Source organism: Caretta caretta, chromosome 1 (assembly GCF_965140235.1).
Source record: "Caretta caretta isolate rCarCar2 chromosome 1, rCarCar1.hap1, whole genome shotgun sequence".
NCBI lineage: Eukaryota > Metazoa > Chordata > Testudines > Cheloniidae > Caretta > Caretta caretta.
In genome coordinates, this window is record NC_134206.1 from 304,899,306 (window position 1) to 305,043,484 (window position 144,179).

Below are 144,179 nucleotides of genomic sequence, written 5' to 3' on the forward strand. Positions count from 1 at the left end.
CCTGAAGCCAACCCTGTAAGCCATGTCGTCAGTCGCCCCTTCCTCCGTCAGAGCAATGGCAGACAATCGTTCCGCGCCTTTTTTCTGTGCGGACGCCATACCAAGGCAAGCATGGAGGCCGCTCAGCTCACTTTGGCAATTAGGAGCACATTAAACACCACACGCATTATCCAGCAGTATATGCAGCACCAGAACCTGGCAAAGCGATACCGGGCGAGGAGACGACGTCAGCGTGGTCACGTGAGTGATCAGGACATGGACACATTTCTCTGAAAGCATGGGCCCTGCCAATGCATGCATCATGGTGCTAATGGGGCAGGTTCATGCTGTGGAACACCGATTCTGGGCTTGGGACATTATTTGCCTCCACGCATTCGTCTGTGCTCTGTCAGTGTGGGAGGACAGCATGAGCTCGGAGAACATTTCATCGCGAGTGCGTTTTTTTTTCTTTCTAAACTTCACTAGCCTCTGGGAAGGAGAAGATCCTGTGATCATAGAAACACATGCAGCTGGTGGAGAAAAAGAAAGGGACAGGGGTATTTAAAAGACACATTTTATAAAACAGTGGCTACACTCTTTCAGGGTAAACCTTGCTGTTAACATTACATACATAGCACATGTGCTTTCGTTACAAGGTCACATTTTGCCTCCCCCCACCGTGTGGCTACCCCCTCAACCTTCCCCCCTCCCTGTGGCTAACAGCAGGGAACATTTCTGTTTAGCCACAGGCAAACAGCCCAGCAGGAATGGGCTCCTCTGGGCGTCCCCTGAAGAAAAGCACTCTATTTCAACCAGGTGACCATGAATTATATCTCACTCTCCTGAGGATAACACAGAAAGATAAAGAACGGATGTTGTTTGAACGCCAGCAAACATACACTGCAATGCTTTGTTGTACAATGATTCCCGAGTACGTGTTACTGGCCTGGAGTGGTAAAGTGTCCTACCATGAAGGACGCAATAAGGCTGCCCTCCCCAGAAACCTTTTGCAAAGGCTTTGGGAGTCCATCCAGGAGAGCCGCGAATGCCAGGGCAAAGTAATCCTTTCACATGCTTGCTTTTAAACCATGTATAGTATTTTAAAAGGTACACTCACCGGAGGTCCCTTCTCCGCCTGCTGGGTCCAGGAGGCAGCCTTGGGTGGGTTCGGGGGGTACTGGCTCCAGGTCCAGGGTGAGAAACAGTTTCTGGCTGTCGGGAAAACCGGTTTCTCCGCTTGCTTGCTGTGAGCTATCTACAACCTCATCATCATCATCATCATCATCTTCTTCGTCCCCCAAACCTGCTTCCGTATTGCCTCCATCTCCATTGAAGGAGTCAAACAACATGGCTGGGGTAGTGGTGGCTGAACCCCCTAAAATGGCATGTAGCTCATCATAGAAGCGGCATGTTTGGGGCTCTGACCCGGAGCGGCCGTTCGCCTCTCTGGTTTTCTGGTAGGCTTGCCTCAGCTCCTTCAGTTTCACGCGGCACTGCTTCGGGTCCCTGTTTTGGCCTCTGTCCTTCATGCCCTGGGAGATTTTGACAAAGGTTTTGGCATTTCGAAAACTGGAACGGAGTTCTGATAGCACGGATTCCTCTCCCCATACAGCGATCAGATCCCGTACCTCCCGTTCAGTCCATGCTGGAGCTCTTTTGCGATTCTGGGACTCCATCATGGTCACCTCTGCTGATGAGCTCTGCATGGTCACCTGCAGCTTGCCACGCTGGCCAAACAGGCAATGAGATTCAAAAGTTCGCGGTTCTTTTCCTGTCTACTAGGCCAGTGCATCTGAGTTGAGAGTGCTGTCCAGAGCGGTCACAATGGAGCACTCTGGGATAGCTCCTGGAGGCCAATACCATCGAATTGTGTCCACAGTACCCCAAATTCGAGCTGGCAAGGCCGATATAAGCGCTAATCCACTTGTCAGGGGTGGAGTAAGGAAATCGATTTTAAGAGCCCTTTAAGTCGAAATAAAGGGCTTCATCGTGTGGACGGGTGCAGGTTTACATCGATTTAATGCTGCTAAATTCGACCTAAAGTCCTAGTGTAGACCAGGGCTCAGAAACATATTGGTCTACAAATCCCTGCCCTTCAGGACTGGGATCCACATTACTCCAAGTTTCTGATGTACCTTTCCCCCTGAGTATTGGGATCTTGAGTTTTGTTCACTTTATGTCATGTTTCTTCTTAAATCCATCCCTGAGTGTATACAAAAGTTAGATTATCTGCTAAACCTCTCAATAAAAAAAGGCAACATTTTCAATGAGTTTGTTTATATAAGAATGTGATTAATGCTAGCTATATGATGTAGGGGCAGTCAGTACTTTATGCATACTTTATTCCCTGGGCCAAATTAAGAGGCAATGAAAATAAATGTAAACTATTGGTTGGGTAAACAAGTAAAAGGGAGGGTAACTTAAAGAAAGGAAAGAGAATGTATCAGAATGAAACTAGTAAGAGGCAGGTATGAAGGTGTCAAGGTTCCTCCCCCACTCTGAACTCTAGGGTACAGATGTGGGGACCTGCATGAAAAACCTCCTAAGCTTATCTTTACCAGCTTAGGTCAAAACTTCCCCAAGGTACAAAATATTACACCCGTTGTCCTTGGACTGGCCGCTACCACCACCAAACTAATACTGGTTACTGGGGAAGAGCTGTTTGGACGCGTCATTCCCCCCCAAATACTTCCCAAAACCTTGCACCCCACTTCCTGGACAAGGTTTGGTAAAAAGCCTCACCAATTTGCCTAGGTGACTACAGACCCAGACCCTTGGATCTTAAGAACAATGAACAATCCTCCCAACACTTGCACCCCCCCTTTCCTGGGAAATGTTGGATAAAAAGCCTCACCAATTTGCATAGGTGACCACAGACCCAAACCCTTGGATCTGAGAACAATGAAAAAGCATTCAGTTTTTTACAAGAAGACTTTTAATAAAAAATAGAAGTAAATAGAAGTAAAAAAATCCCCCCTGTAAAATCAGGATGGTAGATATCTTACAGGGTAATTAGATTCAAAAACATAGAGAACCCCTCTAGGCAAAACCTTAAGTTACAAAAAAGATACACAGACAGAAATAGTTATTCTATTCAGCACAATTCTTTTCACAGCCATTTAAAGAAATCATAATCTAACACATACCTAGCTAGATTACTTACTAAAAGTTCTAAGACTCCATTCCTGTTCTGTCCCTGGCAAGAGCAGCATACAGACAGACACAGACCCTTTGTTTCTCTCCCTCCTCCCAGCTTTTGAAAGTATCTTGTCTCCTCATTGGTCATTTTGGTCAGGTGCCAGCGAGGTTACCTTTAGCTTCTTAACCCTTTACAGGTGAGAGGAGCTTTCCCCTGGCCAGGAGGGATTTCAAAGGGGTTTACCCTTCCCTTTATATTTATGACAGAAGGTATAAGATAAAGTAGTTAGATGCTTTTCCAGATGTTCTCTTCTATCAATTAATGTGTGACATCCACTTAAATATATATGTAGATCAGGAAGTTCTCAGAACTTAGTGTTCAGATTTTTGATACATCCTGCTTTAAATTTTTCAGGACAGCCTTTATTGTTTTACTTTGAAATTTAAATTAGTTATCTCCCTCTTTTCATGCCCCACTCCACTTTTAAACAGGCTCTGTTCTTGAAAAATGTAAGAACGTAAGAATGGCCATACTGTGTCAGACAATAGTCCATCTAGTCCAGCATCCTGTCTCTGACAGTGGCCAGTGGGAAATCCTTTAGAAGTAATTAATAGAACAGGGCAATTATTGAGTGATCCATTCCCTGTCATCCTATCCCAGCTTCTGTCAGTCAGAGGTTTAAGGACACCCAGAGCATAGGGTTGCATCTCTGACCATCTTGGCTAATAACCATTGGTGGAGCTATCCTCCAGGAACTTATCTAATTCTTTATGGAATCCACTTATGCTTTTGCTCTTCACAACATCTCCTGACAATGAATCACCCAGGTTGACTGTGCGTTGTGTGAAGAAGTACTTCGTTAGGTTTGTGTTAAAACTGCTGCCTATTCATTTCTTTGGGTGACCCCCCTTGTGTTATATGAAGGGGTAAATAACACTTCCCTATTCACTTTCTCCACACCAGTCATGATTTTACAGACTTCTGTCATATCCCCCCTTAATTGTCTCTTTTCTAAGCAGTCCCAGTCTTTTTAATCTCCCCTGATATGGAAGTTGTTCCATACCAATAATTTTGGTTGCTTTTCTCTATACTTTTTCCAATTCTAATATGTCTTTTTTGAGATGGGGTGACCAGAACTGCATGCAGTATTCAAGGTGTGAGCATACCATGGATTTAGATAGTGGCATTATGAGATTTTCTGTCTTATTATCTATTCTTTCCCTAGTGGTTTCTAATATTCTGTTAGCTTTTTTGACTGCCACTGCACAGTTACCTGCTGTTTTCAGAGAACTATCCACAATGACTCAAAAATTTCTTTCTTGAATGCTAGCAGAGAGACCAGGTGGATGAGGTAATATCATCATGGGGCCAATCTTCTGTTGGTGAGAGAGACAAGCTTTTGAGATTACACAGAGCTCTTCTTCAGGACTGGGAAAAGCATTCAGAGTGTCACAGTTAAATACAAGGTGGAACAGATTGCTCAGCATAAGTAGTTAACACATATTTCAAGGGACCATTCCAAGTGAAACGGCCCATTAACACTTCTGACTCATGAGTGAGTCATGAGGAGTTAGATGGGAGGAGGAGACTGGTGGTGAAAGAGGTGGCTAATGTGTTATAAATTGTCATACTAAGCCATAAATCCAGTGTCTCTATTCAGTCCGTGACTTTTAGTTACAAATTGAAGCTCCCAGGCTCATCTTTTGAAGGTGTTGTGCAGGTTTCCTTTGAGGTTGAGGACTGAGAGGTCAGATATAGAGTGATAGTTTGGTGAAAAGCGTTCACCCACAGGTGGTATGGTGTTTTTTGTCTTTTATCTCCCCCCACAACACACTTTTAAAGATTCAGGGGTCCTAGACATGCCTATCACAATATGTGCTATATTTCATTCAGTGCATTCAGGCCCCATTAATAACTATGTGGGTGAAAGGAGACAATCACCACACTCTTGGATGAACTTCCACAGGAAAATGATAAAAGATAAAAACAGCCAAAGCACCTGTGTGTTAACGCTTTTCACAAAGTGATCACTCTATATCTGACCTCTCAGTCCTCAGCCTCACAGGAAATCTGCACCACAAAAGATGAGCCTGGGAGCTTAAATTCATAACTTTGCTAGACACTAAAAATCATGGACTGAACAGAGACACTGGATTTATGTTTCAGAGTAGCAGCCGTGTTAGTTTGTATTCGCAAAAAGAAAAGGAGTACTTGTGGCACCTTAGAGACTAACAAATTTATTTCAGCATAAGCTTTCATGAGCTACAGCTCACTTCATCGGATGCATTCAATGGTTTATTAACAATCTAAAACCCACTAACCACCTCCTCCCCATGCGTCTCCCAGTGAGAAACCTGATCCCAAGCCCTCTTGATAGGCATGCAATGCCTTGCCAGCTGTCAAAGTCTCATGAACCCCCTGCCTACATTAGCGTGAAGTTGAAGGAGGAGAAGAACCCAACATATTCTGCAATCCTCTTAACCTAGTGCTTTGAAGTTAGCAGTTTAAATGCTTCTGCTCTTCGAGGAAGTACATGTCAAGAGGAAGAGTTATAGTCTATGGAGAAAAGGCATATCAGGAATCAATGTCTGGAAGTTAAAGCCAGACAAATACAAATTAAAAATAAGGCCAATTTTTTTAACAGGTGATTGATACAGAGTGATCTGGATCATTTGGTAATCTGGGTGAAGCAAAAAGTATGTTTCAGTATGTCAAAATGCAAGGTCATACATCTGGGAACAAAGTATGTAAGCAATACTTACAAAATGGAGGACTCTACCCTGGACTCTACTACTTTATTTTTATTATTTTATTTTCCATTTTTAAACAAGTACAAGTAATAGAAAGGGAGGTATATGAAACCATGAACCAACAATACAGTAGTTTTGTGGCATTTCCTGATCTTTTATTCCCTTTTACTTTGTGTGTTTTGGAGCCCACAGAAGTTGATGTCCTGTTAGACTGGTGCTACTCTGAAATATTTTTGCCACTTTTAAATGGTAAAATTACCCTCTCCTGCTCCCATTGAAGTTAATGATAAAACTCCCATTGACTCCAATTCAAGCAAGATCAGAGCTCTAGTTATTAAGATATATTTCAGCTGATTTTTTCTTTCACTACTCAGATCTCCCCAGAGCTGTTTACTTTGGGGAAGTGTTTGATTTTTCTTGCTTGTTCGCCATCTATGCTTAACTAGCTATTTTCAGAATGGTGGAGGCCTGTGTTATGGTCAACAAACTGAGACCAAGTCACAGAATCTTTGTAAAGAGACAGATTTATATTTTGCAAAATATACACCTATTTGATTTATCATTTAAGTATGTGTCATATCAGTGAGCTGGTTTTAAAGACAGGCAGAGTTCATGACTGATTGAGGTTGGGAAGCAGAATTCTGCATGTTAAACAAAGCTTAATGATATAATACAGTGATTAGTAGCAGCTGGGTCCTCACCTACCACATAGAACCATAGTATACAGTAAAAAAGCTAAACAAATTTCTAGACAAACAGCCTGCATGAGGACCAGACTTTAAATATATAAGAATATATGTTCTTGCATAGCGCTTTTAACCTGTGAATCTCAAACACATTACAAAGGAGGCAAGTAACAGTACCTGTATCTCCAGTTTACAAATGAAAAAACAGAGGCACAGAAAGTTGAAGTGACTTGCTTAAATTCAATCAGGAGGACAGCAGAGAACAGAATCCAGGTCTCCTGAGTCCAAGTCCAGTGTCCTAGCTACTGTTTTTCATATTTTGCACACTTAGGGCACAGCTTTGATCACTTGGAGTACATCTACACTGCAGTCAGGAGGTGTGACTGCAGAACATGTAGACATACCTCAGTCAGCTTTAATCTAGCTAGATCAATGCTAGCTTGAGTATGCCTACACTGGGTGCAATCACAACTCCTGTTTGCACTGTAGATGTACCCTTGGTCATCTACATACCTGATGGTGCCTGAAATTCAATTATGTACATCCCTACTATTATTAATTGAGAACAGCAAAAGCAAATCTCTAGATCCGTACAGTTCTCAGTGTAGGACTGTGCCTTAAACATCAATGCCCTGATTCTGCCATCTTTACTCTCATTGAATAGCCCCATTGATTTCAAATGGTGCTACACAGTGTGTGTAAGAGTGTCAGAATCTGACTGTAAGGTCCAGGTCCAACTGATTTCAATTGCAGCTAAGCTCCTAAATACCTCTGAGGTTCTGGGCCTAAGTGACCTAAATTTCAGCCACAAATATTTGCAGGCCCAGAAGCATTGTTACAGCATGCTCACTGGGATGTGTTATTTTTTGCTAATGTAGATTAGAACACAAGATGTAACAAAGTATTTTATATTATTTTTGTATATGTTTGCAAAACTGACATCAGGCTATTAGACATGATAGGAAAATTGAGTATTTTGCTGCCTGATATCAGAAAAGAAGTTCACAGACTGATGTGCGGGGAATGGGAGAGGGGTCAATGGGATCCAATACCTCCTAATGAATCTATAATGAATAATATTATTTACATGCAAATGCCACGTTTTGCGTTTCAGTATGTGCTTTTGTCATGTAATGTAGCGCGCTAGTTTCACTAGAACCATAGTTCAACCCTAAGTGAGATTATTCATTACAGTAGTGCATGATTCCAACATTAGAGAGACATCCACTATTCTGGGATCATGAAATGGGTATTTTATGGGTCATCAGTTATGTCATATTTGAGATAATTTTCTTATTCTTTGATAGTTTCAGATTCAAAGTGGCAATAAGAAACTCCAGACTGTGTATTTCAATGGGAGTGTTTGAAGCTAAGTGGCATAAATTCAGCCTCATGCCTCACAGCATAGTTTGGGTATAAAATATTCCTTCAGAAAGATCTGAAATACAGTATCACCAAACTATACTATGTGTTTAATGTGGAACCAATGTGGGTTCAATTTAGCTGCATGGCACCATGCAATAAATATTATTTGTATCATGCATCTCAGAGAAACATACTTGTTTCATTATAATCTATCTAAATATCAAGAATCGCTATTGTGAAAAGTATAAAACTTTTCAATGGATCCTTGATGACTTCATTTTCATTAAGAACTTTAACATTTATCACTTTGTTTTATGCCAGTTACATAGAACTATAGTCCCCTGTAGACACAGTAGATTAGGGATTATAGAATCAATGTGGTGTAAACCCATTGTGCCAGCATTTTCAAGCCATCTTTACAGAATGAAAAAAAGGCAGCTGGACCCTGACCTACAATGTGGGACCACATTACCCAGCAGAATAATCTCTACAATAGCTGCTAACCCAACAGCCTGTGTAAAGTTAGATAAAGGGTGATCTTAATGTTCACTTAGTCTATAAATAATTATTCAGCTCACCAGGCAAGGTAACACTGCAGCCTGCAGGACCTAAATCAGATGATTCAGTATGAGTCAGAAAATATTTGATTTAACTGCAGTTTTATTTAGCTTAAGATTCCAACTATGGTTCATATAAAGTAGTCTTCCCTTAAAAACGAATAAGTAAAATCTGGAATGCTTGAGTCTTAAATCATTATAAAGCCCAATGCACCTGTGTATGAAAATACACTACATTTCTGAATTTTGAAATACCTATTATTTAGGTATTGTGTGTATATCCACTGAATATATATTTCTGTACTGTATCTTGAAGTCCTTTTCTAGGTGCAGAAAATTCTGTTAACTTTTTAAAACTCTCATGGATCACAGAGCTCTGCAGCTTTATTCTGTGTTAACAAGAAGTGAAGATGGAAATTACCCCAAGGCCATACTTTTATACTTTCCAGCCTAATCTAGCATAACAAAAAGACTTGGATAGTTCAGAGATGGTATAGATAAGTATATGACTATCGAAATTGCATAAAACCTTGGATTCTTTTGAGATTCACTCTTCACCTCTGTGCTTAGGTCTATATAATCACACACACACATATACATGCTATGTACAATAAGCTGCTTCAGATACATGATTTATTTCATGGGGTGGCATAAGTTAACATGAATTTCAGTGCTGGAAATGAAATCTTATCCCAACAACCTTGCTATTAGTAATCTTTCCACCTTTTTAAAATATGTGACATTGGAGGAAAACCAGAGCGGCAACATGACCAATGTTGCCACTGTTGAATGTTGAGGAAGTCACACTGAGACTACTGAGAGCCCAACAATATACAATTTAATTTATGGGGAAAAGTGATTATTATGGGGTTTTTATTATGAACTTGTAAAGACAGTTTTGAAATTGTTTACATAGTGAGGCTGGTTTTATTTTCTAAAGCACACATAAACAGAATAGTCAACCCATGGTGATGGGTACCATATAAGTACCAAGATGTGTGCCCCCTGGTTAATTGTAGCTCAACCTTGAAGTGCATTTACACCTTAAAAGTGACTCCACTGTAGTAATAGAAGGGATGAATTTGGCTTTTTTGTGTTCTCTACATCTGTAACAATAATCTTAAATGAAAGAAGAAATCCTATTCATACAGATCTTTAGAGTCTGATTAATTAGGTCTATAAAATATATGGAAAGAAATTCTGAACAATGAATTCTCTGCTGAAAAATTCTCACGTCCAAAACAGTCCTGAGATTCCAAGAAAAACAAATATTCAATAACACATTGAGCCTGTGATACCAGATTATCTTCTTGAAGTAAAGGCAAACAGCAGTTGGGAAAGATCAAACAGAATGTCAATTAACAAACAGAGGTGATAACTGCACAAAATGCAGTTATCAAGAATTGTTTGTGATAACTGAAAATCATATGCAGACCACATAATTGTCAACATATACATAATTTTGATTATGATTTTCTACCTGACTAGGTACTGATCATATCGGTGCTACCAGACGTTTGACTCGTGAAGTTTTATAGGAAATGACATAGAAGAATGTCAGAGGTTTGGTCTTCAGCATAGAGAACTGGTCAATGAATTAACTCTTGCTAGATATGCAGCTTGGATCCTTCAGTCTTCTCATGTCTCCAATGCCAGGTAGAGGTGAATGGCTATGAAAATGATTTGTAAATAACGTTAACCATAAGGCATGCCTCTCTTTGCAGAACCAGAGGGTAAAATTGTCAGTGGAAAAATATGGAATATGGAAATCTTTCAAAAAACTTGTAAAGTTGCAACAAAGGAAATGTTCTCTATTTTCATTATGAAGTTTGCAAATCTTACCCAAAAAACCACTGCCTCCCTCTTCTAGTTCAGACCAAAAACCTCTGGGTCTGATTTACCACTGTGGTGTTCCAGTTTTACACTAGTTTAACGCCAGTGAAATCCACGGAGTTACAGCAGCATAAAAATGGAGTGGTGAATCAGGCTCCATGGCCCTTATTTTACCTTGCATAGGCAACTCTCAAACTCCTAAAAAGAAAAGGAGTACTAGTGGCACCTAACAGAGACTAACCAATTTATCTGAGCATAAGCTTCCGTGAGCTACAGCTCACTTCATCGGATGCATCCGATGCCACTAGTACTCCTTTTCTTTTTGCGAATACAGACTAACATGGCTGCTACTCTGAAACTTCTCAATCTCCTGCTTAGCATTCCATCAAGGAGAGGAGATTTTCTCCGCATGGGAGCAGTGGGGTGAGGTATGGGGAGAGCATATGAGATGCATTTCTCATTTCTGAATTAAAACAAGAAAATCCTCTTATACTGTGTTTTTGCCCTTGTATTGCAGGCAAAAACGATTCTGACCCTCAGTGACATTTGTGTATGGCAATAGGTCTCCACTGATACTCTGTCTCTTAGGGTTTTCTATAGCGTCCACCCAGAGGACTGGAGTACTGTGCTCATGGCCCTGAGGAGCCGGGCCACTGCATTTTGTATTGCTTCTAACTGTCCCCCAGCTACATGAATTACAGTAGTCCCCAATCTGCTGGTGACAAAGGAGTGGGTCACTGTGGCCAGATCCTTAACTGAGAGGAATGGGCAAAGCAGGCACTTCTCATATTCAGGTTGTTCAAAGGGTAAACCCGTAAGTGTCCCTGGAGATTATTTATGCCATTCATATGAATAATTCCTGCAAGGGAGGGTATATGCTAAAATACATTAAAGGTGGCTACACTAAAATACACAATTCATGCCCTCTCATCCTAAGCCCAGCCCCAGAGTGCCCTCTGTCTATAGCTTTGGTCACAGAAGATGTGCAGAGCCTAGATTCGGCAAATTTGGGGGGAATGTGCAAAAGCTGTGTCCTGCAGTCCATCTCCCAAAACCTCTGGCTTTCAGACATGTGCATACACACAGCCCAAAAGCCTGAATTTGACCCTTGATAAATAATGAGCCTTTAAAGCTAAATAATAGAAAAGGTAAGTATGGATTTACACTGCTCATTTTATATATACTGATTGTGCAACATCCGATATCTTCAGACTTCAACTGAAGCATCATGTTGAGTCCAAGATCTCCCCTTCAGGACTGGATTAGGAAATTAGGTAGGCTGTAGGATGAAATGCAAGTTGGCAAATACCAAGAATATATTTTTAACACACTAAACAAAAAAAAAAAAGTCAAAAGAAAACAAAGCGCTGTAATATAAATTATAGAGGTGTGTAAATAACTATTATTGACGAAATAACTTTGTAATTATATTACTCAATACAGAAGTATTTAATATTAATTTAGTTGTAACTAAACATTGTTATTCAAATGTGAAGATTCTTACTAATGGAGAACTATATCTATTCACTTGTTCAGCTATTCTAGCTCCTTAGGTTGTATGTACATTATTTCCTGGCATCTTTCTTTCTAGTATGTAGTTTGCATATTCTATACAGTTAAATATGTGCCCTGTGTACTACTATTATTTAAGGCTCTGTCTGGAAACAGTTATGCACATGGGTAACTTTATGCACAGGAGTAGTTCTACTGAATACATGGGAACTATTCATATGAAGATATTCACAAGCATGTTTGCAAGATCAGGACCTGAGACTGGATCTTGTTGATTTAAATAAAATTAAAATATAATTTAGTGAGTATTTTAACCAGGGCATATATCAAGGTTCCTTCCCCACTCTGAACTCTAGGGTACAGATGTGGGGACCTGCATGAAAAACCCCCTAAGCTTATTTTTACCAGCTTAGGTTAAAACTTCCCCACGGTACAAACTATTTTACCTTTTGCCTCTGGACTTTATTGATGCCACCACCAAGCGTCTAACAAATATATAACAGGGAAAGAGCCCACTTGGAAACGTCTTTCCACCCAAAAATCCTCCCCAAACCCTACACTCCCTTTCCTGGGGAAGGCTTGATAAAAATCCTCACCAATTTGCATAGGTGAACACAGACCCAAACCCTTGGATCTTAAGAACAATGAAAAAGCAATCAGGTTCTTAAAAGAAGAATTTTAATTAAAGAAAAAGTAAAAGAATCACCTCTGTAAAATCAGGATGGTAAATACCTTACAGGGTAATCAGATTCAAAACATAGAGAATCCCTCTAGGCAAAACCTTAAGTTACAAAAAGACACAAAAACAGGAATATACATTCCATTCAGCACAACTTATTTTATCAGCCATTTAAACAAAACAGAATCTAATGCATATCTAACTAGATTGCTTATTAGCCCTTTGCCAGAGTTCTGACCTGCATTCCTGCTCTGGTTCCGGAAAAAGCAACACACAGACCGAGAGAACCTTTGTTTCTCCCGCCCTCCAGCTTTGAAAGTATCTTGTCTCCTCATTGGTCATTTTGGTCAGGTGCCAATGAGGTTATCCTAGCTTCTTAACCCTTTACAGGTGAAAGGGTTTTTTCTCTGGCCAGGAGGGATTTAAAGGTGTTTACCCTTCCCTTTATATTTATGACAGCATAGTAGGAAGTAAGGACCCCGTCTCCTTGTGCAGCCCATGGCAGGGCCCAACTCATTTACAGCCCCAGCATTCTGCACCCTAGATGCTTCCCCTTGGGAGCAACTCGGCAAGGGGACATGGTAAAGAATAGGCAGAGTCATGGCTCCTCTTCCCCGTGTACCAGTCAGAGATCTCTGGCTAGCCTCACAGGAGAAGTATGCTGCACCCCAAAAAAGGGCACAATATCTCAGGTGTTCAACCTGGTGCAGTATGGATTCCACACCTCTCCTTACTTCAGGCATAAATCATGACTATGAAATGATAATCAGAACTATTATTATGGTGCTTTCTTTCCAATTTAGTAGCCAACATTTGTACTCCCCACGTTACGGGTCAGAATGTGGGATGGCGAATGTTAATGACATTTGATTTAGCTGTGTGCCTGAAGCCACATTGCTGGGCACATCCATGAAAAAAGTCAGAGCCTGCCAAAAGTAGTATGTCAAGGGCATTCATTATAGTTTGTCTGCTTCAAAAGTAAAGCAGGAAAAGCAGTTTGACATTAGGCTCAAATGCCAACAACCTCAGACCTCAGATTTCACATTCATTATTCACTAAGAAGGACTGCTGGGATTAAATGATATCCAAATCTAGTCCAGAGAGGAGAAAAAAATGGAGAGGAAGATTCCCACCAGCTTCAGTTCAGATCAAAGTGGGATGGGCCTATATATGGCCAGCCATGATGGAAAAAATAGTGAGTCAGAGATTCATAAAGCACAGCAGAGTGCTTAATCTCTTAGGAGAACAATAAAATCCCTGATATGTGCCATATTGCTTCCCCAGGAAAAGGTAGAAAGTTGAGGAAAATATTTGTTATGAATAACACTTTTAAAAGAAAATTAAATAATGTATTTATTAACTTTCTGGAGATGTTTTAAGACCCAGCTTTTACCCCAGCCACTGGGATGAAGGTTGCCTGAGAATTTAAGGGAACTTTATTTGCCACTTGGACCATCATCGGTGTAAGGTTTTATATGGGGATCTGGAGGTTTGTCTTTATATCTATAATACTGATGAGGCTGTAATTTTAACTGTTATAAGGTTGCAGATAGTGCAGGATGTGTGCCTGTTGAACTATATACATTTTAATATGGATAAAGTGAATAATCTAAAAACTGTTAGTTCCCCAAAATGTGAAATCCAAGGCCCCTGTCCTGCAACACATATTTACTTAATTTTACCATTTGATTACCCCACTAACTTCAATAGAATTATTCACATGAGTAAAATTGAGCATATGAATAAGTGCTTGTAGACCTAAGTCTAAGGCTGGGGAGTACGTGGAAAAATAAAATAAGTAGAGATTATAAAATGAGCTAGTTTAATAAATGTGAACAATAGGAAGTTATAAATAACTTGATGGGAAGATTTCAGAGTAACAGCCGTGTTAGTCTGTATTAGCAAAAAGAAAAGGAGTACTTGTGGCACCTTAGAGACTAACCAATTTATTTGAGCATGAGCTTTCTTGAGCTACAGCTCACTTCATCGGATGCATACTGTGGAAACTGCAGAAGACATTATATACACACAGAGACCATGAAACAATACCTCCTCCCACCCCACTGTCCTGCTGGTAATAGCTTATCTAAAGTAATCATCAAGTTGGGCCATTTCCAGCACAAATCCAGGTTTTCTCACCCTCTGCCCCCCCCACACAAACTCACTCTCCTGCTGGTAATAGCCCATCCAAAGTGACCACTCTCTTCACAATGTGTATGATAATCAAGGTGGGTCATTTCCTGCACAAATCCAGGTTCTCTCACTCCCTCACCCCCCTCCAAAAACCACACACACAAACTCACTCTCCTGCTGGTAATAGCTTATCCAAAGTGACCACTCTCCCTACAATGTACATGATAATCAAGGTGGGCCATTTCCAGCACAAATCCAGGTTTTCTCACCCTCCCACCCCCATACACACACAAACTCACTCTCCTGCTGGTAATAGCTTATCTAAAGTGATCATCAAGTTGGGCCATTTCCAGCACAAATCCAGGTTTTCTCACCCTCCGCCCCCCCCCCCCCACAAACTCACTCTCCTGCTGGTAATAGCCCATCCAAAGTGACCACTCTCTTCACAATGTGTATGATAATCAAGGTGGGCCATTTCCTGCACAAATCAATACATTTAAATGTCCCAATTCATCTATCTTTACTCACAACAAGTTTATTATTAGTTTTATTACTGTATTTATTATTTTTATTATAGTAGTGTGTAGAGACCCAAGCCAATACCATGCCCTGTTATGCTAGAGACAAGATAGGGGAGGTAATATCTTTTATTGGACCAATTTCTGTTTGTGGAAGGCACAAGCTTTCGAGCTTCACCGAGCGATCCCTCAGGTCTGGAGATGGTAACCAGAGTGGCCAAACTAAATACCACAGAAGTTGATCCAGTAACAAGATATTACCTCACCCACCTTGTCCCTCTCATATCCTGGGACCAACTAGGCTACAACTACACTGCAAACTCCTCTGTGCTAATCATTTTATAAACAACATCATAAAAGATGGTCCCTACCCAATAGAGCGTATAGTGTAAATAACTCAGTGAGAAGTCCGCTCATGTGTATAAGTGCTTGCAGGATTAAGGCTTAAGGTACTATCATTGGGAGTAAGGGTGACAGAATCTGGCCTCAAAATGAGGGGGAAACAACTTCCTTCATTGAAGTAATGGTTGAGAATCCTCACTTCCTCCCTATATGAGAGGGAAAGAAACTGTAATATTTCAGCGTAATGCTAGAGCTGTTCAATTTGTTTCAACTACAACATTTTTCTCACCAAAAAATGGCCTTGTCATAAAAATTGAAATGTCCATGGAATATGTCCATTTTCAACAAATTTTTCAGACTTTCATAAAAAAGAGTTTGTTTTTAGTTTTACCAGCAACAGAAAGCCAAAAAATTTCAACCAACAACTGAAACCTTTCCCAGTTTTTTCAGTAATTTTGACTGAAATCTTCCATTTGTTGAAAACCAAAAAAATGTTCATGTTTTGATTTATTTATAAAACCTGAAAACATTTGGAAAAAAAATTATGAAAACGTTTTCATTTGTATTAAAATTGTTCACAGGATCCAAAAAATTTCACAACCAGCTTTATTTAACGCCACTTGAGTTATACACATACCATAGTCTGTCTCATCAGGGTAATAGTTATAAAGATTGCACAGAGTCATCTCCTAAGTGTCAATTATATAAGGACTCAAGAGGACTGGATACTTAGCTGTGGAACTGGAGCATACACTAAATTAACACTGTAACCGTTTGGAGGAACCTGCCTATGTACAATTTATGAATTCCAGTTTGATTTTATGAACTCAATGTATGTTTGTGTCATCAACTGTCTTGCATCACGCTTCTTGTGTTAAAAAGAAGGGGACTGGCACCTGGGTGTCTGCCTCTGAATGAGATGATCATTAAGGACCATCAACAACTGAATAAACCCTGCTATAGCAGATCAGTGGTTATGCCCAAGATTGTGGACAAATAACCTCCACTTTTTCAAGTCTGGACTTCAGGTGGGTGGTAACCAAGAAACAGACTACTTGGCTGGGGGCTCTGATTGCCTATGATGGACTGAGGCTGACCATAAGCGTCACACAGCAAAGGGACTGGAAGGTAAAAAAAAAAAAAAAACAGGTAGGCATGGAGCAGCTTGCTCTTTCACTAACTGGAACAAAATATTAAGCCCGTGCTGGAGGAGTGAGGTCCAGAAGAGTTACCCGGAATCCTGAAAGGACATTGCCAAAATCAAAAAGAATGCTCAAGAGTGGTGAGGAAACCGAGGCAGGGAAGAATGGTATACAGATGTCTTTTATTTTGCATGGATCTGTTTATCCCTTGTGCTATCTAAAAATAAAGAATAATGGGTTTAAAAATTCCTCTGCAAGATCTGCATCTTACTGGCTTCAACTATGATGTGTCCCTGAAGGGTTAAACCGTAAACCAAAGTACCCAGGAGGGTAAAGCTTGGGGGTCATTGTGCTTAAGCTATTGGGCACCCTTGAGGGATTCAGCACGGGTCCTGGGACCTTCAGCACCTGGACCACTTTTGAAAAGAGGTGCCAGACAAAGAGTCTATGCCCAAGGAGTAAGCCTACAGGCCAAAGAAAGAGCCTGGAGCCCATTTCAGTTCCTGGGACGCTTAAAAGTCACAGACCCAGTGCGTGGGTCTAAACACAGCAGCCTGGTGAGTGCCCAGCAGGGGGAGATTGAAGTGGCTATAACGAACTGTCAGGTCCGGATTGTGGAATTGTGGGAACGGTCAGGTCCAGTTATCCGCTGAAGGTTCATCACCTTGAGGAATTTTATTATTGTTCCACAGGTATAAGTACAACTTTTATAGTGTATGAATTTTTTTAGTACAAATAGGCAGTTATCTAATTATGTGACCACAGATCAAAACAAAATATAAGCAAAATGTTGGTTTTCAGTAATATGCAACACCACTATAGGCAAATGTACTGTGGTAACCAGAATCTAACCAAACTTTTCCAAAACATAATTATGGCTTAATGGCTCTTACCCTGAGCCATTAAAGGAAAAGGGGGCTTTGCCATTGACTCCAATGAGTGTAGAATTAAGAATGAGGATTCCAAGAACATAATTTCAACATCCCACATCAAAGTTTTCTTCACCATAAATCTTCTTAAGGCTGAAGCAATGTAAAAAACACAGTAAATGTAAGTCCCTGGTTTTTTTTTTTCCCCTTGCTTGTTTGGTTATGCAACTCTAGCAAATAATCTGACAACACAAACATAAACCATTTTAAATGTTGAAAGTGTCCTGATTACAAACGTATTAAATCTGTGTCCCTTTGCGTAGGAACTCTGGTCTTGACAGGGACTAAAATGACGCTAAACCTCATCTGCTTTTTCAGTCAGATTTATACAGCCCCTGCTGTGTGGCATCTACCACTAAGCTGACATGCCGGAACAGTGGCTGAACAAAGAAGAAACCATTGTAAATGTATTTATTTTCTAAATCTGCATAAAATGAGTATTTCAGGGATGTACCATTCAACCTCTGATTTTAAAGTTTTGTTACCCATAATCAGCCTTAAATGTAGAGCATAATCACTAAATACAGAAAAATTAGTAAAATTTTCATAATTCTCTATGTAAAGCTGGTAAACTAACTGTTAATATATTTTTTAAAAACATTTTTGGAATTCCCCATAGCAATAAAATAACAAATATGAATACTTTTTTCAGACGAAATTAGTGTACCTTGGGGACCAAATCACCCCCAGCTGCTGTTTTGCAAACCAAGTTGTGTGGCAGCCTCCCCTACTTAGACATGCTAAAACAGTGCATGAACAAAGAGCAACTCTGGTACATGCATACATTTTCCAAATTTACATAAAATTAGAATTTCCAGAATGTGTAATGTGCCAGCCATCTCAAAGTGCTGTTAGCCTGACTCTTCCTTGAACTGGTTGGGGCACTATTGATAACTGGGTTAAAAAAAGTTACATTCCCCTACCATGTACACTGCAATTCAGAAAATATCTCTAATATTTAAAATAATTGATTCAGTGTGGTATTTAGAGACATTAGGCATGTATTGTTTTACTCAGAAATTAATTTCTTCATCAGTTGTTTTGCATAGTGCTTTTCATTTCTGAAAAATGTGTAATGTAGGAAGCCAGTCCGATTCTCTAACACAGGTAGCTGCACAATCTGTTTCACTGACCACGATGGCTTGCCTAGAGTATTTCCATCCAGAGAGGTGTCAGCTGTTTAATCACATTACCTGACTCTCTCTTCAGTTTCTCTGGTTTAGGGGCATTTCAGACATGAAGAACATAATGCTATTGTGAATGTTAGTTCGTGTCAGAATTTTAGATTACTTTTCAATATCTAGAAATGAAACCTACAGTATGATTTACTGTAGGTCTGGCCTAATGAGTGCTAGTGGCAATGCTCATCTTTATTGCTGTTATTTTTAAGACAGATGCGGAAAGAGGGACTACAGAAAGAAAAGCAGTACTTGTGGCACCTTAGAGACTAACCAATTTATTTGAGCATAAGCTTTCGTGAGCTACAGCTCACTTCATCGGATGCATACTGAAGTATTTCTCTGCATTAAAAGTAGGGTAAGATACTATTCTAAATTAAAAAAAAAATCCCAAATAAAAAAATCCAAATCAACACAATGGACCAGAATAATTTGTTACACCAGTGTAAATCTGGAAGAAGTCAGAAGATATGACTTAAATCTCATTCACAGCTAAGCTGCATTACATACTCTCTACTTTATTAGTGTATAATACAAGATTTGCTATAAAATCTTTCTATTTTCATTAAATTTAAAGAAAATTACTCAAACAATGTAGATTTTCTGTGTCTCCTGTAAGAACTTTATGTTCAGGAAATAACACTGTGTATTGGAAATAGACACTTGAAAATCTGTTCACTTTGTTAATATTTGCATGCAAACATCTTTCTTACATTTGTGAAATGGTGGGATAAGAAACCTGGATCTTTCGCAATTTTTTTAATTTGCACCAAAGAAATTTTTTACTGTTTTTGTGATGGAAATGGCAACCCTCATCTAATGAAGACTGTATTCCCATTCTAGTTTGGACCAAAAACCCATGGGCTTGATTTATCTTTGAAAACTTGTGGCGATCAGGGGAGGTCCCGGACAATTAGAAAAAGGCAAATATAGTGCCCATCTTTAAAAAAGGGAAGAAGAAGAATCCGGGGAATTACAGATCAGTCAGTCTCACCTCAGTCCCTGCAAAAATCATGGAGCAGGTCCTCAACGAATCCATTTTGAAGCACATGGAGGAGAGGAAGGTGATCAGGAACAGTCAACATGGATTCACCAAGGGCAAGTCATGCCCAACCAACCTGATTGCCTTCTATGATGAGATAACTGGCTCTGTGGATATGGGGAAAGCAGTGGATGTGATATACCTTGACTTTAGCAAAGCTTTTGATATGGTCTCCCACAGTATTCTTGCCAGCAAGGTAAAAACGTATGTATTGGATGAATGGAGTATAAGATGGATAGAAAGCTGGCTAGATCGTCAGGCTCAGCAGGTAGTGATCATGGCTTCATGTCTAGTTGGCAGCCAGTATCAAGCAGAGTGCCCCACGGGTCTGTCCTGCGGTCAGTTTTGTTCAACATCTTCATTAATGATCTGGATGATGGGATGGATTGCACCCTCAGCAAGTTTGCAGATGACACTAAGCTGAGGGGAGAGGTAGATATGCTGGAGGTAGGGATAGGGTCCAGAGCGACTTAGACAAATTGGAGGATTGGGCCAAAAGAAATCTGATGAGGTTCAACAAGGACAAGTGCAGAGTCCTGCACTTAGAATGGAAGAATCCCATGCACCGCTGCAGGCTGGGGACTGACTGGCTAAGTGGCAGTTCTGCAGAAAAGGACGTAGGTATTACAGTGGACGAAAAGCTGGATATGAGTCAACAATGTGCCCTTGTTGCCAAGAAGGCTAACAGCATATTGGGCTGCATTATTGTAGAACTGATCAATGAAATTGTTTTTAATTGTTCACTTTATTAATATAACTTCATAAGCAAAGTTTTATGAATGAAACAACATTCATTCCTAAAACTGGTTACCCCAATAACTGGCTAATTGAGTTTCACTTTCAATCCAATTGCTGCTTAAATCGCTGAAACTTACACTGTTTCCACATTGTAACTTCTGCTCACTGTTTGTCATTCATTATACTTGTCTCTATTGTAACTTCTGTTCACTGTTTGCCATTCCTTACACTTGTCCTTACGCTTTGTCCATACTTGTCCGATGAAGTGAGCTGTAGCTCACGAAAGTTCATGCTCAAATAAATTGGTTAGTCTCTAAGGTGCCACAAGTACTCCTTTTCTTTTTGCGAATACAGACTAACACGGCTGTTACTCTGAAACTTGTCCATATTGTAACTCAAACTCCATTTTAACTTGTCCCAAACTCCATTTTAAAATGCTCACTTCATTTTGTAAAAGCTTACTGCAACCTTCATTTTTGCAAAACCCTGCTGTAATCTTATTAGTTTAGTTTAGATGTGTGAATGAGGTATGTATGGATGATGGAATCAACCTCCAGCCCCAGCCTGTCCTGATGAAATAAAGTGTAAACACCCAACCGCTGAAGATGCAGACAACAGCCCTGACAAAGTAAGAGGAGTCTACCCTCAAAAGAAAAGAACAAAAGTACAATTAAAGAAACATCAAAGCCAGGTCCTAGGCTGAAAGTCATGTCTGCAATTGATGGGTGATCAGTCACACCGGACCCAGAGGCAGCGTGGCACAGCAAGACCTATAGAGTCTGGATTCAAACTAAAGCCTACAAAAAGGATGGGTGAGATGGAAGTCTTTGAAGGGTAACATTCTGCTGCCAACATGGAAGGGCATCGGTGCATGCGCAACAGAGACCCAGCTCTTCCTTGTGCCCGGCTTTCCTGGCCAGTTAGCCGCCACAAGCTACGAACCCAAGCCACGAACTCAAGTTACATTCAGGACTGGTAACTATACAGCAGCTGCAGAACCTGTGTGTGTGTATGAACGAATGTGTGAATGAATGTGATACTGAATGAAATGTTATAGCTATAACTACCTACTATGGTTCTTTTTCTATTCACAATAAATGTGATATTTTGTCTTATCCCCTTTAATAAGAACCTGCTGGTTTTTATTTTATTGGTATAACATTATGAGGAGCATTGCCAGCAGATCAAGGGAAGTGATATTCGGCACTGGTAAGGCCACATCTGGAGTACTGTGTCCAGTTTTGGGCTCCCAACTATAGAAAGGATGTGGACAAATTGGAGATAGTCCAGCGGAGGGCAACGAAAATGATTAGGCTGGGCTGGGGCACATGACTTATGAGGAGAGGCTGAGGGAACTGGGCTTATTTAGTCTTCACAAGAGAAGAGTGAGGGGGGGATTTGATAGCAGCTTTCAACTACCTGAAGGGGGGCTCCAAAGAGGATGGAGCTCAGTTGTTCTCAGTGGTGGTGGATGACAGAACAAGAAGCAATGGTCTCAAGTTACAGTGGGGGAGGTCTAGGTTGGATATTAGGGAAAACTATTTCACTAGGAGGGTGATGAAGCACTGGAATGGGTTACCTTAGAGGTTTTTAAGGCCCAGCTTGACAAAGCCTTGGCTGGGACGATTTAGTTGGGGTTGGTCTTGCTTTTAGAAGGGGGCTAGATTACCTCCTGAAGTCTCTTCCAACCCTAATCTTCTATGATTCTATGCTTCACCATTGTATTATTCCATTTTTATTCCAGGGTAACTCCAGTGATATAATTTGACATTTCAACATTCAAAAAATTTCATTTAGCTATTTTGGTTGGTCAAAGAAATTGGAGGGACATTTCAGAAAAATGTCATAAAATTTTCCCATTTATTATTAATTTCTTGACATTCCCAGCTCCTGGTAGTTTAGTGGTGTTTTCCATAAAAATCTTTCAATTGTTTGTCTTCCTGGGAGTTATTTATATTTTCAAAATCCTGTATATCATTAGATGACTTTGTTTAGACCAGAATTCAAAGGAGGAGAGATAGCGTGACAGTTTCTACCACGTCTCCCTGGTAATTTGGTAGGTTCTTCTGTTTTTTAGTCTCAAGTCAGTACATACTAGTGGGTCTAGCTCTTGAGTATGTTTCAAAGTCTTCTTTAGCAAATAAGATCTAAAACACCCATGCATGTTCTCTCTCACAACAAAAACTATAGTTTTCATTTTTGCATTAACAAACTTTCCTTTTAGTGAATAGCACCCAAACTGCCATTGAAATGAAAGACTTTGGGATCTCTGTTTATCCCTTTTTCTCAACTAGTCCCAACCTAAGTGGGGGGGGAGGGAAATAAAGTTTTTCAAAAGACATCCTAGGAATAAATAGGGTATATAATGAGCAATTATGATACATGATTTCCTCACTCATGTGTAAACCCCTATAACTCACTAATGAGATCACTGCTTGTGAATTAGTAAGGCCTTTCCCTGCACATGGGTTAATCATATTTTATTGCCAATTGCATGTATCCTCTATTCCTCTATATTCATGCATGCTTTTTCATCTGTACATACTGTATTTATATTTTATGCCACAGTTTATTATTTTGCTGCATTATAAAACTAAACCTATATCAATATTTTGGAGGATTTTTTGATATAGAGAATGTCAGAATGCTTCTACTAGTGCATTTATGCAAAACATGTTTAAAGATGACCTACACATCCAAATAATCATTTTCTTTATCTTAAGCAATACTAAATGAATGTCTCCGCTAGTCAGGGTAAGCGGAGTAGGTACAATCAGCACATAAACAATTACATTTACTTTTATTTTACTTGTTAAGGTCCCAGAAATATAACTGCAAGTCCCAGCTCAGTTGTGATGTTTTACAATGTATAATTTTGTGTCATTACATAACAATTACCAAGCAATGCTGCTGGAATATAGAACTAGTGCATAAGGTATCCTGTAAAGTGATATTGTTTCATACTCAGAACTATATATTCCATTCCCCAGCATAAACTAATTATTGACAACAGGTAATGAGATGAGGCACGATACACTTTGACAGTATTCTAATTCAGTGTAATGCAATACAACTTCCATGTTCACGCTACAGCAGAAGTATGATGTTATAATAAGTTTTTAATGGTAGAGGATTTTTTAAATTAAGAGCTGGGGGAAAGATGACAGGTGTGGAGCAGCACATGGTTTGGCTGAAGACATCCCTTCGGGATGAATTTATTAAAAGAGAAACTCTAGATCTTAGTAAAGAGGATAGAAAAGAAGTTGGTAAAGTATGGCTAGGAGCTAGTGAGGAACAGCAAAATGTAAAAGAGTCCCATTTAAATATAACACATAAAGATAAGCAACTGAATATTGACAAAAATGTAGAAGTGCTTGTATACAAATGCTAAAAGTCTAAATAATAAAATGGATAAAAGTCTTCTTAGCATATGTGCAGTGTGCCTCAGTTGGCACATGACCAGGATTCATCATTGAATTTGGTCTGCTGGTTAGATTACTAGCTACCCTGGCCCAGACTGGGTACTAACAGGAAGTGTGACATGAACCCTGGCCATGCCCCTGCCCTGGACTAGAGTGCCTGGTATTAAATTAGGATATTGATATAATAGGCATCACGGAAACTTGGTGGAATAAGGATAATCAACGGGACATAGTAATATCAGGTACAAAATATATAGGAATGACAGAGTACATCGCACTGGTGGGGGAGTGGCACTATATGTGAAAGAAAAAAATAGAGTCAGAAATAAAGTAAAAATCTCAAATGAATCAAACTGTACTATGGAATCTCTAAGGATAAAAGTTCCATCCTTGGACAATCAGAGTATAGCAATAGGAATATACTACCAACCACCTGTCCAGGATGGTGATGGTGATTGTGAAATGCTCAGAGATTAGAAAGGATACAAAGGCAGTAAGCCAAATAATAATGGGGGGATTTCAAATGTCCTCGTATTGTCTGGGTATATGCCACCTCAGGAACAGATGCAGAAATAAATTTCCTAGACACCATGAATGACTGCTTCTTGGAGCAGCTTTTCCTAGAACCCACAAGGGGAAAGGCAATTCTTGCTTTAGTCCTAAGTGGAGCACAATATCTGGTCCAAGAGGTGAATATAGCTGAACCACTCAGTAATAGCAACCATAATGTAATTAAATTTGTAGGGGGAAAAATGCCAGAGAACCCCACCACAGTAGCATTTATCTTCAGGAAGGGGAGTTACACAAAAATGAGGAGGCTAGTTAAACAGAAATAGGGTGAAATGTCTGCAAACAATGTAGAAACTTTTTTAAATAATGGACGCACAAATGAAATGTACACCCCAAATAAAAACAAAGAAATCTGCAAGAGGAACAAAAATTGTCACTGTCATAACCATAGGGGTAGCCTAAATTCCTCCTTACCTGTAAGGGGTTAAGAAGCTCAAGTAACCTGGTTGGCACCTGACCAAAGGAACCAATGGGGACAAAAGATACTTTCAAATCTGGAGAGGGGGAAAGAGGTTTTGTTTTGGGTTCTTTGTTTTTCTGTGGCCGTTCGCTCTTGGGACTAAGAGAGACCGGACGTCAATCCATGTTCTCCAAATCTTCCTGAACAAGTCTCTCATATATCAAACTTGTAAGTAACAGCCAGACAAGGCATATTAGTTAACCTTTGTTTTATCAACTTGTGAATTTTCCCTTTGCTAGAGGGAGGTTTATCCGTGTTTTGTTGTAACTTTGAAACAGAGGGGGTTCCTCTGTGCTCTTTGAATTTTCTGCTACTCTTTAAGGTTAACTATCAGCCTAAGTTTACAGAGGTGATTCTTTTACCTTTTTCTCTTTAAATAAAATCCTTCTTTTTAAGAACCTGACTGATTTTTCCATTGTTCCAAGACCCAGGGGTTTGGGTCTTTGATAATTTTGTAACCAATTGGTTAGGATATTATTCTCAAGCCTCCCCAGGAAAGGGGGTGTATAGACTTGGGGGAATATTTTGGGGGAATAGGACTCCAAGTGGATGGTTGTTAAATCACTTGGTGGTGGCAGCGATCCCAAGGCAAGAAGGGAATCTGTGCCTTGGGGAAGTTTTAACCTAAGCTGGTAAGAATAAGCTTAGGGGGTCTTTCATGCGGGTCCCCATATCTGTACCCCAGAGTTCAGAGTGGTGAAGGAACCCTGACAGTCACCATGGCTAAACAGCAGAGTAAAAGAGGCATTTAGAGGCAAAAAAGCAATCATTCAAAGCTGGAAGTTAAATCCTAGAGAGGAAAATAGAAAGGAGCATAAATTCTGGCAAGTGAAATGTAAAACTATAGTAAGGCAGGCCAAGAAAAAAATGTGATGAGCAACTAGCTAAGGACACAAAAACTAACAGCATTTTTTTAAGTACATCAGAAGTAGGAAGCCTGCCAAACAGTCAGTGGGGCCAATGGTTGATCAAGTGGTAAAGGCGCACTCAAGGAAGACAAGGCCATTGTGGAGAAGTTAAATGAATACTTTGCATCAGTCTTCACTGCAGAGGATACGGGGGAGAGCCCCAGAATTGAGCCTTTTATTTTTAGGTGTCAAACCTGAGAAACTGTCCCAGATTGCAGTGTCAGTAGAGGAGGTTTAGGAACAAATTGATAAATTAAAGCGTAATAAGTCACCAAGACCAGATGTATTCACCCAAGAGTTTTGAAGGAACTCAAATATGAAATTACAGAACTCCTAACTATGCTATGAAACCTATCGCTTAAATCAGTCTCTGTACCAATTGAGTGGAGGGTAGCTAATGTAATGCCTATTTTTTTTTAAAAAAAAAAAGGCTCCAGAGGCAATCTTGGCAATTATAGATCAGAAAGCTTAACTTCAGTAGGGTAGAAATAAAAGGTCAGTTTCCACAATGGAGAGAGGTAAATAGTGTGGTCCCTCGAGAATCTATACTGGGACCTGTCTGTTCCACGTATTCATAAATGGTCTGGAAAAGGGAGTGAACTGTGAGGTGGCAACATTTGCAGATGATACAAAAAATTGCTCAAGATAGTTAAGTCCAAAACAGACTGTGAAGAGTTACAAAAGGATCTTACTAAACTGGGTGATTGGGTGACAAAACAGCAGACGAAATTCATTGTTGACAAGTGCAGAGTAAAGCTCCTTGGAAAACATAACCCCAGCTATACATACAAAATGATGGGGTCTAAATTAGCTGTTACCACACAAGAAAGAGATCTTGGAGTCATTGTGGATAGTTCTCTGAAAACATCCACTCAATGTGCAGCGGCAGTCAAAAAAGCTTAGCACCATTAGGAAAGAGATAGATAATAAAACATAATAATGTCACTATATAAATCCATGGTATGCCCACACCTTGAATGCTGTGGGCAGTTCTGGCTGCCCCATCTCAAAAAAGACATATTAGAATTGGAAAAGGTGCAGAGAAGGGCAATGAAAATGAATAGGGGTATGGAATAGCTTCCATCCAAGGAGAGATTAAGAAGATAAGGACTGTCCTAGACAAGAGAGGAATAAGAGGGGGTATGATAGAAGTCTCTTTTTTAGAAAAGAGAGGAATAAGAGGGGGTATGATAGAAGTCTATAAAATCATGAATGGTGTGCAGAAAGAGAAGTATTTTATGGCCCTCTGTATGAAATATGAAATTAAATGAATAAATTAAGTATAATAGTAATTAAATTAATATGAAATTTAATACTCAGCAGGTTTAAAACAAACAAAAGGAAGTACTTCTTCACACAACACACAGCCAACCTGTGGAACCTGTTTGCAGGGGAAGTTGTAAAGACCAAATTTATAACTGGATTAAAAAAAGAATTAGATACGTTCATGGAAGATAGCTCCATAAATGGCTATTAGCCAATATAGTCAGGTATGCGGGCCCATGCTGTGGGTGTCCCTAAGCCTCTAACTGCCAGAAGCTGAGACTGGACAACAGGGGATGGATTACTCAGAATCACCCTGTTCTCTTCATTCCCACTGAAGCATCTGGCACTGGCCATCTTCAGAAACTTTCAGAAACAATGATACCATTGGTCTGACTGACATAGTGTGGCTGCTCTTATGGTCTTATGTTCTTGTAAACTTTGGCACCATACCTCCAGAGAAGATGCCAGTCATTATGGAACATGACTTATCACCCCTGGATAGATACAGTTGCAAGATCAAGTCATGAAGTACCAAGCCAGAGAACAAGGATCATTATACTAGAGCAGTGTGTCTCAACTTGTAAGTCATGACCCCCTGTGGACAAGAAAAACAATCAGGGAGGTCATAAGGTGTTGGAAAATTCATTATAATTCTAATGCAAAGAAAATAAAATGTCCTGAATAAATTTGGAGTGGCCAAAACTTAACCTTTGTGAGGCTAAATATAGTAGCAGTTGTAGTAGCTCCAACCCTTTCATATCTGAATAAACAATATTCTCCCACAGTCTAGCTCCTCCACACTCGACCCACACATCCTTACCCTCCAAGTATTCTCTGTCAATCTCTCAAAACACATATACATACATACATTATATAGGGTCATCGTTACCATTGATTCATTATCTTACTTTTACAATAAATGTAAGAGGATTACAAAATTGTTTGATTTCAAATAAGCGATTGCCATGTTGAAAGGGCTAAGAACGCTGGCCCTGAATAAAAAAGAGATTATTAACTTTTCTGAAAAATATAGCACCTCAGTCAAGTCAATTGCCAGGAAAACAAAATTAATAAAGAGCAAGACTAACAATATACTTTTATTCTCAATGTTCACAGAAATATCCTGTATAGATATAGAATCAATCCTGCCATTGTCTTTCATTTCACATAGCACTGATGGAGAGAAGATGAATTGATTTACGAGTGGTTTCCTATACAGGGGAAGTCTTGCACCGTATCCCATTAACATCAAAGCAAAGGGATGCTACTGCAATGTATTAACTGAACAAGGAATGCTAGGCAGACTTCTCAAATATCACTCACTATGGCGGATGTTACTAGCTTTAGATCCAAAAGTAACAACATTTCACACAAATCAGAGGTAACCTGCAGTTATTATTGTAAACTATTTACATCAGAAATTTAGAATGATTAAACTTATAGAAAAGGCTGTTTAGTCTGAAGACATTAGGAAATATCTTATTAAGTGAGGAGGAGTGGTTGATACGCTGGAGGGCAGGGTTAGGATACAGAGGGACCTAGACAAATTGGAGGATTGGGCCAAAAGAAATCTGATGAGGTTCAATAAGGATAAGTGCAGGGTCCTGCACTTAGGACGGAAGAACCCAATGCACAGCTACAGACTAGGGACCGAATGGCTAGGCAGCAGTTCTGCGGAAAAGGACCTAGGGGTGACAGTGGACGAGAAGCTGGATATAAGTCAGCAGTGTGCCCTTGTTGCCAAGAAGGCCAATGGCATTTTGGGATGTATAAGTAGGGCCATAGTGAGCAGATCGAGGGACGTGATCGTCCCCCTCTATTCGACATTGGTGAGGCCTCATCTGGAGTACTGTGTCCAGTTTTGGGCCCCACACTACAAGAAGGATGTGGATAAATTGGAGAGAGTCCAGCGAAGGGCAACAAAAATGATTAGGGGTCTGGAACACATGACTTATGAGGAGAGGCTGAGGGAACTGGGATTGTTTAGTCTGCAGAACAGAAGAATGAGAGGGGATTTGATAGCTGCTTTCAACTACCTGAGAGGTGGTTCCAGAGAGGATGGTTCTAGACTATTCTCAGTGGTAGAAGAGGACAGGACAAGGAGTAATGGTCTCAAGTTGCAGTGGGGGAGGTTTAGGTTGGATATTAGGAAAAACTTCTTCACTAGGAGGGTGGTGAAACACTGGAATGCATTACCTAGGGAGGTGGTAGAATCTCCTTCCTTAGAAGTTTTTAAGGTCAGGCTTGACAAAGCCCTGGCTGGGATGATTTAATTGGGGATTGGTCCTGCTTTGAGCAGGGGGTTGGACTAGATGACCTCCTGAGGTCCCTTCCAACCCTGATATTCTATGATTCTAAGCCATTGCATAACTTATTTTTCTGTCCCTAAGGCTATGTCTACAATACCACTTATGTCGGTGTAACTTATGTTGCTCAGGGGTCTGAATAAGCCACTCCCCTGGGCATCATAAGTTACACCGACCTAAGCCCCGGTTGCTCATTGGGGGTGGATTAATTAAGTCAACAGGAGAACTCTCTCCTCTCGGTTTTGAACAGGTACACTACAGCACTTACAGCTACCGCTGTGAGTGCTCTAGTGTAGCCACAGTCTTTGTTTGTAGTTTTATATAACCTTGCATTCCCACACTGAGGTGTTGACAAGACATGTGATTTAGGCCATGTCTACACTACCACTTATGTCAGCAAAAATTAGGTTGCTCAGGGGAGTGAAAAAAACACACACCCTCATCCCCCCGAGCAACATAAGTTTTGCTAGCATACATGGTAGTTTGCACAGCACTGGGTCAGCGGGAGAGCTTCTCCCGACGACCTACCTACTGCCACTCATTGAAGTGGTTTTATTATGTCAAAGGGAGAGCTCTTTCCCGTTGGCCACAGAAGCACTCTTACAGCAGGGCAGTTGCATCAGTATAGCTGTGCCACTGTAAGCTCACTAGTGTAGACATGGCCTCAGTCTTGTTAAAATTTTCCTTCTTGCACCATCAAAGGAAAGATTTCTGCTACCAGCTTTTCAATTGCTAATTTCATGCGATATATGGGATCCCTATCTCTACGTTTCAGTAAATAATGACAGGCCAATCAAGTAGTCTACTCACAGAGTAGTGTACTAATCAACCTCAGTATAGGTGGCAGCATTTGACCCTAAATTTAACTTTTCTTCTTAAAGTATATGTTGAACTGAAATGCATGGACATAAGTCATATTTATAGCATTTGTTCTGGCAGGGCTTATTCAGTTAACATTTGGTACCCCAAAAAGACTTTATTCTGAGTAACAATTGAATGATTGGAACCTTAGCAAATTTTAAAGTTGTTTTAGAATAACAAACAGAAGCTGTATAGGTTTTGTCCAGACAAACACAAAAACAAATAGAACCAGGCCCTATTCGATAGCCTTAGAGCACATTGCTGTTCAACTGAGTGGAATGCCGGCTCTTAGGAATTTTAAGAACTCCAAATGTTGGTGTAGAAAAGGATGAGTACAATGCAAAGATGAATGTTTCAGTTACAGGTGAGAAGGAAGGGGAGCCGAACAGTCTAGTAGCATAACTTGAACAGCACCGATGTCCCCTTTGTTGAAATAAACTGCTGACAGAAAACAAAAACCACAAGGTAAAAGACGCTGGGCAACTGAACAAAGCCATTCGTAGCTGTCAAACAGTACTAGCAGCTTTTGATCATTTCTTGTGACGCACTAACAATTCTTTTACTTGCATTGCATGTTTATTTTTGAAATCCATTGACAAAATGGACATTTTTCGTTATGAAGCAATACCAGTCTTGTGTAATAATAACCTAAAAAAAGAAAGAACTCAGGCCCTAAAGAAAGAAAATTACAGATTACTAGGAAAAAAATACTGCTCGTGGCCAAACCACAGATTACATGAGGATAGGGTTAATGATCACTGAATTTTCCCCATTAGAAATTTGCTTAATTTTTCAACAAGACTGTTTCTGTACTTTTCCCAGCTTTCATAAGCTGCATAGGAAAGAAAAACATATTTGGGAACCACTGGGCAGCAGGATTAATGAGTGGCTTGACCCCAGTTATTTTTAATGAGTATTTATCAATTCTGACAATAGCATAAAGACGTAAATGATGGAAAGTTCACTTACACACTTTGTCTATGTCACTCTTTTGGTTTGTTGCTTAAAATGGATTAAGACTAATGGGATTGAAACTGTGAAGGAAATATACAAAAAGCTAATAAACACGCATCAGTTAAAACAAAAGGCATTCTAATATTCTTCTACGTAGGCTATTTTTACAGTCTGGGCTCTGGCACAGACATTCCATTTTAAAATGTTGAATTTTAATAAATTCACATAAAAAACCTCTATGCTCAATTTACAAATCCAAAACCAAGGCTGGTTTTTTTCACTGACCACTTCGCCAACCCAGTGAGTTAAGTTTATTCCATTGCAAGTTGTATTCTTTCTGTCTTATACAGAACATTGGCACCAGCATTAATGACTTGGAAATCATCTATCCATATACCTCTACTGGCATTTTTAATGTGGCTGTCACGATAGTATCTAGATAGAGTATCTGATAGTTTTGTTAAAGATTCATGTTGCTGATAAGACACGGCTTGCTGTTCTACAGCTACATTGGTTCTACAGGGCTGACTAATAAAACCTTGTTTTTCTCACTACATTATGAGTCAGAAGGTACATCTTGCAGTAACAAGATGACATTTTTACTGAGTGAGCTTTCTGGACAATACTAAATGCAAAAATAATTTGTGGCCTAAAACTAACAATAAACGGACGTTCAAAATGAAAGCTCATACTCAGCTGCCATCTCCATGCCAACTCAGCTGTGACTTATTATGGATTCTGCAACAATTATGATGTGCAAGATCATAGTCGGTTTGAGGACCATTGTACAAACCATTCGAACCTCTGCCACTGACTGATATATCTTAATTGCTTTTTGCACAAATAAAGCACTTTACAAACCTTAGTTAGGGCTTGATTCTGATTTTTCTTACGCTGCTTTTTTTTACTAGTTACCATCATTGACACCAATAGAGTTACTCGTGATTTGCACTGGTGTGAGGTCCCAGGATCAAGTCTTTTCTGCTCAAGTGTCACTGGTCCATATTCTGGGCTCCCTTATAGCCCACACTAACCCACTTCTTCTTTCACATGGCTTGGGTAAGTATCAACAATGAAAAATTCATATCTAGATTTGATAGCCAGCACATTGCTGCAGCAGTGAGCTGGTGAATGTCCTTCAGGCTGTGAACCACTCATTCCAATGTGGCTGCATTGCATGTAAGCTATCACAACCAATATTTCCAAAAGCAGCTACTGAAAGGTACCTTTGCCTTGTCCTGCATTCACAAATATGAATTTTCAAATAAAACTGGCTATTTATTTTTTTTGTAAACATCTAGATAGTCTCACTAAAATGTCTAAATTTCACATCGTAAATGTCATTGAAATAGGAAAACTTTTTGAATATTTTACACTCCTGCATTTGGTGATTGTGTGGCTCAGTTATCTCTAGCGTCAAAGAAAACTAGAACCCATTTTGCTCAGTCCAGCAATATAAAACTTCAACAGGTATGAAGCATTTCTCATTGTGAATATATTTGAAAATAAGATATTATTCATCATGTCTAGTATGGTAATTCCTTAGGACCAATCTTTGTGCTAAGCACTGTAAATTTTGGTAGACAGTCTCTGTCCCAAAGAACTTACAATCTAAACAGACTAGTGTGACAGAGTCTTACATATTGTCTCTGCCCCATGCTGGAGGCATTGGCACCCTGACACCACTACTGCTTAAGAAAGGGCTACTAACAACACTTAGTCCTCCAGAGGCCTAGAAGGACCAGGAGACACTAACAATTGGGAGCCAGCAGGCCTTTTGAGAAGGCTTGCCTGCTTCCTCTCAGAGGCAATACTGGGTGAGACGGGGACAGCAGAGCTGTCCCGTAGTACTAGCCCAGAACTGGATCAGGCCCTTGGCTTAAAGCACTGTGACCAAGCAGTTGCCTTTTATGTTTGTTTGTTTAAAGGTGAAAACAGCCAAATTCTGAGTTTTATTATTTAACTCTTTAAAGACTAATGCTGAGAGTATGGCACAAGCTGCCACCCCTTGGAAACTTAGGCAGAGAATGCATGCAGTGTCATGTATGACCAGATGAGGGTGTGATGGGGCAGCCATAGCTGGGACAGGAAAATAGACACAGCACAGGGGAAAGAAAGTAAAACACATAACCAGAAAAATCAGTATGATGGTGGCAAGCATCCTGTCGTAGTTGTTTTGGGTGGGGTTTACCTGGCAGGGGATATGCTAAATGGAACAAAAAGGGAAAGGGAAAAGAGAACAGTAAGAGGGACAGGTGTGGTGTGAAGATGAGGTGAAAAGACTCTGAGGAAGGAGGCTGGAGAAGGGTAGAACAAACAGACAATCAGTGCAGCACAGAGAATACCCAGTCAGAACTGTAGAAAATTCTCTGACCTCATCAGTGTCTTTGGGTCCCTGCTTTGGCTGTTTCTGCAGCTGTTCCTGCCAGCTTGAGTCTCTGGCTGGCTCCTTCTCTGAAGTTTCTTTCCCTGACCCCACATGGCTGCAAGGAGCAAGGATACAACCTGGGTCTTAGTGTGCAGAGGGGTAGTCTCCCTGCACAGTTCTGGGTCTGGGGGATTTTGGAGTAGGGGGAAGGATGTCCTTGGTTGGGATCTATTTTATCCCTCCCCTCCCTCAGTGCAGCCGTCTCTGCTTTAGTTGCTTCTGCAGCTGCTCCTACTGGCTTGAGTCTCTGGTTAAGTTATAACTGTCATTTATCCTTTGTGTGTTCAGATTGTTTATTCATTTTTCAAACAACACTGTAATGGAGTGTACCAGCCCTTTGAAGCCTGCAAAGGGAACTCTGCTGGGCCAGCCTCATCTCATTCTAGGTTATTCTTTAAAAATATGTGGGGCACAGTCACTGATGAGGAAGAAACAGTTTTAGGGTGGCAGACTGGAGTTTTTAAAGAAGCCCATGCTATTGGTCTCACTTTTAGGTTCAGAGTTCCACAAGTAGGATGGACGGTAACTTGCCTCATTGATGAGGGATCAAGAGGGCTCTTTGTGGATCCCTTGCCAGTCCAGAAGAGTTTCGCATTGTAGGGCTTGTATACTTTCCTACACAAATATTTCTTCTCTTCTCTTATGCCTCTCTATTCCATGTGGCACATAGGGCCTTCACCACTGCCTTCCATCTTTGCCAGTCTCCTGCTGCAGTCTTAGCTTCTTCCCATGTCATTTTGACAGCTTTACATTCTGCTTCTCCATGTTATTCTTGGTCTACCTCATCCCCTCTTGCCCTGGGAGTTCCAGTCCAACTCCTGCCTTGTTACATTATTCAGCTCTTTCTTCCGTGTCATGCTATAATTTCCAGTCTTTTCAGTTTTTGTTTCATTTTGCTCCAGAGATTTTTGTTTGTGATTCCCCCCCCCCCCCCCCCCTCAGCCCCGCCCGGCCATTTGATATTGAGGATTTGTCTAAGGCACCTGTTTATGAAAAATTGAGGTTTAAATAGTAGGGTCTTAAGTCTCCAAGTTTCAGTGCTATATAGTAAGCATGATTAAAAGTGTTAAATATTCACAGTTTTCTTTGAGGGGAAAAAATTCTGTTTCTGGACATCTTGTAGAGAAGAAATATCATTTATCACAGTGGAAAACTATGTCAGACTAACAAAAGAAACAAAAAAACCAACAACTTTAGTTCTCCCTTAATGCTGTTTTAACCATAGTAGAATAAGCAATTTCAAGGTCATATTCAGTTTTTCTATGTCACACCCCCATGAAGTAGGAACCCAACAAGGAATTCTGATTCCGTCAGCATCTCTCCTGGCGCTCTGGCACAGGGCAAGCTGTAGCAGCAGCTCTGTTACCCCATGCCTGACTTCATGCCATCTCAGCTCAGCTCTTGTGGCACTGCCCTCAGCCTTCCCCTGCCTCAGCTCAGAGCTGCTGTTGTGTTTGATACAAAAATAAGGAAGAATCTCCTTTTTCCTTCACGCACTCGGCGCAACCTGGCACTCAATGGTCAAATACTCTGCAGTTCTTTCTTCAGTCAATGTGAGGTTTCCCCTCTACTAGACTGCAAGGTTGAGGTCAATATTTTGTTTAATGTTTAATCACTTTGTTCATTGATACAGTGCCAAATTTTCCAAAGTGGACACTTAAGAATTGGGTATTCAGAAGTGCTCCACATTGACCTATCTCTGCTCTCATTGAAGTTATCCACCATGAGAACAGAATTAAGTCGACGCTGGACACTACTGAAAATCTCACCCTTCATGTTGACTCCTTCAGTTTTTGGGTGCCCACCTAGATCCTGTCCTGTCTCAAATCAAGCACCAAAATCAATGGGCACTTTTGCTGTTATGCCACATGTAATGCCTGTCACGTGCCACTCACACCTGAAGCCCCCCACTTTACTCATTCTCTCAGGCCAGCTTTAATGTCACACAGACTGCTGGACAAGCAGGAGATCTTGGGATGCAGGTGATCCAGTCTGTCACCGGGGGCTGATTTGTACTTGCTGAGCAGGCAGGCAGGGGGCCTCTCTGCTTCCCATTCTGTCTGCTGTCTGATCCCCCTCCAGCCACAGGAGGAAAGGACCCAGTGGCAGCAGCAGCAGCAGCATCTCACTGGGCATGTGAGGGGTAATGGGAAGGAAAGAGGGACTAAAAGGGCTGCAGGAGCTAATGGAGGAAGGGAAATTAATGGAAGCAGAAGCTCAGGAGTGGAAAGGGGGCAATGGGGAATAATAGGGGAGCAAGAATGGAAGGGCTGTGGGGGTCAGGAGCTAATGGGAAAGCAGAAAGGGGACAAGGATTAACAAGAGAGGGTAATGCCACCCTGTAGCAACCCCCCCCAAATGTTCACTCCAGTAACCCTCAGGTACCCCTCTGAGTGCCAAGCAGCTACACTTCCCACCCCCACCTCCCAAAAAGCTTTCCCCATCCGTAGGCCTGTTTCTGAGTGGTGCAAAGGGCTCTGTCAGCAAAATCTGTGACTTGTGAGTGCTGGTGTCAGTTAGATGCCATTTTGCCAGCACTACAATCCTACAATATTTTTTTAAAATTAAAGTTTATGGTTTTATGAACATTATTGGGGTTATGCAAATGATCTCATCACACAATTTCCATAAAATGTCATACGACTTGGCCTCTATGATGTTTGAAAATGCATCTCTCTCTCTCTCAGGATTTTTCACTAGTGCCCATCACCACAGTATCTGAGTGGCAACAATGTTAATTAGCTTGGGATAGTGAGTTCCCTAGTGGAATTCATGACATATCACGTGCTATATGTGTCACTATCTGTGTTATAGGTATCACAAGCACCCTATTGATTTTCAGTATTTTAAACTACATTAATTACATATTGATGTGAAATGTGATAGACTGTAAATGTGATAGACCTCAGGCCAAAAATGTCCAATATATTCTCTAATTTGAAGAGCCTCAATTTTTAGCCAGAATCTACCCTAATGGTTCCCTTCACCTATATCCTTGTTGCCCTATTTATATCTTGTCTCTTAGCATCCCCAAAACTAAGGGTGTCTCTACATAGCAAGTTACTGTGCTTGCAAGCTAGGCTGTGAATCTATAGTGCACCAACTGGCTGCACAGTAACATCCCATCTGGACACTGCTGCAGCATGCTGCAAGTCCCCAAATGCGGGTTGGCATAAAGACATAAGAACATAAGAATGTCCATACTGGGTCAGACCAATGGTCTGTCTAGCCTAGTGTCCTGTCTTCCAACAGTGGCCAATGCCAGATGCTTCAAAGGGAATGAACACAACAAGTGGTCCATCCCCCGTCATCCAGTCCCAGCATGTGGCAGTGAGAGGCTTAGGGACACCCAGAGCATGGGGTTGCATCCATGACCATCTTGTTAATAGCCATTGATGGAGCTATCTTTCATGAACTTACCTAATTCCTTTTTTTAACCCAGTTATAGTTTTGGCCTTCACAACATCTCCCTGCATTGAGTTCCACGGTTGACTGTGCGTTGTGTGAAGAAATACTTTCTTAAGTTTATTTTAAACCAGCTGCCTATTAATTTCATCAAGTGCCCCCTAGTTCTGGTGTAATGTGAAGGGGTAAATATCACTTCCTTATTCACTGTCTCCATATCATTCATTATTTTATAGACCTCTATCATCTCCCCCCTTAATCATCTCTTTTCAAAGCTGAACAGTCCCAGTCTTTTTAATCTTTCCTCATATGGAAGCTGTTCCATACCCCTAATCATTGCTGTTGCCTTTCTCTCTACCTTTTCCATTTCTAATATATCTTTTTTGAGATGGTGTACCCACAACTGCATATAATATTCAAGGTATGGGCATACCATGGATTTATATAGTGAAATTATTATATTTACTGTCTTATTATCCATCTCTTTCCTTCTGGTTCCTAACATATTCTATTAGCTTGTTTGTCTACTACTTCTGACTGTGAACTACTTCCATTACATTTTCAAGTAGTAGAAGTGGTTCACAGTCAGAAGAGCAACATTATGATTCATTAAAAGCCGGTACAGTCTCTCTTGTACAGTTAAAAGATATTTGGATAATTTTTATTAATCCTCATTAGCTCCATAAGGACAATCACTTAGGAGATCTGGTTCATTTTCCAGTTTTTCAGCTCTGTCACAGACTTGCTATGTAACCTTCATCAAGTCGCTTCATCCACCTGTGCCTCAGCTTCCCATTAATAAAATGGGGATAATAATACTTCCTTTCTCCCATCCTTAATGTGTGGTGTTGATATAGATTGTAAATTCTTAGTGGCAGGCACAATCTCTTAGTATGTGTTTGTACGACACCTAGCACAATGGGGCCATCAATCTGTTGGGCACTCTAGTTGTTAGTTAATGTAAGACAAATAATAACAATAATTATACATTTGAAGGCCTTTAGCTCTGAACTGAGTCTTTACTGCAGTTATGCCATAAGATTGCTTTTTCTTGGCGTTTGCATTAAAAATACATAAGAAAATCTGGGCCAGATTCTCCCCTGGTGTAAATCAGCATAGTTCCATTAAAGCTCGATGAAGCTAGGCTGAGTTACACCAACTGAAGACCAGGCATCCCCATCCCCAACACTTTTTCCTTTGCATTGCAATTTTGATTCTTAAAAAACATCTAATTGGATAAGGATTGTGGGAATGACTTTTCCATGACAATACGATCATTGTACACATTTGAAAGGTATAATAAAAAATAATCTTCAAAGGATCAGATGAATGCCAACATTTTGATTGCCATCTATTAGTCAAAAGTACAGCCATATTCCCAGGCAATGCAACATGGTTAAACTGTGTTTTATTAAAATTAGAATTAATGACATTATAGTTTTCATTCACTGAATTTATAATTGGCATATACTGAATTTTTAGGATGTTGAGTTTTGTAGGATTAAAAGGAAGCTACAGTCATTACATGACAAGCCACAATACCACTGTATGCAGTATAAACAAGACACATTTGAAAAAATCATTCTGGTTGCTTCTTACATGGTATGTCTGCATTAAAAGTTGATGTACAGCTACAGGTGTAAGTTTGACCAGATCAGCTAGTCTTAAAGGTCATGGCAGCAGTTGCTAGTGTTGAGTTTCTTGCACTTTATGCCTTGTAATGTTTGATCATTTCAAGCTAATGTGCTGATTTATCTAAACATGCCTTTGCACCACAAACTTCCACATTACTGAAAGAATGAAACAGTATTCTACTATACTTGCAGTTTACTTTATATCTTATCATAGGATTTAAGGTAAAGGTCAGTTTTCAGCACAAAAGTGGTAGACTGGTTAATAGCTGTCACATGAATTGCATATGTGAAGTGTGGAAGTAGTATCCCAATCTAAAGCTTTTAGCACAAAGTCCCATGGACTCTCTTGTGTTTACAGCAGTGCACTTGCCGTAGATGTTCTAGAGCAGAGGTTCTCAAACTGTGGTCCGTGGACCACCAGTGATCCGCGAGCTCCATTCAGGTGCTCTAAGGTGCGTGCCTGGGCAGCTGCACACAAGAGAATGAAGGACCACCCACCTAATTAGTGGAGCTGTGCAGATATGGCACCACTAATTAGGTGCCTGGACCCTGGAGAAGACGCACATGTAAGGTGAGGCGGTGGCCTTGGGGGGAATAGGGGGTAGGTGGGAAGGGGCAGTGGGGTGAGAACAGGGGTGGGGTCAATTTGGATGTGCAGGGCTGCGGTGGCCTGAGAAAGAGACAATTTTCCCCAGCTCCAGGGCTGCAGCTGCCGGGGAGAGCCGGCCCTCCTTCCCAGCCTCGGCTCTATGGCTGCTGTGGCGGGGGAGGGACCCCTCTCTTTTCCAGCCCCAGCTCGGGGGCTGTTGTAGTGAAAGAGAGAGGGAGAGACCCCGTTCCTTCCCAGCCCCAGCTCAGGGGCTGCCGCAGTGTGGGAGAGAGGGCACATCCATTGCATTAGAAAGGTAAGACTACTGATATTAAAATATGAGTTGTGTGCTTTTATTTGTAGAACAAAAACGTTAATCATTATTACATTTTTTATAAGCTCTTTTATCCAAAGCGCTTTACAATAGCTAGCTAATGGTACAAAGAACATTTGGAAAGATCATTAAGTGGTCCACCAAGACCCTCAGCAATTTTCAAGTGGTCCGCAAAAAAAAAGTTTGAGAACCACTGTTCTAGGGGCTTGTTTACACAGTGCCTTAGTCCACGCTAAAGGGGTGTAAATTCTAGTGCACACTAGCATATTGTGCTCTAGTTGGCCCCTTGTAGATCCTGCTGGCATGGACTAAAAGTTTCTTAGTGCATTTTCATGTAGCATTAATGCATGCCAGGGATCTTTTACACTAGGTAATTCTTCACTACATATTCCTTTCAGCAGCATGTAGAGTACATACATTCCATGCACCCCTAGCACAGGTGTAAATAGCAGTGTAGGTGATGAGGCATTGCATAGGTGAGCAGACTAGAACCATGCCTGAACGCTGTGGGCATGTACCCCACACTGCTCTTTATTTGCCCAAGCAGTGCCTCCCCTATCTACACAGCTATTTGTAATAACGTAGTGTCCCACTGCCTCCGCTTTGCTGTAGTCTTTTCCCACTGCAAGGAAAGGCTCCAGCAGCTCCCTGCTACCAGAGCCTTTCACTGATCATGTAACCACGCATCTCAGTGTAGATGCAGGCTACCTTTCACTGCAGTGTGTAGCTACACATGCCCTACATGCTGCCAAAAGTGGCGGGCAGTGTAGATGTACCCTTAGTGCACGCCAGTAGGATCCATACAGGCCAGCTGCTGCACAACACACTACTACTGCAAACTAGCATTTACCCCCCCGTAGTGCAGACTAAAGCACATTGTAAACAAGCCCTAAGAGAAAGTGAAACATGTCTTTTACCCCAGAGACTGCAGTCCTTCATCATCTGCTTTCTGCTAATGGTGCTTTCATCGTTCTTAATATCACCCGTGGGGAAAAATATAAGTCTTGGTTGGTGTTGTGCCCTGTTCTGGATTGGGGTGTGTTTTAGAGAGCTGTGATGTGTTGACCACAAGATCAACCTGAATCTGGAGTAAGATAATACCCCCTTTTAGCCACTATTTAAGTTCTAACACACACATATACACACCCATGCTGCTCTTGATCTTCCTCCCTCTCTTTCTCTCTCTGCTTTAAGGGACTGTCTACAAATTCTGCTCAAATTCAACATAAACTCTGCACAATATAAACAGGATTCTGCACTAAAAATGCATCACATCACTGTGTGATAGAGCATTTTGTATTTTAGAGGCTCCAGTCATATTCTTTTATTAATCAGGACAGACATATACACTGGATAAAGCTTTATAAAGTGACAGACATATTAAATAACACCCATTAATCAAACTGTATGGTCTCCTAACTAAAACAGCTCATTAAACTCAAAGGGCCAGATCCTGACCCCCGTCCCATGAAACCAAGAGGTGTGTAAGCCACTTACTCCTGTGATTGTTGACTGGCTTCATAGAGGCATAGCAGAGAATGCCAAGCAGCTCCTTAGCCACACAGTATAGTAGAGCCTCAGAGGAGGGGTGTGAAACTGAAACTCAGACAAATTAGCTCCCCGCTCTTTTCATTATTCCTCCACAGATCCTGACCCCCTCTGTCTCTCTCACATACAGACCCTGCAGGCCTTGGAAAGCAACCTACAAGGGAAGACAGAAGCTCCTGGATGTGAGGGCTTAATTAACTCCCCCCCCCCCCGAAAAAAGAAGTGTTTGTGGGTACCGGAGAATGGCTGTGTCTCTCTGCCTTGCCCTGATTACCCTGGGAGTGGGGCCATGTTTGTCCCTTAGCTGAGAAGTTCTCAGTCCCCCATGGCCAGATATAGCAGTGAGGGCCAGAGTATCTTATCCTGATCTTCCTCTGCATTAGGGTACTTCTAGCAGTGCAAAGTTGATGTAGAACCAGCCACAAAAGGATCTCCCCAGAGGAGAGGGAACCTTCAGGAGATACAGAGCCATCATAGTGTGTGTGCACTTTCTGAAGCCATAATGCCCTCCTGCAGCCATTGACAGTTGGCACAAATCGAAGCAGCCCTCAGACTACTCTAAGTGATTCGGGGTAACCAAATAACCCAGAATGACTTCAGAAAGTGCACACACACTAATCTACACCATGTTCTCCTTGGTTACAGCTGAGAATTATGGCTTGTGGTTTCATCTCCATAGTCACAGGCCTGGATAGCCAGCCACTGAACCAAACTCATGGCCACTGGAGGATGGGGGCCTCTCAGGAATTTTGTAGTGTTCTGTGAGTACTGGCTGGGCCAGAGTTGTTGTCAGGTTCCCTGCCTATAGAACATTAAGGTCAGGATGTCCACTGAGAAGATCTGTACAGTAATTCCACTAGCTGGAAACTGATAAAAGTGTTCAGGTGCATTAGTGTCTCTTTTAATTTCAGCTCTTTTAATCTATATACACAACCTTGTCTGAACCATTAAACTGTCATGTAATTAGATAAAGGTGTTCAGAAGTCTTGCAAATGACTATTTTTTGTGGGAAACATTTTCTTGGTACCAATATGCTCCTGCTATCACCCCTCCAGTCTAGCTCTCACACTGCCGCAACACATCACATACCACCAATTCACACACAACCTTCTTCATCAGTTGATTCCATGTCCCTCTTCACCCAGCCCATTCCATCCCCCTCTCAGCTCAGAACTTTTCCAATCCCCACAACTTCCAACCCAACCCCATTCACCAGACACACACATACTCGCTTGTGTCTTAGGCTGAAAATCCCCCATTTCCTATATAAACATCTTCTTTGCTCTGTACTAACTGCTTCAGCTCTGAAACTTCCCCCACGCAATACTTCAAAGCTCAGAACACCATCCTGACTCCCCTCCTTCCCTATTGCCACCTTTCACTTCTCCAGCCCCAATACTCCAGGCTCAACAAGCCATTGCTAAGCTTAGAACCCTCCCCTGGCCCTGACATACACCACAACCAAACTCAGAACCCTGCTGCCCACCCACCAATGCAGAAGCTCCCCACTTGTTGCTGGGTTTGGAAAAGCAAAGGCAGAGGCAGGAAGGTGCATCTTTAGGCACTCGTAGCTCTACCTCTAGTGATGAACAAAAAGAGCCCCTCAGAAGCCTGTCATCTCCGCTCTGTCCCTCCTTTCTCTGCTGCCTGTGGTCTGTATGCTGCACAGACAGAAGGCCAACAGTGGCAACCAGCAATACATCAGCCACACAGTACATGTTTGTGACATTATTGGTGGTTTTAAGCCTCACTGTCTTCTACTAACCAGCTGCCCAGACACAAACTTCCTTGAGTCTCTTCAGAATTTTAGTTGAAAGTTACATTTAGTTAAGAGGAAATGCTGAAATGTGAAAACTCATTTATCCGTTAGACGTATAGTTCAGACAGCCGCCATGAGATATTCCCTAATTTGTACCCTTGATATAGTAAAGAAAGACTTTCTTTCAAATTAAATGTGATTTAGTCTCTGTTAGATCAGTACTGGGCTTCTCATAGTGACAAGCCTGCAAGCTGTATAGAACCATACCATCCATTTTGTTTAGTGTGCAGCAGTGGCTATTATTGGCTAACCAGATTCATGCTGTTAGAACTACTAGACAGGTTAAATGTGATTTTTTAAATGCTTAAGCCAATAAACCATTTCTTCATGGAAATAAGTAAAAACACAAAGATGAATATTTTCCCAGTGTTATAAGGGTAGTGTTTTCAGACTACAAAGAAAGGTAAGAGGATTTTTAAAAGGTATATCAAATGTTAAACAAAAAAAAGATAGAATGAATAGCTTTGTTGTTTTAAGCACATAAGTAAAAGTTCAGGCACCTGTGTTCACAGATCAATCTAGAGCTATGTTTTGCAATCATAAGATATGATATGCTAACTAAACATCGTAAATATAGAATACAGAAATCCCATTCCAAATCTGAGAAATGCTAACAGTATTCCACTTGTATTTAGATTAAACTATGCTCACTCTAACATTCAAATATTTACTCTAAATTTCAACTCAGAATATTTGTACATGTTAAAATGGCAAAGTTTGAGATTCCTAACCTACTGGACACAGGGATGAATGGAACTCGGCTATCTGGAGCTAGCTTACCGTGTATATTTACCATATGAAGGGACAGAAAAAAATTATATAATTTAGATGATCTTCAGCTATTTGTTTAAACTACATTATAACACAGAACAGATTAGAAGGACACTGATTCTTTTTCTTTTGAATGCATATTCATAAAAAATGTATCATACCGGTGTAGCTCAAATACGTACATATTTATTCGGCTCATCTGTAGTTTGCATGTACTCTCCCATGGGCTTTCCCTAGTTTTGCCTGGCTATTGCTCAAAGACTGATCTAGATGAAGTGCACTGATGTTCTTCCACACTTAATTCTGGTCCCACCATTTATCCCTCCCTTCCTTTCTGACTGTGACAGGACAGATGAATCAAGACCAAGCGAAGAACACCAAACAAAGTTTGAGTTCAAATAAATGAAAGAAGCCACATGTGACCACTTCATTAAATACAGATGGCTTTCCACACCAAAGTCTCCCTATTCTTCTAGCATGGATCAGCTGCTAGTTCAATCCAACACAGAGCAAGAGAATCCTCCAGGTCTCATGCCTCTTGCAGTCCCTCAAAATTCAGGGATCACCTTACCTGAGCTAGCCACATTTCCTTTCATGACTGGATTCCCTGGCTGTCCTTCTAATAAGGACTGTGTTACTACAAGTTTCCCTGGCAACTGTTTGAAGCCTCTAGGCACCTACTAACATCACCCAGGTCAGGATTGCAGTGAACAGTAGTCCATATATTCAACCACCAGTACATACATCAGCAGTAGGTCATCAACACCGTTCCATACCCCACGGAATGGATCACTTCCATGATGCTCCAAAGGTTCACCCTCCTGGAGAACAGGAAAGTCAAGGTCACTCCTGTAGCAAGGTCTCCTAACATTCTGCTACAAGTAAGTGAGCTTTCAAAAATTTGTTTCAGTGCTTAACTAATGATTGAAACAAGTGATTAACCTGACCGTTATCTAGCTTCAGCCACATTTTGCACTTAAGCCTTTTGCAGCCTCCACAATGGCCCAGGTCTTCAGCTATGCAGAGCTGCGAGGAGACGAACCTATGTGGCTCAAAGCCACTTTTGCCCTTCTTCAATCTCTGGGGTCCCAGTAACATTATGCAGCCTCAGGGCTACTCCACGGTATGCTTGGTTGCAATGATTCCCCGCAGGCTTTTCTGCAGCTAGAAATTGCTGGAGTGCTGCATGCTCTGGCCACTCCCTTTCCTCTTCTGACATGCTCCTGGCATGCCTGTACACTGGAAAAGAGTGTCTTAGAAGCAGTGAACCTCCCAGCACGCCCCCTACGTTCGGAGTCCCCCAACTACCTTGTTAGGGGCTATTGTGTACCGCCACAGCAGCACAATGGAGCCTTTTTGGAGGCAAGGCTCATGTCCCATGTTTTCCTTCAGGGTTTATTTTACTGTGCTCTAATGAGACCTAGTTAGCTTATAAAAAAAGGCCACAAACCCAATTCTGAACACGCCACACACAATCAAATCATTCACTCTTTTTTTTTTTTATTTAATGCTTTGAAGATACGAATGCCTTTCTTAAACAACACTGGTGAAAAACATCATTCAAAAGGTCTATCTGGAATAATTTTGAATTCAATTAAATTCTTCAGCTGTGTTACACAGTCTTCATTTACAAAAAATATATAAATATGATCTGAAGACAACCCATCTATAAATGTTTGTGCAAGTGAATGATAACAGGCTCATAGCTGTATCCTTCAGCTCGGTAGTATGAAAGTAGCTAATATATTCTGCTGAAGTATTACGTATTCAAAGTTACATAATGTTACTGGAGTCTAAGCTTGATATTTTCAGATATAAATATTATTATTGCACTAACTCAAAACAATGAAATAAAAAACTGAAAGAACTATTCAATCTACCAACAAATTTCACCTCTCAAAATGTATTGGTTAATTACAGTAGTAGATCACCATTTGCAAGATCAATATTAAAGTACTGACTTAGCCATAATGCCATTCCCCTGTTATCTACTGTATAAAACCTTAGAAAAACTCAGAAAAAAACATGAAGCTTTACTGCAAGAGAAATTAATGCAAGAAATGGTGTTTTTAAGTACTGCAGAGATATGAAGCATTGCAACCTCCCAGCCTGCTAAGGAGCAACATCTGTACTTAATTTTAACTTGACGTGCTTCAGATCTCATATTCATATAGGTATTTAATGATCCAAACATAATGGTCCTATATAGAATAATTACTTATATGAAGAAGCAAACTTCATATGTATTCCTTTTTGAAAGATGCTTCAGGAGAAAACTCGCTCTGGTTCTAAAAATGAATATTTCCTTTTAACAATTAAAATGCTTTAGGGTGGGGGGAAGTAATCAACCTCAAACCTTAAGTACAGTATGTAGACAATTAAACTTAATGTTATTCCTTTTTGACAGACTCCTTGCTTCTTCCTCCCTCCCAGTATAGCCAATACAAGGAAAATAGATAGAGTGCAAAGCAAACCATTAAATCATAGTGGTAGATTGTTACAACAAATACAACAAACAAGAGGAAATAAAAGATTCTGTAACTGATATGCTTTAAAACTAGAGACTCACTAGGTAAATTATGTGCTTCGCTTTTCTGGTCAGAAATATCTGAAGAATCAGAAATGTGCTGGTTTTCGTGCTCTGAGTCATCAGGCAAGTTTAATATTTTTCCCTCAGTTATTAAACCTTCAGATTCAGAGCTTGTCTCTTCTATTTCTTCAGTAGGCTCACTAATTAAAATCATTGGCCCTAATGACTCCTCTTGTCTGAACTCTGTTTGATGGAAACACTGGCCTGTATTCCTTTCTTTTCCATCACTTGAAGTCAACATGTCTGAAGTCTCAAGAACTTCTTTGTGTTCAACCTCAGCAGAGCTGTTTTTATTAATACATGTCATTTCACTTGGTAGGCTGAAAGAATATCCTGACTCAGCAGAAATATTGGCAATGGATTTGAATGCAGGGGCTGTAAATGGATGCTCCATATTTTCTACATCCGCAGTAACCACCTCAATAGACTCTTCAGAAGTTGTCGCTGGAGAGCTTTCATAATGACAACTGGGCACAATATTTGTATCAGAGGGTGGTGGTTTTGTTTCAGCTTTGGCACCTGAATGGGAAAGTGTTCCAAAAATGCTTTCTTCCTTATGAAGTTCTTCAGCTTCATCACTGTACAGACACTGCTCAGGATTCGGGGGAGCTTTCGGTGATTCTTCTGAATATAAATCCTGCTCCAAACCTGCTTTTCCTTCTACAGCAGAAGCCCGTAATGTTTCCTCTACAGGTGGATTATTTCGAGTGTCATGTTCTGCTTTGGAAACTTTTTCCTTGGTATTGCATACAGACATCATTTCTCCTTGCAGTGTTTCACGTACATGTGCATTATAAATATCTAAAACTGATTCCTTTTCAAATTCGGTGTCATATAATACACCCACTGTATTGCGTTGACAAAGAGTATAATGTGAACCATCATTTCTCCCTTCATGTGTATCAAACGCTGTTTCCTTTTCCTCTGTGGGCCTGTCACTTACTGCAGTCTCTTGAGGTAGCTTAGCAATTACTGCTTTTTCACTAGCAGACATTTTTTCTGAAGCACTTTCTGATGTTGTTTTAATTATATAAGCTGTACCTGCTTCTGCTTCCTCTATATTACCATGTTCAGCTACAGAAGACTTTTCACACCTCACTGTTTCTTGGCAGGTAAACAATTCTTCTGTGGGAGTAACATTCAAATACCTTGTCTTATCCCTCATTCCCAACGTGACTTCACCATCTGTTTGCTCTTTAATCTCTTCTGTTCTATTTTTCTCACTCTCTCTTTCTACTGGTTGACTTCCTAAAACACTCCACTTTTGATTTTCACACCTTGCCCTACTTTGATCATCTGTAACCACGCTGTCTGATTTCTCAATTTGAAGTTGACAAGGATCTGTCTCCAAAATATTTTTGTTTGTTGGGAAATTATCTTGGCTGTACATTCGATCCTCAAAAAGCTTATGATCATTCTCCTTAGTATCAAGCGTATCCTCTGGGTTCAATGACGCAGTACTTGTAGCTCTTGCTTTGCCAGTTGTCACTGCAAAGTCTGGGTAACCAGCGGGGAAAGTAGTCATTTTACTCTGAGTAGCATCAGGGTATCTACTGTCTGTTTTCCTCAAGTCATCACTTAACTCACTGTATTCCTCTTTCCCTGGTTTGCCTTCAACAGAGCTTGTGATTTCTTTTCCTTGACTTCTGTTGTCAGAGCTTCCCCTATCTTTTAGCCAAGTAAACTCTTTGAATTCATGACTGTCTTCAGCTCTTCTTTCATCAGCTACATGGGAAATCATCCGGTCTTCTGCTTGTGAAGGCTTGACTTCATGTTTATTATCTGAAGCTGATGGCAATGTTTTGGTTTTTGTTTCAGAAATATATTTTCCATGAACACTGAAAAGTTTCGGAGCTATGGTGTCAACACTCTCCTGCTCTTTAATTAGTCCTAACTCATCTAACTTGATTTCCTCCTCCTCTTTTCCTATATCAGAGTTATAGTCTTTCTTTGATACTTCTGCCACAACTTCTTTTTCTGTATACGGGCTTTTCGAGGAATCTATTGAGATATCAGAATGTGCAAAAGCATCAGCACATATATCTCCTCTTAAATGTACCTGATCTTTGCTTAAAATCATCTCACCTTTCTCTTCATGTTTGTCACTGTCTGGCAATACCGAGGTTAGCATTAGGTGAGATGTTTGCAGAATGTGTCGTTCTGGAGCTGGATTAGCATTGTCATCCAGTGCTTCGGTTACGCATGTATTTAATTGCATTGATTCATCATGCTCTGAAGAAATTGTTTCTGGTCTCATTTCACAGGCCTCTTTGTAGATATCAGCATCTTCCCCACTGATGAATAACCTCTCCATCATTTCGCTTCCTGAGGCACTATCTGTTTCACCTTTTGAAATATCTACATGGCTCATTCCTTGTCTGCTTAAGACAGTATCTTTAATATGGATAGTCACATTTTGCATTGTTCCAGGCAAATAATCCTGTGATAAAAGCATTTCACTGGTACCAATGCATTCCAAAGGCTGCTCAGTATTGTTTACAGAGCCTGCAGTAAGTTCCTTTGCTAATGGCTGACTATAATCATATTTTATGGAATACTTTTCGTTATCATGTAATTCTTTTCCTAGCTCTTGTAAAGTATTTTCTGAAGGGGAACTGATAGGCACAGGCTCCCTGAGCAAGTCAGTGCCTGTTTCCATAAGTGTTAGCTTATTCTCCAGTCCTTGGGCTTCATTTGGAAAATTAACTGGCTCTGTTGTGCATAAATTCCTTTCATCTCTGGAAGAAGTACCTCTAGTTCTTGTGAACTGCCGACTTAGCTGAAAAAATAGAATAGAAAAGAATGATCAGAACGAGCTCTATAAAAATATTCAAAATGAATGAGGCAAGCTTTCATTATGGAAAGTTTTGTTTTCTGTTTCAAAGCTTTTATGGAAACATGTTCCGAACAATTTGCAAAATTTTCATTGTATGTATTTTTTAACATATGTAATGAGATTTATAGTGCGTCTGAAAGAAAGACATCAATAGTATTCAGAATGCTGTTTCTTTATTCATGAATTCAGTAAGCTGCAAGTGCATTTTATACAAATGAAACCTAAAGAGAATATTCTCTAAATGGGAGGCTAACATTTCAGTTAGCTCTGCACATTCAGTTCTAGGGTTGTGAGTTTTTTGTTGGGTTTTTGTTTGTTTGTTTGTTTGTTTGTTTGTTTGGGTTGTTTTGTTTTGTTTTGTTTTTAGTGAGAGCATTGATACAGTACATCAAAGCCTGGTAACATTCAGTATTGTCCAGTAAAACAAAGACATGTTGCACACTGACAAGTACCGTTAGAATGATCTTTGCTTCATTTCTCTTAGGAACCATTTTGCAGACGTCAAACCAGAATGTTTTTAGACAATCTAGTAAGGCAGACATTGGGAATGAGATTAGTGAAGAAAAAGGCCAGAAACTAATCATTCTCCTTCCCTAGCTCCCAAATATCATATTGTATTATTCAGCTGTGCCTGCTTGTCATTGCACTCTCTCTTCACTTTAGGATACTCACACTGATAGCTCCATGCTGATCAATTAGAGGATAGCTTCTCAGGCACACCTTGTTACATTTACACTTGCTGTAGATATCCCCATTACAATTTCTCTTATTAATATGTTTTCTGCAAAGCCGCTGCAAACTATTAATAGTAAAACGTCACTCAAAGAAAAGTGAGGGAGCTAATGTCTCTGCAAATTCTGTTTTAATGACCCTCTGCCAACTGGTGCTCAAATGTATTTGAGCTCTTCGGTGATGCCAACTGTCAGGATTTAACAGTGAGATGCCTGTGGTTTTTTTGCTTCTCATAACTGACATTTGCATGATCTCAATAATTATATGCAAATCTTACGATTTCCCCTTCTTCTCACATAAGGCTCATGTTACTTGTCAACTGCACAGCTGTCTTGTGAGCCAATGCCTGTGGGTTTCAAAGATTTGATTGTATTTCCATCTATTATAGATCTTCATTGTTTAATTCATTAAAGAATGCATAGTACAAATTAACATCTAAATTACAGCTTCCCTCTTCATTTACTGTATGGACAATCTCTGTAATTTATAAACAAACTGTTATATTTGAACCTGCTCATTGTAACAGGGTAAATCAAGAAAAAAGATGTGATTTTTAGGGCCTTTTTAAAAAATATATGTTTTGTTTAAAAAAAAATGGAGATGTTGATTTTTCAGGCAGTAGGAGCTCCCACAATAGGTGACAACTTTGAACTTTCTTAAAGTTAGAGTTAAGAAAATTTCATACTTAAGTGTGAGGAAATAATTCTCCTCCCTATCAAAAAGACTGAGTGGCACTCCTCTTCCTCTCTGGTCTGATTCAGCATTCACATTTTCACAGACAGTAGCCATTTTAATCGATGATTATGAATCTATGTACCCAAAAGACATAAGCTCAGAACAGACACCGAGAATAATAGATGGCTGTATGTGTCTCATTTACTGCCATTTCTTCCTTCATGGTGCAAAATGCAAGCCAAACCATAAAAATCCCCAAATAGATTGAATGTTCACTGAATGTGAAATTTATGATAACAAATTTAATGCTAAATACAGGTCTAGAAAAGTCTACTGTAGTAGTTATATAATTTTTCCTGTTAAAACTATAGACATTGGAATTTTGTTCATGTAGTGTATTACATAGTTAATCTCTGAAACATCTGTAAGGCTCACAGTACCATAAATACAGGAATTTTACCAAACGTTAAGTGTTTATGTTAAGTATATACTCATCACAGAGGCTAGGAAGAGAGATCTTTGAAAGGTCACTGTTCTAATTCTTTGAAACGATCACTTAGATACTCTGATAAGGAGGTAACAGAGAGAAGCCATTAATTTAAGACCACAAGAACTTAATGAAATTTACTGAAATCACCTTCTATTGTTGATTCAGAGGGAGATACAATGAAAATACAGACTATGGTTTTACATTTGTAAATTAGTACATCCGTCAGTTCTGTTAAAAGGGGCTTTTTCACCACCTTTGATGTGTAAATGGATTCATATCATCTAACACTGTGGATATAATTGTATAACACTTACCAGAAACTCTAATTCTTTTTCATTATCTTCCTTATTATCTTCATTGCATTCAACATTTATATCTTTTACATTTTCATGATGCGATTCAATGTCTTTGTCCTTCTCATGTGAATAAACAATTTCGGGGATGTTTGCCACTGAAGAGTTAACAAAAATATACTTTAACATCCATTTGGACTGTTTGTTACATTATCTGTTTTAATTAACATGTGCAGTAAGGAAGAACTAATTAAACTAGCTGTTGTACCTGAAGTCCTTGAATTATTCCATATGTCTTCATCAGATATTGCCAATATTTCTTCTTTGCTGTTAAATGCAAAAGAAACTTAATGTGTTATTCTGCAACAAGTATTGTTCCAAATCCTTTTAGACCTAAACCTAAAGACAGCTGGTTAATGATGCACAATCTTTTATGTGATTTGAAATTTGGCAGAAATATAACCTTGCTGATCACAATTTTATAAAAGAAATTTTTTTGTAATGATGTGACATTAACCCTTGGTGAGAGAAGGAACTGATGGAGACATTCTAGTGAATGAAATTTACTGAAATCACCTTCTATTGTTGATTCAGAGAGAGATACAATGAAAACACCTGAAGATAAATGCTGAGTGCCCACTTCAATGGGAGTTGATGGCACTTAGGATCAAGCCCTTGCAAGGATGTAATCTCAAAAAAAAAAAAATAGAAAGGACAAATGTAAATTATAATATCAGTTGTGGATTCCATTTCCATGAGACAGAACATTTTTATGTTGGTCTCAGTGAATAAGTTTTGTGAATTGCAAGACCAGTTGTGGTACTGGAAATGGCTTTCTAATATTTTTCAATTAACTTTTTTTCTGTTCCATTTTACTCAAACTTCATTCAGTTGAACTGATATAACATTACTTCTGTCACCAAAAATTCCTTAATTCAGAAGGAGGATGTTAAAAGAATTTGGACATCTACTGTCATCACCTTTTCACAAAATCCTGCCTTTACTCCTCTGGGAACATAGGAATTAGCATCACAGAAATGTAGGATTGGAAGAGACCTTGATAGGTGATCTAGTCTAGTGCCCAGCACTGAGGGAGGACTAAGTAGCATCTAGACCATCCATGAGAGTTATCTGTGTTTAAAAACCTCCAGTAATGGATATTCCACAATCTCCCTAGGTAATCTGTTCCAGTGCTTAACTTCCTTTACTGTTAGAAAGTTTTTCCTAATGTCTAACCTAAATCTCCCATTCTGCAGTTTAAACCCATTGCTTCTTGTCCTCAGTGGTTAAGCCCATTACTTCCTGTCCTCAGTGGTTAAGAACAATTTATCACCCTCCTCTTTATAACAACCTTTTATGTACTTGAAGACTGTTATCATGTCTCTCCTCATTCTTCTCTTCTACAAACTAAACAAATCCATTTTTTCTGTCTTTCCTCAGAGATGGTGTTTTCTAGACCTTTAATAATTTTTATTGCTCTCTTCTGGACTTTCTCCAATTTGTCCACGTCTTTCCTGAAGTGTGGCACCAAGAACGGAACACAATACTCTAGTTGAGACCTAATCAGTGCTGAGTAGAATGGAAGAATTACTTCTCATGTCTTTTCTTACAACACTTCTGCTAATACATCCTGGAATGATGTTCCCTTTTTTTGCAACAGCATTACATTGTTGACTCATATTTCATCTGTGATCCACTATAATTCCAGATCCTTTTCTGCAGTACTCCTTCCTAGGCAGTCTTTTCCCATTTTGTATGTGTGCAACTGATTATTCCTTTCTAAGTGTAGTACTTTGCATTTGTCCTTATTGAATTTCATCCTATTTACTTCAAACCATTTCTTCAGCTTGTTCAGATAATTTTTAATTTTTTTAATACTATCCTCCAAAGCACTTACAACCCCCCTCTTCCCCCGCAGCTTGATATCATATGCAAGCTTTATAAGTATACTCTCTATGCCATTTTCTAAATAATTTATCAAGATATTAAACTGAACCAGACTCAGGACTGATCGCTGCAGGATCCCACTCAATATGCACTTCCTTTGACTGTGAACCACTGATAGCTACTCTCTGAGTAATGTTTTCCAACCAGTTGTTCACCCAACTTACAGTAGGTTCATCTAGGTTATATTTTCCATTTGGTTTATGGCAGGGATCAGCAACCTTTGGCACGCAGCCCATCAGGGAAATCCGCTGGCAGGCCGGGATGGTTTGTTTACCTGCAGGTCCGCAGGTTCAGCCAACCGCAGTTCCCACTGGCCGTGGTATACCATTCCAGGCCAATGGGGGCTGCGGATAGCAGCGTTAGCCGAGGGATGTGCTGGCCGCCACTTCCTGCAGCCCCCATTGGCCTGGAACAGCAAACAGCAGACAGGGGGAGCTGTGATCAGCCAAACCTGTGGACGCTGCAGGTAAACAAACTGTCCCGGCCCACCAGTGGCTTTCCCTGACCGGCTGTGTGCCAAAGGTTGCCGATCCCTGGTTTATGAGCTCATGTGAGGCAAGTCAAGATATATCACATCTACAAGTTCCCCCCATTCACAAGGCTTGTTACACTGTCAAAGAAGAATATTAGGTTGGTTTGACATGATTTGTTCTTGACAAATCTATGTTGACTGTTATTTATCACCTTTTTTTCTTTAGGGTGCTTACAAATTGAGTGTTTGATTATTTGCTCCACTGTCTTTCCAGTTACTGAAAGTTCAAGATGACTGGTCTATAATTCCCCGGGTTGTCCTGATTCCCCATTTTATAGATAAGTACTATATTTGCCCTTTTCCAGTCCTCCAGGATCTTTTCCATCCTCCACAAGGTCTCAAAGATAATTGCTAATCATTTAGAGATCTTTTCAGTTAGTTCCTTAAGTATTCTAGGATGTATTTCGTCAGGCGTTGCCAACCTGAAGACATCAAATGGTTAAAATAAAACACTTTGAGTCAAGAAATAGAAATGTTTCATTTTGAAATGGCAGAAACATTTCAACTTTTTCAAAATATGTTTCCTTTTTTGGGGCCAAAACTGTATGCTGAATTTGACCTAAATCTGCAAGTAGTTTTGGTGCTACAAAAAATTCATTTTTCAGCCAATGTACTGATATCTGTGACAAGCCTGAGAAAACAACCAAGATATTCTGTCTTCTTCTCCTATGCCTTATCCACAAGAACCAATCATACAAATGATATGTTTTTAAAACGTCAATTTTCCTAAGTCAGACAGCTGGGACAACCTGAATTCCGGCATTTCCTAACTTTTGAGTGCTTGACTTGCAACCTTAATGTTGAAGCAATGTTTTGAAGTAGTTTTGTATGTAATTTTCTAGGTTTGAAAACAATCTGAACAAAACAAAAATTCCATTGTGTGAGTATTATGACATGGGTCGTCAACTGGGTTTGAAACCAACCTCTTTATATTCACAACACAGACCTCTCCACTCGAGTGAAAAGAACAACCCATAGCAGTAACAGGCTGTTATACTCTTTGTGGCTATAAGGGACCAGAGGAAACATGACACACACTTTGTTTACATGTTTAAAAGGACAAAACTACCTATTTTTCCTAACTTTCTTCTGAGAAATGGATGGATTGCTTTTGCGGAAATTTATTTTAAAAATTCAACCTAAGGCAGAGAGCAAACATGGAAATCTTCAGACAAAATGGTTAAAGATTGGCCAAGTTATAAGCAGCTGAAAACAGGAGCTTAAAATGGAACGTTTTAGGCAACATTAACTCTAGGATCACTACCAACTTCAGGCAACATTAACTCTAGGATCACTACCAACTTCACATATAGGATATATTCAAAAAATACTTTAAACTCTCCAGTTACTCACTGAATATATACAAATTTAAATGATAAATAAGTACATTGGAAAACTAAACTGTTTAAAATCCAAACTCTAGTCCTCCTTCTTTTACATGTGACAACTTGATTTGGGGTTCTGTGTTTCTCCTGTGATACATATAAGGACTTCAGTTAATACCTAAAGCATATACATTATTACTTAGTCTGCCATGCCTCCAGCCTTCTTTCAAGTTCATCCTTAAACTATACTTCTTCTAAAAAGCCTACAAACATTAGTAATCTCCAGGGAGAAATGGTAATTAGATGGGAGAAAATGTCTATTACCATCAAGAGATATTAAACGTCACCATTCAGTGTCACTGCATTTCATTGCATCCATTTCCCCTTCCACTGTTTCTACATTGTTTATCTAGACTTTATGCCCATCAGGCTATCAGCCAATACTTCATACTCACCTGGAAAGTGCCTAGCTCATTATTGGGGTTATATAAAATATAAATAAAATAATAAATAATTAATGCAGCTCCTGTTTTATGTATTAATTATCTCATTGGTATTGCAGGAGACTCACAGGACTCTACATGCATCTCCCCATGTTTTGGCAGCCACAAAGCCTCTGTTCACTTTCAAAATAGACTCAAAGACTCTAAGGCCAGAAGGGACCATCGTGATCATCTAGTCTGACTCCTGCACATTTCACGCCACAGACCCTCACCCACCCACTCCTGTAATAGACCCATAACCTCTGACTGAGTTCCTGAAGTCCTCAAATCACAATTTAAAGACTTCAAGTTACAGAACGCCCACCATCTACACTAGTTTAAACCTGAAAATGACCTGTGTCCCATGATGCAGAGGAAGGCAGAAAAAAATGTAGGGTCTCTGGTAATCTGACCTGGGGGGTGGGGATTCCATCCTGATCCCAAATATGGCAGTAAGTTGAACCCTGAGCATTCCGGCAAGACACAACAGCCAGACACCTGGGGAAGAATTATCTGTAGTAACTCAGAGCCTCCTCATCTAGTGTCCCATTACTGGCCATTGAGGATATTTGCTACCAGCAGATGCAGATTGGCTAAATGCCATTGTAGGCAGTTTCATCATACCATCCCCTCCATAAACTTAAAAAGCTCAGTCTTTAAGCCAGTTAGGTTTTTTGTGCCCACTATTCCCCTTGGAAAGCTAAACATGTTGATGGTCAGTTTGTATCCATTTGTTCTTGTGTCAACATTTGTGCTTAACTTAAATGACTCCTCTCCCTCCCTGGTATTTATTCCTCCGATGTATTTATAGAAAATACTCATATCTCCCTTCAGCCTTCATTTGCTTAGGCTAAATAAGTGAATCTCTTTGAGTCTCCTCTCATAAGGGAGGTTTTCCATTCCTCTGATCATCCTCGTAGCCCTCTGCACATGCTCCAGTTTGAATTCATCTTTCTTAAACATGGGAGACCAGAACTGCACAATGGTATTCCAGATGAGGTCTCACTAGTGCCTTGTATAACGGTACTAACACCTCCCTATCTCAGCTGGAAATATCTTGCCTGATGCATCCTCAGAATGCATTAGCCTTTTTCATGGCCGCATCACACTGGCAGCTCATAACCATCCTGTGATCAACCAATACACCCAGATCTTTCTTCTCCTCTGTCACTTCCAACTGATAAGTCCCCAGTTTATAGCAAAAATTCTTGTTGTTAGTCCCTAAATGCATGACCTTGCACTTTGCACTATTAAATTTAATTCCATTCCTATTACTCCGGTTTTCAAGGTTGTCCAGATCTTCTTGTGTAATATTCCAGTCCTCCTCTGTATTGGTAATACCTCCCAACTTTGTGTCATCTGCAAATTTTATTAGCGCACTCCCACTTTTTTGCCAAGATCAGTAATAAAAATGTTAAATAAGATTAGACTCAAGACTGATCCACTACTAACCTCCCTCCAGACTGACAGTTCACCTTTCAATATGACCCATTGTAGTCTCCCCTTTAACCAGTTCCTTATCTACCTTTCAATTCTCATATTAATCCCCATCTTCTCCAAGTTAACTATGTGGAACTGTATTAAATCCCTTACTGAAATCCAGTTAGATTTGATCTACTATATTTCCTTTATCTAAAAAAATCAGTTATCTTCTCAAAGGAGATTAGGTTGGTCTAGCACAATCTATCCTTTTTAAAACCACGTTGTGTTTTATCCCAATTACTGTTTACTCAATGTCCTTAATTACTTTCTCTTTCAAAATTTTTTCTAAGACATTGCATGCACTGGAGGTCAAACTAACAGGCCTATAGTTTCCTATATAACATTTTTTCCCTGTCTTAAAAATAGGTACTATATTAGCAATTCTCCAGTCATAGGGTAAAACCCCCCAGTTTACAGATTCATTAAAAATCTTTGTAATTTGGGCTTGTACTTTCATGTGCCAGTTTATTTAATATTCTTTGATGGAGATTATACAGGTCCCTAATTTAGTCTCATTAAACTGTTTAAATTTGACCTCCACCTCGGATGTGGTAATTTTTACTTCCATATCCTCATTTCCATTAGCCAGGCTGCCACTACCCCTAAGGTCCTCATTACCCTTATTAAAAACTGAGGCAAAATATTTGTTTAGGTATTGGTCCACGCTTAGATTAGCTTTAATCTCCACTCCATCTTCAGTGCTTAGTGGTCCCACTTGTTCTTTTCTGGTTTTCTTCTTATTTACATGGTTATAGAACCTTTTACTGTTGTTTTTAATTTCCTTTGCAAGGTCTGACTCTGCATGCCTTTTGGCAGTTCTCTATTTTCCCCTACAGTTTCTGACCTCCAAGAGATAACTTTCCTTTCTGATCCATCCGATCTCCCATTCCTTGTAGGCTTTCTGCTTTCTCTTAACAACCTGTTTGAGATGCTTGCTCATTCAGCTTGGTCTGCAACCCTTCCCTATGATTTTTCCCCTTGCTTGGGATACAGGCTTCAGATAGTTTCTGCAACTTTGACTTAAAGTAATTTCAAGCCTCCTCCACATTCAGATCCTTGAGTTCTTCGGTCCAGACCACTTCCCTAATTAATTGCCTTAATTTTATAAAGTTTGCCCTTTTGAAATCAAGGACCCTAGTTGCAGATCTATTTTTGTTTATCCTTCCATTTAGTTGAACCAAGATTGTCCCCTACAACCAGTTCTTCTATGAGTTCCTTATTACTCACCAATACCAAATCTAAAAGAGCATCACTTCTTGTAGGTTCAGTGACTATTTGGTATTCCTTTTAATCAACACGTGTGTTTAGATAATGATATGGAGCCATAAAAGGCCAGGAGAATACCCATATGGAGTTTCCATTCAGATGGGAAGTCTTTGGGGCCACATGGATGGGTAGGTGTCTTGGGGTATATCTACACTGCATTTTAGAACATGCAGCAGTGAGTGTCAGAGCTCCATGGGATTTCACTATGGTGCTAAAAGCAGCTGAGTAGCTATTTAGGCTTGGGCTCTGAAACCTACCCTCCTCCCCAGGGCTTAAAGCCTGAGCTCCAGCCTGAACATCTACACAGCTGTTTTCATAGCCATAGCCTGAGCCCCACAAGCCTGAGTCAGTAGCCCTGGGCTCTAAGACTTACTGCCACAGGTTTTAAAAAGCAGTGTATCCTTAGCATCCCAACTCCACAGATCTTGGGGATCTATGTGGATAGGTTGTCTCAGTCATGTGAATGCAGATGCATCCTGTGTTGGGGAGCGTATCCTACACAAGCTCCGAAAGGGTTGATGTGGGCCTGAGACACCAATTAACCAGGTGGCCACCTGGACCAAGAGCCAGACTTAACTGACGATGAAGCCCAGCTGGGGAGGGGCAGGGAGAGAACTACAAACAGAGGAAGTTGAGAGCAGAAGAGATCTGGAACTTCACAGGAGAGTGTCATTAGCCTAACCCTTTATAACAGCATCATAAATGACCTTTCAAAGACAATGAGCGCAGGAACAGGCATCACATTATTTGCTGATGATTCTGCTATATGGACCAAAAGCAGAAAGAATCAATAAGGCACTTCAGAGGAGTACAGAATGAGAAAACAAGTGGGTCTGAAAGTTCCGCATTGACAAAACTAAGGGAATGATGTTCACGATATGGAAGATTAAAAAGAAGTAAAATTATAAATACAGCAGATAAATATAGTGAAAAAGAAACAAACTCGTAGGTGTGATATTTGATAACAAGCTGATCTGGAGGGGCCATATTGAAAATATTATAGATAAGTGAAAAGGAAGAATCAACTTATTTATAAGCAAATATGGAAGCTCCGGGGGAGCAGATAAGAAAATGGTGATAATACTGTTTGGAGGACTAATCAGATCTATTACTTAGTATGGCTGGCAGGCCTTTAGGTCAGCATAGAAAACAAATCTGAGAAAACTAGACTGTATCCAAGCACAGGCATTGCAGATAGCATGTGGTGCCTTCATTATTATGATTCTGTGTGTGATGCAGTTAGCCACCAGAGAAATGCTTATCACTCTTAGAATGAAGTGCCTAGACTTAACCTTTTGGGCCAGACCACTAGGTAACACTGAAGATGATAAAACTAAACTAATATATGCTGATTGTTGCATATTAAGTGGAAACCAAGTAGGACAGAAACTCAAAATTCCTCATGTAAGTAAGGTAAAGAAGTGGATAAAGGATCTCAGTGAAAAGAAAGGCTTAAAAGAAGCCAAAATCTATAGTTATGGGAAAATACTCTATCACTGGAAAACAAGACAGACATTGAATTATATAATAAACAAAAGCAAAAGAATGATAAATCAATATACCTGTGAGAAGTGGGGACACTATTGCCAAATGTATTCTGACAGCTCCAAAGAGGAAGGAATGGGTAGAGTGGGAACAGCTTTCTGTGTGCCCACATTTGGGGTCAACAAAACCGTAAGACTAACTATCTTTATCTCTGTCTTTACAGCTGAGCTAACAGGGACATTGTTAAAAGCCACTAACTTGGCTTTTACATGTACAGCCAGCTGCCATGGCCATCCTGTCTGATTCCTTATCAATGTTGCAGGTACTATACAATGGCAAGTCTGACAGCAGAAATGATATACTTAATGGGGGGGGGATAGCTCAGTGGTTTGAGCATTGGCCTGCTAAACCCAGGGTTGTGAGTTCAATCCTTGAGGGGGCCATTTAGAGATCTGGGGCAAAAAATGGGGATTGGTCCTGCTTTGAGCAGGGGGTTGGACTAGATGACCTCCTGAGGTCCCTTCCAACCCTTGTATTCTATGATTCTATGAATGAAATATTACTACTAACAACCGGATTTCCACAACTGGATATGACCATAGCAATAGCATGGATCCCTGCACATGTAGGGATAGCTGGCAACATTTTGGCAGACAAAGAGGCTAAAAATGCTATTAAGCATGAACTTGATCTAGAAGAAAAGGAGTACTAGTGGCACCTTAGAGACTAACCAATAGTACTCCTTTTCTTTTTGTGAATACAGACTAACATGGCTGCTACTCTGAAAGTTATGAAAGAAAGAAAAATATGAATGATGCTGCAGAATCAGCACTCTCCCACAGACTACAGCTTGGTCCCCTCTGCTGGTAGAAGAGGAAGGGACAATCTAGCTCTTAAACAGCAAAACACAACTTAGTTTCCAATGCAGATACACATTTGGAATGCAAATCTGGGATTTTCAAAGAGTTTCATCCTGATTATCCTTGGGTTTTGAATTTTCAGTGAGAGCACTTAGCACTACCCAAATGGGAAACCCCCTGAATTCTTTGGCAGTATTACAGCCACTATGACAAACAGCTAAACATCTCAAGGGGTATGGGTTTCAGCAAATTCTGCCTTTGTGAGTTCAGCCTTTTTTCCTTCTTAAAATGAATGAAGTACATCTCTAATGAAGTATATCAGGATCTTAAGGCACACCACTGCATACACAAAAGATGGTTATGAGCATATGATTCATCCCAGTGATGAAACTCTTCATTGGCTCTTCTAAAGTTGTGTTGAAAGGATTTTCAGGGGTACACACTCACTTAATTTACAATAAGATTAACAATAACAAAATATGACTATGCAAAATGTTAATGTTCCTGAAGGGAGATGACACCTGACAATATCTGAAAATTTACATGAGTTGCAATACCTGCAGGGAGATTGCAGTGCAAAATTCTCTATTCTTTGTTTTTCATCTTGATTTCTGGATCACAGAATAATCCAGTACTTGATTTCTGATCACTGCTGCCATTTCCCAATATAGGCGCTGACTCTGTGGGTGCTCCGGGGCTGGAGCACCCACGGGGAAACATTAGTGGGTGCTTTGCACCCACTCTCAGCCAAACTCCCCGCTCCACTCCCCCACCTCACCACCTCCTCCGCCTCCACCTCCTCCCAGCACACCGCGTCTCCACTCCTCCCCTGCTCCCAGCGCTTGCCGCCGCCAAACAGCAGTAGCAAGCTCTGGGAGGGAGGGAGGAGGAGCGGGAACGTGGCACGCTCAGGGGAGGAGGCAGGGAAGAGGCGTGGCTGGGGCAGGAATTGGGGGAAGGAGTCAAATAGGGGCAGAGAGGGGGCGGAGTTGGGGCAGGGATTTGGGAGAAGGGGTTGGAATGGGGCAGGAGGGGGCAGGGCAGGGATGGAGTCGGGGCGGGGCTGGGCGCAGAGGTGGGTTGAGCACCCACCGGCACCAGAAGAAGTTGGTGCCTACGATTATGTATATATCTGAATGGATAGTTATGCTTTCTGTGTGTTCTAATGTAACTCCTTTAATACAATCTATTAGAGTTACCTTCAAAGACCACCCAGAAGATTCAGCTAGTGCAACATGTGGTTACCTGCCTCATAAATTGTACAGGTCAATATGAACATATAATGCTTGTGCTTTGTTTTTTGCACTGTCACATATCTGCTTCCAGGTACAATTCAAGGTACTAGTTAATATCTATAATATTCTGAATGTCTTAGGAACTGGATATTTCAGAGGCCCTCCCTTTACAGTCCTCTAATGGAAATTTTATTCTTCTAGGATGTTCTACTCCTAGGGTCTAGCGTTGACCCTCAGGACAGCTGGCAGGGTATTCTTTATAAATATGCCACTAGTAACTCCCAGGATAAATTTTCTCCAGTGCACAGTTCATCATGGCCCAACTCCTGAAAATTTTCGAAAGCAATGCAAGTTGAATTTGTTTGCTCTGACTTCTTAGATTTGGGCCTACAGCCAAAGGCTACTAATCTCTGCAATGGGTAGTGTTGCTAGAGGTTATAGTGGTTTTAATTTACACAAATTGTTGGCAGAAGTTTGTAGTGGTTTTAATGTATACAAATAGATGGCAGAAGTTGTTTCTGTATGCTTGTATGCCCTGCACCCACCAATCACAATGATAGGTGTGATATTCATAAATGCTGTATCTTATACCTTTCTAAATTGAGATTTATTTTATGGAACTCAGGGGCCAGGCTCCAGTCTGAGCCCAGATATCTACAATGCAATTCTATAGCCCTGCAGCCTGAGCGCCACAAGCCCAAGTCATTGGCTAGAGGCCAGCTGCAGGTTTTTATTGCAGTGTAGACATATGCTTTGACACAAGCATTAGGAGAGTCCATTGAAAGACTCTACAGAGTAGCTGTTAATTTGTTTTAGTAAAGGTTTAATATTAATTAAAAAACCTACCTCTAATTACTAGGTAAAGTAAAAGAAGTGAAGAAAATCTTTATATTATACTTCTTAAGGAAAAACCACAGTCTCGATGGTATGTATACTCCTGAACAAAAATGGGAACCAGGAAGGCAAGAAGTAAACCAGCATAGCATTCTAGTCTTCAGGCTCATGGAGGGATACGGGTGTGGCTAGTGGGCCAATGAACTTCATGGATCACAAACATGGAAATATTGAACAGTGCATTTGACCATTCCATGTGGTATTGGACACACGGCAGAGGCAAGGAGGCTACTGCAGGATGGGGTTGTAGAGCCTATTCTGCAGTTCTACACACAAAATCCCCTTCCCCAGGCTATGTATTCTTTTCAAACATTGCACCCAATAAGGGGAAAGGTGGACATTCAGTATAAAGGTAAATAGGAAAATCATTGTTACTGCAGGAATCAGTGTATATTTCTGATTTGCTTACCTCTAAATTTTGCCAAAAATAAAACTGAACACTGCTTGTATGAACTGTGTGCTCCCATTTGGAGCTGACATTAATGAATGCAAAGCCCTTTTCTCTCTGTTTGTAACATCAAATTAATTAGCTCCATTCTGACATTGGTATATTTTTCCCATGCAGTTCAGGGCTTTAGCATTTTTCTTCCTTTTTCCAAAGGGCATCTTTAGTGCTTTTTATCTACCATAAGAAGCATGCATCACTTCTGTGTTTCAAGACTAAATACTATCTATTATAAAAACGGATTGTGATGTGATGACTTGGGCCTGTGCTGGCAAAATGCTTTTCAATTGTTATACTACATGGCAAATTGCCCAAACAATTGCTGTAAATGCATGAGCCATAAACTGTACTGCCAAGGACACTGGTAGGTTAGCTCCAACAAAAGAAACAATTAGAGTCTTGAGGTGAAAACAACAGAGATGAGGTGACAATTATCGAAAAGGCAGAATATCTAATTTAATTATGTAAATATAGGTTTGTGGATAACACTGATACTTTTAATGTGTGCAGGATTTATTAAGTGGAATAGAATATTTTGTAGTTTCAAAATGGGACCATATTTTTTTGTTTTTTTAGTATGATGTCTGATTAGGGTGACCATATTTCCCTATGCTGAATATGGGACACCTGGTAAAATTACTCATATTCAAGCGAGTTCAATGGCAATCTATCAGAATTATCAGTACAAACATTCAAATTAACATCAAGTTGACTGAGCCATTGTTAAAAAGAAATACTGCGTAATTGGATTCTTTTTATTTACCTTCTTATCTTTAAGGTTTTAGGGTTCACACGGGGAGGGTGACACAAACACCACTACCCCTCACACACACACAGGGAGAGATGACACACACACACTCCTATACCCCTCTCTCACATGGGGTGGGGGTGACCAACCAACCCCACCCTCCCTGCCAGCTGCTCTCAGCCCTCCATGCCTGGCTGGGCCCCTGGGACATACCCACCTCTCCTGGTATCCAGTGCCATGTCTTCCCAAGGCAACGAGCGGTCACATTCCCCGCTCCCCAGATTTCTGCCAGGGTTCAGACCAGAATGTGGCCAGCAGCAGCCTTTTGGCACTGTGTGGGAAGGAAGGGACAGGAGCTACTTCCAGCCACAGGGAAGGAAGGGGGGCTGGGAGGGAGGGATGACCTGGCCTGTGTCTTTGCAGAGCTCATCTCTTCTCTCCCTCCCTCCCCACCCCCTAGCCCTCCACCATGTGGCTGGAAGCAGCTGCCCACACAGTGCCCACACAGTGTCAAAAGGCAGCTAACTCCTCCAGGCTGCTGCTGGCCACTGACATAACCCAGCCACCTCCGGCTACAGCATGGGCAGAAAGGGGTTAAGCTCTAAGGATGCTTTGTGCACCAGAGCCCAGAGAACCTGACTTCAGGGGCTTCAGTGTACCCAGCCAGAGAGGTGGCTCAGCAAGGGAGAGTGCCTAGGGGACAAAGCAGCCCCACGCTCCCTGGGGCAGAACCCAGGGCAGGGCGGGGGATGGGTGAAGAGGGTGCTAAGCCTCCCCTGGGGCTGCTGTGGAGCCTGCAGGTTCGGGGCATTAACAGGCTGGAAATTGCCCCCACCCCCTCCCGCTACTCCAGAGCTTAGCTGAGAGGCGGAGAGGCTTCCCAGGGCTTGGCTCCTCCTGGCCAGCATCCTGGGTCAGAGGGTCTTGGGCTTTCCCAGGGCACCGGCCCAGCCAGAGGCAGTGGGGGAAGGAAGGAGCCTGCCGGCCAGGTTGTTGGTGAGCTGGGTGCTCCAACCAGGGCCTGGTTCTCCACCCAGTGCTGGAAATGGGATGCGCCCTGCTGGAGGGGGGGGGGGGGGGGGTCAAAGGGGCATGGAGTAGCAGTGGGCATGGGGGGCCAAGGGGCAAAGCAGGGAGAGGACAGCAAGAGGGGGAGCACATAGAGGGCCAATAGGTGGGCAGCAGAGGTGACACGTTACCGGCCACTGCCTGGCACCCGCCCACACTCACCAACTACTGCAGCGCACAGCCCGCACCGTCTGGAAATGGGATGGGGGCTGGGGCCCTGCTGGCTGAGAGCCGGCACACAGTAGGGGCTGCACTGATGGAGCAGCAGGGGGAGCGGCTAGCCCTACATGCTGAGTGTTCGCCCTGCCACCAGCCTTGCACATCCATCCCCATTGTTGGCAACTGGACCCTCCCACTCACCACTGGTGGGCGAGTGGGTGGCGATCAGGTATCTGGCCAGCAGTAGGACTCGCTAGTACTGATGCGGGAGGGGGGTGAGAGACAGAAAATACAGGACAATTTGCCTGCTTTTTAGAAAAAGTCGGGGCACCTGCAGGAGGGCTTCAATACGGGACCGTCCCTTTAAAAACGGGACTCTGGTCACCCTATATCTGATGCATTTGTGAACAGCTGTTGAAAACACGCTCCCATTATACTAACTCTGCCCCAATTATTAGCCGCCTATTCATTTTTTTTATCTTTTTTAGTGTTTTGTTGTTCTAGGTCTGATTTGACCAAAATATTTTCTTTTGAGAAGCTTGTAAATGCTTAGAGTATTACAGCAATCATTATTTCAGTTTCAGTCTACACACTTCGCTGCTTTATCATCATCATGAGAAAAGTTTCATCCTTCAGCAGCTCCTGCTGAGACAGTCTTAAACTCAGAGAAGGTTGCAGAGAAGAGACACTTTTCTTTATAGCAGACTGTATGTAATTTGCTAGAAATTAAGGGAGGACACCTTTCTTTGGAAATCACATCCAGACACAGAATGAGGCTTTATTCAATTGTCAGAAAGAATTCTGAGCCTTTAAAGCCACTTTTGCTGTATACAGTCATCAGGATGCAGACAAAACAACAACAACAAAATAAAACAGGAAGATGTTTTCGATGGTCTATACTGGATGTAAAGAATATAAGAAAAATTCACATTGCCATTTAAGTAAATAAGGAGAACAAAACCACCATTATCTCTTTAATTAATGACAGGGGGATAAAGTTCAGTGAAATCAAATTCAGCTATTAAATCCCACTGGAGAGTGCAAAAGAACTGAGTAAAAAATTGTGACTGGCTAAGAGGAAAAGTTGCTAGGCACGTAAACAAGACTAGAAGGTGTGCAGGGGAAAGAGAGAGATGAAGTGTACAACAGGGAAAAGGTAGAGGCAAGAAGGCAATCAGCACTACAGCATATATGAGTTCTAGAGCAACAACTCCGTTAGAAGGAACAAAACATGACAGTGACTCTTGGACACAGGCAGAGGGAATTTTTATGAACTCATGCCCTTTTTCAGGGAAGTGTCCCAAATCATGCTCAGATTGCTGCAAACTATTAAGAGAAACAGTTATTAGTCATGCATTTCAACCAGAAGAGCCACAAATGGGTCAGAAGCTGGTTGTGGAGAAATTGGGGAGTGTTGGGGAAGAAAGGGATCTCATTGCCTGTTGAGGGATGAAAAGTTCATCCATTGGAGTTGACACCGGGGTTTCCTAATCCTGTTGAGTGGCCAAGGAGACTCATGTAACTATCAGTGGTAAGGCCAAAGCAGCATGGGGTCATGCAAATCTTTAACATGTAACTTGAAATTAAACCGTGGATTAGCCATCATTTGCGGTTTCATTGTCACTTCCCTTCTTTTCAGTTTTATGTAGGTTACAATTCAGATTAAAGAGGAATTCTAAGCAGAAATGTATGGCTCCTGTGATAATATATATCTTTAAGTTCTCCTCTATGGTCCGAAAACAATTTTTTTTTTACACTTTTTCTAGTGGAAATGGATACATTACCTTTCTTTCAGTATCAGTATAGACTTTTTCTTTCTACATGAGCACTGTTGCTAGGAAGCAAAGTTCATGTTTTCTGTGTTTGTACCTTTTAAGATGCTATTAAATGTATTCCAGGTAAATATCTTTGGCTGGTGTTTATATACTTGTAATATTCTTTTTCGTATGACTCTAAGAAAAACGGAGAATTGGGAAACACAACAGCAGATTACCTTCAATATAGACAAGAACAAGGTAAGGCATATTTGTATATTGATAGGTTCTGCATTAGTTCTTACTTCTCAAGAAAAGATCTAGAAATTATAGTAGAAAGTTTCGTGAACCCACCTGCTTAATGTACAGCATCAGTAAAAATGGTTTTAGCTTTGTTAAAAGGTAAAAATTTTGTGCCATTAGTGGAGATTCTATGACACTGAAGTCATATGTAAAATTTGATACCTTATTGCAAATCTATACAAAATTGCTTTTCCAGAGACTTATTGTAGTACTAGGAGTTTATGTTTTATGTATTTTGTATAATTTAGAATGAAGGATAAAGAATAATAATGTAGCATGTATTAAATGTATTGATGTATGATATGATTTGACCATATTCTGCCAGCCACCCTTTCTGAAAGTGTCCTAATGTCCCACTGGTAAAGATGCATTAGCCAGAATCTTGTCTCTGAAGCTGATTTCAAGGCAACAGTAACAGACCTTTAGGGTCACCACTTTGTTGTAGGTTTAGCATTTTGAAGTAAGTAAAAGAATGCAATGATTGTTTTCTCCTGCATTGCAATTTGCAGTTCCTGTTCAAATGCTTTGTGTAAATCAATTTTGTTTTGTGTGTGAATGAGGAATGTCTGTGTTAGAAGATAAGTGTGAAGGCCATCACCGGACCAGATGTTCTAGGGAGGAATCGAGGATGGACATAAAGGCACCAGGAGATTGCAACTCACCCCTATTGAGATGTCAGAGGAGGGCAGATTGACGACTCTAAAAGATGTGGCAGGCACCCATCAATAGGGACAAGATAGCTGTGATCAAAATAAGCATGGGATAACTCCCTGAGAGACTGATGAAAGAACAAGATAAAGGATGAGAAGAACAATTTAAGAAAACAAGCACTCATCAAATGACAATTGATTACAGCATGACAGTGCAAAACTCATTGGTCCCAATGAAGGAAAATCACTATATAATAAACAGGATGCTTTACCATGAAACTTTGGGTTCATCCTGCCAAGACCTCCCCAGAAGCTTCGTGTCGCGACTGACAGAGCCTGGCTCCTCTCTACCCATGATCAACCTAGCTGGCCACTAGATTGATCCAGACTCTCAACTGGTAACTATAACATCGACCCCAACCCCTCCCAGAGCCTGCACCCCCCCTTTGGCCCCCAAACTCCCTCCCAGAGCCTGCACTTCCTCCCTCCGCCCCCCTCTGGCCCCAAACTCCCTCCCAGAGCCTGCACCCCTCACCCGCTCCTGCACACCCACCCCCTGTCCTAGCCTGGAGCCTGCACACAGCATCCAAACTCCATCCCAGAGCTTGCATCCCCACCCACTTCCCACATATCCCCTCCTGCCCCCAAACTCCCTCCCAGAGCCTGCACCCCTCACCCGCTCCTGCACACCCACCCCCTGTCCTAGCCTGGAGCCTGCACACAGCATCCAAACTCCATCCCAGAGCCTGCACCCCCACCCCCTTCCCACACACCCTCTCCTGCCCCCAAACTCCCTCCCAGAGCCTGCACCCCCACCCCCAGCCCAGAGCCAGCACCCAAATTCTGTCCCAGAGCTGTATCCCAGACTCCCTCTCCCACCCTCCATCCCTCCCCCTCCTGCACCCCCAGAGCCTGCACCCAGCACCCAAACTCCATCCCAGAGCCCGCACCCCAGACTCCCTCCCCCACCCAAACTCCCTCCCAGAGCCCAACCTCTCACCTGTCCTGCACCCCAATCCCCTGCCCCAGCCCAGGGCCTGCACACCAGACCTCCTCCCCCCACCCAAACTCCCTCCCAGAGCCTTAGGCAGGTGGGGGGTGGATTTGAGGGGCGGGGGGCAGGTTCTGAGCACCACCAAAATTTCTAAAAACCTGCCATCCCTGCGTGTGTGTGTGTGTGTGTGATTGACTGCATATGCTAATTGTTGTATTTCCAATAAATGCGGTGTATTGCCTTTTCCCCTGAAAAAGATCCCATGTGCTTCTTATAAGCATAACATTATTACATAACCTTCTACTGCCAATCATCTCAGACGGGCCTCAGTCTAATTCTTAGTGGGCAGATGTCACCAAACAAACAACACAACTACCACTAATTAGCTTCTTTGTTGACAGTCATAGCATAGAGGACAAGGATTGAATGGGTATGGAGACTGAATGACTCTCTCATCATCAAAGGACTAAGTCAGGGTGGAGATATACTAGTAAGACAGTGAGAGGAAGCTTGCATTGGTTCCAGTTCCATGAATAGAGGACTTCAGTACCCAGGATAGTCAATTCGGTTTAACATAAGAACATAAGAATGGCCATACTGGGTCAGACCAAAGGTCCATCCAGCTCACTATCCTGTCTACCGACAGTGGCCAATGCCAGGTGCCCCAGAGGGAGTGAACCGAACAGGTAATGATCAAGCGATCTCTCTCCTGCCATCCATCTCCAGCCTCTGACAAACAGAGGTTAGGGACACCACAGGCATTATATCTGCACAAAAATTAATCAATCAAACAAGATACACAGCCATAGGGAGTCTACATCTGACTGTTTCTACACATAGAGTGAGTAAATTATAAGGTTATATAAACCACTTTGAATATGTTTCCCACTTTTGGTTGCCTCATCTCTAACTAGGAGGTGAAAAAGGTCCATAAAAGGTCCATAAAAGGGCAACAATATTATTTGTGGTTTCAAACATGGAGAGATTAGAAAGAAAGTCTGGAAGCAAATGACTAGGTGGAGATAGTGTATGTAAGAGGAATATACAATAAGGATGAATAATATTATGAGAGCCAATTGATCCAGGGAGCAGCTGCGAGGGAATTGAATGTTTTTGCTAAATAGATAATATCCAATAGGGTTCAGGCAATGTTTGTAATAAACCTATTTTTGATTAAGATTATTTGGAATAGTGCTTCCTGGAGGATTATTGCTTCCAATTGCTAATATTTTCTTCTTTTTTTAAGTCTTAGTTTATGATTGAAATGGGAAGATAGATGGCACAGAACAAAGTGCCTGGCCAGGTCTGGGGATACAAATAATTATAGCCCCAAAGCAAACATAGGCCCTAGAAATAAGGATTTATTTTCTAGCTCATTATAAAAGAGCTTGAATTTAAGTGGCAATCCTGTGGAATCTATAATGTATATCTATGAAGTCCAGCAGCTTTCTAAGTTGGAGACTTTGGTACCATCAAATCCAAACCTGAATCCTAGCCTGGAACTGGGCTCAGACCTAAATTTTTAATCTTAGCATGGTCCATCTCTAATTTTTATGGCTCATCTTAGAGTTATGATGCTTTTGAAAAGACGTAGGCAGTGTATTGCTCATATCTTGAATGAAGCTAGAGAAGCCATATATATGATCTCTGTGTATCTTATCAGATATCACTGTAGCACAGTCATAGAGCATTAAGATATGGAGCATTATGGAGATAGTTGCACAAGAATAATATAAAGAACCTAATCCTGAAGACATGTTACATTGCTCTTTGGTACACAGAACTCTCAGAAACCAGCTTCAGTCACTCATAGCATGGGCTAACTTCTGCAGAGACAAGGTCTGCATGGTGGGCAAGGGGAATACTAAAAAAAGACAGGCATAACAAAGCTGAAGGGGGTGGGGTCTGTTAAGGAACCCTTGAAAATTAGCAATACTACTTCTTGTTACCTGTGTGTCCAACCCCAGTCCACCCTGCTGAAGCTGTGTGCTCTCCCCTTGTATAGCTGCAAAGAGGGAGAAGGATGAGTCAAAAAGAAAAGGAGTACTTGTGGCACCTTAGAGACTAACCAATTTATTTGAGCATGAGCTTTCGTGAGCCACAGCTCACTTCATCAGATGTGTACCGTGGAAACTGCAGCAGACTTTATATACACACAGAGAATATGAAACAATACCTCCTCCCACCCCACTGTCCTGCTGATAATAGCTTATCTAAAGTGATCAACAGGTGGGCCATTTCCAGCACAAATCCAGGTTTTCTCACCCTCCACCCCCCCACACACAAATTCACTCTCCTGCTGGTGCTAGCCCATCCAAAGTGACAACTCTTTACATAATCAAGTCGGGCTATTTCCTGCATAGATCCAGGTTTTCTCACTTCCCCCCCCACCCCCATACACACACAAACTCACTCTCCTGCTGGTAATAGCTCATCTAAACTGACCACTCTCCAAGTTTAAATCCAAGTTAAACCAGAATATCTGGGGGGGGGGTAGGAAAAAACAAGAGGAAACAGGCTACCTTGCATAATGACTTAGCCACTCCCAGTCTCTATTTAAGCCTAAATTAATAGTATCCAATTTGCAAATGAATTCCAATTCAGCAGTTTCTCGCTGGAGTCTGGATTTGAAGTTTTTTTGTTTTAAGATAGCGACCTTCATGTCTGTGATTGCGTGACCAGAGAGATTGAAGTGTTCTCCGACTGGTTTATGAATGTTAGAATTCTTGACATCTGATTTGTGTCCATTTATTCTTTTACGTAGAGACTGTCCAGTTTGACCAATGTACATGGCAGAGGGGCATTGCTGGCACACGATGGCATATATCACATTGGTGGATGTGCAGGTGAACGAGCCTCTGATAGTGTGGCTGATGTTATTAGGCCCTGTGATGGTGTCCCCTGAATAGATATGTGGGCACAATTGGCAACGGGCTTTGTTGCAAGGATAAGTTCCTGGGTTAGTGGTTCTGTTGTGTGGTATGTGGTTGTTGGTGAGTATTTGCTTCAGGTTGCAGGGCTGTCTGTAGACAGACAGACAGCCCCGCAACCTGAAGCAAATACTCACCAACAACCACATACCACACAACAGAACCACTAACCCAGGAACTTATCCTTGCAACAAAGCCCGTTGCCAATTGTGCCCACATATCTATTCAGGGGACACCATCACAGGGCCTAATAACATCAGCCACACTATCAGAGGCTCGTTCACCTGCACATCCACCAATGTGATATATGCCATCGTGTGCCAGCAATGCCCCTCTGCCATGTACATTGGTCAAACTGGACAGTCTCTACGTAAAAGAATAAATGGACACAAATCAGATGTCAAGAATTCTAACATTCATAAACCAGTCGGAGAACACTTCAATCTCTCTGGTCACGCAATCACAGACATGAAGGTCGCTATCTTAAAACAAAAAAACTTCAAATCCAGACTCCAGCGAGAAACTGCTGAATTGGAATTCATTTGCAAATTGGATACTATTAATTTAGGCTTAAATAGAGACTGGGAGTGGCTAAGTCATTATGCAAGGTAGCCTGTTTCCTCTTGTTTTTTCCTACCCCCCCCCCAGATATTCTGGTTTAACTTGGATTTAAACTTGGAGAGTGGTCAGTTTAGATGAGCTATTACCAGCAGGAGAGTGAGTTTGTGTGTGTATGGGGGTGGGGGGGAAGTGAGAAAACCTGGATCTATGCAGGAAATAGCCCGACTTGATTATGTAAAGAGTTGTCACTTTGGATGGGCTAGCACCAGCAGGAGAGTGAATTTGTGTGTGGGGGGGTGGAGGGTGAGAAAACCTGGATTTGTGCTGGAAATGGCCCACCTGTTGATCACTTTAGATAAGCTATTATCAGCAGGACAGTGGGGTGGGAGGAGGTATTGTTTCATATTCTCTGTGTGTATATAAAGTCTGCTGCAGTTTCCACGGTACACATCTGATGAAGTGAGCTGTGGCTCACGAAAGCTCATGCTCAAATAAATTGGTTAGTCTCTAAGGTGCCACAAGTACTCCTTTTCTTTTTGCGAATACAGACTAACACGGCTGTTCCTCTGAAACCTGTCAAGGATGAGTCAGTGGTTATTAGTTTTTTAAGCTGGGTATGAGAGTGAAAGGGGGGTCTCTTTTCCAGATCACTGAACCTCTGATTCCCATTGGACAAGGAGGGAGTACGGCCCAACCTCAAATTGCTGTTGTGGCAAGGGATTGGGGAGAGGTGTGAGGGTCCCATTCTCTTGTCCCTCCTGAATGCCATCGTGGGGTTTTCATCCTCTTATCCTCATCAGGCTCCTTTACCTCTATCATGTTAAATCTATTTTGGAGAAGTCAAACAGGGAGAAGGTTTCAGGCTACGTGACCTCCTTTAAAGCATTCCCTGCATTGTTAACTAGAAAAAAACCAACCCTCTGCTACCATATCAGGAGAGGTATTGAGAATGTTTTTTGCTTTTTCCAGTCATTTCCAGAGCTCTGTGTGTGGCTCGAAAGCTTGTTTCTCTCTCATCAACAGAAGTTGGTCCAATAAAAGATATTACCTCACCCACCTTATCTCTGCAGCATACCAAGGCACTTCTGTAAGATGGCGACAGGTGCCATAGAGAAACCATAGATAGATATATGGCAGTCAGGTGAGACAGAGAGACAGATAGTGTCCTTGTGAAGGGGTCAGAATGGGTGACCATATAAAGCCCTACTCTGCTGCTTGTGAATGGGGACTACCTGAGGACAGTTCTCTGACTTTGGCGCATGGGAAGCTTAGAAAGCTTGCATGCAGTAGAAACTTGAAAGCAGGCATGGGTTGAATAGAGCTCTGAATGTGCATAAAATACCAAGATATGATCAATACCAAGGAGTGATTTTTATCTCTTTCTTGCATCACTAGAATTAAAAAGAGAAGGCAAGTATGAGATATCTATTAAAAAAGCGAGGAGACCAAGGAGATTTGTGCCAATTGTTCTCTTATGCTAACAGAAAATAAAAACAGCAGAGTTTAATACACTCATTTTCAGGAACTTCTGCCACAAGGACAACCATTGTAAACTTTGATATTTTAAGTCCAAATATCTGCCTATGCACCCAACAGCCTGCATAGCAAAGGGGAGCGGAGGTTCTAACTCTTGTGTCTAATCCACAAGAAGTCCTAGTGTTGCAGGGCAGCATTGCATGCAGCAGTCTGGTACAGTACTCTTTGCTGTTGCTGTCAGCAGGGACCAGGGACAAATAATTGGTCATTAGAGTTGGAGGTTTTCAAGAAAAAGCTTTTCTTTTTTTCCCCATTGCAAAATGGTGATTTGTCAAAACTGAAACTCTTTATGGGAAAGTGCCAGTTTCAACAAACTTCTAATCTCAAAGAAATTTTGGAAAGAAAAGATTCAGAATTGTCAAAACATCCCATTATGACATTTTCAAAATGGAAAAAACAGTGTTGGGTTTTTTATTTTGTTTTGGTTCATGATGAGTATTCATTTTGCAATTTACCAAATACATAGCACACACACACACACACACACACACATATATATGATCGAAATCAAAACAAAATGTTGACTTGCCCCCAATTTTTTTATTGGGCGGGGGGAAGGTTGTTGGTTCACTAACATTTTTGAGATTTTGCTTTGTTACCCCAATTCAAAAGAGGAAAGAACTTTCCAGGACAGGAAGACTGTTTCTTGCCCTGCTCTAGTCACAAAGTCAGCTGGTTCTTGCAGCTGAGGCCACACACCAGCTAGAGGTATCTAGAAAACCATGCCCTTATTGGGCATTGACATGTTAGCCAGCCACATCATCCAGCATTTTCTTGTGTGCCAGTGAAGGATTATGAACTAGATAGCCACTCCTAATACAGACATGGCTGCTTGTTTTCACTTTTGTAGCTGTCTTTCCCCTTCCCTCATCCCAGAACATAGGCCGCATTTAGCCGTTAAAGTGCCTATTTTACTTCTTTTTCCCTTCTTCTATTTGGCCGGGGAGTCCAAGTTTTATGTTTAAAAATTATATGTGGTTAGCCTTCAGTAATTATTTCAAAGCAATTGAAATCTATTGTCTTCAGCTTCAGAGCCAGAAGGCTGTGGCTGGCTCATGACTTAAAATTCTTCATCAGAATAAACAGCTAGAGTGACTCTAATAACAAACCCGCTAATTAAATCTGTCTCTCATGCTGCCAGGCTGTGTTTCATGTAAACAAATTTTAGACACTTCCAATGTTTACTCATAGATACAGAAAAATATTACTTGTGATGTGGACACTTCCCAGCTGACAACTGGACTGACACCATCAAACAGTTCACTAAACAGCCATCAGGTTACTAATAATTTTTGATCAGTACTGAACTAGGCTGGATTTGAAATAATGAAACTTTCCAGTTTTTTGAGACTGTATTTAAAGAGCATTTATGAACTGCACAAGAATGGTGGGTCGAAGACAATATTGAAATGTTCATTATCGTGTTAGTTCAGCAGGCAAACGGACTTTGACAGACAATAGAGACGCTGAACAATGGAGTACAACTGTTCATTTCAGCAGTATATTTCCATTTGTCCTAAAATCCTTAAGCAATGGCATGAACGATTGCAGAAACAGGCTCTAGTTCTGCAAACACTTACACACATGAGAAGTCCCATGAAGTTCAAAGGGACTACCCAGATGCATAAAGTTACTCGTGCATGTTGCAGGATCAGGCCCATAGTTATTATAAATGTCAAAGTAGTGATATCACCTAAAGAAGCCAATGAAACTATAGTGGCTGCAGAAGCGTCTCACGCACTTAAACAGTTTAGCATGCCTAAATGTAAAATTAAAAATGAATAATGGACAAAGATCTAAGTTAGGTGATTTGGCCATTTAAGTAATATAATCAGTATGGCTGAGAAAAGATAGTCAAACCTTTAAAATCAAGTTTCATACAAGCAAGCTTCGCCATGACCAATATTTCTCATACTTTACAGTACCAATTACCCAAACTTAAAAAGAAAGTCTACCTGATGGAGATGGTGTTGTCATTACAGAAGGAGACCAAAAATAGGTTTTCAAATTCTATATGAAAATGAATAGCAGTCAGTACTGTAGCCGTTGGTTGTATGTTGTTTATTTTGTTGGTTCATTACATTTATTTTTCTGTCCCCTGACTTCAGTTTTGAATATGCTGCAAATTTTTGTAATGACAATGCCTAATTTCAAAAGAAAAGTTGTTGGGATGGACACAAGCAGCGAGTGATATGGGTCCATGGTGCCTGTGCTCCACCAATATTTAGGAACTTGGGCCCAGCTCTACCAATGTTTGGGCTTACCGCGCTTTGGGGGGTGCCGCACTTCAGGGGGATGCCTGGGGAGTTAGCAGGGGGCCTGGCGCCGGCAGCAGCAAGTGACCCGACCCCAGCCCACCCCACTGTACTCCGCCTCGCCGGCTCCCAGCATTACTCAGGGGAGGGGGCAGAATCCAGAAAGAGGCAGGGCGGTGGTGGGGTCTTGGGGGAAGGGGTGGAATGGGGGCAGAGAGGGGGCAGAGCAGGGGCAGGCTGGGACTGGCTCGCTTGCTGCTGCCAGCGCCAGGCCCCCTGCTAATGCCCCCAGCCACCCTGGACCCCACGTCCTCGTGAAGCACGGGGTTCCCCAAAGCGTGGGGCGCTGGGCAGTTGCTCCAGTCCATCGTATGGACAGGATGGCTCTGGGTCCAGGGCAGCCTAGGGGGTTAGTGGGAGGCCTGGCACTGGCAGCAGCAAGTGGCCCAGCCCCAGCCTACCCCCGCTCCACCCTCTCACTGCCCCCATTCCAACCCTTCCCCCAAGACCTTGTCCCTGCCCCGCCTCTTTCTGGCTTCCGCCCCCTCCCCTGAGTGACGCCGGGAGCCAGCAGGGCGGGGCGGAGTAGAGTGGGGTGGGCTGGGGCCAGGTCACTCACTGCTGCCGGCACCAGGCCCCCCTGCTAACCACCCAGGCCACCCTGGACCCAGCATTCCCCTGAAGCATGAGGCCCCCCAAAACATGGGCCCCGGGGCATTTGCCTCGGTCCATCCTATGAACAGGACGGCTCTGCTTGGACCCATTCTGGGCACCACCAAAAATTATACAAACCTGGCACCCATGGGGGTGGAAGCTGCAAGTTTTGGCAGGTAGGTAGCAGGACATTGGTCATTTTGGTACTTGAGAAGGCTTAGGAACATATTTGGGACAGTGGAGTTAGGCATATTAGCTAAAATGAACAGCTCTCAGATATAGTGTTTCATGCTGCTTGCAGACTCAGGAAGGCAGCACTGCAGTGTTTTGCAGTGTTTTGTTTCATATTTTCAAGGTTTGCTTCAAAACCATGAGAGCTAGAAACAGCATTTTGTAAAAAATGAAACCTTGGATTTATGAGCACAATTGTGTGGCAAGGAGTGAATTCCACAGCCAGGGTGTGATGGAACCACAGGCTCTATCATTGAGTTTAATGGGGGCGAGACTGGACTCCGTAAGCATGTTATCATCACTCTCACTGGAGGCAGGACCACTCTAGCTGTGAGAACTGCCCTCCACAGATTTTGACCTAGAGTGGTAGGAAGAATATAGAGAGCAAGCTGGGAATAACAGGGCTGGCTTGACAACAGCAGTAATGATGCTCTTTCAGCTGGCTCCTTGCAGAGGTGAAAGTAAGCCGGTTCACCCCAGTACGGCGTACCAGCAAAAGCCAGTGCGCCATACCAGGGTGGACCAGCTTCCCCAGGTGGCAATTTAAAGGGCCTGCGGCTCCCAGCAGCGGCTGGAGCCCCCATCCCTTTAAATTGCTGCCAGAGCCCCGCTGCCGGAGCCCTGAGGTAGCAGCAGCAGGGCTGGAGAGGCGATTTAAAGGGCCCAGGGCAGTAGCGACGGGCGAGCCCTGGGCCCTTTAAATCATCCCTGGAGCCCCGCTGCCACTTCCCCAGGGCTCCGGCAGACTCCGGGGATGATTTAAAGGTCCAGCACAGTAGTGGCGGCTGGAGCCCCGTCCCCAGAGCCCTGGGACCCTGGGGCCCTGGGGAAGGGGCAGCGGGGCTCCGGGGACGATTTAAAGGGCCCAGGGCTCCGACCGCCGCTACTGCCCCTGGCGCTTTTAAACCGCTGCCAGAGCCCCCGGCTGCCGCTGTTGCCCCGGGAAGGGGGAAGGAGGCACTTGCTGGTCCTCCCCCAGCCCCGCCCTTTCCACCAGAGGCCCCACCCTTTCCGGGGGCCAGAGCCGGCCCCAGCCCAGCCCTGTACCGGTAAGTCCCTAGACTTACTTTCACCCAAGGCTCCTTGTGAATGGACAGCCTCTCTAACAGCAGTAGGGAACAGCTGCTCTCATGGTAAGAAATGTGAATATAGTCATTTCCTAATAATAGTAATAAGCTTTAGTCAAATCCCCATGTCTATATGTTGATCAAGGTGTACACTTACGATTTAAGATTCTCCATAACAACCTTGAGATTAAACAGCCGTACACAAAGCAGGAAGCTTGTGTTTTAATACCTTTTTCACTCACTTTTTCCCTCTTTCTGAATCTGAAGTACAATAAACAAAAGCAAAGATTAAAAAGGAAACAAATTTAAACCCCTTCTTTTATATATGCCATTTTGTCGTTGTACAGACACTCCTGGAGGTAGAGAATCCGGTATGCTGTTTGCAAACATGCTCTAGAGTAGTTCTCAGGTTCTTCCAGCCTTGATTCTCCACTCCATCCCAGCCGCACTCAGATGGGCAGGCAAAGACACAAGGAATTGGTTGCAGCTCATTGATTCAGGACCGTCTGACCCTGGCACAGGCTAGAGCTGCGAAGAAACAGCATTGGCCCTCAGGGACCCTATTCCAGGAGACGATTGGGCACCAGGGAGCTCTACCATGCTATGTCCCTAATATGCCTTCTTCTCTCACTTCTGCCAGGAGTGGGGAGCAGCTAGAGCAGAAGCCAGCAGAGCAGCTTATGCTAGCTGCTCACGAGCAGGCAGTTGTGCAGGAAGAATCTCCACCAGCTTTTTCCAGCAGCTTTAAGGCACTCTGCACTTATGCAACTCAAAATGGCCAAAATGGACCAGAAAATCTGACCCTTTCAGCTTTCACCTATTCACTACATATAACATAGCCTTCACCCTAGACTTTGTCCTTATTTTTGTTTCTGTTTAAAACTAGCATGACTTCAGACAGTCCACAGAGAAAAGTCAATTGATGTATTAACCCTCGAAGAATGCTACAGTAAAACAATTAAGAATCTACTTCTAGGAAAGAAAGCACAAGACCAAGCAATCAGCTTATTGAACTGCACCATCAATTTAGGAAGTACCATTTTGGGCAAAGAGAGAGAGAGAGAAGCAAGTGGGTCATATCTCTAGCAGTTATGATAAAAATGACAGTATCCACTATCCATTTCAAAGAGGGTAGGGAGCCAAATGTGCACACATGAATTACACTGCACTCATGCTTCAGTGTACTCCAACTTTTCCATATCTGTTTCTTGGCGTAATATTGATGCCAAATCAGCCACATCTCTCATATGCTTGCTACCATTGTTCCAATGACTTCAGGCAAATAAGGACTAAAGACAGTACTGGCATTAATCCATGACACAATCATGTACGAAACTCTAGGACCAAGGGCCATAGTTCAGATTCATTGTCTGTGCCTTGTTGAAATATAATACAAATTGTGCCTTACTGAAAGTGTTTCCACAGCTCATCAGATACTTGCTACTACTATGTATTACAGACATTTTTCTTAGGTACAGGCTAATGGAACTAGTAGGAAATCAACTTCGATTTAAGAAAAATGGAGTTAAGATACTTCAACTATTGCTTATACAATGCTATATTTGTTAAACTGTTAGGATTCATGTGATTCAAATCATATGCATTTTCCAACTATTCTCTTTTCTAAATGCTGACCTTCAAATTATTAAATTCTAGAATGTAATTAGTTTGAGTCTAATATTCTTTCCCCCCCTCCGTGACTTTGTATACTTATGGGACTTTGTAAGGCAAATGCACAATCTCAAACAGGCCAACAAATAAAAAGCAAATAGTGTGCATTATAAAAATTCTTTTGAATGAGTTTTTGAACTATTCAAAACTCCATTGAATATAAATGATTTTTGAGGCTTGCAAAAGCATCCTATTATAGCAAGACATTTTTCTACACATTATACTGTCAATTCCGATACAGTTTTTGAAAGGTGTTATAAATCAGATATTAAAATTCATGTTGGATTGAATCTCAGCATGGAAGGACATAGAGGAAGGCAAAAAGTTTAGAACAGATCTGTTTAGCCATGTTTACGTACAAAAGTTGGCGGGGGGTGAGAGTGGGGGGATAGTATTGTGCCAGGATTTTCAAAAGCACTTGTGTGTTTCTGATAATCATACTCAGGTGCTTTTCAATTTCTATAAGTCAAGAGGTGCACTTTTCATTATGAAATTTGGTATGTGAGCCCATGTTGAGAGGTTCAGTTTCTTAAAAATAATGATGTTGTAGGGCCCATCCCTGCCCTGACTCAGACAAATAGTCTGACTCGTGACAAGATGGGCCATAAAGTGTATCCTCGTTTGACAAGATGGCCACTGTTGTGTATCCTCAGTAATTTATTTCTGACAGTGCATGTTATCTTTTTCTTTTTATTCTCATAAGTAGGCCACACTGAAGTCACTGCATTAGGCAAGCAGGGTTTGGCCCACAGCTGATAAACCTATCTGGTTAAAAATCCCTTTCTTAAAAAGTTCTTAAATACTTATGTATCTGAAAGATGCATGAGCCATCAGGCAAATTATCCATGTTTTGAGAAGAGATTTAAAGACTTTTAAAATTTGTCCCTAACATTAGGCGTCTAAGTCCATATGTAGGTACCTGAGTAAGTGCCCTGATTTTTAAATATGTTGACCAGATGTTCTTATTGATTTGGCCTAAGTGTCTGTCTGATAGAAAAAACACTCTAATCACAATAGATGAGATTCAACATTTAAAACTCCCAGTTTGGATGACTGGGTAGCAATAACCCTTAGCTATGGACGTACTGCATGTACTGCAAGTAATAGTCCTTTTGGAGCCAGAGAGCCTGAATCTGATCTTGCACCAGTGAAAATTGTAATTCTCCTGAAGTCCATGGACTCACACTTATGTGACAGATTCAGGCCCACATAGTCTCTCAGGGACCATAGAGAATTTTTAAGATAGATTCTATAGATACTTTGAGAGTGCTTTTATTTACACTAAGGCCCCTTGTCATAAATATAAAGGGAAGGGTAAACCCCTTTGAAATCCCTCTTGGCCAGGGGAAAGCTCCTCTCACCTGTAAAGGGTTAAGAAGCTAAAGGTAACCTCGCTGGCACCTGACCAAAATGACCAATGAGGAGACAAGATACTTTCAAAAGCTGGGAGGAGGGAGAGAAACAAAGGGTCTGTGTCTGTCTGTATGCTGCTCTTGCCAGGGACAGAACAGGAATGGAGTCTTAGAACTTTTAGTAAGTAATCTAGCTAGGTATGTGTTAGATTATGATTTCTTTAAATGGCTGAGAAAAGAATTGTGCTGAATAGAATAACTATTTCTGTCTGTATCTTTTTTGTAACTTAAGGTTTTGCCTAGAGGGGTTCTCTATGTTTTGGAATCTAATTACCCTGTAAGATATCTACCATCCTGATTTTACAGGGGGGATTTCTTTATTTCTATTTACTTCTATTTTTTTATTAAAAGCCTTCTTGTAAAAAAACTGAATGCTTTTTCATTGTTCTCAGATCCAAGGGTTTGGGTCTGTGGTCACCTATGCAAATTGGTGAGGCTTTTTATCCAACATTTCCCAGAAAAGGGGGGGTGCAAGTGTTGGGAGGATTGTTCATTGCCCTTAAGATCCAAGGGTCTGGGTCTGTAGTCACCTAGGCAAATTGGTGAGGCTTTTTACCAAACCTTGTCCAGGAAGTGGGGTGCAAGGTTTTGGGAAGTATTTTGGGGGGAAAGACGCGTCCAAGCAGCTCTTCCCCAGTAACCAGTATTAGTTTGGTGGTGGTAGCGGCCAGTCCAAGGATAACGGGTGTAATATTTTGTACCTTGGGGAAGTTTTGACCTAAGCTGGTAAAGATAAGCTTAGGAGGTTTTTCATGCAGGTCCCCACATCTGTACCGTAGAGTTCAGAGTGGGGGAGGAACCTTGACACCCCTTTACGCTGCTCTGACAGTGTAAAGGGTATTTAAAGTGGATGTCAGTGCAATTTGCTGATGTCATGCAAAGGGACCTTCATGTCACTGACGCACCAGGACTTTTATTTATTCTACTACAAAAACATACATCCCCTGTGGTTCCCTGTTGCATGGTATGGGAGGGAACAAATCCACAATGAAAGTCACATGGGGCATTTTGGAGGGGAAGGTGGCTAAATGGGATGCCACCCCCTTTCTTATTTTTCATTCTTCTGTCTGACCCCATGTCAGAAGTTAGCATATACAGGGATAGCAGGAAAAATCCATAGAGTGGCATGCTTCTTTCCCACACCCTCATTCTAGACAAGCCATAGGAGAACTCAGAGAATTAATGCCTGCAGCACTATTAAGCCCCATTGCATGCTCTTCCATTCAGTTATTGAGAACAACTGGAAATGGTAGATGCTGATCACAGCAGTTGGGTAACAGAGATAGAAGAGGTATTGCCCTTCAAGTCTTGCAGCAATCTTCAGGGTTAGGGCCCTCAACTGACTTCTTTCTCCCTGCACCTTCAGCCTCTGTTGCAGTTGGAGTACGGGTATCCTGCCCTTCACTTTTGCTCAGACGGGCAAGTATAGGCCATATGCATTTAAAACCACAAATGTAAAATATCATTGTCCGACTGAGAAGTTACATAGAAAATTAAGGCTGAAAATTCATCATTAATTCACCTGTTGTGCCTTGATATTGCAGAGAGAGCTGTAGACAAAACATGGTCCTGATCCTGCCATCCTCGGTCAAGTAACATTCCCATCCCATGGGATGGTGCCTGAGCAAAACTGCAGGATTGGGCTCCATGGGTGTGATCATGAAATGGGAGTTTTGCCATTTTGCAGGGCCCATATATGTGCTGCTTTATTTATAACAGGTTGAGTTAAATAGAAAATAGGAATCCAGAAGTTCAGATTATTCCTGAATTTCCTTGAGTTTGTGGGTTTAAGTCATAATTTAACCATTAACTTTTTGTTTTCTAGTTACTATAGTATGTATCTGCAGGTAATTACTGCAGACATTGTTTTAAAATAAACCTACAGATTTGCATGATAAGCCTTATTTTAATGTGCCTGTGTTTGTCTATTTTTTTTTATGTCACTGTTAGTCTCCTTTGTATCTCTCGCCTGTTTAGGATTTTTTTCAGTGCCCACAGAAACATCCATCACTGCTGGGAAGCAGATCTCACTACAGGCTGCCTGTGGCATAGCCAAACCAATGACAGAGAAGATTGTTCCAGTTGCTCTGAGTGAAACAAGTCCCTTCCCTGAGTTATTAGCTTCCTGAACCACCATTACTGGTTTTTGTTTTTAGTAATGACATTTAGAAATTTCCCATATGAATTCACAATACACACCTATTGTAACATATATCATAAAAAATCTGGGGGTATTTTTTGCTTTGAAAAGAGTTTTGATATGGCAAAGAACTGAATTTAAAACTTTTGGTACTGTAAGCACACCTCAGTGTGCAGCCAAATTCCCACTGATGTTAATTGGAGTTATGTGCTGTAGAGATTAAAATCAGTATTTACCCCTTAATTTTTATTACTTGATATAGCTGCAGAACCCACATTGACCTCCCCAACCAATAGGAAACGTGGCATATTTAGTAATAATAACATTTGACCTCACAGCTTAACACAATTGTATTAAATAAGTATTAAGTAATACTTATTAAGTAAGTAATAAGAAAATAGTTCTTGAGCAGAATGGTCTTACTAATCCTGGGCAACAAGTGGAAGCAAAGCTTAATTACAATGGTTGTAGTTAAAAAGTCAGCATTAACCAGCAGATACCACAAAGTTACCAATTATTTTCTTTTCTCAAATATGGAAAAACTGGTGTCAGATACAACTGTGTGATTCTTGTTGACAAAATGCTGACTTTTAAATAGTGACTGTTGTATCTGAGAACTTTGAAAACTATTAAACAGTAAGAAGTCACCTCACCTGCTTGGCGTTGTCTTTAAGCAACCTTTGATGTATTTGTCAGTAGCCTCTTCGTGAGATACATCATCCACCTCCTGCACTGTTTCTTTCTTATGACAGAGTAGTATGTAATTTTTGTCATCGTTGTTTGCCCAGAATGTACCAACAGATGTCTCGTAACGTATACAGAACTCAACTTTAGCTCCATTTCTCTGATAAGGAGGAACCAATGAAATCTTAAAGAAGAACTGGTCAGTTTCACCATCACAAGAATTAGGCACATAGTCTGCTAAGATGTCATAGTAAGTTAGCCAGTCATCTAGTGACATTCTCACATATATCAACTTTTCAAAAGATACATTTAGAACTCGAATAATGCCCTTCATACATGTTATCCCAGGTAGGAACTCAATTGACTCTAGAAGTACTTTCTGTACACGCACTTGTTGCAAAAGGTCTTCTTGTGAGGCAGGTAATATAAACAGTGGAGAGAGAAAATATTCCTCCGCAGTTAAAACTTTAACTTCTAAGTCATCGTTTTGTGATGTGGCTGGAACTTCCCAAGTATCAAACTCTTTAACAGACACAAGATCAAAGCCGAATGCATCAGCAAACGAAACTTTTCTTGCAATGGTAGATGGGGTTTCTGGTTCCAAGTCTTCTGAAGAAGCAGAATTCCGCCTTCGGGGAAGGGGGGAGAAACGAGGCTTAAGGGTAACTTTAATATCTTCATCTTCTGAAAGGGAATCATTTAAAGCAGAAACTTCTAATAAGTTATCCCTTCTAAACTGACTAGGTTCTTCAAAAGACTCCATTGGGCTCTCTGATATAAACTGAAAGAGAACTCTGCAACTAGTGGCAGCTGATATTTGAGACACTATGATTTAAAACAAGGATTAATGTTACAGTTGACATTGAAAGAAAAGTGAGTCAGGTCTATTAATACGTGCAGTGGTGTGTAAACTATGTTGGACTCTTCTCCAAAGGCCTTAAATCTGATAGCATTAGTGTTACAATGTCAGACATAAGTTTTAAATAATGCATTGACTTTTTTTTTTTTTTAGGAAGCATCTGCAGGCAAAGCACCAAGGTAACATTTAAAAATCTGACTTCTTTGCATTGTCAAAATGTGAAAATATAGATATTTTTATACAATCAACTTATATTATAAAGCAAATGTATAACATAGCACAAATGTCAAGCCATAAATCTCCCATTGGATGTATGTTCTGTCAACACAATGTTTCTTTCCTGTGCATAATTTCTACTTTACTTCTCAAGGACATTATTTACATTGTGTCCAAATACAAAAATGCAAGGAACACAGAGAACCAAATTGTGTCCTGATTCTATACTATGCAAATTCACAGGGCCAGATTCGGGAGCTATGCCCATTTACACCAGGATCTTGTCATCAGAAACATTTGCCAATTTTAATACAGCCATAATAATATACATTCAAATGAACCCAGAATGCAATTAAAAGGTTTAGTGACTAAACTGAAGATCAAGTTATGAGGAATCACTACAATTATGTCTGTTTATTAACTGCTGGTTACGATAAGATCTTTTAGGGGTAAATTGTAGCTAGCCCATATTCAGCTGCATGGATACGGAAACAAGGACCTCCTTATGCAGCCACCCAGAATCACAGCCCCCATGCAGGCCCTCCACCTTTTCTGCAGAATGCCTCCCAGTGCTCCCACTGGAGTTAAATGTCTCTGCATCACCCTCAGCATGGGACTGAGGATAAATGCCATAAATAAGCCATCAATCAGTCAGCATTTGGATATCACTTTCAAGGCACTCTGTACATAGAAACGTACAATGTTACACTGATCAGGAGGCAAAGGCCATGACCTGGCACCACCACTGTTTCCCTATCCATGTCTACTAACTGTCTTCCCCTACTGCCCCAATGTCACTCTCTTTCCCATGAGCCCCCTTTTCTGACAATACTGCCTTCCACACTGTGAGTGCATCTCTATTCCTGTTTGCTATTTCTCCATTATTCTCACCTCTGCCATTGCCTCATCCATTGCTGTTATGCCTCCCTACTCCCCTGTTGTCAATGTGTCTCCATTGATACTTCCTCTTGTGACAGGGCACATATAAGCCGTGCTTCCCTTTATTTAAAAAAAAAAAGTAAAGTATTTTACCATAAATGCCTATCCCGCTTGAGTATCACTACGGTAAACTGGGCTATTGCTGTAGAATACTTTTTAATAAGGGGGCTAACATACTTTGCAACAAGGAAGAAGATGCGGCTTAGAGAGGCTCTGCACACAGGACAGTAGATCTGTGCAGCATAGGCCTGCAGAGAATTGATGACCGCATGCTGAAGATAGAGAGGAGGGAGATCTCTGTTGGGAGCCTTCTGGAGTCCCAAAGAAGCAGCCACCATCTTCTCTCCCTAGGTAAGTTCTCATGTGACAGCAGTTTCTCTTCTGCCCTTGCTTATGAGGAGCAAAAGCAGTGCATAGCTGCAACAACCTATATCCTGGCAGCTACATGCCCTTGACCATTTTGACTATGTGCAATTTGGGTCATGTGAGGCCTGTGGTAAATTGTGGCTGTCTTACACCCTCTTCGCCTAGATAACCTAAGAAAATATTCCAATAGCAATGATATAAACCATTGGAGCTTACTTACAGCAGTGCTACTGTAATGATTTGGTCCTTTTCTGTTGCATACTGCAATTTTCCCCTTTTATTTGTTATGAAAGCCTTTTTTTTAAAGGTTTCAGAGACCCAGTAGCTTGCAGACAGGGATTAACTCCCAGATGAACTCTCTGGAAAGCCACACAGGTGGGAAGGGCTGGGCTAGGAGGGCAGTGAGGAAGGCAATCAGGAGGTAAGGGCTTATCTTGTGCCAGGCAGCCCTTTTAAAATTGGTTCACTGTTAGACAAAAAGGGAAGGACAGGTGAGTAAGCAGAAGGTTACCAAAAGCTGCAATGGCAGAAACTCTTGCTAGACTATAGGGAAGCCTGAAGAGAGATGGGCTTTGGGGAGGGGGTGTTAAGCCTATTAATTCAGAAAAAATGCTCTGTCTGGGCCTGCTCCAACACCCAAGGAGTAAATGGGAATCCTTACATTGACTTCAGTGGGCACTGGATCAGACCCTCTGTTCGGCTGTCTTGGCCAACTCTGCCAGCGTAAAGAGTGCTACATCACATGACAGCTGAAACTTAAAGGAATTGACGGAAGGGCACCACCAGGAGTGGAGCCTGCGGCTTAATTTGACTCAACACGGGAAACCTCACCCGGCCCGGACACGGAAAGGATTGACAGATTGATAGCTCTTTCTCGATTCTGTGTGCATTACAAGAAGCTTTAAGTAGAAAGCGTTATCCTCATGTCTGGATTTCTGTGCTCTTGTCACATAGGTCAGACTTTTATTTGCAATTACTATTTGTTCTCTTCAGTTCCTTCTGGAAAACAGAAATAGACAGTGGAGGGCAAAACATTTCCAAACCCAAATAACATCAGTTATGTCACAGTGTTTTAACTGAACAGGATTAGCCTGTGGTTCTGAAACGCTACCCTGCCGCTTGTGGAATTCATCCCCTAGTTGTTTCTAAACAATCCTGGCTTGATTTAGACTTTTAGTCTTGATTTAAAGAGAGACAGCACTTCTGAACTGAGGAGCAGTTTATTTCCCCTCTGGATCGCACCAAAGGTATTTTCAACCCATTTTCCTGGCACAACTTGCCTGAGCCTCCTTCTCTAGGGCTTTAGCTTCCCTTTTTTTATCTACCTTTGCATATTATTAAATTCAAATGCTGAATTAAGATTTAACCAGTTTCTGTATATTCTTAAATGCCATTTAAGTAATAGTCTAACCACTAAAAGCAATTGGGCCAGGAATAGGATCACTGTAAAATTTAACAAGTCCCAGCAAAGCTTTCACAGCAGTACAGGGACCAGCTTCTCCAGCACAACAAACTGTGCAGTGAGCATTCCAGGAGGGGCTTCATGGAAGCATCTTTATTAAAGCCACAAGAGAGGACTTCAGGCCAACTGACGATGAGCAGCAGGAACCCTGGTCAAACAGTATGTTCCCCAGTGCACTAGAAAAATTGTGTTCACCTCAGTCCAGTTCAACTCAGAGTATGAAGCCAAAATAATAGGTGGAGTAGGGTGAGACTATAGAAATGGTTTCCCCATGAAGAACAGACTACCTCAGACAGTTGCTGGATGGTCATAAAAGCTGGAGGAGAGATGGTTAAAAGGCCAAAAGGGTTTAGAAAACAGGGTCTTGGCATACCCTGAGGAATATCCTGAAATCATTGTTTTTTTAAGTCTGTGGTCTTAAGAAAGAATGCACACATCATGTTCATCTGTGTTCTGCCAAGATATTCTGGCCTCGTAAACACTGATTTTAAGAGCAACACAAGTTAATAAAGGCTGTAACAGCAAATTTGTATCTGTGCAACTCTTGCTATCTTTATATTCTACCCTCAGTTACAGACTCTGAGTATCTCAGTGGAGCTGCAGAGAATTTGGACCTCCAGTGGCCAATTGGTTATCAGTTCTGTTGATCTCTGTAAGCCAGCATAGAAACCAGTCCATTCTATGAAACCTGTGCTGGTTTTACAGTGCTAACAGAAATAGTAAAAATATTTTAATAATAAAAGTAGTACATACACTGAATACACACAACACATTGCAATCAATAACAAAACTCCCATTGACTGCAGTGATACCAGGTTTTTGTCGCAAGGAGCAAAGCAACTGTGTGAGAGAGCCCCATTCTTACACAAAAACAACGAGGAGTCCTTGTGGCACCTCAGAGTCTAACATGTTTATTTGGGCATAAGCTACCCAGTGAAGTGGGTTCTAGCCCACGAAAGCTTATGCCCAAATAAATGTGTTAGTCTCTAAGGTGCCACAAGGACTCCTCGTTGTTTTTGCTGATACAGACTAACATGCTACCATTCTGAAACCTGTCACCATTCTTACACAGTCACTTGTCAGGGTAGAATTGCCCATTCCTGTCCCAGTATTCACCAAGGCTATCTTTTCAAGAAAACTCCATTTATAGCAAATTATAACAAAATCCAATTCAGCTAATCCACCTCATGCCCATTACAAATTGTATGATATCTTTCTTCTTGCCATACCTATTAGTCTTTGACTAAAGCATTATCTGAGTTAGCCTGAGATTTTCCTCCTCTTGGACAGAATGTGTTGACGCAATGATGGCAGCTTCCAATGTTCTATCAGCACTTTAGACAATGCATTACTAAATGCATTGATAATAATATGTTATAACATAATAATAATAACAATATGCCCGCATGTGTGCTTGAGGAGTAACCTGCTGCTAGCTACAGATTGGAAAAAATCAGTACTGTCACAGAAGATTCTTATTTATTTGTATTACCATATCACCAAGTAGCCCTAATTATGGATCAGGACTGCACTGTGCTATTCAAACACAGAACGAAAAGGTGGTCCCTCTCCCAAAGAGCTTACAACATCCTTTCTCTCTCCTTGGTTCATGGCCTCAGACAATGGGCCAAATATGAAGAATGAAGGCTGTGATAGCAGTTTCTCACACGTTGACCCTGATTTATGCACTACTTCAACCTAGTGGTGAAGAAGTTTGTCCAAGATAATGAGCAGGTGAAGACTATTCTCACCATTGCCTGAGAGTGTTGCAGCCATTTCTGCTACATGTTGACTTCTCAAATGAGGCATCAACATCTCTGCCATAGCATGAAGCAGGAGATGGTGACACAGTGGAATTCCATCTGCCACATAATTAGCTAATACTGAACTATGAACAGCACATAGTCATCCAGAATTTCTACCTGCACAACTCCACTCTGGCCCAGAAAACAGCAGCCTGCACTTGGCACAGAGTGACCGCTAACAGAGACTCTGTGTAACATCTGTGACACCTCCTCATCAATTATTGGGAGTGGACTACATCCACCCGGACTAAATTGGCCTTCAGCATTGGTTCTCCACTTGTAACTCCCTTCTCTTCATGTGCCAATATCTATTTATGTCTGTATATGTAATTTTCACTCCATGCATCTGAAGAATTGGGTTTTTTACCCACAAAACCTTATGCCCAAATAAATCTTTTAATCTTTAAGGTGCCAACGGACTCCTTGTTGTTTTTGTGTAACATCTTGAGGCTTTTCCATTAACTTACAAGGTTCATCAATGGGGATGATGCCAGACTGACCCAAGTCATTCCAATGATCTGTGAAGACACAGCTCTATGATTGAGCGGGACAAGAAAGAAGCTGACATTGCACCATTGGCACAAAAAATTCTGGATGCACTGAGACCTATGCAATATAGCAGTGGTGCCCAACCTTGTTACACAGGAGGGCCACATAAACCTAAGCACAAACTTGTGTGGGCCAAACAGATTCTACATATTTTAATAATATCTAAAGTCACCTGTATTGATTTATATTTTAAGTTCAGCTTGTTTCAGATGTATTTAGATAGATTGTTTCTATGTACAGTATGGTCTATTTACACATTTGTATAAACTAAAATGATGTAAACATGATGATAAAACACTAATCAATCCCCTGTTAATATATTGGGTTGAAGCCAGCCATAAGCATTATGAAATGCTATGGTGGGCTGTGTAAGGCCCATGGGTGGTAGGTTGAGCACCACTGAACTTCAGCATTGTATTCTGGTAATGTACATGGGCACCTGATTTAAAAACATTGGGTTCCAATGACTAATTGAGATAAAGGCTGGTGCATTCAGAAGACCCATAATCCACCAATGTTGTGCCACTCTGAGGGACTATAGCATCAGCAGCAGAGTAAATGTGTCAGATCAGGTTGTCTGGGTTGATCCTTGTGGTACTTTGGCTTTGTCAACGCGGTCCTGAGTTCCTCGACAATGATGAAGTGATGTATCTAAGTTATGTTTGTTGTGTTTGCCAATACAGACCCTTTATTGTATTGGATGCTCAAAAAGCATCTGTGGCCACTTCTGTTTCCCATAGTTGTACAACACCTAAACTGTCCTCCTTCAAGTATATATCATGACTCATGAGTAGCATTTTAGGCAAGAAGGGAATAAGCTGCATCCAGAAAATGACCTGCAAGAGCTCTTGAGGGGCAATGTGACTCTGCACTGCTGCTTAGCATGGGCTGAAACTAAATGGCATGATCTTGCCCACACACTGTACTTGGCTCCTTTTTCCCTAGTGACTGTTTGACTTCAGTTAGTTTATAAGTGATTGGGGTGGGTAGGAGGGTGATCCAGTGATACTTACAATTTAAGTTAATTCATGCACAAATTGATTCTGAGCCAGGGCCTGCCCACATCCCTTTCACCCAAACAGTCCTAATCTGGGTGTTTTTACAGCTGCCCACAAGTTTGAGCTGCTAATGCTAACAACCCAGAAAAACCTGAAAATGTCAAATGAGGGTTATTCATTGTAGGTTGGGAACAGTGTCACAGCCTGGGTAGCCAGTGGGATTGTACAGGGTCTGAGTGTTAGCACCAGCAGCCTTAATATGCTGAGGACTCTCTTTGTCATTGGTTGCCAGAGTTATTACCTGGAGGAAGCAACTTGCAGGGTTTTTCAGAGCCCACAGAACACTCAAAATGCCAGGAGCTCCAGCCTCACAGGAAAGATCCTCACAGCTGTCCCCATAGAATCATTGTTTTCTATCAGAAACACATATCTGAGCAAAGGAAATGCCCAAACAGAGGACAAACCTTTTGAATGCTTAAAAGTAACCACAGGGACTTGTTCCTTTGAAGATCAAGTTTCTTCAAACTCTTGTAATGCTTCACCTGCTTTTTTTTATTATTATAAAACATGCTGGAGAATATGTAGTGAACTTCCCCAGCCACTCATATTAGATGAAGTGACATTCATAAGCCTGTCCTTACTGGTATCAGATCTCAGAATTCCCTAAATTGGCTCTTAATGTAATGATGCAGTTCACGCTGTACTATATGTTCTGCCAGCCCTACAGTGCAATGCCTACTTACTCTGAGTGGTACTTACTCACACAAGTAGTTCCTGGGATCAGTGGGACCAATCACATGAGTAAGTACTACTCAGCTTGAGGAACAGTTGCACAATTGGGCGCAGAGAATTAAGAATAAAGAGTTGTGCTTTAATTCAATTTCATGTACAGTAGGTAATGTGCAGCTATAGAATATGACATCATGTTTCATTTCATACAGTACTTTCTTTTAGTGTGCAAAACAAACATTTATTGTACTAAATACAACATATTTGACTAGTGTAGAACACAGAACCCAATGTCTTGATTTCAATTTGTTCTGCATATCAGTGAAGGGTTCAATCTTTTCACAATGCTATCTAACCACAATCATTTTTTCATTAATCATTAGGTTTCAATGGGGAACACTGAAGGGTGTTTTCCCAGATCGTAATGAAGTGAAAGGCTAATGCCATGGTCTATTTATCTTCATACTTAACATATTATAATTATTTTGCTTTTTTTTCAGTCAGCTACGATTTGTACCTTGATTTTGTAAATATAGGCAGTTCTGTTTTAATTGTTTAGGATGTTGACTTAACACAGTATAAAATAGGAATCTGAACAAGTTACATCAGCGCATATAGTGCCTAACATTTACTTCTGCTGCAGTTTTGCTTCAATGAACAAATTCTCTCATTAAGTTCTTATGGTAAAATACCAGGAACCTTAAATTAACCATCACACTGCTATAATGACTGACGGTAGTCTTGAAAACAATGACGGAATTAAAGACACCTGTAAAATGGGAGGAGAAGAAGAATTACAACTGGTTCCTGGATTTCCATCCAACCCTTCCAGTTCTGAATTGTGGACTGACAGATGTCTTTCCACTAGCAGGAATGAAAAAGGCTTTCTGGAAAAACCACCTTTATCTTACGTAGCCTTAATTGCAAAGGCAATTCTCTCCTCCCCTACAAATAAGCTGAATTTAGCTGCAATTTACAAGTATATTGAGGATAATTTTCCTTACTACAAGAACAAAGATCAAGGTTGGAGAAACAGTGTGAGACATAACCTTTCACTAAATGATTGTTTTATCAAAGTGGGAAGATGTGAGGATGGGAAAGGAAATTACTGGAGCATCCACCCAGCAAACGTAAATGATTTTGTTCAGGGGGACTTTAGGCAACATCGAAGAACACGAAAGCGAGGGCATCAAAAGGATTTGGAGCCTTATCTCTCTCTGAGTTACTTCGTGCCATGGCAAAATTGTTCCTGTTTAGCACCAAGTTCACTTTACCAAACACATTCCTATTTTCTGGACCCTGTTTGGAAAATGCTTTATGCTGACGGGCTGTATTTTGCACATGAATATCAAAAGTGGAATGTTAATTATGGCTTCAATATAGGAAAGTTTTCACCTCTGATACAGTCTGATGAACCAAAGGGGAATTATATGGACTGGTTCTATGGACTACATACTTCGTCAGCTGCACAGCAGAATATTTTTCTAAATGTTCAACAGTCATTCCCTAATTCTATTTTTTTCTCCTCTGACAGTCAGCAGAAAAGTTAAGCATTCATGCACATTGTGAGTACCAGAAAGAATGTCACTTGCACTTGAAGGGCAGTAATTTCAAAGGCAGCTGTATTAATGAACATGGATAGAGATACAACACCATAATATATAATGTGTGTGTGTGTGGAGAGAGAAGGAATCTTACCTAGTTACGTAAGGCAATGATTAGCAATGATTATGAACTAGAGTATTAACTTTTGAAATTATAACAATGCGCTTTTTAAAAAATTTGTACTTGTACATCATTGGTGTTGTATAGCCTATAAAGCATAAGAGTAAATCAAATATGGCTGATCACTCAACAGAACTAAACTAGAATCGCCCTATACCAGTAATACTGTTATATAAGGCCATGCTTTTTTAAACTGATGCCAATATGCATACGTGTATGTAATATGCTTACATTTACTAAAAAAATCATGTATAGTAATAAATATCACAATATATTCCCTTCTCCATTGCTGACATTTTTGAAATGCTATGATTATCACATACTTTTTAAAATACTACATGAACTATGCTTCTGATAATTGTATTTGATATTATTAGGCAAGACTCGCTTTATATTATTTATGGTCGGGCAGATTATGTTTGACAGGCACCATACATTTATATAGGTCTTTATTACTGGAATTTCTACTTGCTTCTCTTTTTATAAATATCCAGATGAATAAACTTTTCACAATCAAAACATTCTTTCAATTTAATTTTTATTTGAAAAAACCTTTACATTTTGATTTTGGTTCTCAAACCCACAACTGCATATTGTGTAACCTATTTAAGTAATTAATAGCTTATCCATTAATTGTGTGTAACCTGTCTAAATTACAAAAATTACACTTTTTTATAATGTCACCTGAATAATAATATTGTTTACCAAAATAAGAAGCAGTTTTGCATGGGATTGTGTGAATATTTTTTCTCAGTTTATTTCTGAAATATTTTAATGACCAACTAAACTGCTCATTTACTTTTACTTGATAAATTATTTACATCTACCTTGCAATGTGTATTGTAAAATAGTTACAACATATTCCAGCAATATACCTTAAACCACCATGTATTTAATGTATCTGAAATATTTTCTAAGTATAGAAACTGAAATTAATCAACCTACATTATACACAGAGATGGCAGCACTGCTTGTTATCTAGGTTGCTTGACACTTCCAATGATAAGTGTTTTCCTTGCTTATAACTTTGCCATACTTTACTTGTTCAGGCTGAAATTTTCCAAGCTGGTGTCTGTTTCAGGATGAATTTATATGGAAAATTTCAGCCAGACTGGTTTCAGCTCTTTCTGAGAATGACGCTAGGAAAAATGCATTGTCTTGTCCATGTTAAAGAATTTTGGCAACTTTTTTTAAAAAAAATTCTAGCAATCCCATGCTTTGGAGCAGGGACTTAAAATTTGGCAGAGAGAAGCCTTTTTTGTCAATGATGTGCCTTTTGCCATCTTGTGAAATTCTGCCCATATTTGATGAAGTTATAAACCTTTGAAAAATCAGTTTGCACATACTCAATAGAGAGTTAGATCTTAGCCCCGAGATTTCCCAAAGATTCCTTGTGAACTGAGCATGCTCCAGCCTAGGGATGATCAGGGGTTTATCTTCAATTGTACCTCTGGGCCGCTGCAGGTCATGGTAGGCCTAGGTCTAGGCATCTGAATTGAAAGCAGGAGGACTGTCTCTCCTGCACTCTCCATGACCCTCCTGTTGAGCCCAGGTAGCATGAGAAGGAAGCTGTCAGAATCAATTGCAGAGGGAACAAAAGCCAGACTGGTTGCAGGGAGGGGAGAATTGGGGTGTAGATAGGGACTAGGAACCTGGTGTGGTGGATGGAAACTGGGACTGGAGGCTTGCCAGGTTGGGGAGAGGGAAACTGAAATTGAGAATTAGGGTGGAAGAGGAGACTGTGACTGGATGGACAAGTAGCCTGGGACTGGAGCAGAGATTTAGATTGAATGTGGAGGGCAGAGACTGGGACTGGGAATGGCTCGGCAAGGAAACTGGGACTGGGAGTGGGGGGGATACACCGGGATAAGAGTTTGGAGAGGTAATCCTAGAATGTGCTGGGCAAGAGGACTGAGAATGAGATGGCTGAGATGAGCAGATTGGGACTGGCTAGGTGAGGCAAATGAGGCTGGAATGAGGAGTCATAGGGTAGGGAAGAGACAGGACTTGGATAAGGGCAGATTTGAGGGGATGGGGCAGAAGGAATGGAAATTCCTTGGGGGAACTGACAGAAGAGTCTGTGCCCAATAGAACACACTCCCTTCCAGAACCTAGCATGGAACCCAAGATTTCTGAGTCTCACCATTCCTCTGCTGTCAGCAACCATCAGTGAAACCCACTGACAAAGTGTCACATGCCCCTCTATTGCTGGTCCACATAGAGAATGACAACCTACTACTGCTATGAATTACTCCATTAGCTCAAATGACAGATGTCTGTGGTGGATCTAAAAGTTCTAAGTCTGATGATGACCCAGACAGGCGTCAATGTGATGGCACATGATGGAATTTCTGGTTTTTTCAGTTTCCTTTTTAAAAAAAACCTAGGAAATTATACACAAAAAACTAAGTTAGAAGAATACTATTAAGATTGCAAAGTCAAGTTAGGAAATGCCAAAATTAAGATTTCTTATACATCTTAATTTGGCATCCTTGTGCATAGGCATTGTGATAGTCATTATATATCATCATATATTATTTTTTTCAACATGTCTCCTGCCTCATTCAGTGCACAGAATGGATGCTGCTTGCTAATAAACAGCTATTTGATATTTTGCTTTCTCTTAATTGTTCAATAGGTGGCCCCAGACTGTTTTTACTGCATACTTTTCAAACTCTGCTCTGAAAACAGAATAATTAAATTTCCTCTTTGGATTTTTTATAGTGCTCACCACTACATTAGCTGAGAGCTTCACAAACATCAGTTAGTTTATTTTCACAATGCTATGATATTATCTCCATTTTACAGATGGAGAACTGAAGCACAGAAAACCTGTATCCTCTATTATCCACTAGTTTAGGGGGCCCAATTTATGACACCTTGGACCTGATTTTTTAGAGTAATTAGTGTTATATAACACATTAAATGTTCAAAGCACCGCTCACATTGACTTCAGCTGCAACAGCGAATACTTAGTAATTCTGCAAAACAGACCTCAGGATCTCAAGTCAGGCACCCGGAAGGTGAGGAATACACAATTAGTGACCACATGTCCAAAGTTGGTTTGAGTTACTTCCCTAGAATCATATAGAACGCTGTGGCATGGGCTTGGGTAGAAACCAGTTTTCCAGGTCAGCATTCAATTGCCTTAACAATGAGACCACCTTTCTGTTCCTACAATCCCCTGCCTCCTTCACTACACACTTCCAACATCTCTAACAGATGAGGCCAGGGGTCCTCTAGGCAATGGCCTCTTTCACTATACAACTCTGATTCATCCCCATAGTAGCTCAACTCTGTGTATTCAATGAGGCAAGGGTCCTTTGGAAAAAAATATGTAGTCATGTAATTAAAAACTGCATCATTATGCATATACACAAGAGGGCAAATTAAGATTGCATGGGCAACCTTTATTCTGGCATTTCCTAACTTCTGAGTGCTTGACTTTTCAAAATTAATCATGTTATTTTAATATGGGGGGTGTGGGTGCATAATATTATATTGGGACCACCAGAGGTGAAGTTCACAACTAAAATCAAATTTAAAGATCTGAGAAAAGTCCATACTTTAACTGAATTTCAAAAAAACAAAATCCATCCAGTATATGAAAACATATAATTTTCTGATTTTAAAATCCTCTCCTATAATTAGAGAGGACACCAGATTCTTGATACAGACAATTTTCATTTGATGTGAAGCCACGAATGCTCCTGAAAATTAGGCAGCTGCTGACATGTATGCTTGTATGGAGTGTCTGAGGCAGTGCATGTGATGTAAGAGGCTCTCTTGGAAGTGACAACTATCACAGGTACAAACTCCAAATTACACCAGATGTGACAGTAATACAATATTCAAAACCTGCATATTGACAACCTTAATATTTTCCAGCTGAAATGCATTAATGAGGTTGGTACAAACGAGAGGAAGCGAGAGAGAATCTCAGCATTTTGACTGAGCCTCTTCTGTTCTGCCCATAAATAAGACAGAGGTCATCTTTTTACAGCAGATCTACTTCTGTGGAGTACACAGATGAAATGCCAGTGTATGACATAAATAGCTAGAACTGAGGTCATGTATGCACTTATAAATAAATACTGTCAATTGCTCTTTTCTTTTTGCACCAAGTAAAACTTCCCAGGCATAATGAAATGGTGTATCCAATAATCACATATTGGACATCATCTGACATCCTATAAGTAAAATTTCTTTCAATAATTATAACTTAGCTGTATATTAAAAGAATTAGACCTGAAAGTGAAAACCTGTTATTGGCACTATTTACATTTAGTCATTTTTAAGCCATGTAAATAAAATTCATTTTCAGTTGACCTTCCCCAGTTTATGCAAACATTGATTTCTAAGTACTATGCAATACCTAATTTATGCAAAGCAATTTAGCTGATAAATACAATAATAACAAGTTTACAATTTTCAGGGATAAAAAAATATCTTTCCAAGAGCATGAGTGAAGTTTTTCCTTGGAAAAAGAAGCCCCTAACTTTTATATATATTTCTCTTCACAAGGCAAACATCCAAATCGTGCCTACTGCATCAGTGCATGCAGGAAATCTCTCCCCTTCTGCAAAGAAGCAAAGCTTAGACACCTCTTCTGGTTCTGCTAAGGCTTCTCCACGTGGATTCCTGAGGATCTGCCAAGTTTGGCCTGTACTGACACCATGACAGAAAATAAAACCTAATGTGTCTTTAAAAATCAGTAGATAGGACTACAAACTCTCAAATGCCTTAATCATAATCACATGGTTATTGCATGGAATCATGAGAGGCCAGAGTTAAGTTTGTTTAGGTGCGTTAACAGTACTTTCCTATATTTCAACTTGTTTGGATTTCTTTTAAGTGTGACTTTAACTCAGAATTGCCTGAGTTTTATAATGCTTTGTTCGGAGCTAATTGCAACATCCCTGTGATTCATTTTAGTCTAATTTATGATACATACTCTTAAACTCAGTTCCATTTTGCATTTTGACATAGTTTGTGTGAGTATATGTTTGTGTGTATATATGGATTATATAACCAGATTTTCCACCATGTTATGACCTCTTTGAGCCACTCTGCTGGTACAAGAGGCTGATATCCAGGCCATCTGAGGAGTCCCCTGGCATGGGGCATCCTTGGGCAGTTTTGGGCCACTGTGAAACACCTCCTGTGCTATTCTGTCTCACCACAACTTCAGAATAGGGAGTATGGCTGGGAGAAAGAGGGTGTGGTCAGAGCATTGCTGTTCTCCAGTGATCCCTGAGGCTACACTAGACTATGTTCTGGACTGGTTTAGCAGATAAACCAGGATCCATAAATGAGCCTTTGTGTCTCCCACATCTCAGCTGTGCCCAGTGCTTATTGGATGCAACTGAGAATGTGGCCCATTATTATTTCATTACATTCTCTTCTCTTCCTCCTCCCCACCTCTGCTCCTATTACACAGTCTCTACTTGTTTTTCACTTTGCTAGTTCTCTGCGCCAGTTTCACTCTGCTTTTTTTTAATGAGCGTTTTTCTCTTGGCCCTATGCTGTTCCTTTTCTTTCCACAGGTGCCTTGATGAGAAACAAAAAGCCATAAAGATTCAAGTCTAACTTCAGAAACCAGGCCACCTGAGTGCATTAGGATTGAGAAAAAGTTCATGAACCCTTGTTGTAATCATATTTTCAATAGCTGGACACAAGAACAATGCAAAAAGAAGATATGGGGCTGATTCTGAGCACAGTTACAACTGTACAGATGGATTAATTCCACTAAAGACAACTGAATTACACCAGCATGAGAATGGAGTGACTGAGATCAAGACAGTGGTGCCAATTCAGATATTGGGGGGGGGAGGGGTGGAGCGGGTTGGGAGTGAAGGGGAGAAAATTCTGGTCCCCATCCTGCTCCTGCCCCAGTAGGGACCCCATCTCTGTCTCTGCCTGTCCACCCACTGACACCTCTTGCAGGGATTCCAGGTCTCCCTCTGCTGGGAAGTCTCCCTTCTTTCCCCACTAGGGGGTATGCCCACTTTTTTGGCAAAACTGGGCCTGTGTCCCATTTGCGCTTGCCAACTGATGATCAGTTTTTTCCCCAAAATTGGGCCCTCCAGGGCAGGGTTTAAAAAGGGGAGTGTCCTCGCCAAAAGGGGACATATGATCACTCTAACATGGAGTCAAGTTCTCAGCAGACTACCCTGCACTGTAATGTACAGGAACAGACTTCCCTCCGCACCAGGTCACAACATCACTCACTGATTTTTGGCCTGGCCACTCTCTGTCTGTACGGAGGGGTGACTGGGTCATATTTTGGTGGCATTGGGACCACGCAGCTGGAATGACACTCCAGACTGTTCTGGCAGCAGCTGTACTGATTTAATACAGAACCACCACTTAAAAGTAGTCAGACCCTGACCCCCTAACCTCCTCCTCCCCTCCCACCCCACCCCCAGCCGCTCTGTGGCCTCTAGAACTTTGAGCAAGTACAAAAACCTGTGGGACCGAGGGAACATTGACTGCTCCCCTCAAACACCTACTAATTGGCGCCACTGGATCAGGCCCATGAAGTTTATTCTTATCAAGAGACATGAAGTACTAATTCTCCGATGTCTCTTTGTAGGGCAGTACTGTGGTTAGCCTCAGTCAACATAATAGTTCAGCAAATATATGCCTTTGGTCAAAACACATTTGTTTCTGGGAACTTCAAGTCTGGTCCCTAGACAGAACTGCAAACCCTACAACAAACTTTGGAGCTTTCAGTAATTTCTGTAGAATATTTGTTTTGATGTAATAACATGATTTTTAGTGATTTGTTTTCAACTGTCAGATCCCTTTAAGGGGATGGCCTGGCCCATGCTACTGTTATGAGGTATTGGCCTCTTTAAGGCTTGGCCTTCAAAGTGTTTGTAATCCTGAGAGGGAACATCTAGCTTAGTAAGAGCATGTGATTGAAAGCCAGGCCTGCTGGGATACAGAAAAGGCAGCTTTTCCTCAAGGTGAAAGAGTAGCTGGTTGGTTCCTGGGTGTGAAGGTAATAAGGAGTTGTGGAAGATTTTTCTTAGGGTCTGGGCTTGTGGAAGAGCTAGGGTAGGACATAGCCTTGCAGTGAAGAAAGGATCAGTATATTGAGGCAGGAGCAGATGGCTACTCCTGTGAACAAGGTGTGCAGTTAGGGCCTGGGACAGAGATAAAGATTGAGCTTCCCTACACTTCAGCTATGCCACCTGGAGGTAATGAGTGGAGACCCCTGTAGCCGAAGGATGAAGGGACTGTTTGGAACTCCAGCAGCCAGTGAGTGAAAGTACTTATTTTATTTAAGAGTCTTTGTTTATCCCTTGAAAGTGAGGACTTGTCCTTTGACAGCAGGGTGAAAAACACCAGTGCAGCCGACCAACCCTGGAGGCTGTTATTAGTAGGGAAACTGAGGAATGACGCTGGATATTGGAGATGTACATCCATGTCTTCACAGTATCTAAATAACCATAAAGTCAAAAAAAGTAAGTACAAAGAACTCTAAGAAGTAATTAAAGCATTAATATAGAGCACATTGCCCTGCACAAATCCAGAGTAAAACAAACCTTGCTGGGGAACAAATATATAGAGGTTGGGAGGGATGGAACTGGCTTCACAACCTGTGGCTAGAGCATGGAATAGGGGCCACTTTGGCTATATTAGGGGACACAGCCCCTGTGCATCCTGCAGGTCTTTGAGATTGAAGAGGTATTGGTCAGACTTCTCTCTCTCCCTGCCTTCCCCTGCACCTGTCCTCTATGCTGATTTCTGTGGAGTTGGCAGGGACTTCAATTCTGCATACACAGGGCTGCTCAGTTCCCCTGTGTAAGTGTCCTGTAACTACTCAGTTGATACATAAGAACCATGGATATAAAAATCCCACTGTGCTGCTAAGTGAATTTCTCCCGACATTAACTGAATGGACAAGTGGTTTGAGTGCTTTCCCATATCTGACTCCAATTCCTCAGAAAAGTCTCCATTACAACAAAAGGAGGTAGCTGTACAAAACAACCATTCCACTCCGTGCTAATCCAAATTGGCCAGTCCTTGAAATATTGAGGCCCAAGAAACATTTAATATAGTATATATTTCTGTACTATAAAGAGATTGTAATGTTGTATATACATTCAGAGCAGGCTTAATAAGAATAATACATTACAATGGAATTAATTACTTACAATTACACAATAAAAATCAAAGTCTAAAACAATATAATTGTGCTGAGCCAAACACCCTACAAGATATAAAGGGTCTAGGCACCATTTCAATAAGGTATCCATACCATAAAGTTGTAGAGAGGGTATTCTATTGCCCCAGGAGAATTATGGGAATCCTTCTATGATGGAGAACTAGGGTAGTGGTAAATGAAGCCGTCACCTCTCAGTTAATCAAGCAGTTATAACCACATTAATATGCTTCCATGTGTTATAGTTGTAGGGGTTGTTATTTATATACAGTCTTGTAGCTGAGATCACAGTTGCCAATTTTCACGTGGTAAATAATCACCCAGACTTTCACAATAAACCAAAAATCAAGCTAATCCCATTTCAAAACAAGGCCAAAACAAGCCAATCCCTAAGAATCCCAACACTCTATGTGACTAGATCCCCTCAGCCTGCAGTCTGGGACTGTGGTGGGCCTGCTGTGCACCCCTGACTCTCTCCTCCCTTTACCCCTGTTTGCCCCTTGCCCCTGCTTGAAGGGAGCCGGTTGAAAAAAAGAAGCAATAAGCTACAACAAGCAACAAGCTACAACCCAAACAAGCAACAAGCTACAAGCCAAAAACTAGCCAACAAGCTACTCACAAGCCAATTAAGCCAAAAACAAGCCCAATTTCTGCATTTTTTTCACGGGTTTGGAATGTCTGGCTGGGATCCTTTCAACTAGATAGATAGTCCCTAAACCCGAAGGCTGAGAAGGAGTCCAAGAAAAGCATACAGGTGCTTTGGAGCAGATATTTTGTCTGAAAATAACCTTCAGAGAAGACCAAAAGAGTATCACCTTGAAAGCATGCACACATCAAGCTTCACAATGTGTTAAGAAAACAAAATTCATTGATTAAACTATTGTCATTTCAATACAAGGTGAATTTTGGCAGTTGAGTAATAAGCAATTCACAGGGGTGATTTTAATACGGAAATACCTACAGACCTTTAAGGTCCACATATAAGGATGCTCAAAATCTTGACATATGCTTGAGCTATTGATCATTCTGCATAAAATTCTGCAACTTAATATCAGAAGAGTAGCAGTTATAAAGGGGAAATCAATGATGCACCCAGCATTAACGGCTGAGATATTTGCTGTCTTAATTTCTTCACTAACAGAGAAGCTAGAAATGCAGAAATGATTATCCCATTATGTGAGTAGTAACTGAGTAGCATCATTTTGAAGATGAGATTACAAACTATAATTCTGATTAATCCCTGTAGCCTGTGACACAACAAACAAGTAAGAGTTAACAAGAACAGAGACTGCAAATCAGAAAGAATAAAAATAGTGTCATGACGCGTATGCAGACAGTGAAAACCTCTACATGGATGTCGCACTGCTGCATATTCAGATTATTTCATAAAATATCAGACTCTCAAGTATTGGGTTTGGAGAACAATTCTGCAATGCAAGCAATCCAACAAATTATACAGCACATAGCAAGAGTAATAATCAATCAGGACAGAATTTATGTTGTGTCTGAAAGCCTTACTCGAATTCATGTAGCAATGCTTCAGTTGGTAGATCTTTTGTTAATTGAGACGCAACAATACATTCCAAAATGCAGTAAGAAATGGCAGATGTGCTACTGGCTGATAATTTCTCTGGAAATCAGAATCAAATAATAGCTTTTTAACAATTAGAGTAATCATAGTAATTTTAAGGGTGGATAGAACAAGAATGATATTAACATCAAGTTTGTGATACAAAAAATGTGAATTAATACTTGGATAAGCTCCATCATTAATCAAGGAATAAATCCATCTTGTAAGTAGATTTCTTGAGAGCAGTTAATAACTGCCATCACACTTTTCTGAGCCTATAAATCAAATATAGCTAGAAGAGTGACTGATAGTTGTCTGAAAGTGACAATTCCCCTCTGAATATCACCAGAACAATGTGACCTGTATAGTATCAAGATTTGAAGTTAAATGATCTTATCAGGAAATAATTCAGGATTCAGCTTGATCAGTACCCAGCATAACGGAAACAGAGAGATCTGAGACGCGTCTGCTTTATTTCAAAACTGAGTGAACACTCAAATTTTTTCTCCAAATATTCATTTGAATTCAACAGTAAATTTCGATTTGACCCTGTTCACAGCTGTTTAACCTTCTGTGTTTAAACACTGCACTTTTACTGAAACAAATACTTTCCAAAGCACATTTTTAACTCAAATGCCTGAGAATTCACTAAAAGCAAATCTGGAACTCATATCTGATTGTCAAATTTTCAGTTCCTGTGTGTCAGTTACCTGAATCCTGTAGTGTTGTTTCTGTTCCCTGATTGCACAATTTATGTAACTAATCAGCGTGAACTAATGTGAAAATACGTCACTTGAATTTGAAATTCATGCTGTAAACCAACTTTGACACTTTGGAAGGAAACATTCCCTAACTGACTCCCTTATTTCAACCGAGTTTCCCCAGATGGCTTCCTTGAATCAGCACCCATACACATGAAAGGCACTCCAGGGACTATAATCATTGCATGTTACCCTGGGAAACCAGCAACAACTAATTGGGCAAGAGCCAGTTTAGTTATTTTTAAAAAACCTTAAAAGTAAAAATGTACAACCGTGTTACAGCTGGTGAACTCCCCACCTGCTAGTATTTGTACCTTGCTGTCCTAATACCTGGTACCATGGAGGCTTCTGGTGTCTGCATCTCCACCAAATTCAAAGCCAATAGATGAGGGCTTTCTAAGACCCATATTACTCATGCTCATTGCAGGACCTTGAACCTAGCACTGAGAGTTGGTATTAGTTTCCTAGGATGATCAGAGTTCCTACGATGATCAGTTTCCTAGGATGATCCAGATTAAGATTAAATGTGCCCCAGATTTACCAGCCCTTCAAAGATGACTCTCTGTGTCCAAATGGATAGGAGAAGGCCTGACCACTCCAAACAGCCACCAAATCTTTATTCTGAGCTCACTCATGGCTGGCAGTTAGCTTCCTCATCTCCATCAGAAGAAGCCAAGCACTGACCAATTCACTCCGCATGAATGGAGACAGGACTGATATGTGAGCTGATCTTTACACACTCCTTGGCATGCCAGGTTCTGAGTCCCAAATTCTGAGGCTCTATTCAAAATATTCACCTGATTCCTTTCACAGAGAATCAAATTATACTGCGAAAGAAGCTAACAATGCACCTTTTTTCCCCAAGGAGAGTATATTGTGCATTTGCATCCCATCAACACAGCGGAAGTTTCTTTCACTGTGCCAGTAGTCACAGCCATAATTATTGGGACAGGGGACCAGTGGGACTTCAACCCCAATTTTCAGCCACAGGGATCCATCCGTCTATCTCCCTAACTTCTACCCTATAGCAAAAAAGCAAGGAAAGGGAGGGGAGTCCAGCCATTCTTTGCTATGTCCAGCAATACTGAAGGATCGTCTGCATTACAAAGTTCCACTAGCTTAACATGCATAGATGTAATTAAACTGATGTATCTTACTTACTCTGTGTGTTCACACTGTTGTAATTGTATCAGTATAAACTACCTCACATTTGTGCCATGTGCCCATGTTGGATTGTGCTGCATCAACTTCCGTATGGTTAGGTATCCTAGGGTTTCTGGAATTATGTCCAGGCCAGCTGCATTATGGGAACTTTTCATACCAGATGGTGTCATTGATGTCCCAGCAGGAAGGAGAATAATTTTGCCTGCTGTACGCCAGAATTTACATAGTTTCAGCAACATTTCCAAACTGATCACTCTTACCGTGGAGAAGGCCAAGGGGCATTCTGTGATCCGGTCAATTACTGAGTCAGAAAAGCAGACCCTGGGCTATTTGAGAGCCCCTAGCATTCAGTATTGCCTGCCTCAAGGGATAAAAAATAATTAGATTTGCCCAAAAAATCATGAGATTTTTTTAAAGACTATATTGTGGTTTTTGATCTGTCTTTTGATGTTTGAATTCTCCCTGCCCAGCCTCAGTAGTGTTGCCCCCTCTCCAAAATGTATTAGGTAAGGTGATTTTTGGCCCTTGCTGTAGTGCCTCTTATCCCCACATCATCCCGTCCCCTGCCCACAATCCTGCCCCCCAACCCCTCAGTTCAACTCTCCCCCAGCCTCACCTCTATTCCTCCTGGGGTTCTTCACCCCCCTCTCCCAGGTCTGGAGGGGGCTCCAGCAGGGTCCCTTCCAGGCTGGGGGACAGCCCCAGGCACTCTTCACCACCTGCTCTTCCCAGTCTGTGTGCTGGACAGGACCAGCATTAGACTCACTCAGGCCCAAGGCAGAAACTAAGGAGTGGCCTTGACCCCTCCTTCCTTATACTGCTCACACATTGGATTTCTGCAATGTTTCTGGAGCCCAAGCCCAAACCCCATCGCACAGGGCTGAAGATGAAGCCCAAGTCCCATCACTTAGTGCTAAAGCTGAAGCCTGAGACCCATCATGAGGGGATGAAGCTGAAGCCTGAGCCCTGCCATGTGGGGCCCCCTGTGGTGTAGCAGTTTGAGCAATTGCCCTTTTTGCTACCCCCTAACACCAGCCCTGGTGCTGGAGGGGGCAGAAGTAGAGAACTGTCCTACCCAGTTACTCACAGGAGGGGAGGAGAGAGGGGGAGCAGAGCTGCCCTGAGCCAACTTTTTAGCTCCTGACTCTCTTCCTGTGAGACTAGCTTCACATTGTGGGGAAAGAGCTCTGCTTGCAGGAGGTCTGATTGGTTATTTTCCCCCAGGAGGTGGCCAAGTGAGACTGACAGCCAGCCAGAAGGCTCAAACTCACTAGAAGGCTAGAACTTCTCACACCATCACGCGACTGGCTCCAGCCCAGCCAAAATCTCATCACTCACGAAAAAAGTCGCCAGAGGTGGCAACACTGAGAATGGCAACTATGGAGGCAGCCAGGAGGCAATGGAAGTTTTAGCAGATGTTTCAGAAGAGATACAGGGGAAGGAAGGAGGACGTAGAGATCAAATCTGTGTGGTGTGACGAAATCTAGCTACATTATTCTATGATCTATTCTATCATCAGCTACACTATGTGGAGTGCTGCTTTGGGGCAGAGCAATGAGTACAGAGTGGTGGTTCTGGATAGTTATGGAGACCTGGGATGTCCAGCAGTGAATACAAAATTTTGGAAGTGTAGAGATATGTTCATAAAAGATTGTGATTTGGAGATGCTCCCTTATGAGGGATTATATTGTGAGTGTGGGAATTTGGAGATGTGCTCGGGAGGTGAGGGTTGGGAACATCCACGCGGCTGTGTGCAGCCATTCACCAGCAATGCTCTCCAGTTTGTTTTATTAAAGTTTTATTCCTGTGTCATTCACTGGTTAGTTATTTAATGAACCCCAAGATTGTTACAGAAAAGTAGAAGGTGACTTTCCTGGATCTCTGTGCTGAACTCACGTAAACCTGCAACACCAGAAAATCAGGAAGAGAGTCACTCTGGATGTGAACTCATACACAGAATGAAACAGACTCATTGGCTTTGAGTGATCACTGAATACCATAGAGGGGGTCTGTAGGGAGGGGAATTTCTTGTTCTCTCACTTCCACCCAGCCCTTACACACAAGGGCCAGGCCATAACTTGCCCTTTATTTATATAAGTTATTCCCACTTTACAAATGGTGAAACTGATATGATGAGGACAAGTAAATTACACAAGGCTGGTCACAGGAGAAGTTAGGGTCTCAAGTCAGATTAGAATCCAGGAGTGAAATCTTAGCTGCTAGTATTGTGGTCAGACAACTGGAATACACCTCACTCCAACAGTTCTACTGAGGGCAGCAGTAACAGATGATGATGATGATGATAAAAGAGTTCTGGAAGGCAAAATATCTGGGGATATAACTAACTCAGCACTGGATCTACACTATCTGGGCTTCCTTTAAGACTTAAACTGCCTTCCCTCCAAAAAGGAAGAGCATACCTGTATGCTATGATACAAAAGACAAATAGCGCTCCAGATACTCTTTGGCACTGTGTAGAAAATGCAGATCTAGTGTAGATCCACAAAACAGATGTGTGTTTGAAACAAGATATTACATTGCCTTCCTGCCACAGGATATCTTATGATTGACAAAGGACAACTTACATGAAAATGGGGAGGAATATTTTCTTTGTGTTGTCTACAATAAATATTGCACTTAAGGAAAGATGATGGGAAGAAGGCATATTGTCATGGCTAATGATGAAAGTGATTGTCTCAAACACTGTGGAAAAATTGTTCCAGAACAGACTGCCTTTCTAAAACTGTGAAGGTCAGGGTCTCCTACTGTACTAGTTCTGTGAACTGAAACCAACATTTTCAAACTTAAAGTTAGGCGCCTAGAAAAAGCAGCTTAATGTTCACAGGTACTGGATTTTCCATTCTGAAAAGAATCCCATCATGTGACTGAACTGACAAATCAAAACTGGCCATACAAAAAACCCCAAACAACAAATAACCACCAAAAATCAAACAAACAAAAAAGGGGATCACCCAGTCACCCTGAGCCACCGTATAAGGGCAATGCTGCCAACTCTTGTGATTTTTCTATTGAGTAACACAATTTTGGCCCTGCTGCAGGGCCAAATGATGTAAACAGCTACAGCCTTCATGCAATTTCCAGACCTGTCAAGGAGAAAAGCACCTCTGATTGGCTGGCTTCCCCACCCCTCTACCTTCTTAGAAAAAGGTATCCCCTTTCATGAAAGAGTTGACTCTTCTCTGCTCCCTTCTCCTCCATTATCACCAGGCCTGGAAAAGGGGTGAAGAGGATCCCTGCTACAACTTGCCTCTGCCCCAGATCTGAAGAGCCCCTGGATCTTGTCAGCATCCAATCCTGGGAGGTGAAGAAAGAACAGAGGTGTGCTGAGGGGCAGGAGGAATATGTAGGGCTGAGTGGGCAGAGTTGATGTGATGCTGGAAGACCCATAATCACTTGATGTAGGGTGCATCATTGATGTAGGGTTTGGGGGGGGAGAAAAATAGTTACAAAATTAATTATCATTTTGGGGCTCAGGGAGAAGCTGGAAGCTCTGCCTTTTCAGGCAGCACTATGATGTAACTTTCCGCCATTTTATGCCAATTAAAGATCCGCTGGCTTTTTGTGACAAGGTGTAGGCAGGTATGGATTTTGGAAAAACAAAGTAAACTAGAATCAGTGTGTGACAGTGACCTCGCTCAGAGCGGCTCATTATCACTCACACATTAGAAGTGCACAAAGGGATTTCAAAACTAAGAAGACAAAAAAGATTTTTTTTTGTTAAATTATTATTTTTTTTGGATAATTTTATCATTTTGGGGGGTCTGCCTCATGATTTTTGACCTTTGGGGGTTAGCAATACTGTAGTAACTGGAAATTAAGAAAACAAAACAAAAAATAGAGACTGAAATGAAGATTGAAAAACAAACAGGTCAGTTTTTGTTTAGTTTTCATCAAAATACTTGAAAACTGAGACACTGGGAAAAAACATAACTGGTCTTGTAAAAACGTTCTTAAAAACCATTTTCTGGCAAATGACTTCATTTGAATAATTTCATCCTTAGTAATAATAAATAACAAAATTAACAAAATTCTCAAACAATCTGGGAGCTGAAATTTATTTGTATAGACATCAGTGTTGCCAGCTTGTGTTTTTATTGTGAGTCTCGTGATATTTGTTCTTCTCCTAAAGCCCCAGCTGCTGCATTAATGTGACCATGTGAGAATCTTACCATTTATTTTGATAAAAAAGTAAATTTATAGCCTTTATGGTTGAAGGGAAAATGTGACACGCGTGCATCCTAAAGGCTCAAAAACCAGCAGAGAAATAAAAAAGTATCCAAAATGTATTATTTTTAAGACAAGATCAATATTTGGAGGGGGGGGCAGGGGAGCTAACTCATGATTTTTGAATGCATGGGTTTGGCAATGTTGTTGACTCTTCTTTGAAGAGTTACAGATAACATACAACATCCAGGGGGAAAATCAGTTCAGTCCTGAGCAGGTTGTGAGTAGAAAAAAAATGGGCTCTGTCTGCCAATTCCTTCATTGTGAACAACTTACTCTAGGGGCCTGATCCAAAGCCAGTCCAAAGGAATTCAGTGGACTTTGGATCAGACCTAGTTGTGGCAGTTCTATGAAGCTTATGTGAGAAATCCTAGTAAGCCCTTCTGTAACACACCGAGGCCCTAACTGAGGAAAATATTTTAGCACCGGCTTCATTTTAAACAGGTGAGTAGGCCTGTTGAAGTCGGTTACACTACTCCCATCCATAAAGCATATGCTTATGTGCTTTGCTGTATCAAGACCTAATTACTGAAGCCTGCGTATTTGCGGAGAAATGTTCTGTAACATGCAGTGTACTCTGTGGACCTGATTCTCCAATGTTTTGCTCCTTGTGTAGTCACTTCTGTATGTATGATGTGAGTAAAAAATGGGGGGGGGAGGGCAAAACACTACCATTCTGTCTTGGAAAGACAAGGTAGATGAGCTAATTTCTTTCATTGGACCAAGTTCTGTTGGTGAGAGAGACAAGCTTTCAAACCACAGAGTTCTTCCTCAGGTCAGGGAAAGGAAATCCCAGCATCGCAGCAAACTGCAAAGTAAAACAGATTGGTAGTTTTATATACACTTGGCACTGGAGTAAATGACTATGCAAGACAGGGGAGACCAGGCCCTGTTTATTATAATATACGCTATTCCCTTAAAAGGTCAAAAAAATCATATGCGTTTTAAAAATCCATAGTCTGCAGTCAGACAAATTCCATCCAGAGACCAGTAGACGGCTGTACACTTTTGGATGTTCTTTAAGCAAATTGCAATGAAACACATCAAAAAAAGATTAGGTAAGGGAAAATACAAAGGCAGAAGTAAAAGCTAGAACAAAGATATAGATACAGAAACCAGAGTCCACCAATGCCTGTCCTCCAGGAACCATAGGAAATCAATCAAGGGGGACATGATCATCTGATTCAGAAGATGCTGAAAAAAGCAAAGTCCCTGCTCTAAATCCTTAGATTGTATAAATGTAACCGATTGTGCTATCATTACAGACAAAAGCAGGCAATACATTTTCAAGACCAGACATGCCTGACTAATAAATTGTTCCCTAGAATGGCAGTTTGATGTATACAAGGGGAAAAGCAACTTAAAAAGGTTAATTTTGTTAATTGCACTTAAATAGAATTCTCTTTTTTGAAGATCAAAGCAGAGCTATTGCCTACCATGGCCAGTGGATGTTGTGATGAGTTCATACTGTGCTCTAAATACTAGGTTAAGGTGGCAAAGATTAAAGGGAAGGAATCCGAAATTAAAAGTTTTTTTGATCAGCACCACAAAACGTTGCCTTTTAGAGGTGAATTTATTACTTCTGAAAGCTGTTAAATTAGCAGCTCTGGCTATAAAGATTCTCTTTTTGTCCACAGAAGAGGCAGTGGCAGTGCAAGCTTTCCTATACTATCTCACCAATACGCCTCCTCCAGGGTTGTATGACTTCAGTCTCCATGCCCATTCATATCTTGGCCACTCTGCTAGGTCTGCCAACAAGGGTTATAACTCGTGTAAATTTTGAGGATGGTTTTTTAAATGTGGATATTGATGAGTAGGAACTAACAGAAACCACGATCAATTCATGTAAGGTGGCTTCCAAACAGCTATCAACAGCAACTTTCAGTTACTACTGACTAAACAGGATTCATACCTACAGTGGAGAGGCTCTGTATCTCATTAGCAGTCTGTAAAGCCAACTATCCCTTGGTTTTTACATATTTACTCCAAAAACTGACTCTTTTATAAAAAAAAGAATTATTTTACTTATTAGTCTTGAATTAAAGGTTCAAAGATTAATGCTCTGATGAGAGAATTTGACAACAGCATTACCAACAGACTTACTGAAAGATATGTATTTTCCTGCATAATAAAATAGGGTCTTAAAATGCTTTACTGACATTCCTAACTGTTTTGCCAAAGTGTTAACTACATGCTGATTTAGGGGTACATTTTCAATGCACTTATCTCCCATTTGTGGCATTTGCATGTCTAATCTCTATGCAATGAACTGTTAATTTACCCCTTAGTGTTCCCAAGAAATATAATTTATATGCACATAAAATATCAATGTAATATCTAGAGATGAAATCCAACAGAAACAGTTTACTATGAAATCCAGTCTTTGTTCCCTTATTTTTCCACTTCACTGACTGTTGCTTTTTCTAAGCACTTCTGGTGATCTCTCCCATAGCCCTTCATTATACTGGGTTTTTATACCACTTTATTTGGGAAATAAAACTAAAAAGCATTTTATATGGCTTGATTTCCCATGATTGTTGAGATGATTTGCTAGACTGAAAAAAACCCTAACAATTGAAACCTGACATAAAGGTGCCAGAGTGCAAAATGCTAATCAATATAAGGAAAAAACTAAATCAACTCTCCCTTTAATACAAAGGATATGAGATATATTTTATTTGAATCAAATGCTATTTAGCAACTTAAGTATCTGCAGCACTTCTGATAACTTGGGTCAGATGTATTGATTTCTCAATTGATTTTTTTAATATACCTTCTCTGTGAGGGAGCTCTTACTGAACAGCCGTGAGTGACTGTGCTAATACCAACTCTAAACAGTGTGGAGGTGTTCAGATATTCAGGATGGGTAGTTATTGGATTCCAAATTACTGTAGATCTGCATTTTTCACTTGAAGGAACTATATTATTTATGTATTTATCTCATATAGTTTGCAGCATTTGAAGTCTTTTAATTATGAAGTGTTCTTTTTCCAAAGAGGAGAGCTAAACGTGAATAATTAGAACTGTTTACATAAGTGTGGGAGATTTACAATATGGACTGAGACAGTATATAGTCCTGGGGCTACTGTATATTAACCTTTTCCTCCAGCTTCAGAGTAATACATAAAGAGGACATTTTTCTCCAACACCCAAAACAGATCTACATGTCAGAACAATGCATAAGAATAGATTTTAAAATCCGTGGATTTATGTTCTGATAGCTGCAGTGTTATAAAAATGAGTCAGGAAATTTTAAACAACACTATTTTTTCCTTCAGACATGAAGCAAAGTAATTGTAAATAAAAAGGCTTTACTTTTTCTCTGGAGCAGTTTTATACAACCAAAGGATAAAATCCTGACCCTATTGAAATCAAAGGGAGTTTTGTCACTGACTCCAATGGGGCAAAGGTTTCACCCAACGTGTGCAGTCCTTATACAAGTAAAAGATCCCATTGAACTCAGTGGAAGTTTTGGCTGAGTAAGCATTGCAGGATTTCACCACAAATATTTCAATAAAGTGATTTCTGAAGTTTAGAACATCGCTACCATGTCATACACTCAAAGAGAAATTGCGTCTTAAGAACAAATTCTAAACGTTCCCTGGCAAAAATAACTTTAAAATCCTAGAACTAACAGTTCAGGGAAACATTTTATGTTCTAAATAGCTAACCATTGAAGAGCACTTGCAAATGCTCAGCACTGAAAAAAACAATTTTCAGCAACATAAATCTGAACTCTAATATGCAATTCTAAGAGCTGAATGATGACCACCCATGAGCAGATGCACAAGTAAAAAGAGAGGGTGCAGGAGCCTCATGCTTCCTTACCAGTCCTGCACAGAGAAAGAAGCCATAATGAGGGCCGTCTACACTCAGGTAGAAAGAGGATGTCAATAATGGTGCTGGGACACTCATTACCACCAAGGGGATGAAGGAGAGGATCTGGGATATGGCCTTGTCCTGAAAATATGTAGGTGGCTGCATTTTACTATGAAGTTCATGCTATTTTTTCCATACAGGTGTAGCAAAGACTTATCCTCTTTTCCCCTGCCCCCCTCACCCCATTTCTCTTCAGTGTTCCCTCTCCTGTACTTTTCTTTCCATTTAGCTCATCCCTTACTAACTAAGCCTACCAAAACAAAACAAAAGCACCCACTACACGAAAACAAATTGTTTGCTGCCATCCTATTGTTCACTCTGCTTGTGTGTTACACCCTTGCCCCCACCCTGTATCTTGTCAATTTAGGTTTTAAGCTCCTCAGGGCAGGAACTGTCTACTACTGTGTTTGTATAATACCCAGCACAGTGGGGCACCATTCTTGGTTGGCCCTTAAGATCTACCAGAATAAACATGTTTCAGAGTAACAGCCGTGTTAGTCTGTATTCACAAAAAGAAAAGGAGTACTTCTGGCACCTTAGAGACTAACCAATTTATTTCAGCATAAGCTTTCATGAGCTACAGCTCACTTCATGGGATGCATACTGTGGAAAGTGTAGAAGACCTTTTTATACACACAAAGCATGAAAAAATCCCCCCCACCCCACCCCACTCTCCTGCTGGTAATAGCTTATCTAAAGTGATCACTTTCCTTAAGGATGAAGTGAGCTGTAGCTCACGAAAGCTTATACAGAATAAACATGGTTATTGATAAGGACTGGTGTTGAGTATGCTTCCCCAATGCCCCTTAAAGGTGTTATGCCTGCCTCAGGTCTCTGTACACATAAAGGGCATAATTCAGAGGTCATGTTTAAGGTGAGGTAAGTTAGATCCTCTTGCAGTAACACACTCCTTTGGAGTGGATATAAGTAGTTGTAAGGCAACGCAACTGACTGTTAAATAATTTAACTGACGCCATCTAAAACATCTCTGAATTTGGTCCATTGTTTCCAGCTAATGTTGCTTATGTGGTGCACTTCCTTCCTCCCACCATGCTGTTACAAGTCCGGGAGTCATAACTTAGTCTGTGGTTTCTGCCTGGCCATGGACTGACATTTTTAGAGAGGTTTTTGGTGACATTCACTGTATATTATGCACCCAAAACTTGTTAATACTGAGAGTTGGACTGCTAAAAATATATCCTTTAGTACAAACAATCTCCACCACTAAGCCTTTCCTTTCTATGAATCACAAACTGTCCTCAGTCTGCATCGGGAACTCCCATTGATATCAATGAATGTCCCATGTGTAGACTGAGCAGTACATATAAGGACAAGTGCAGAGTTCTGCACTTAGGACAGAAGAATCCCATGCACCGCTACAGACTAGGGACCGAATGGCTAGGCAGCAGTTCTGCAGAAAAGGACATAGGGGTTACAGTGGACAAGAAGCTGGATATCAGTCAACAGCGTGCCGTTGTTGCCAAGAAGGCCAATGGCATTTTGGGATGCATTGCCCAGCAGATCGAGGGACGTGATTGTTCCCCTCTATTCGACATTGGTGAGGCCTCATCTGGAGTACTGTGTCCAGTTTTGGGCCCCACACTACAAGAAGGATGTGGAAAAATTGGAAAACGTCCAGCAGAGGGCAACAAAAAATGATTAGGGAACTGGAACACATGATTTATGAGGACAGGCTGAGGGAATTGGGATTGTTTAGTCTGCGGAAGAGAAGAATGAGGGGGGATTTGATAGCTGCTTTCAACTACCTGAAAGGGGGTTCCAAAGAGGATGGATCTAGACTGTTCTCAGTGGTAGCAGATGACAGAACAAGGAGTAATGTTCTCAAGTTGCAGTGGGGGAGATTTAGGTTGGATATTAGGAAAAAAATTTTCACTAGGAGGGTGGTGAAACACTGGAATGCGTTACCTAGGGAGGTGGTGGAATCTCCTTCCTTAGAAGTTTTTAAGGTCAGGCTTGACAAAACCCTGGCTGGGATGATTTAATTGGGGATTGGTCCTGCTTTGAGCAGGGGGTTGGACTAGATGACCCCTGAGGTCCCTTCCAACCCTGATATTCTATGATTCTATATTCCTGGGATTGCACCTGACCCTACCAGTACTCCACCCTTGCATTAGAACCCAAACCCAATCACTGGTGAGCCAAAAATTCTTTCTTCTGGCATAGAGTTAAAAACAGTTCCTCTTGCAAAGTATTATGCAGTTCTATATAAAACAAAGGATTTTGTGGGTGAAGCTAACTCTTGTTCAATAATGTTGTTAAATCTCAGAGAAGATTTTGTTTTCATTGTATTTTGTAGCTTTCGTCCCAAGAAATACATAGTCTTATACAATTGTGGTTAGTTTGAAATTGGGTAAATAAATGTTGAAAATGTCCTTAAAATTGATATGGTTACAATTAAACCAGTTCTAATGGCCCATTAACCACTAGGTGGCACCAAACAGCCATTAGTTGTAAACTTTCTGTGGCTCAAAAGCTTAGTAGATATATAGCGTGCCAAATACAGAGGATTCACCTACATTTTACCTGCAATGTCGGCCTATTTAAAACTAAAAAGACAAGGATCTAAACTAGCAAGGAATGATTTTAATCATACAAGAGTTAAAATGCACTAAAAAGTAAATTAACTGTGGCTGTAAAGTTCTGATGACTTTTTCTTGGGAAGGATAGTGCCACCTGGGATTAACTGCTTCCATTTATTAAAGGAAGGAAAGATTTTGTACTAATATCACTTCCTATATATGTTATACTAATATATGTATATAAGGAGTGCTGGGACATAAACAAGACCAATGCCACAAAGATATGTACACTAATAATCAAGCTACCAGTACAAATACATATATAAACTCTGCCACACACCATAGATTAAAGCCTAATTCTAAATGAAGATAATAATAATCATCTGCTTTTCAAATTTATTTTGGGAAAAGATCAGGTGGCATCTTAAATCTAACAGTAACTAGTGGAGGGCCAGTCATCTTGTGGGGTATAGTCAGTAAACCTTGAGCTCGGATGTGGGTATTATCGATCCAGTTCTATTTCTTAAATTTCAGTGTTCCAGCTGTCAGGGTTTGGCAGGGTTGCTGGCTTAGTAGAAGAGGGAAACGGTAGACATGATATATCTTGATTTTAGTAAGGCTTTTGACACAGTACCACATGACAGTCTCAAAAGCAAACTAGGGAAATGTGGTCTAGATGAAATTACTATAAGGTGGGGGCACAAATGATTAAACCCATACTCAAAGGGTAATTATCTATGGTTTGCCATCAAACTGGGAGAACATATCTAGTGACATCCTGCAGGAGTCAGTTCTGAGTCGAGTACCATTCAATATTTTCATTAATGACTTGGATACTACTGTGGCAATTTTGCTTATAAAACTTGCAGATGGCACCAGGCTGGGAGGAGGACAGGAATTGAATCCAAAAAGAGGCTAATGGGGTGTACGTCAACAAATGGGAAAATTGATCTGAATTTAACAAGATGAATTCAGTAAAGATAAATGAAAAGTACTTCATCTAGGAACCAAAAAAAAAAAAATCAAATGCACAACTACATGGGTGGAGGGCAAACCCCCTGTCATAAATATAAAGGGAAGCGTAAACACCTTTAAAATCCCTCCTGGCCAGAGGAAAAATCCTTTCACCTGTAAAGGGTTAAGAAGCTAGGATAACCTCACTGGCACCTGACCAAAATGACCAATGAGGAGACAAGACACTTTCAAAAGCTGGGAGGAGGGAGAAAAACAAAGGGTTTGTGTCTGTCTGTGTGATACTTTTGCTGGGGACAGAACAGTAATGGAGTCTTAGAATTTAGTAAGTAATGTAGCTAGGTATGCGTTAGATTATGATTTCTTTAAATGGCTGAGAAATTAAGCTGTGATGAATAGAATGGATATTCCTGTCTGTGTGTCTTTTTGTAACTTAAGGTTTTGCCTAGAGAGATTCTCTATGTTTTGAATCTAATTACCATGTAAAGTATTTACCATACTGATTTTACAGAGGTGATTCTTTTTTAATTTTTACTTCTATTAAAATCCTTCTTTTCAGAAACTGAAAAGCTTTTTCATTGTTCTTAAGATCCAAGGGTTTGGGTCTGTGGTCACCTATGCAAATTGGTGAGGATTTTTACCAAACCTTCCCCAGGAAGTGGGGTGCAAGGGTTGGGTGGATTTTGGGGGGAAAGACGTTTTCAAACAACGCTTTCCTAATAAAAATAAACCCAGATAAACATTTGGTGGTGGCAGTGGAAGTCCAAGGGCAAAGGGTAAAATAGTTTGTACCTTGGGGAAGTTTTAACCTAAGCTGGTAAAAGTAAGCTTAGGAGGTTTTCATGCAGGTCCCCACATCTGTTCCCTAGAGTTCAGAGTGGGGAAGGAACCGTGACACCCCCGCTTTGGGGATTCTAGCCCACTTGCTGCACCCCTTCTGCCGGAGGCTCGTCCCCCCACGTGCTGGACCCCCGAACCCCCACTCTGGAGGGGAGCCCTGAGGGCACCCCTGTGACTGGAGATGTCCCGGTCCGCCCATCCCAGCCATGACGGGCCGCTCCCCCCCGAGTGCCAATCCAGTCCTAGCCACACCGGGACAAGCCACCGCCGCCTCCTCCCAAGCTGTTGGGGCCGGGCTGAGCTGCCACCTCCCCCCACGTGCCCGCCCAGCCCTCCAGCAGCCCCAGCCCCACCATGCTCAGCCATATGCAGCGCACAGCCGAGCAGCCCCACTCCTCCACCAGACCCTCCAGCCTACCGCTGGCTCACCGCATTCCCTCCTAACTCCTTCGCCCCCCAAAAGGAGGGACACGGTGAGCAGCAGCAGGCAGGCAGGCAGACAGCAGCAGAGGCAGTGGAGGTTTTGGGGATGGGGAAAGGGCAAGACCACCGCAGCCAAGGTGTCTGATGGTGGGTCCACAGCAGCTGCGCCAGGGAAGGTTTAGCCTTCCCTGGCCTATTATACCTGCCGTCCCTGCACAACTGCAAAATGAGGACTATCTGGCTGGATGGTTATATTGCTGAAAGGGATCTGGAGGTTACAGTTCACAAATTCAATAAGTCACCAATGTACAACAGTTGCGAAAAAGGCTAATGGGGTATATTAGTAGGAGTCTTGTATGTAAGACATGGGAGGTAATTGTCCCGCTGTACTCAGCACTGGTGAGGCCTTAGCTGGAGTACTGTGTCCAGTTCTGGGCACCACACTTCAGGAAAGATGTGGATAAATTGGAGAGCATCCAGAGGACTGCAACAAAAATGATAAAAGATTTAGAAAATCTGATTTATGAGGAAAGGATAAAAAAACTGGGCGTGTTTAGTCTTGAGAAAAGGAGACTGAGGGGGGACCTGATAAGTCTTCAAATATGTTCAGGGCTGTTTTGAAAGAGGGCTGTGATCAATTGTTCTCCACGTCCACTGAAGGTAGGACAAAAAGGAATGGATTTAATCTGCAGAAAAGGAGATTTAGGTCAGATATTAGGAACGACTTTCTAACTATAAGGGTAGTTAAGTTCTGAAATAATCTTCCAATGGAGATTGTGGAATCCCCATCACTGGCAGTTTTTTAAGATCAGGTTGGATAAACATTTTTCAGGGATGATCTAGGTTTAGTTGGACCTGCCTCAGTGCAAGGGGGGACTCAATGGCATGTGAAGGTCCCTTCTACCTCCTTCAATAGCTTTGCCAAGGGAACTTGTGCAACTAGGGCAGTATGCAAAGTAAGCAAGGTGTCTTCAGAAAGGCATGAGACCTGTGTGTAAACATTTACACTGCACTCATCATCATGGCATCTAAGAGCAGGATCTCCAACTGGATCCATGTGGACCTTTGTGCCTGCACAATGCCTCAGTATAGTAATGGGACCTAAATGTTGCTATGGTATTGTTACACTTTTGACCTCAGTGGTTAGCTAAAATTCAGAGCATTGCAGATTAATTCCATTAAAGAGAGAAAGTAATGATGGTGTCAGGTATTCCTTTGATGCAATCCTGTGTATTTAGAAAGAATGTATGCAAACTAATGTTTCCCTGAACACAGTAGGAATCAAACAGGAAGCCATTTCTTTGCTTACAATTCCAAACCTCTTTCCAGCCAGCACTCAGCTCAAAAAGGTCTACTGGCTTTCAGGATCTCCTTGGCTTTTCCGCTGCCTTCTCTCTGACTCTTTTCCATGTGCTTCTGCTTATAGACTCACTCCGTCACTAAACAATACCCAGCGAACATTTCCACACACATAACTCAGTTTCTCACTGGTCTTGTATGTGACCAAAAGTTTTGAATATCAATGAAAAATTGTCAGAAATTTTTGACCATTTCTATTTACCCTAAGAACATGCTGGGTCAGACCAATCATTCTTCTAGCGCAGTATCTTGTCTCCGATTGTGGCCATACCAAATTTCAGGTAGAGTGTACAGAAAAGGGCAATTTTGGTGTGATCCATCCCTTTCTTCCACTCCCGACTTCTGATATTTAGGGTCACCTGGAGCCTGGGGTTGCATCCCGGACATCTTGTCTAATAGCAATTGATCCTCCATGAACTTTAGTTCTTTTTTTAACCCAATTATACTTCTGGCCATCCCAACAGCCCATAGCAATGAGTTCCACGGGTTAATTGTGCATTGTGTGAAAAACTACTTCCTCTTGTTTGTATTAAACCTGCTGCATATTCATTTCATCAGGTGACCCTGTTTTTTGTATTGTAGGAAAGGGTAAATAACATATCTCTAATCACTTTTTCCACACAATTCATGATTTTATAGAGCTCTATCATATCCCCCTTAATCAACTTTTTTCTAAGATGAACAGCCCTAAGTCTTTTAAGTCTCCCATCATATGGAAGCTGTTCCATATGCTTGATGATCTATGTTGCCCTTCTCCAAACCCTTTCCAGTTCCACTATTATTGTTTTTGAGATGGGGCACAATATTCAAGAGGTGGGTGCACCATGGATTTATATAGTGCCTTTATGATATTTTCTGTCTTATTTTCTATCCCTTTCCTAATAGTTCCTATTATTCTGTTAGCCTTTATGACTGCTGCTGCGCACTGAGCTGAAGTTTTCAGAGAACTATCCATGGTAATGCCAAGATCTCTTTCTTGAGTAGAAACAGCTAATTTAGAACCCATCATTGTATACATATAGTTGGGATTATTTTTCCCAATGTGCACTACTTTTTACTTATCCATGTTGAATTTCATCTGCCATTTTGTTGCACAGTCACCCACTTTTGTGAGAGTCCCCTCTTCACAATCAGCTTTGGACTTAACTATCTTGAACAAATTTTATACCATCTGCAAATTTTGCCACTTCAATGTTCACTCCCTTTTCCAGATCATTAATGAATATGTTGAACAGTAGAGGTACCAGTATAGATCCTTGGAGGACCCCACTGCTTACCTCTCTCCATTGTGAAAACAGACCATTTATTCCTACCCTTTGTTTCCTATCTTTTAGCCAGTTATTGATCCATGAGAGGACCTACCTTCTTATCTCATGACTTCTTACTTTGCTTAAGAGCCTTCGGCATAGGACCTTGTCAAAGGCTTTCTGAAAATCCAACACTATATACAGAGTCACCCTTATCCACAAATTTGTTGACATCCTTAAAAAATTCTTAGAGATTAGTGAGGCATGACTTCACTGTGCAAAAGCTGTGTGGACTCTTCCTCAGCAAATCATGTTTATCTGTATCTGATCATTCTGTGCTTTACTACAATTTCTACCAATTTGCCTGATACTGAAGTTAGGCTCACCAACCTGTAATTGCCAGGATTGCTTTTGGAGACTTTAAAAAAAATCCGTGTCACATTAGCTACGCTCCAGTCATCTGATACAAAGGCTGATTTCAGCGGCGGCGAACCAGCTGAGCAGCGGGGGACAGCAGAGCAGCTCACAGCAGGAGTTTGCCTGGGACTGGTAAGTATCCGAGTGTGTGTTTGTTTGCTTGCTGAGGAAGTATCCGAGCGTGTGTTTGCTGGGGGGGCAGTGTGAGCCTGAGTGAGTGTCTGATTGGCTGCTAGCCTGCAGGGGGCGGGCAGTAGGGTGTCTGTTTGCGTCAGGGAAGCCTGGCTGTTTAAAAATAGCCAGAGCTTCGCGAACCAGCTGAGCGGCGGCGAACCAGCAGAGCAGCTCACAGCAGGAGTTTGCCTGGGAGTTCGCCTGGAGCGAGCCCAGTGAGGCTTACGTCTTGCAAACTGCTCTGAGGAAGCTCATAGTAGGAAGGTGATATGGAAGGGGGGGTTCAGCTGTTGTGACCTGCACTGGATTTGCCATGTTTGTCTTTCTTCCACAGGACAGAAGCGACTTTGTCTGTACAAAGTGCAAGCTGGTCTCCATATTGGAAGAGAAGATTGAAGGTCTGGAGCAACAGATAACAACCCTGCATTGCATACGAGAATCTGAGGATTTTCTGGACAAAAGTCAGGATAGGCTTCTAGGGGCACAAAGCTCTACAGATATAGAGCAGGTTGCACAGAGGAGCCAAGAGGCCAGTGAAGAAGCTTGGCAACATGTGACCTCCAGAAGAGGTAAGCGGAATGTCCGGGTTCCAGTAACACAGGCACAGGTAACTAACCGCTTTCATGTTCTCTCCACAGGTATCGTTGCGGAGAGTGGACCAGATGATATGTCTGGGGCGAGAAAGCAGAAGGAGACTCCGCTGGTTGGAAGGCATGAGATGCTATGTCCTGAGGTTGGGAGTTCCACGACCACCACTCCCAAGAGGAGAAGGCGGGTGGTGGTGGTCGGGGACTCTCTCCTCCGGGGGACTGAGTCATCTATCTGCCGCCCTTACCGGGAAAACCGAGAAGTCTGCTGCTTGCCAGGGGCTAAGATTCGCGATGTGACGGAGAGACTGCCGAGACTCATCAAGCCCTCGGATCGCTACCCCTTCCTGCTTCTCCACGTGGGCACCAATGATACTGCCAAGAATGACCTTGAGCGGATCACTGCGGACTATGTGGCTCTAGGAAGAAGGATAAAGGAGTTGGAGGCGCAAGTGGTGTTCTCATCCATCCTCCCCGTGGAAGGAAAAGGCCTAGGTAGGGACCGTCGAATCGTGGAAGTCAACGAATGGCTACGCAGGTGGTGTTGGAGAGAAGGCTTTGGATTCTTTGACCATGGGATGGTGTTCCATGAAGGAGGAGTGCTGGGCAGAGACGGGCTCCATCTTACGAAGAGAGGGAAGAGCATCTTTGCCAGCAGGCTGGCTAACCTAGTGAGGAGGGCTTTAAACTAGGTTCACCAGGGGAAGGAGACCAAAGCCCTGAGGTAAGTGGGAAAGCGGGATACCGGGAGGAAGCACAGGCAGGAATGTCTGTGAGGGGAGGGCTCCTGCCTCATACTGGGAATGAGGGGCGATCAACAGGTTATCTCAAGTGCTTATATACAAATGCACAAAGCCTTGGAAACAAGCAGGGAGAACTGGAGGTCCTGGTGATGTCAAGGAACTATGACGTGATCGGAATAACAGAGACTTGGTGGGATAACTCACATGACTGGAGTACTGTCATGGATGGTTATAAACTGTTCAGGAAGGACAGGCAGGGCAGAAAAGGTGGGGGAGTAGCACTGTATGTAAGGGAGCAGTATGACTGCTCAGAGCTCCGGTACGAAACTGCAGAAAAACCTGAGTGTCTCTGGATTAAGTTTAGAAGTGTGTGCAACAAGAGTGATGTAGTGGTGGGAGTCTGCTATAGACCACCGGACCAGGGGGATGAGGTAGATGAGGCTTTCTTCCGGCAGCTCACGGAAGCTACTAGATCGCATGCCCTGATTCTCATGGGTGACTTTAATTTTCCTGATATCTGCTGGGAGAGCAATACAGCGGTGCATAGACAATCCAGGAAGTTTTTGGAAAGCGTAGGGGACAATTTCCTGGCGCAAGTGCTAGAGGAGCCAACTAGGGGGGGCGCTTTTCTTGACCTGCTGCTCACAAACCGGGTAGAATTAGTGGGGGAAGCAAAAGTGGATGGGAATCTGGGAGGCAGTGACCATGAGTTGGTTGAGTTCAGGATCCTGACGCAGGGAAGAAAGGTAAGCAGCAGGATATGGACCCTGGACTTCAGGAAAGCAGACTTCGACTCCCTCAGGGAACGGATGGCCAGGATCTCCTGGGGGACTAACTTGAAGGGGAAAGGAGTCCAGGAGAGCTGGCTGTATTTCAAGGAATCCCTGTTGAGGTTACAGGGACAAACCATCCCAATGAGTCAAAAGAATAGTAAATATGGCAGGCGACCAGCTTGGCTTAATGGTGAAATCCTAGCGGATCTTAAACATAAAAAAGAAGCTTACAAGAAGTGGAAGGTTGGACATATGACCAGGGAAGAGGATAAAAATATTGCTCGGGCATGTAGGAATGATATCAGGAGGGCCAAATCGCACCTGGAGCTGCAGCTAGCCAGAGATGTCAAGAGTAACAAGAAGGGTTTCTTCAGGTATGTTGGCAACAAGAAGAAAGCCAAGGAAAGTGTGGGCCCCTTACTGAATGAGGGAGGCAACCTAGTGACAGAGGATGTGGAAAAAGCTAATGTACTCAATGCTTTTTTTGCCTCTGTCTTCACTAACAAGGTCAGCTCCCAGACTGCTGCGCTGGGCATCGCAAAATGGGGAAGAGATGGCCAGCCCTCTGTGGAGATAGAGGTGGTTAGGGACTATTTAGAAAATCTGGACGTGCACAAGTCCATGAGGCCGGACGAGTTACATCCGAGAGTGCTGAAGGAATTGGCGGCTGTGATTGCAGAGCCATTGGCCATTATCTTTGAAAACTCGTGGCGAACGGGGGAAGTCCCGGATGACTGGAAAAAGGCTAATGTAGTGCCAATCTTTAAAAAAGAGAAGAAGGAGGATCCTGGGAACTACAGGCCAGTCAGCCTCACCTCAGTCCCTGGAAAAATCATGGAGCAGGTCCTCAAAGAATCAATCCTGAAGCACTTGCATGAGAGGAAAGTGATCAGGAACAGCCAGCATGGATTCACCAAGGGAAGGTCATTCCTGACTAATCTAATCGCCTTTTATGATGAGATTACTGGTTCTGTGGATGAAGGGAAAGTAGTGGATGTATTGTTTCTTGACTTTAGCAAAGCTTTTGACACGGTCTCCCACAGTATTCTTGTCAGCAAGTTAAGGAAGTATGGGCTGGATGAATGCACTATAAGGTGGGTAGAAAGCTGGCTAGATTGTCGGGCTCAACGGGTAGTGATCAATGGCTCCATGTCTAGTTGGCAGCCGGTATCAAGTGGAGTGCCCCAAGGGTCGGTCCTGGGGCCGGTTTTGTTCAATATCTTCATAAATGATCTGGAGGATGGTGTGGATTGCACTCTCAGCAAATTTGCGGATGATACTAAACTGGGAGGAGTGGTAGATACGCTGGAGGGCAGGGATAGGATACAGAAGGACCTAGACAAATTGGAGGATTGGGCCAAAAGAAATCTGATGAGGTTCAATAAGGATAAGTGCAGGGTCCTGCACTTAGGACGGAAGAACCCAATGCACAGCTACAGACTAGGGACCGAATGGCTAGGCAGCAGTTCTGCGGAAAAGGACCTAGGGGTGACAGTGGACGAGAAGCTGGATATGAGTCAGCAGTGTGCCCTTGTTGCCAAGAAGGCCAACGGCATTTTGGGATGTATAAGTAGGGGCATAGCGAGCAGATCGAGGGACGTGATCGTTCCCCTCTATTCGACATTGGTGAGGCCTCATCTGGAGTACTGTGTCCAGTTTTGGGCCCCACACTTCAAGAAGGATGTGGATAAATTGGAGAGAGTCCAGAGAAGGGCAACAAAAATGATTAGGGGTCTGGAACACATGAGTTATGAGGAGAGGCTGAGGGAGCTGGGATTGTTTAGCCTGCAGAAGAGAAGAATGAGGGGGGATTTGATAGCTGCTTTCAACTACCTGAAAGGGGGTTCCAAAGAGGATGGCTCTAGACTGTTCTCAATGGTAGCAGATGACAGAACGAGGAGTAATGGTCTCAAGTTGCAGTGGGGGAGGTTTAGATTGGATATTAGGAAAAACTTTTTCACTAAGAGGGTGGTGAAACACTGGAATGCGTTACCTAGGGAGGTGGTAGAATCTCCTTCCTTTGAGGTTTTTAAGGTCAGGCTTGACAAAGCCCTGGCTGGGATGATTTAACTGGGAATTGGTCCTGCTTCGAGCAGGGGGTTGGACTAGATGACCTTCTGGGGTCCCTTCCAACCCTGATATTCTATGATTCTATGATAGCTTACTTCCCACAGTTAGTAGTTCTACCATTTCATATATGAGTTCCTTCACAACTCTTGGGTGAATACCATCTGGTCCTGGTGACTTATTACAGTTTAAATTATCCATTTGTTCTAAAACCTCTTTTACTTACACATCGCTGTGGGACAGTACTTCAGAATTGTCACCAAAAAGAATAGTTGTGATGTGGGGATCTCCTCTACATCAGTGGGCTGCGGGTATCATAGGCCAGGGGAGGCTGAGCCTCCCCAAACAGCCTGGCATGGCCCCACCCGTGCTCCACCCCCAAGGAGTGCTTGCTTCCAGAGTTCCTGCTCTTTCATGGTCCAGGCTGGGGCAGGATGGCCTGCCCCTGGGACTCTGGGAGGCTGGGGCTACCCGCCTGGTGCTCCCAGGGCTGGGGTCGGGGGCATTGGGCAGCACCACCCGCCCTGGATTCTGGGGCTGGGGTTAGGGGCACTGTGGCTACACCAGCCGCCTGGAGCTCCAGGGCTCGGGTTGAGGACACTGCGGCCGCACCACCTGCCTCACGCTCCAGGGTAGCAGTTGGGGGCACTGGGGCAGCCCGGGGCTGAGCTGCGGTGGCCAGGAGCTGTGGTGGGGGACTCTGGGCTCCAACAGGGGCGGGGGACAGAAGTAATTGGGGAGGGGCGGGGACTTGGGCAGAAGGGGAGGGGCCGGGGGCTAGCCTCCCCCAAAGGCCGGTTCACCTGCCGCCCATGCCCACATCCTCTGCAGTGAAGACCAATGCAAAGAATTCATTTAGCTTCTCTGCAATGGCCTTGTCTTCCTTGAGTGCTCCTTTAATACCTTCGTAATCTAATGGCCCCAGTGCCAGTTTGGCATGCTTCCTGATTCTGATCTACTTACAAATTTTCTTTTTGTTAGCTTTTTCACTGTTAGAAAGTTTCTTCTCAAATTCTTTCTTGGCCTGCCTTATTATACTTTTACACTTACCCTGCCAGAGTTTGTGTTCCTTCCTATTATTCTTATTAGGCTTTGACTTCCACATTTTAAAGAGTGCCTTTTTGCCTCTAATGGCCTCCATTACTCTGTTGTTTAGCCATGGTGACAATTTTTTTGGTCCTCTTATTGTCTTTTCTAATTTGGGGTATACAAACCTCTATTATTAGTCTGAACCTCTATTATGGCATTTTTAAAAGTCCCCATGATACAGGTGGTCAGTAGTATATTCCTACTGCTATACTCTTATTATTCAAGCATGGAATTTCTATCTATAGAGATTCAGCTATGGTACAGTTTATTTCATTTAAAATTTTTACTTTATTTGACTCTATGCTTTCTTCACAAAAATGCCACTCCCACACCAGCACGACCTATTCTGTCATTGCTATATATTTTATACCTTGGTATTACCATGTCCCATTGATTGTCTCATTCTACCAAGTTTCCATGATGCCTATTATATCACTCCTTTCTACTCTTTCCCTATCACCCTTCCACATATAATTCCCCACCTACAGCTGACATACAGAAAAGACATCTGAATGCAGTTACACTCAGAGTTCCAAGTACCTGAGGCCTAGCAGGGCCTTTTTTGCCTCCTTGCCACTGCTCAGAATGTCTCCAGGAGCAACCGTAGCACTGCTCCCTCTCCAGGGTGGGGAGTCTCTCTGTGGCCAGCCCTTTATAAACAGCTATTAGGCATCACACAAGCCACGGTTCAGCAAAGTGCTTAAACATATGCCTAACTTTAAACATATCAATAGTCCCACTGACGTCAGTGGGACTATAATATTCTAAAGCACTTGCCTAACTTCAAGTACAATGTTGAACTGGGATCACAGTGATTGGCTGGAGAGGGCTCACGGGTGTGCCTGGGAGCCCCTTTTTAAATATTCACCTCCAATTTGAGGGGAGAGTTGGGGTAAAGCCACTGTCTCTAATGAAATTACCTCTTTGGACACTGCTGGATTCACAGCTGCGTTGCCCTCAGGGCTTATTCAAATACTCCTCCCACGCAAACTTTTTGCCTTGGGAATGCACCAGATTTTTACAAAAGCTCTCTCCATCTTTCTACCACTTACCCTCTTCAAATTTGAACTTCAAAGCTGAATGCCATGCTCTAGTGCCCATACTCGGCATATTTTTCAAGAACAAAGTAAAAACATTTCAAGCAAAGTGCACTTAATACAAGTTTATTTACCAAGCGTTGCTGCTTCCCACCTAGGATCTCGTTATGACAAAGCATTTGGGTTACAATGGGGGCACACAAACAGATTCCTCCTCTCTGCCAACTCATGCCACCCCAGGATATGGATGTTTATCACACATGGATGAGGCCCAAGGTGGAAGGGAGAAAACTTTGTGGGAGTTGCCTGACAGACTATCACTTGTGTCACAGCACATACATCTGGTATGCAATGTCAGTTTAACAAATGGAAAAACTGAGGCACAGCCTGGAGGAGTGACTTGTCTTAGTTCTCAAAGGTCCTAATCCAAAAATCCACTGAAGTCTACTATGGCACCTGATCTTGGGGCCTCTCAGGGGACATAACTTGAGAGAACTTACCTTTCCTGTCTATATCTCTCTGCTGATGTAGCCAAAGGTATAAATGAAACTCAAGACAGAATTCTTTTGTTGAGCAAATGTGTGTTCTAAGCATAGTTTGAAAATCACACACATGAGACAGCGTATTCTTCACCCCACCCTCTCCCTCTTCCTCTCCCACCCTATTCCAACTAATTGGAGGGTACACGGGCTCAAACCTCAGTTAGATACCAGAAAGGATGATACAATAGTCTTAAAACTTCTCTTAGAGCACACAGAAATCTTTTGAGAATCAAGACATATTTTCTCTTCATCTTCCAACTCTCTTCCTGTTCTTTCCAGAGCTCCTGGATCCACCTTTTTCTTAAATATGTCATATGGGCTGGACCTTCATTATTATTGAGCAAGTTCTAATCCTTTTATAAAACAACCTACTTTCTCAGTTAGCATGGTTTCAGTTTGTAGCAGAGATCTAGCTGGATATCCCTGGGCCTCGGTTAATAAGAGTAGTTTTTAACCTGCTGGTATTGGGAAGATGAATTATGGTGGCACTGTACATTTCTTGCAAGTTTTCTGAGAGGTATAAATAGGGCTGGCCAGAAAATAACAGTTCTGTTTCACAACAAAATTTGAGGTTTGAAATTTGTCTTCATCATAATGTGGAGTGAAAATGAGACCTTTTGAAATTGTTTGTGAAAATTCAGCAATACACCCACCACAGAATAGCCAATAGACAGGTGGTTAGGGCATTTGTGTGGGATGTCAGAGACATATTCAAGTCCCTGTATCAGACAGAGTAGGAATTTGAAGCTGAGTTGCTTACATCCCAGGTGAGTGTCCTAACCACCATGCACTCGCTCACTCGAACTCTCGCTCTCTCCTCCTGAACCTCAGAAACCTTTCTCACGGTTCAGGGCAAATGCAGCTGGATTCCCCCCTCTATGGTCCACCAAGGTCGCCCACTCTCAGGCTTCCAGTTTCCAGCTCCCCAGCCATCATCTCTCCTGGGTGAAGACACATATCTCTCTCCCTCCTGACCAGGGTATTTCCAGGCTGCACAGCTTCCCAGGGGCGGTAGGTTTGTATAATTTTTGGTGGTGTCCAGAATGGGCCGAAGTCCCTCCCCACGACACACACACACCCACACCTGCCTAAGGCTCTGGGAGGGAGTTTGGGTGGGGGGGAGGGCTGGGGTGCAGGCTCCAGGAGGAAGTTTGAGTACAGGAGGGGTGCAGGCTCTGGGATGGAGTTTGGGTGCTGGGTGCAGGCTCTGGGCTTGGACAGAGAGTTGGGGTGTGGGAGGGGGTGTGGGGCTGGGCAGGGGATGAGGAGTTTGGGGTGCAGCAGGCAGGCTGCCTCAGGGCTGGGGTGGGGGACAGAGAGGACTCCTCCCAGCCCTCTCCCTGCCGGCAGCAGCAAGCTCCAGGGGAGGGGGACCCCCACCTCAGCCCCCCCCCAGCACAACACTCACCCAAGCCCCACCAGGCTGCTGCTCAGGAGGTCCAGCCAAGCTAAGTCTCCTCCCGCCCAGAGTCGACTCAGAGTTGCCTGCCGGGGGTGGTCTGCCACGTGCCTCTTCCCCTCCTCCCTCTGCGCCTCCCACCCCACTCTCCTGCTGGTAATAGCTTATCGAAAGTGATCACTCTCCTTACAATGTGGGAGGAGGTATTTTTTCATGCTTTGTGTGTATATAAAAAGATCTTCTACACTTTCCACAGTATGCATCCGATGAAGTGAGCTGTAGCTCACGAAAGCTTATGCTCAAATAAATTGGTTAGTCTCTAAGGTGCCACAAGTACTCCTTTTCTTTTTGCAAATACAGACTAACACAGCTGTTACTCTGAAAAGTGTAGTTGTGGTAACAGGGGGGGAAATTCCATAGTTCTTCCAGTGGGTGTTTCAATGGGGGCAACTACACTTACTTGAGCCTTCTTGGGACTGTGTTCAATGTTGACTATCCCTGACCATGCTGTCTGCAGAATTCTGATGGAAAAGTGACCTGCTTTTGCCTGTGAATGAGGGGGTGTAATGGTCCTTATTTGGGGGTAGGTTGGAAAGCTTGGCTTAGTGATCAGGGCCACAACCTGTGACTAGCAGGAGGGTTGTTCTCAGGTGATCCCAGGCCCTCCCATTCCATTGGGCTCCAACCCAGGGCCCTTTGGGGCTACCAGTGGTCTGGCAATGGGGGCTGCTTAAGGCTGCACTCCCTGGGCCACTTCCTATCTTTTCTCCCCCACCCTCCAGGCCAGCTCAGTCCAAGGCTTTTCCCCTGCTGGGATAGTCCAAACCAAGAAAATAGAAAGGGATTACCAATGCCCAGGGTCCACATGCAGGGGAAAGGCAAATACTTCCCTCTCTGATTGTTTCTGGGGTGGATCCTCCCTTCCCTCAGGGGGGGCCTTTGGGGCAGTTGTTAGACTTCAGCCTTCCCTCCGCTCTGTGCTGCTGCAGATGTGCTCTCTTCCAGATCTTCCACCAAATGAGCTGTTTCCCTGTCTTTTAATTCATCCACCAGATAGAGCATTTGTTGCAGGTGTGGCTGATTAGGCCCAAAATAATCCCTTAACCCCTTGTTGCCCAGTATGGGGTTTATACATTCCATCACAGGGCGTCATGAAGGGTCAGCCAGAAAATGCCAAGGATCAAGGGAATGGATCACACCAAATTGTATTATTTCTCTGTGTGTCTGAATAATGGCCTCCAGGAGGACAATCTCTTCCACAACTGGAGCTGAAGACAGCAGAGAGTCAATAATTTCAATCATGTCAGGCATAGCCTTGCATGTCAGTAAGAACTAGGGTACAGGAAAGTTCTCTTCTCTCAAGGCCCAGGCTGGTTCCTCCTTTCCCTGAACTCCTCAGCATTTGTACTGAGAAAGCCGAGAAGGTGAGGCAGATTCATCTCAGTAGAAACACAGGTAGTTTCTGCTGTTCCATTTCTTTGGGTGTAAGTCGCTGACAAGCCAGATAGGCTTGCATGGGTTTGTTGGGTAATACAGGAGCTGAGGTCACAGTACATGGGGAGGAGGGCTGAAGGGAACCTCTTTTCTCCTCTCTTCATTCTTGCAGCCTATTATCTATGCAGATGGTTATGTTCATAGGGGCATGTAGGCCCATAGGCATCTCTAAGCAGGCCAGTTCATCTTCGATTTCTCCCACCAAAACTGTTGCAACTGCTCTGCTTTGTTCTACTCTATATCCACTGTGGGGTAGTGGAAACGAAATGCATAGGAGGCCACTGTACCTTGCCCCTGCTGGGTTCCCCTCAGGGTGCTAAGCCATTTGAACTCAGTCCAGGTCATCAAAGATGGTAGATATCGCCTGGAGAAAGGCATCTCATTTTGACAGCACCATGCTATGGTCTTCCAGTAGGGGATAGTCCCAGTCTAACACATCTCCAGTCAGCAGGCTAATTCCCAAGCCCACTGTGGCCTGGTCAGAAGCAGCTATTTGGGGATACACCAGTAACAGAAAGTGGCATTGGTTCATATAGCCCCCGAACCAGCAGTTCCCATCAAACTGTTCAGAGGATATTGCAGGCCTCTGTTCAGGGCAAGGCGCTGCAGACTGTATTTGCAGCACAGTATTCTCAGTACTCAGCTGCCTTGCTTGCTTCTGCAGCCACTGGTTGTCACAGCTGTGCAACTTGGGCCTGCAGTGCTTGATTATCCACCTGAAGGTGAAGGGCCCCTTCAGATGAGTCTCACGCTTCTGGTGGTCACGGTGGTGTTGCTGAGGCCATCCTTCTCACAGTGGGCTCAGTTCTGTGGGGTTATTGTAGTCTGAAAAAGCTGAAATGGCTGGGTCATGGGTGGCCAGACCTCATAGTCAGAGCCAGAGTCCACAATCACTAGACACAAGTCAAGAGTCAGCTGGATTAGGATACTGGAAAATCAGAAGCAGGAGACAAATTGGAGATCAGAACAATGAGGCGGGAACCAGAGTCAGGCCGGGTCAGGATACCAGAGGGTCAACGGCAGGAGAAGAACTGGAGGGTGGGACCCACAAGTCAGATGCCAGGAGTCAAGATGCCAGGAAATCAAGCTGGGAGAGGGGGAGAGGACACAGGAAGCACAAGAGTAGAGCGGAGATCAGTTGTTCAGGCAGCCTCCTGTTCCTGCTGCTGGCTTAAGTAGGGCTACCGGGCCAACCAGCCACTCTAGCACTCTGCCAGTCGGACCTCAGGGGTGAAGCCTCACACCAGAGCTGGGCTTCCAGGGTCCCTGGTAGTCAATATGCTGCTAAGTGGAGAGTTAGCATCTAGCTGCTCCCATGCAGGCCCAGATTCAAGCCCTGTGGGTCGTGACATGGGCCCTTTGGGTATTTGCTTTCCCCTCCTCCCAAGTATTTCCTAGGAAAGCTACTCAACTAACAGTTCATTCTTGTTTTAGGCCCCTGTTTAAAAGAGTCCTTTGAAGCTCATAACACTTCCGAAAGTTTACGTTAGTCAGGTCTCCTAGACAAGTTACATACAATCCCACGATACCACATAAACATTTGTATTTTTAATGCAATGAGCTCCTAAAATACTTACATTTAATTCAATAAGGTTTAACTTAATTCAGAAAGGTTTGTTCAGGAAAGTGCCATACCTGTCATAACCTTCTCAACAAAATTTGTCAAAACTAATAAGCTTCCGCAAAACATTTCTCTTTCCGTGAAATGGCATTTTTCAATGGAAAAAAAAGTTTTAAAACATTTTCAATCAGCTCTAGATATAAACTCTCATCAGTGTACTATACAAGTTTTTGTTACTTTTTGAAACTAAATTATAAATATTCATTGTCTTTTTGTGGGTTAGAAAAATTTAAGCCTATGAATGAAAGAAAGACACCTAAGGCAAAAATAAGGGAGACAAAAACAATTTTAGAAAAATTCTACCCACCTGTCATTTAGAAAAATGACAACCCAAGTGCAGTTTTACTCATAGGACCAAATTGCCCACTCGTTTCTTAGTTTGTTTTCATTAGACTTTAAGGATAAACTTGTATAATCTAGATTAGGCCAACACAGGAGAGTATTGCCATCTGGAGACAACAGTATCGCTGTATTTATGGAGGGGAATATATGGCCCAGGGGTTTGGTATTGAAATATGGAACTTTACATCTGTCATGAGTTCAAATTTGAAACAGATTGGATATGACCAAAACTATTTGCCCTCTGACAGCTCTTCAGTAGCCTATGTGAAATAGTTCGATGTTGTCAGTCCAGTTCCTGAAAGACAGGTGTTCCTCAACACACAACCTACTATCATACTTGGCACAAATTGGCATCCTGGTTGGTAGACTCAGTAAAGGATTTAATGATGATAAGATTTTGAACTTACTTTATGTAGTGTCTTTAATCCAAGAAATATAATAATGAGCATGGAAACTAAACTAGCCTGACTCTGATATCCCTAAAAAGCAGTCACTAAGGATCAGGGTTGAGGCACGTATGTGAGCACTGTTAGAAAACCTGCCCTGGCACTTCTTGGACTGTATCTGTTATGTGTGCTAATAGATAAACTGAGTTTGCAATTTTTGTCAATCTAGCAGTCTTAACAGGCACTAAATATCGTAAGAAAAACTGCCATAATTAATGGTTCTCAAATGTTCTCAGCACACTTTAAATAAATATTTCTAATGTCAATTCAAATAATCTGCCGGAATACACTTTACCTTGAACCACTTTACCTTGAACTGTTCCTGAAGATTCCAATACCATTTTAATAAACCCTTAAGAACTAGTTTCATTGGACATAAAGAGTACAAATGTTTTTACAGCTCCTAGGTACATAAGAACATAAAAACATAAGAACAGCCATACTGGGTCAGACCAAAGGTCCATCTAGCCCAGTATCCTGTCTTCCGACAGTGGCCAATGCCAGGTGCCTCAGAGGGAATGAACAGAACAGGTAATCATCAAGTGATCCATTCCCTGTCTCCCATTCCCAGCTTCTGGCAAACACAGGCTAGGGACACCATCCCTGCCCATCTTGGCTAATAGCTAATGGCTAATTGATGGACCTATCCTCCATGGTAGATTCATCTCAGCTAAATAACATTAAACATACTATCTCAGAAACCTAAATTTAGACACAGTATGTATAAATTTCCTGCATATTTTTCTGTCAGTTGCATATTCTACAGGATTCAGGACTTGGAAAGGTTTTGCACCTTTTTTTAGTTTGACAGAAACTTAGTAAGAAGGCATGCTGGTAACTTATTCTGCCCATGACTTTTGATATCTAATACAGACAGAACTGCCATTGCTACATTATCTAATAAGCTATACACCAAAGTTTGGGACTGATTCTCCTCTCCTTTACAGCAAATTTACATGGGTTAGCTCCGTGGACTTCCGTGGATTTAATCCTGATTTATAGTGGTGTAAGTCAAAGGAGAATCAAACTTCATCTGGACTTTGAAGGACTTTTCAGGGATCTCTTCCTTGCTCTCCTTATTGCTAATAGGCATTAGTCTCTTCACCAATCAATCCAGGTACTGGGTATAATTCCATATACTTGTATGTTGGACTTCTTTTATAACTATATCCAAAAATACCACTGTAAGGGTTTAATGCTTGATCTTATGTCATGCTATACGCTCACTTTCACTTGACCTCTATATGAGGAACTAACACTGAGCTGTCAGTTCATGATAGTGATTCCAAGACTTCATTCAAAGTTTGAATTTACTAAATCAATGTAGTTAAGCTTTCAAATATCATGCAAAGCCCCAAAACTCTTATTACCTCTGTTATCAAATCCTGAATTGTAATTCTTCAGTTGAAAAGGATTTTAGTTGTACAAATCTCAGACAAGTTTTAATAATATACTGCATTATGTTTACAAACAATAGGCCCGATTGTCCCTAGCTTTTGCATGTGAGTGCAGGGGTTAGCAGGTTGCAAAGAAACTTCTTGAACACTTGGGCAACCCACACAATGGCTCAGGACAGCAGCAGATTTTGAACTCAGGGAGGAGCAGAGATCATTTTCTTCATGCACCCCTACTGGCACAAAGTCCCCCATAGGGAAAGAGGAGAGGGTTGGAAAGAAGCAGGGACACACTCCTACTCCCCTCTCTCCATAACGGCCTGAATTTTACCATTTTCTGAACTTGCTGAAAAAGACATCTGTCTGAAAGAGTTTTGGAGAGGGTTTGAGTAATATGCTTCCTGGATGAGGGATTTGGTGGCTGGCTGGCTGAGTTTCTGAGGAACTGATGGTTTTAATGCTGCCGAGATTTAATTGTACTTGTTATATAACTCATAATATTAAGGTGCCTCGAGCCTTGGGTAGATGTCTTTATTATTTTAAACCTAAAAATAACGGATAAAAAATAAAATGGCCTGCAGAGTTGGTCAAATGCAGAGAGGCAAACGTGCTGTATCATCAAAAGTTATGGTGCAGTGTGTGTGTGCTTCTCCTGCATCCCAGAGAAATCGGAGAAGGATTATACCTCCTTCTAAGGCAGAGGGGTTCCATACTGCCCACAACATTGGCTGGGGCTAAATGCCACAATCTGACTTTACATGTCACTTCATCTACCTCAGAAATGAAATCTTTGCTAGGGTGGAATACGACAGCTCTTTCACAGAGAATGAGCTATAGTATACAACAGTTTACAACAGAAAGTGAGGAAAATGCCATAGCTAATGAAATTGTAAGGCAAATTTTAGATGAGCAGAATGTAGTTGTGCAACCATAACTTCCTCCTCTTCTCCGCCCCTTCACTCCATCTTGGCAAATTTTCCATGAGAAAGGGTCCTATATGACAGTCTACACCACCTTCTGATGGCATAGACTCTGAAATTAATCTGGGCTGTTGTCTTTAGTAACCACAGATCATTAGGGCCTCCGTTTTACCTCTCATTTGAAAGACTGCACATCCAGCAGCACAGTGCTCCAGCACTGAATCATTCAGTTAGTTCTGACCCACTGGGAAAGGGCCACTTACTGAATATCCAGCACCACTTCTTGCAACATCATAGGTTTCTGTGGAGGTGCCAACTCTTGCTTAGCTTGGGAAAATGCTTGTCTCTTACTTTGTAGAGTGCCTAGAACTACTGAGCTCTCATCCAGTTTGGAGCCTCTGGTGTTATTGTAATACTACTACTAATAATGTATTATAATAATAGTGTGTCTATCATAACTTCAGCCCAATTTACTGTAAAATACAGATAAAAATCAATGACATTTACAAAATATCAACAGGACTAAAAACTCTCAGCCCATAGGGAAAAAAACCCACTTAATCCACTCCATTATAAAAAGCTTGAGTGAACAGATAATTTTTGCAATGTGCCCTTAAAGCCATCAGCCTGAAATCTCTTGGATCGATGGAGAAGTGAATGCCAGAGCTGAAGTCCCACCATTGAAAATACCCTACCTTAACCATACAAGATATATAGTCATCTGGAGCACTTCAGCTGATCTCAACTGACCACGAAGAGTGTACAAGGAAAAAGCCAGTCTAAAGTTAAAAGAAGACAGGACCCAAACCACAAAGAGATTTATGTATCAAAACTGCCACCTTGAATCCCATTCAAAAATGAACTGGAATCTATTGAGCATTGGTATAGTATGCTCTATAACAGGGGTGGCCAAACTTATTGACTCTCCGAGATGCATACAACAATCTCCAGAAGTTCAAGAGCTGGAGTGCGCTTGCTGGGGCTGGGGGCTTCAGCCCCACTCTTGCTGAAGCCCTAAGCCCTGTCAGGCACACCCTGTGGGCTGAAGCCCCAAGAACTCCTCCCTGCTGGGCAGAAGCCAGAGGTGATGCGTGGTGGCGGGTGTCACATGGGGTGACGTGCCCCCCTGAGATTTTTGCTAGGGTTTGCTGGCCCTGCTTGGTCACATGGTGCATCCGGGCCCCATCCCTGCAGGGCAGCTGCTGGAGCTAGCAAGCTGGGAGCTGTGGCTGTGGAGATAGGCACTGGCAAACAGCTGGGAGCTGCAGGGAGAGCTGCTGCTTTTGCTACTGCATCTTCCAGGGAGCTAAAGCAGCATCCCCTCCCTGTAGCTCCCAGTTCTTTGCCAGTACTTCTCCATGCAGTGCTAACACCTGGAAGCTGCAGGAAGGGGCTACTGAGGGTAAGGGGGGAGTGACTAAAGCTGTTGTGGGGGAGTTAACCTTTAAATTGTGCCCCTCAACACTCAGCAGGCACCAGTTGTCTCTGGCAGAAGCCGCTCGCCCCACCACCCCTCCACAGGGCAGAAGTCCCAAGTGCCCCTCCCCACCCCAGTCTGGTAGGCGGAGAATGGGGAGGGCAGTGGGGGGGTTCCACGAGCCTCACTTTAACTGTAAGAGAGTTGCAGCTCACAGTTTGGCCACCCCTACTCTATATCAAGAACCGCACCAGTAAGTTGTCAGCCACATTCTGTACAATCTAATGTTTTCGGATTTCCATGTTAGGCTGAAAATGGGGAGAAAGGGATTTGTGACTCCCTGGTGACTAGGCTGGGAGATAAGTGTTTATTCCAAACTAGAGGATGTTATCAAAACCCACTGGATTTTTGGCCTGCCTGGTGGGTGATTCTTAATAGCTCAGGGATGTCAGTGGTGTTCTGGTGGTAGTTCACACTCTTTTGCTATAAAAGAAGAACATTATATGCCTTATAGCCTTGGTCAAATGGAAGGCCCAAGGTGCCAATGACCAAACCAATCTTGGGATTATCAAGGGACTTGTTGGACTACCTTGCTTTATGTTATTTTTTTCTGCAAGAGGCCCCTGGTCTAGAAAAGTACTGTGGTTTCCCCTTCCTGGAAGCAGAATTTGTATCTGTTGTTTAATCTTTTTTGTGTACTAAAGCTTGGTATCTGTGTCAATTATCTTTACAGATGTATCATGTCCTCCACTCACGAGATACACACTGCATGGGACATTGATTGTAATGGAAGAAATCCCCAAACTATCTAAGAATGGGGTAAAACAATTATTTGGTTTACTTGGATTTGGACAACAATATTGGCTCAGTAGAATATTTCACTGAAAGATCACTTTTCTGTTAATATCTCCTCTAAAACCAGTAGTGCATCACCAGGACTAATCTGTTTTCCTGTAAAGTCACCTTTACCAAAAAAAAAATCCTTTTTAAAGTAGCAGGTATATTGCTATAGGGTTCTATTTTGGTTCGTTTAATGTTACAAACCTTTTTGTTTTAGAAGAACAATTACTCTTTCATATAACATCTTTCTGTTTTTAGCAGGAGCAGGAAATTCAGGTTCAGACTAAAGCTCCAGACTTGCAAACACTTTACCTTAAGTGTGTGATTAGTCCCATTTAGTAGGTTTTCATGATACTCACTTGCTTAATCTTAAACACTTGCATAAGTGATTGCAGGATTGAGGCCTAAGGCAGTAGTGCACAAAGACAGCCTAGTGACTATTTGTAATGTTTCCCTATTAACTGACATTTTTAAAATTAGACCTTACTGTACATTCATATAGTGTCCCCCACTTGAAATATTGCTAACTCTGGGATGGGAAATGAGAAACACAGCAGGTCAAATACATTAAAATATTTCCAAGAATACTTGCTTGAATGTGCATGGAAATAGTGAATGGAATTTAAGCAAATGTTAGAGAATATTTTTGGAAAGAAAATTGTGAGTGTTTGCTCTAGAAACTTGATCCTAAAAGTTAACTCTGCCAATGAGGAAAGAGAAATTATTCCACCTGTTATATTGCACAATCAAAACTAAGCAAGACAGCTCAGATTTTGAATTTTGGATACAGAATGCATGCAATGAACTGCTTGTGAGCAGACCAAGATTTATATATTTAGATTACAGTAGTGGCTAGGGGCCCAAATTAAAAGTGGGATCCCATTATACTAGATATTAAAAACACATAGTAAGAGACAGTTCCTGACCCAAAAAGATTACAGTCTAATTAGCAAGACAGACAAGAGGTGTGAGGAGAAATAGAGACCCAGAGAGGTGAAGTGACTTTTCCAAGCTCACGCAGCTTGTCAGTGATAGAGCTGGGAATAAATCCAAGTTCTCAAGACTGCCCATTCAGTACCCTATCCACTAGACAATGCTGCCTCTCAAAAATTATTAGCAAACATTATTCCATGGAAAAAATGTCTGAGCCATTTACAGTGCACAGACACGCTAAATTCATCTAATAACTATTTACCACCAGGTATTTGACCTGACAACCATTATGTTATAGCTAGGGCCCTACCAAATTCACTGTTGATTTTGGTCAAGTTCACAGTCATAGGGTTTAAAAATCTTAAATTTCATAGCTTCAGATACTTAAATCTGAAATTTCATGGTTTTGTAACCATGAGGGTCCCAACCCAATAGGAAGCCATGGGGGCGGGGAGGGGGGGTTACACAGCTATTGTGCGTGGGGGTCGCATTGTTGCCACAATTACTTCTGCACTGTTTTCAGATGATGAGTGGCCAGGACTTTGGTTTTACATTTCATTAGAGAGACAGAGCCTTTAGAAACACAATGTCCTGTATTGGTTCAATGCTGACTGAGTAGGAAAAATTTCACCTGTTGATGGTACTTACAGTATCACCAACAGGGGAGGATGGACTTGTGGATAAAGCACTGGACCAGGAGTCAGAATATTTAGGTTCTATTCCCAGCTCTACCACAGAATTCCTTTGTGATCTTGGGCAATCTCTCTGTCCCTTAATTCCCCCCACTATGATGGTCCCTTCTGACCTTAGAGCCTATAATGGGACTAATAGTTCTTACCTACTTCACAGGAGCATTGACAGACAGTTCATTAATGTTTGTAAACATTAAGACTCTTTGATTGAAGGCACTATAGAAGTGCCAAGTATTACTAGTTATGATGGTATATACGGAACCTGGACTTCCGAATACGGACCCTGGACTTCAGAAAAGCAGACTTTGACTGACTCAGGGAACTGATGGGCAGGATCTCCTGGGAAAATAACATGAGGGGGAAAGGAGTCCAGGAAAGCTGGCTGTATTTTAAAGAATCCTTATTGAGGTTACAGGAACAAACCATCCCAATGTGTAGAAAGAATAGTAAATATGGCAGGCGATCAGCTTGGCTTAACAGTGAAATCCTTGCTGATCTTAAACACAAAAAAAGAAGCTTACAAGAAGTAGAAGATTGGACAAATGACCAGGAAGGAGTATAAAAATATTGCTCAGGCATGCAGGAGTGAAATCAGGAAGGCCAAATCACACTTGGAATTGCAGCTAGCAAGAGCTGTTAAGAGTCACAAGAAGGGTTTCTTCAGGTATGTTAGCAACAAGAAGAAAGTCAAGAGAAGTGTGGGCCCCTTACTGAATGAGGGAGGCAACCTAGTGACAGAGGATGTGGAAAAAGCTAATGTACTCAATGCTTTCTTTCCCTCTGTCTTCGCGAACAAGGTCAGCTCCCAGACTACTGCACTGGGCAGCACAGCATGGGGAGAAGGTGACCAGCCCTCTGTGGAGAAAGAAGTGATTCGGTACTATTTAGAAAAGCTGGACAAGCACAAGTCCATGGGGCTGGATGCGCTGCATCCGAGAGTGCTAAAGGAGTTGGCGGATGTGATTGCAGAGGCATTGGCCATTAGCTTTGAAAACTCATGGCGATCAGGGGAGGTCCCAGATGACTGGGAAAAGGCTAATTTAGTGCCCATCTTTAAAAAAGGGAAGGAGGAGGATCTGGGGAACTACAGGCCAGTCAGCCTCACCTCAGTCCCTGGAAAAATCATGGAGCAGGTCCTCAAGGAATCAATTCTGAAGCACTTAGAGCAGAGGAAAGTGATCAGGAACAGTCAGCATGGATTCACCAAGGGCAAGTCATGCCTAACTAATCTAATTGCCTTCTATGGCGAGATAATTGGCTCTGTGGATGAGGGGAAAGCCGTGGACATGTTATTCCTTGACTTTAGCAAAGCTTTTGACACGGTCTCCCACAGTATTCTTGCCAGCAAGTTAAAGAAGTATGGGCTGGATGAATGGACTATAAGGTGGATAGAAAGTTGGCTAGATTGTCAGGCTCAACGGGTAGTGATCAATGGCTCCATCTCTAGCTGGTAGCCGGTATCAAGTGGAGTGCCCCAAAGGTCGGTCCTGGGGCCGGTTTTGTTCAATATCTTCATAAATGATCTGGAGGATGGTGTGGATTGCACCCTCAGCAAGTTTGAAGACGACACTAAACTGGGAGGAGAGGTAGATATGCTGGAGGAGGATAGGGATAGGATACAGAGGGACCTAGACAAATTAGAGAATTGGGCCAAAAGAAATCTGATGAGGTTCAACAAGGACAAGTGCAGAGTCCTGCACTTAAGATAGAAGAATCCCATGCACTGCTACAGACTAGGGATCAAATGGCTAGGCAGCAGTTCTGCAGAAAAGGACCTAGGGGTTACAGTGGACGAGAAGCTGGATATGAGTCAACAGTGTGCTCTTGTTGCCAAGCAGGCTAACGGCATTTTGAGCTGTATAAGTAGGGGCACTGCGAGCAGATCATCCCCCTCTATTTGACATTGGTGAGGCCTCATCTGGAGTACTGTGTCCAGTTTTGGGCCCCACACTCCAAGAAGGATGTGGAAAAATTGAAAAGCGTCCAGCAGAGGGCAACAAAAGTGATTAGGGGACTGGAACACATGACTTATGAGGACAGGCTGAGGGAAATGGGATTGTTTAGTCTCCAGAGGAGAAGAATGATAGGGGATTTGATAGCTGCTTTCAACTATCTGAAAGGGGGTTCCAAAGAGGATGGATCTAGACTGTTCTCAGTGGTAGCAGATGACAGAACGAGGAGTAATGGTCTCAAGTTGCAGTGGGGGAGATTTAGGTTGGATATTAGGAAAAAATTTTTCACTAGGAGGGTGGTGAAGCACTGGAATGTGTTACCTAGGGAGGTGGTGGAATCTCCTTCCTTTGAGGTTTTTAAGGTCAGGCTTGACAGAGCCCTAGCTGGGATGATTTAGTTGGGGATTGGTCCTGCTTTGAGCGGGGAGTTGGACTAGATGACCTCCTGAGGTCCCTTCCAACCCTGAGATTCTATGATTCTATGACTGTAAAACCTCTTCCTGTAGAACACCTAGAATTTTCTTGGAGATTGTCTTGAAAAAAATAAAGGCCTTCTAAAGTGATAGATATTTTGCCATTGTGTCTCATTTGATTCCTTCAATATTGTAAGCCTTTTTAGTAGTGAGATATTGAACAGTCGGCCTTTGTATCGATCAGTCCTAGGGCTGATCTATACCAGAAAATTAGGTTGGTTTAACTGTGTTGGTCAGGGGTATAAAAAATTCACTCCTCTGAGCAGTGTAGTTAAGACAGCCTAAGGCTATGTCTACACTACCACTTATGTCAGTGTAACTTATGTCGCTCAGGGGTATGAAAAAAATACACACACCCCGGGTGACATAAGTTACACTGACCTAAGTGCCAGTGTGGACAGCATTATGTCGTCAGAAGAGCTTCTCCTACTGACATATGTATGCCAATGGGAGAACCCCTCCAATCGGTGTACATAGTGTCTACACTGAAGAGCTACAGCGACACAGCTATGCCACTGTAGTGTTTTAAGTGCAGGCAAGACCCCAAGAACATAAGTTTTGTGATACAAATGAGACCTTTGATCCATCAAGACCAATTTCCTCCCCCTGGCAGTGGCCAATGCTGAAGCTTCATAGGAAGGAGAAGGGAAATAAAGCATAATTCATGAAGCAAATTATGTAATTCTCTACATGAGGGGAAAGATCCTTCCTGATGCCTGCAGAGATCAGCATAAACCCCAAAGCAAAAAAACTGATTGCCCTTACCTTACCAAACATAATTCTAAATGTTGTTATTGGTCATAAAATTATTAAATAGCTTTTAAAATCAAGCTATTTAACTCAACAATCTCTTCTAGTGGAAAATTCCATAGGTTAATTACTTGATGGGTGAAGATGAATTGTCTTTTCTTTGTTTTAAATGAACCTGCCATAGATTTCTTCATATATTCCCTTGTTGTATTATGGGAAAACATAAAAAGGCTAAAATGATCAGTTTTTAAATAACTTTCATAATCCTAAGTATTTTAGTTAAATCTTCTCAAACTATTCTCTGTTTTAGGTACATTAAGACAGATCAGGTAAGAAGAACTAGAAGAGAAGCAGGTCTCCTGAATTCCAGTGTGCTTTATCCACAAGTCCATTATTCCTTATATCTTATCTAAAGAAGACCACCAAATTCACATTGTGTTGATCCTCAAGTGAAAAATTAATTCCAAAGTTTAGGGTTATAATCACAAACCCAACCTGTAAGACTTGGTTCAAGGAGACAAACACTTACCTAAAGCTCTTATTTACTCAAGAGCTGCATGGAAGTACACAATTATTTACGTTACCCTAGCCTACCTTAAATTCCAGAACCTCCAATAAGGGATTCTTTATCTCAAGTTTTCATTGACCTATCATCTCTCCAGATATCAGTCCCAATTCATTCGTGAAAAACATTAATAGGTAGTAAGAAGGAGGAAGAATCTTGAAGAGAGTGGATAGAAAGGGGATAAAATCATTGTGCTTTTTGTGAGATATATTACATGTGTAAGTGGGATCACTACCATCCTTATTTCTCTGTGCTTTATTTAACTGTGTTGTTATCTGTTGTAACTCTCTTTTGTTACTTGTGATATACAGTGTTTGCTTTGAACATAACTTAGAGATAGTTTCTGTCCTTCGCTGAGATCTGCTTAATGCAGAAGGAAGGGCGGCCAGGGAACCATTCATGGCTTCTTCTGTTTTAAGTGGCCCTGGCTTTGCCCTCAACATAGGTGAGAGTAGTCTAGGGTCTGCTCTAACTTATGGCAGCTGGATTTGGCCTGTATGCCAGCTAA

At 41.9% G+C, this 144,179-nt stretch overlaps 1 protein-coding gene across 1 annotated transcript; it reads right to left on the minus strand.

Annotated features, from left to right (window-relative positions):
- Positions 1 to 45,335: 45,335 nt before the first annotated feature.
- PPP1R3A (protein phosphatase 1 regulatory subunit 3A) lies at positions 45,336 to 84,946 on the minus strand. The gene is made up of 4 exons (XM_048836930.2): positions 84,153 to 84,946; positions 51,682 to 51,740; positions 51,435 to 51,571; positions 45,336 to 49,166 (listed from the first exon to the last, which is right to left on the minus strand). Exons 1-4 carry the CDS (start codon positions 84,944 to 84,946, stop codon positions 46,188 to 46,190), a joined length of 3,969 nt encoding a protein of 1,322 aa, XP_048692887.2. The 3' UTR covers positions 45,336 to 46,187.
- Between the last annotated feature and the right edge of the window lie 59,233 nt (positions 84,947 to 144,179).

Bases quoted from the DNA above. Each gene is read 5' to 3' on its own strand.
- PPP1R3A (XM_048836930.2), bottom strand. From the start codon at position 84,946: ATGGAGTCTTTTGAAGAACCTAGTCAGTTTAGAAGGGATAACTTATTA. The intron at 51,741-84,152 runs GTGAGGTGACTT...TGCATTTAACAG, and splicing joins TTAAAGACAACGCCAAGCAG to CAAAGAAGAAATATTGGCAA. The intron at 49,167-51,434 runs GTAAGTGTTATA...CTATTTTTTCAG, and splicing joins AAAAAGAATTAGAGTTTCTG to CTAAGTCGGCAGTTCACAAG.